The 112607-nt window shown below is 39.7% G+C and overlaps 6 protein-coding genes across 13 annotated transcripts; 4 read left to right on the forward strand and 2 right to left on the reverse strand.

Moving 5' to 3' along the window:
- Positions 1-894: 894 nt before the first annotated feature.
- LOC129717909 (inactive CLIP domain-containing serine protease A28-like) lies at positions 895-24222 on the forward strand. Of its 2 annotated transcripts, none has more exons than XM_055668190.1 (4): positions 895-1115; positions 18707-18831; positions 22428-23054; positions 23111-24222. In XM_055668190.1, the coding sequence occupies exons 1-4, from the start codon at positions 942-944 to the stop codon at positions 23733-23735; spliced, it is 1551 nt and encodes a 516-aa protein (XP_055524165.1). In that variant the 5' UTR covers positions 895-941; the 3' UTR covers positions 23736-24222. The 2 variants fall into 2 exon arrangements, with proteins under 2 accessions (XP_055524165.1, XP_055524166.1); XM_055668191.1 differs by lacking the exon at positions 895-1115 and adding an exon at positions 17866-18612.
- LOC129717914 (mitochondrial import inner membrane translocase subunit TIM44) lies at positions 18899-20796 on the reverse strand. The gene is made up of 3 exons (XM_055668201.1): positions 20610-20796; positions 20407-20517; positions 18899-20337 (listed from the first exon to the last, which is right to left on the reverse strand). Exons 1-3 carry the CDS (start codon positions 20610-20612, stop codon positions 19138-19140), a joined length of 1314 nt encoding a protein of 437 aa, XP_055524176.1. The 5' UTR covers positions 20613-20796; the 3' UTR covers positions 18899-19137.
- Positions 24223-24635: 413 nt separating the features above from the next.
- LOC129717908 (leucine-rich repeat serine/threonine-protein kinase 1) lies at positions 24636-70073 on the forward strand. Of its 5 annotated transcripts, none has more exons than XM_055668186.1 (12): positions 24636-25385; positions 39119-39313; positions 39370-39535; positions 52926-53085; positions 53147-53428; positions 53561-54061; positions 54125-57073; positions 57136-57259; positions 66359-67507; positions 67563-68119; positions 68184-69489; positions 69563-70073. In XM_055668186.1, the coding sequence occupies exons 1-12, from the start codon at positions 25329-25331 to the stop codon at positions 69905-69907; spliced, it is 7791 nt and encodes a 2596-aa protein (XP_055524161.1). In that variant the 5' UTR covers positions 24636-25328; the 3' UTR covers positions 69908-70073. The 5 variants fall into 5 exon arrangements, with proteins under 5 accessions (XP_055524161.1, XP_055524162.1, XP_055524160.1 ...); XM_055668187.1 differs by having other exon boundaries at positions 24637-25385; positions 53582-54061; XM_055668185.1 differs by lacking the exon at positions 24636-25385 and having other exon boundaries at positions 39044-39313.
- A 27-nt stretch (positions 70074-70100) lies between these two features.
- Positions 70101-71067, reverse strand: LOC129717925 (26S proteasome non-ATPase regulatory subunit 10-like). The gene is made up of 3 exons (XM_055668213.1): positions 70811-71067; positions 70509-70757; positions 70101-70449 (listed from the first exon to the last, which is right to left on the reverse strand). The coding sequence occupies exons 1-3, from the start codon at positions 70910-70912 to the stop codon at positions 70120-70122; spliced, it is 681 nt and encodes a 226-aa protein (XP_055524188.1). The 5' UTR covers positions 70913-71067; the 3' UTR covers positions 70101-70119.
- A 640-nt stretch (positions 71068-71707) lies between these two features.
- LOC129717910 (zinc finger protein OZF-like) lies at positions 71708-94166 on the forward strand. Of its 3 annotated transcripts, XM_055668193.1 has the most exons (4): positions 71708-71726; positions 80076-80317; positions 92395-92922; positions 92983-94166. In XM_055668193.1, the coding sequence occupies exons 3-4, from the start codon at positions 92528-92530 to the stop codon at positions 94061-94063; spliced, it is 1476 nt and encodes a 491-aa protein (XP_055524168.1). In that variant the 5' UTR covers positions 71708-71726; positions 80076-80317; positions 92395-92527; the 3' UTR covers positions 94064-94166. The 3 variants fall into 3 exon arrangements, with proteins under 3 accessions (XP_055524168.1, XP_055524169.1, XP_055524167.1); XM_055668194.1 differs by lacking the exons at positions 71708-71726; positions 92395-92922; positions 92983-94166 and adding exons at positions 89871-89955; positions 90016-91431 and having other exon boundaries at positions 80028-80317; XM_055668192.1 differs by lacking the exon at positions 71708-71726 and having other exon boundaries at positions 80052-80317.
- Positions 94167-110250: 16084 nt separating this feature from the next.
- On the forward strand, positions 110251-111697 carry LOC129717920 (zinc finger protein 420-like). The gene is made up of 2 exons (XM_055668206.1): positions 110251-110426; positions 110486-111697. The coding sequence occupies exons 1-2, from the start codon at positions 110353-110355 to the stop codon at positions 111519-111521; spliced, it is 1110 nt and encodes a 369-aa protein (XP_055524181.1). The 5' UTR covers positions 110251-110352; the 3' UTR covers positions 111522-111697.
- The last annotated feature ends 910 nt before the right edge of the window (positions 111698-112607 follow it).

Consider the following 112607-nt stretch of genomic DNA (forward strand, 5'->3'; position numbering starts at 1 on the left):
TCTAATCTCCAAGATGGTCTCGAGGTACGATACTGACCTAACAAGCCAGTCGTGGTAGCATCAAGGCTTTGCTTTGCTTAATCAAAACCCGCGAATAAAACAAAAACGAATTTTACAGTTTTCATAGTGTTAATTAGTAGCACGGCGACGACGAAAAATGCCGCCTACTATAAGGTCGGCGCAGAGGTCTATTAGAGAAGATGTCTATCTTGTGTATCTCATCTGTTATGGTAGCGAAGCACGGACACGTGCTAGCTCAGTTCTTAGCGCACGTAGTTTTACTCGTGAAACTTCAGCAACTAATTAACGGCTTCAATTAAAAAATATTCGTTGAAGTTTACAACACAACTTCGTCATATAAGGCTTATTAGAACATACAACGAACGATCGCGTCCTCGGAGCAGCCGGCTTATGTTCTGTTGAGACTATGTAATTACATACCGAACAGGCCCTGATGTAGGTCACTTCGATAGCTGATCGCTGCTACCGGTTGGGATTTTCCCAACGATTTCCACCTGTGCTTTATGCTTTGCTGTCCTGTCCGCCATTACTCAGAAGCATTCTCCTCCGTATCCTCTTCTGGTAAAGAACGTGACTAATCACTATGTAGTATAGAAATCCGGCTAATCGGTCCGCTCGCGAACTTAACCTTGCGGTGCATTGCTCCTTAGCGGCGGCACTTACAGCAACAACAACAAATCACGGCTTTTCAAAAGTCGAAAATTGGTCATCACACCTCCGTCGTGATCGTTCGTCGCTGCCGCATAGTTCTGACCGAGTACACAAACACAATCGAGGATCGCATAAACAACAACAGCGAAGAACACAGAACCGATGATGATGATCATGATCATAGTTAATAAATTTTGCAATCACTCGCCACGGTGCACTCAGTTGAACAAGTGACCTGAACCAGTGGCAATCGTGACAGTCGTGAACAAATGGGAACCCAGCTACGGTTAGTGCAGCTTGTGTGTGCTGTAGTACTGCTGCTACCAGTAGTACTAGTTCATGGCCAACTGGATGGCAGCTTCTGGTGGATGAACGCCAATCTGATCAAGAAGGCGGAAGAGTACCGGGAGGAAAAAGACGTGAAAGCGATCGTGGTGAATAATGTGAGTGTAGAAATTTTGGCGCCCATCCCGCTGCCCGGGATGGCCAATGGCGGCCTAGTAATACGTACTAGTAAACTAGCGTGTAATTGATAATTAAAAAGTAATTGACTTGAGGGTTCAAGTTTGAAGTGCATCCATCAGAGAGAGTGTGTGGAAGAGTGCGGCGAGAGCAAGGCTTGCTGTGTGATTCGTGTTTGCGATAAGGATTGTTTGTTTGATTCACTTCGGGGATCTTTTGCATTTGTGACGGAATTTGTTTTCACGCATTTCTAGAGAAAAAAATACAAATTAACAGTACGTAAAATCAGACCTCTGATTTTACGACTCAATTAGAGTAAATCGATTTCGTAGAAATCCTATAATTGCTCAATGTATCGAAAACAAATACTATCATGAATTCGAAATATCAAGGCAAAAAGTTTAAGCATTGAAATGAAACCAAAAATTAAAAATACCCGATTTATACATCAAAATATTGAAATTGCGCTTATGTTGAAAAATCTGGAACGTAAATAAAATCTTGTGGAAGCATAGAAGTTGGTAGTGCTTTTGCGTCCGTGAAAAAAGTTACCATCGTTGAGAAGCAATACTTTTTTTCAAACGATGTACACCAAACAAACTGTTTGTGATGTTTCGCAGCAACAGAGGCGAATTTTTGTGTCGCTACATAACCACTTCTCACCCGAGACGAAAGAAAAATCGAAACAATAGACTGAACGAAGTGAAGACATTTTCAACTGCTGTCACCGGTTTTCCGGGATGTGTGTGGAATAACTTTCATTGATTATTTCGAGAAAGGAAAAGTAACCACCGGCAAGTTTAACCTATTGAAGTAAATGATGGAAAAATTCCACAAACCCTCGACTTCGAAAGTAAAAAAGACATTCATCTAGAGTTGAGAATGGTGTACATCGCTTCTAAACTCTAGAAAATACCAAATAAGATAAGAAAGTGAGCTCATAATCATAAATTGAGTCTAGAATGACGAAAAGAACATACAACTCTTTTTGTGTTCTTCAGAGATAATAACGACTAATAACAGTTAAGAGCTAGTTCTTTGGTGACCGGAATAAGAATGACAATAAGCCGTATGAATAAAAGCGTTTGCTTTACTCATCCCGTGCAAATCTTACGGGAGAAGCAGAGTAACTTCTTTTATTCATACGGCCTAATGAAGTTTCACAGCTGTTGCAGTTTACTCGGCCTTTACGCTCCAAGAACCGTTCCAAGAACTCACTCAATTCCATTGCAACGGCGAACCTCTGCGTAGACCGGTATCTAACTCAAGCTCCCCTATTATGGTGTAGACGTCTGTTGAACTAGGTGTTTTACTTCGTGTTCACTTTAGTTTGGCTTAGAATCTTTGGCACGACAAGATCGAGTGCGATTCATCCCAGAATGTTGTAGCGAGTCAGTAACAAATCGAAGATGAGGATTGTCTTGCAACGTTCGAAGGATCTCTAGCATTCGGTAGTCCAATCACAGCTGGCGTCCTTCTACAGCAGACGGTCCCTTGGCGCCCGAAGTTCATTCATCTGGCCAATAGTTCGTCCGTATTAGTTGATTGGTCCCTAATAAAATCGTAGCTGCAAGACGTCCTTAGTGGCTGGCATCTGGGACCATTCTGGCTGAAGACAATTCTTGTCAATGATGTTATCCAGGAACTTCATCCGTGGAAGATTGAAACCGCACTACTCGATGCGGTGATAAATTCCATAGTCTTGATTTCATTCCAATACGGCGTAAAGGCTGCGATCGTGCTTCTCTTGAGTTTTTTTTTTCCAGCAAACATGACGTCTTTAAGCTACGGTTTAAAACTTGGAAGGTCGGCTACTGTTGATGATTCTTTGGAGAGCACCAGGGGGTTCGACTCCTCGAATTTGTTGTCCGGATGCGGCAAAGGATGGATATCAGATTCCAGCGCGTCGTTGAGACCCGTAGAGTGTACCACAGACACAAACGAAGACCTTGTCAGCCTTGCAGACAATCACGATGAGGGCCGTCTGGGCGGAGAATTGAACTGGTGAAATGATACCTTTATCAATCTCTGTAGTTTGGCGTCAACTTTGGGAAGTGCAAAGTAGGCCACCGACCATTTCGGACAATACACGGGTTTGTGGTTCAGTTTCACTGGTGCTTTGGTGCAACGACCAAGGGAGCTTTGAAAAACCTCAAGGAATCTGTAACTGTAACGAAGCTTCTCTACCAAGGGCTCGGACTTCTGCCGTACGGACCGGATCAGTGACCAACCAACCAAAGCTTGTTGATGCCATGTATGGTGATTTTTGCTAGGAAATAACCGATACTAACCTCGTCTCCTGATGCACTGACAGCTAAAGCTACCGTGTCTTGAGTTGAAGGAGATTATTGTAATGTCCGACGCACTGTCCAGTAACAAATGAATATGGAAGCCGTTGAGATCTAATATGATGAACTTCCGGTTCTTTGAGAAGTCCACTTTCTTAACCAATGAGATGCCTTCGGATTTGGTGTCCTTTGGAATGGAATGGTTTGTCGAGCGACTTGGATGACTTCTACTTAATGTAGGAACAATAGCCTTCCTGTTTTCCAGCGTCAGGTTCCTTCGAAATTGATTTCACGGGGGTGCTTTGGCAGGATACTGTTCACATGCTGCTGGGTTAGTTCCAGGAGCCATGGTTAGTCATCTTCGAATTCGTTGTTGCTTGAAATCTTCAAAAAGAGGAACTGAAGTGTTGCTTCCGGGAGTGACTTTAACTTCCTCGTCGCCACAATAGGGAAACAACGGGCAACACGGACAGGGCGGGTAAGATGGTCCGTTGCGCATTTCTATATAAACCATTGAAAATAACACAAATCCTTTGTGCCAGTTACATACCAACAGCATTCTGTGAGTTTCGAGATATTATGTAGATTGAAACAATAGTTAGTTATTTGAGAAATAATCGAAATGAGCTCACCCCCAACAGCAAAGCAATGTGATGTAGTTTTTGCCGTGCCGAATTTAAGCTTCTGCTGCGGTAAAGAAAAATATAATTTTCAATGACATTGGAATAATTAAGCATATTTGAAACATGTGGGTGAAGACAGTTTAGTGAAAATATGATTTTTTTTGGAAATCACATTGATCCAAAAAATTGTTTGCCTCTTGGGCAAGACGGTCAGTCGTTGTGTTCGCAAAATGGGCAGTCTGAGAAAACGACGATAGCACTATTTAATATTGTTTCTTTCAGCATTCTTAGCACGTGAGATGAGACTTAAAGTCATCAACTCTTATTTGAAATAAAAATAACGTTGTTAAAACCTGTAAATATGCTACATGTAAATGATGTGAATGATTCCATCTGCGCAGCGGACGGTAAGCTTTAAACACGGGCTTTTTTGCGCAGCGCGTCGTCCCGTAAAGAAAAGAAATTTGCTATAGTCTTTCATAGGGCCGTCTTACCAGCACAGCCGGTCCGTTTCATGTACACGTTGTGAAATAGTGGTTTTTCGAGATTGTTTTTATTTTAGTGAAAACCATGGGCGCAACTAAGGAAAATTTCTAGGGGGGGCTAGTTTTCATGTATGCCATTTTGAAAAAGGGAAAAAGAGTTTGCATATGCTTATTTAATAACGCTTAAAATAGTATCGTAGGAGCAGAAAAAATCACTTCGGGATAGAATCTCCGATGATGTACTGAATATCTTGAACACATCGACAACGCCAAGCTCTTTCAGCAACAATGATTCGATATTTAGGAGAGCTAGATTTGGTAAACGGCTGGGCAGTGCTTTTTAACAGTTCACCCGTACTAGTTAGAATAAAATAGACCCCAGTGTGGTTCAAGGCTTAATGCCCTATTCCTACCTCCACGTGGTACCGACTGGGATACGAGCAACCAAGGAAAAACCGGCGAACCGGTGGAGTAGTTGTTCTCCTTAGAGAGCAGCTTGTCTGCGCGTCTACCCCACAGGCTAGGGGCGGCTCAAACAGCGACTGATCCGGACCGGACGGTTGAACTATTAAATGCGGTGTCTCGCCAGCTACATCCATGGCGGCAGCTCCGTCGCGAGACTAGGCATCGCAGCCCTAGTAAGGCAGCATACTAAAATAAACATACTACGGAGAATCAAGAATTCAAAACGAACCGGAACAATCGGCAATGACCCAGCCGACGAAATAGGGACGACGATTAGAAGCTCAATACATGTAACAGTAGATCGCTTAACGACCCGGTTGTCGACCGGATTCTGCTGGATCAGCTAGAACCCCGCCACTTCGACATCGTTGCGCTCCAGGAGCTTTGCCTGAAAGGAGAGAAGGTACGGTGGATTTGTGGCCGCAAGGCACTGTACCACCAAAGCGGCAGGCAATCAGCGACAGGTTGTGTTTGTTGAGAATTGAAGGCCGGTTCCACAACTACACTATTCCCAATGTGCACTGCCCTCACGAAGGAAGACCTGATGCAGGGAACAAGGCGTTCTACGCACAGCTGGAGAAACTGTACGATAGCTGCTCGCGTAGAGATATCAAGATCGTCGCTGGGGACATGAACGGAAGGATAGACTTATATAAACCGGTTATCGGCCCGCACAGCCTGCTATGCACCACCTTCGCAGCTCCCCGCGGATTAGCAGTCCAAAGTCCCTTCTTTCCTCGACCAACGTACAGCGAAACAAATTGACCACGTTCTCAACGACGGCCCGTTCTTCTCAGACATTACAAACGTACGCACCAATCACGGTGATGATCGGACAAGACCACTTCGATAAAAAAAAAACTACAAAACCCTGATAACCGATAGTCCTCCACGGAAGTCCTTTTGATATTTCCGAACAGAAGGTGCCTATCGGCGAACAGAAGGTGACTATCTACGATGGAGCACAAGCGGACGACGGATAATAGCTACAGCGCATGAACCATGAGCTACAAGCGCTGCTTGGAGAGAACCCCATTGCACACCTGGCGAAAGACAATAGGTTGCGGTAGGCCGGTCACATCGTAAGAATGCCGGACGACAACCATGTGAAATCACTTCTCTTCAGCAACCCTACCGGCACAAGAAATTAAGGGGCGCAGCGTGCATGATGGCTCGACCACATCGAAAGAGACTTGCGAGTGATGAGACGTCTGGGAAACTGGTGAAACACAGCCCAAAACCGAGTAAACTGGCGACTTCTTGATACAGCACGAGTTACTACAGCTCTCCTCTGACTGGTAAGGTGAGTAAGAGAGCAAGGGTTGAGAATCGATCCTGGGTGCAGAACTAGTTTTTAGCCAATGAATGACGACATCTCAATTTGTGTTGATTTTGATGCTCTGATAAGTAGCATGGAATGTATATATATATTGAATACAATCATTCTCTGGGAAATTCTAGGGGGGGCTAAACACGTTTGCTTCAGCCCCCCCTAGCCCCCCCCCCGTAGTTGCGCCCATTGTGAAAACTAATATAAAATCACTCTAAAAATGAAAGGTTTGCCATATTTTATAAAAAGCACTAGTCAATGTCGAATATTATGAATATCGCTGGTTGCAATGTTGTGTTTTGAGCAGAATAATGAATGATTTCCTGAGGGTGACCGTCTTGCCCGTTGTTCCCCTATGTTGTGTTCTACAGAAATGATAACGACGAATAATTGTTGACGGATTGTTCATAAAGTACGTAGCCTCCGAGAGGAGAGGCGGGTAAGTTTTGCAACGAAACGAGACGAGGGGGAGAGTGGGTGGTCAAGCCAAGCTGCGAAGCAAATATGAAATTTACAAAAAGTTCATTTTTTCCTTCACTGCATACGCATACTATCACTGATTTTCTGTTCGCCCTTTTTGGGAGCAAACGTTAAATATTCCAACAGGAGAGGGAGAGAAACAAAACAGTGAATGACTGGGTTCGAGCACACATTAGGGATGGAAAACACCGATTGAAGTGGCTATGGATAATTATCAACAGTGTCCGGCCCTTTTCGATAACTATCGATATCAATTGACAGTTTGACAACAATAAGCTGATGCACAAAAACAAATAATCATGCTTTTGGTGCTGACAGAAACAATTTAGTGGTCCGTTGCCAGCTTTGAAAAATATTATAAGGTATATACAGCCATAGGACAAATATAAACATTGATTTTAACTCTCCTTTAACATATTTCACTACGCCTGTTATACAGCGTGTATCTAATACAGGTATATAAGGGCTTTCCTTGCTATCGTGTTAAGAAAAAAATGAAGTTGAATTTTCTACACGTAGTCTTTTGTTTCGAGTTGATCGTAGATTTTTGCAATAAAGGCGGATGTATGTCATCAGTCTAAGAATGACGATGATTTTTCACAGCCGTTATTTAAAAGCCTTGACAGCAGGTCAAGGCTTACTTGACCATTTCATAACCATTTCAAGAAGGAAATTGATCTCAATTTTATTTCAGAATGATGAAAATTACCAAAAAGAAAATTATTACAAACTAAGTACAGAATAGAGCGGAGGCCTAGTGTGGTTGGTAACGCCTCCGCCAACCACGCTCGATGCCTGGGTTCGAATCCCACTGTCGACATAGGTGTCGATGATTGTGAGGTGGCGTGATCCACTCACAACCAACCCAACTGGTCTAGATTCAATCCTAGCCGACACCGGGAGATTTTTCTGAGGCGAAAAATCTCTGGGATCACGCCTTCCATCGCATGAGGAAGTAAAGCCGTTGGCGCCGGTCCGTTAATAAACGGGTCGTGAGTTAGGGTCCTGGGTGTGGAGTCGCCTCCCTGGGCGTCGGTGATTGGCCACAACAGTGGCGGAACTAGACCGACGGAAAATAAGCGGGAACAAAAAAAAGTAGAGAATAACGAAAAATTAAGCTCATAAATAGAGCTACTAGAGTTCCACTTACTTACTCGTAGCTGCAAGGTTACAGAGTCCGCTTTGACAAGCGGGTGGTGATAGGTTCGAATCTTAGTAGAACCAAGTCGTTTCGTTCTTCCACACAAAACTTTCCACCAGACCTAATAACCACTGGTCTAATGTTCTCATAATATCAGACTATAGCACGTTATACGCTGTTAGAGTGATAGCTTGCAGGGGGATATGATAAGGTCAATAAGGGAGGAGAAGACATAAAACTACTGGTCGCAGTGGGGTCCATGAAAAAGGAGATAACGGTTCTTGTTTTGCTCTCGCTGCCGCCTCCATCAAACGCGAGTTTCATATGGATGATTTTGTAAAAAGCGATTTGGATACACCGTCGTCGATTCAATTGCGCAAAGAGATGGATGAGCTGATAAACCGTGAGTGATATACCTTGAGAAAATGGTGCTCAAATTTCCCGGAGGTCTTGAAGGAAGTACTAGCCGAAAACTTGGGCTTTAATAAAAAGGTAGAACAAACGGTAAAAGCCTTAGATAAGGTTTGATTTTGCTTCCTTCTCTACGAGCGGAAAGAATACCAAGAATCGAAGTTTATCAGTTATTGCTCAGATGTACGATCCCATGGGAATAATTTCCCCTGTTATTGTACGCGCAAAAATACTTTGGGTGATGTCCATTGATTGGTCTATTCGATCTGGCCAAATTTCGGACTCCTGGGTTTGCTTTTGACATGGAGGATGATCAGCTGCATTGCTTGACGGGTGCATCGGAACCAATTTATGAGCTCAGTTCGGAACGAATATTGGCCTACGAATGGAAGAAGGGCTGTTGCACTAACTTGCTACCGTTGTACTCGTGCGAACTCTCAATTTCAGCAACAAGCTGTCGGACAGCTACTATCGCACGCATTACCCCAAGTCGTACCTCCGCATCCTCTGCAATAGACTATTATTATCCGGTGTTCGTTAAGTCCCTTAAACGCAAGTCTGCTCCCACTAAAGCCTATATTGCCCTGTTTATCTGCTTCACCCACTGGATCTATCCACAGCATTCTTTGTCTCGGCTCTTCAACGGCTCGTGGCCAGACGTGGTGAACCCGAGAATATCTACTCCGACAACGCCATGAATTTTGTCGGTGCTCGAAATGAACTACATGCTCTTTACAAAATGCTCACGAATTCCGACGAAACTGGTCCCATAGCTACTGCTCTCGCAACTGACGGAATACTACGGCATATGATCACATCTCGGGTTCTCAACTTTGGTGATCTATGGGAGGCCACCATGAAGGTGGTAAAGAAACATTTACTTCGGTAGTTAGGCAGTACATCTCTGTTGTACGAGGATTTAGTAACAGGTTTGACCCAAATTGAAGGAATAATTAATTCTAGACCCTTGGCATCTTTGTCGCTAAACAATTTTTTGAATGACTCAAAATCGCAAGTTCTACCCCATCCGGATTTGAGACGGCTGACGGCTGTAGGGACGAATGATCGCCACGGTTAAAATCCCTTAAAAACAAAAACGGCTGACGGCTGAACATAGGTCGAATAATGTATTTTTTAGTGTTTGATCAGCTTTAAATCACTCTGTTTTGGAGAACTAGATCAGCTATTTGTTACATTCGGCTTCCTAAATAGCCGAACAAGGGCTTAATAAGAAATAACTCAGCCATTTGAACAACTTCTATACATGCTGATCGATTCAGTAGAAGCGATTATTTATTCTTTGTTAAGCTTCGAGAAAAACTCTTACAGCCAACAGTAGCTGGCTTATAGTCTAAATAAGCGCCTATATGACAATTCCATGGCTAAAATTGTACATTCTGTCTTTCTGAAAAAGTGCTTTTTCAGCTTTATTACAGCTACGATAAATATAATTCAAATCATATATTCGTCTTAATTAGACAATTTTTTTTTATTGTGCAGGCGATTCGAACACATCTAAATCTTTCCATTTTTTGCACTTTTGTGTGTATTTTTCATCGTTTATTTTTATATAATTGTTAATGGAAATTACCTTTTTAGTATCCAATCACTTTACTGCCAGTCTCGAATCTCGAACTCATGCTAATTAAGCTGTTGGTAGAACGCGTTGCCGATATGTCTATCTTGTGATACACGCTTACGTATCTATTTAACCCGTACGTCTATTTCCAGTTTATTCCTTAAACAGTTTTACATTGGCTGTGCATCTACTTGATTGTAGCTGAACAAGCGCTTCAGCATTTGTATCATATAGACCGTTCCGATAATTATAAATACACTTACGATCAACCGTCATTTCAAATAACGTGCAGTATTCAACCAAACGTTGGCTGCGTCCTGTTGTTTACATCCAAAAGAAACCGATGCTGTCATTTTTTCTAACATTTAGTGCGAAATTTTGAAATTGCGTGGCCTTTCTCCCGAGCAAAGAAAGCGAATTGTGCACAAATGGGGCACCGTGAGTGGTCTTTCTATAAGGAAATTAGCCAGAGAAGAAGGTATAAGTGTCGGAGCAGTTCAAACCGCAACCGGAAGTATTGTGAAGAGTGCACATTTACTGATGCCCCAAGACGTGATAGAAAACCCGGACCTGTTGATCCCACAACGGACAAAAAGGTTTAGGAATACTACAAGCGGCATCCTTCAGTATCAGTACGAGATGTGGCGAGAAAGCTTGGAACCTCGGCGAGTAACGTTATGCGTGCCAAGGGAAGAATGGGTCTGCAGACCCGTCGGAAGCAGAAGCAGCCAAAACGAAATCCAAAACAAGCTGAATCTGTGAAACCGAGAGCTCGGAAGCGTTATGACAAACTTCTGACCAAAAAAATGGGGTGTGTTATCATGGATGACGAAACCTACATAAAACTGGACTATAAGACTCTGCCAGGATCGCAATTTTATACATCACCGAAGGGAAAGGATGTCCCTGGACCAGTGAAAGCCATTTACACCGAAAAACTCGGCAAGAAGGTAATGGTTTGGCAGGCCATTTGTGAATGTGGGAAAATATCTCGTCCATTCATTACGAATGACACAATGAATGGTAAAATTTACGTGAAAGAGTGTTTGCAGAAAAGGTTGTTACCCATGGTTAAGCAGCATAACAATCCTCCAATCTTTTGGCTCGATCCTGCTCCCTGCCATTACTCTAAGGATGCACTAGGGTGGTATAAAACAAATAATGTCACATGTGTCCCAAAGGAGATGAATCCTCCAAACTGCCCTGAAATTCGCCCTATTGAAACTGAGGAAATATGTCAAACCAGCGGACAATGTTGAAATATTTAAAAAAGATTGGCTTCAAGTGGTAAAAATGGTCGGAGAACACACTGTGCAAAAGCTTATGAGTAGTGTTAAGAGAAAAGTTAGAGAACTCGCGTATCCTACGAAAAATAATCCCAACTTGAATTGAAACTGGAAAGAAAACACTTATTATCTATATTTCAGAATAAAATGACCCGAAAAATCCTGTATTTTTTGTTTTATCCAAGAAAGAAGATGTATTTATAATTTTCGAAACAGTCTATATCCCTAAATTGAAGAAATTATCGCTAGTTTATGCACTTCGTAAACAGAAACAAACAGTGTAAACGATAAATAATGATAGTTTTTGCAGCACGGCTAGCCGTACCCACTGATAATAAAATTCAACAGTGCCTTTTATAAAATCGACCAATGTGAGAGGACCGTCACTTTGACAAAACGTGTTCTATCGTGTTCAAGGAAGTCGTATTTCTTTTTCAGCCCTTGTTCGGCTATTTAGAAAGCCAAATGTACAAGTAGCTGATACATTATTCGACCTAAGTTCAGCCGTGTTTAGGAGCGTGTATTCAACAAGTTTGTTCAGTGTTCAATTGATGTTGTCTAATAGCTATTTTTTATGTTGAAATAGAGCTTAACCAGCCGACAATTTAATAATGGCGTGGAGTATTTCACAAGTTTTCTTAAACCTGAGTTTATTGCTTGTTCAGCTGATAAATCAAGCTGAGCGTTGTGGCAATCCGTTTCACCTGTATGCAGACTTTTTTCAGCTATTTTAAAATTATTAGCTGTTTTATTCAACCCAATTGTTCGTTGGTGTGCCTACAAATCGGTTGAAGAACCGGCACCAGGTTATTCAGGTATAAAGAACAGGATGTGGAAGAGAATTTTATATGTGTAATTGAGAAGGATCATGTCTCGATAGTTTTTTTTTTTTTTTTTTTTATAAGGGGGGATTTGTTAGTAGCTTAAGTATTTATGATAAATATTAGTAAATAATGAGTATGTGTGTCCAATCACAAAATGGTGACTTCTCAACACTGTTAGAAATTTGAAATTTTAATTGTTAGGATTTGTTTGCTTTCGCAATAAGGACTTATCATTCGTAGGGATTTAAACCTACTTGTCAGAAAAGGGGAAGTAAACTTACAACTTACTTAATTGCTAACTTATTGGCTATAAAGAGAGCTTATCGTAGCAGTTGAGGATTGCAACGATTTTTGTCGAAAATTGTTAATAATTTTATTTGACATAGCTTCTAATGGTTCAACACCAGTAAGTCTATGTAATTCGAGTGTACCAAACCAAGGAGGACGCTTCAAAATCATTTTCAGAATTTTATTCTGAATCCTTTGGAGCGTTTTCTTACTTGTTGAACAGCAACTTGACCAGATCGGTACAGCATAAAGCATTGCTGGTCTAAAAATTTGTTTGTAAATCAAAAGTTTGTTCTTTAAACAAAGTTTAGAATTCCTGTTAATGAGAGGATATAAACATCTCGTATATTTGATGCACTTGGCTTGTATACTCTCAATGTGCTCTTTGAAAATAAGTTTTTTATCATAAATTAGTCCCAAGTACTTAACCTTGTCGGACCAACTTTAAATAACCCCATTCATCTTGACAACGTGATTATTGTTTGGCTTGAGGAAAGACGCCCTAGGCTTATGCGGAAAAATTATCATTTGAGTTTTAGAAGCATTGGGAGAGATTTTCCACTTTTGCAAGTAGGAAGAAAAAATATCTAAACTTTTCTGCAATCGACTGCATATGACACGAAGGCTTTTTCCTTTTACGGAAATGCTTGTGTCATCGCAGAACAATGACTTTGTGCATCCTGGAGGCAAATCAGGAAGATCTGAAGTGAATATGTTGTACAGGACTGGCCCCAAGACTGAACCTTGAGGTACACCTGCTCTGACAGGAAATCTATCAGATTTTGAATTCTGATAGACAACCTGCAGAGTTCGATCAGTAAGATAATTTTTTAAAATTTTGATTAGGAAAATCGGAAAATTAAAAGTTTGCAATTTCGCAATCAAACCTTTATGCCAAACACTGTCGAATGCTTTTTCTATGTCTAAAAGAGCAGCTCCAGTGGAATAACCTTCAGATTTGTTAGCTCGTATCATATTAGTAACTCTGAGCAATTGATGAGTTGTGGAATGCCCATGGCGAAATCCAAACTGTTCATTTGCAAAAATTGAATTTTCGTTGATGTGTGACATCATTCTGTTAAGAATAATTCTCTCAAACAGTTTACTTATTGAAGAAAGCAAACTGATTGGTCGGTAACTTGAAACTTCAGCTGGATTCTTATCCGGCTTTAAAATTGGAGTAATTTTTGCATTTTTCCATAATTTGGGAAAATATGCAATTTTGAAGCAGCAATTGAAAATTTTCACTAAAAATTCCATTGTGCTCTCAGGGAGATGTTTGATTAGTATATTAAAGATTCCATCGTCACCAGGTGCTTTCATATTTTTGAAATTTTTAATAATTGATTTAATCTCATTCAAGTTAGTTTCAATTATTTCTGCAGGTAAAAAATTCTGGGAAGAAATTAAATCAAATTGACGTGTGACTTCATTTTCAATTGGACTCACAAAATTCAAATTTGAGTTATGAACACTCTCAAACTGCTGAGCAAGTCTTTGAGCCTTTTGTTCATTGGATACAAGAAAACGTTCACCATCTTTTAAAACTGGAATAGGCTTTGAAGGTTTCTTAAGAATCTTCGACAGCTTCCAAAATGGTTTTGAATATGGTTTCAATTTTTCAACTTTAGTCTCAAAATTTTGATTTCTCAGAAGAGTAAATCTATGTTTAATCTCTTTCTGTAAATCTTTATAAATAGTTTTAAAAACAGGGTCACGAGAACGTTGATATTGACGTCTGCGGACATTTTTCAAACGAATTAGAAGTTGAAGATTTTCGTCAATTATTGATGAATCAAATTTCACTTGAGCCTTTGGAACAGAATAATTCCTGGCATCAACAATTGCACATTTTAATGCTTCCAAAGCGGAATCAATATTCACTTCGTTTTGCAAATCAAGCTCATTATTGAAATTTCTCTCAATATGAGTTTTGTATCTTTCCCAATTAGCCTTGTTATAATTAAAAACAGAGCTCATAGGGTTTAAAACTGATTCATGTGATAAAGAAAAAGTTATTGGAAGATGGTCAGAATCAAAGTCAGCATGTGTGATCAAATCACTACACACATGACTTTGATCTGTTAGCACCAAATCAATTGTTGAAGGGTTTCTTACAGAAGAAAAGCATGTAGGACTATTCGGAGACAAAATAGAATAGTATCCTGAAGAACAATCATTGAATAAAATTTTGCCATTGGAATTACTTTGAGAATTATTCCATGAACGATGTTTAGCGTTAAAATCGCCGATTATGAAAAATTTCGAACGATTTCTGGTGAGTTTTTGTAAATCACCTTTAAAATAATTTTTGAGCTCGCGTGTGCATTGAAATGGTAAATATGCTGCGGCAATAAATAAAATCCCAAGTTCAGTTTGAACTTCAATTCCCAAAGTTTAAATAACTTTCGTCTCAAGATGGGGAAGAGCACGATGTTTGATTCGGCGATGAATAACAATTGCAACTCCACCGCCGGAACCCTGAATCCTATCATATCTATGAACCACGTAATTGGGATCATATTTTAATTTTATGTTAGGTTTCAAAAATGTTTCAGTAATAATTGCAATATGCACATTATTTACTGTTAAAAAATTAAAAAGCTCATTCTCATTGGCCTTCAATGAGCGAGCATTCCAATTTAATATTTTAATTGTTTTATTTAAAATCATTGCTAAATTTTAAATTAGAAACAATTTTAATAGTAAAATTTGTGCCTATTTGAATGGCTTCAAACATTGATTTTGCCTGCAACATGGCGTTCATAAGATCGAACATTGCCTGTTGCAAAAAAGAAAGTTTACCTGCCGTAATAGGCCCCAGGCAGTTGACATTAGAAAAAATATTTTCGGTAGCAATATTAGCTGGAGTGATAGGTGTACAATTATTTTCTAGCGTGTTTTGTTTACCCATATTAACGGTCATTTTCGAACTACCAACACTAGGCGGTATAATGTTCGATCTACCTGTAACCTGTGCATAAGTTAAACGGGTATGCAAAGGAGTAGGTAAACTATGCGTCACTGGTACGCTTGGAGAATTTTGTTTTGAAGTTGGTTTCAATTGAGAAATTGAATTTTGTCTACCTTGCCTTGCCCTAACAATTGATAAACGGACTGGGCATTGATAAAAATTTGACATATGGTTGCCGTTACAATTCGCACAGCGAAAATTTTTACTCTCTTTCACAGGACATGTGTCCTTTTTGTGAGAAGAGTCTCCACAATTAAGACATTTTTGGTCCATGTTACAGAATTTGGAACCATGGCCATAACGTTGGCAAGTACGGCATTGGGTGATATGCTTTTCACCTCCGCCATACTTCCTATAAATTTCCCACTTTACACGCACATTATACAAAGCATGTGCTTTTTCAAAAAATTTTAAGTTGTTAACCTCATTGCGGTTAAAATGAATTAAATAATTAACAAGGGAAATTCCAGTTCTCTGACTGTTTTCGCCTCGTGATTTTTGTTTCATTAGAATTACTTGGGTAGGGGCTATGCCAAGTAATTCTGTTAAAGTAAGTTTGATCTCATCAACGGTTTGATCGTTGGTGAGACCTTTCAAGACAACCTTGAACGGCTTGGCGTTCTTGGTGTCATATGTAAAAAATTTGTACATCTTGTCAGTTAAATACTGGACAAGACGATCACGACCCTTTACTGAGTCGGCTAATAAGCGGCATTCACCTCTACGGCCAATTTGATAGGTAATTTTAACGTCAGAAACAAACGTTGAAAGTTCCTTTTTGAATATATTAAATTCAGAAGAAATAGTTACCACAATAGGTGGAACTTTCTCCTTTTTTAAAAATTTTATATTTTGTATAGTTTCATTATTAATAACTTCCATTTCACCAGCTTCTTGCTCAGGTAAAATATCAAAAGGATTGTCACTACAGACACTCGATGTGTCAGAAAGAGATGCCTCTCTTTTCCTCCCCGCAGCGATGCGAGGTTTCTTTTTCCGTCCAGCCATTTCAGGTGATACGAAAAAAAGTTAAAACAAATGTTAAATTCAAAAGTAGGTAGTCTTGAGAAAGACTGATGGGAAATAACTTTCAGGTAGTCTTTAAAAGACACACTGACAAAACACAAACTTTGAAGCTATAGGCAGTCAAAGACCAGTCCACAAGCAACCGAAAAAACGTCTGACCTGTAGGACAGTTCAAGACGCTCTGATGTCTCGATAGTTGCTCGTGTCAACTTCTCAACGGCTTTGTAGTTCTCCACCTCTCCGCAATCTTTTTACACCTCGTCCAAGGTCTGATTGTCCATTAGGGTGGGACAAAAAATTAAATTTCAGCTCCCATGCACTTTTCGTGTTCTTTATGTGTCTTATAACAACCGTGTAACTTTTCAAATCGATTGGTGGAACTATATTTTTGCGCCCGATTTTTTAAGTTTCCATACGATTTTATATGGGAAAATCCACTTTTTCAAAACTTATTCTCAAGAGATGTCCAGTTGACTCCTAAAAATATATCGATACATGATCTTTGTAAGAAATTTACCTGAAAAAAAACTCTTCTGAAGACCGTAAGGAGCTACGATGCTTGTCGGAAAAGTTATTCACCCCAAACTGATTGAATGTCTGACGAACGGCTCACCATTGGATTTTACTAGCAATACTGCTGCAGCCTGCTGCCCAGTTTTTCTCTTCGTAACTTTTCCTAGTCAATATTTTAGTTTATGTGTATTTTTAGTTCTCATTTGCGTTATTTTTCAATAAAATTAACCTGGTAACAGTGTACGCAACAATGGCAATTTGCAAAATAAATCAAAAAAAAAACTAAGAGTAGCAATAAATACACTTCTAAAAGTCAAAGAAGAAAATTATCTTAAGCTGAGCTCATAATGGCGAATATCTAGGAAATACCAAAAAAGACAAGTAATTAAGGTGAAAATGATGAAATGAAACTACTGGAGATCAAGAAGAATGATCACAAATTAAGATTAGAGTGAAGAAAAAATGTTGAATTTTCCGAAAGTGGCAAAAATCACGTCAGGAGAAAGCAGGACAAAATAATATGATCCAGAATTGAGCTTAGGATAGCGACAAACGCTGCTTAAGGTGAAAAAGACTAAAGGAATTATCCTTTGTTGAGTTCCGAATGAGTGAGAAGAAAACGCTTTTGAGGATCGAAAAGGGTCAACAAAGCAAATGATTCTAAATTTAGCTGTTTATATCAAAAAACAGAATGGCGAAAAATATTTCGGCCAAAAAGGCATATTACCTATCTCAAACAGATACAGGAGCAAAAACGATGCCATAGAGACCAGGAAATGCCAAAACTAAATTCAACGTATGCTCAGGAGGCAACTTTAGACTAGAAAACACTAAAACAGAAAGAAGTGAGAAATTAACGAAAAAGGGAACGTATTTAAAGAAAGGAGAAAGGGAACTATAGGAAAGGGACGATGAAAAGGTTGTGAAAAAAACCATGAAATTTGTTAATGAGACTTTAAATAACAGGATAATGTAAAAAAAATTAAGACTGCATCCCATTTCAATTAGTGCGCCCTATTCTGCGAGCATATCTCCCAGTTGGTCTCGAGGTACGATGCTGGCCTAACAAGCCAGTCGACGTATGTTCGAGTCCCGGTTCGGGAGAGACTGTTAATGTCAGTAGGATCGTAGCGCTAGCCCCGCAATTGTCCTGTACACTTAACAGTCGGCTGCGAAGTCTGTGTATAGATAAACAGAAGGTCAAATTCCGAATCGGAATGTAGCACCAAGGCTTTGCCTCTACTCTGCGAGCATTCGAAAACGTGATAAGAACAAAAGATTAACGTTCTAAAAAATCATTGATCGAACTTGCCCCTGTTTATAAACTTAGGAATGTCAACTGTTCCCTTTTTTTAGCTGCTATTATTAACCTTGAATTTCGCTGGATCGAATTCATTTCAGCTTGATTTTTTACGATATCATTTTTAAAGTTATCTAATAAATAAAACGCGCAATGTAAGAACAAAACTATACATTCACTCAAAAACAGTCAACCGCCTCAAAAAGCTAACCAATCTTATTACCAAAAAATCAAAGGGGATTTATTCCTTTTTAGAGCCTGGGTCATTTGCAAGACAAATAGCACTGACGTGCTAAACATTAATATTTTATGATAGGCATAATTACCTCGATGGACTCCACTGTTTTTAAATACTCTTTCAAAACTGTTTGGGCTTCATTATTTTAATGAATTTTATAGAGACTCAGTGTGATGGTAATTTCGAATTCTACCGTCAGTCAGTCGCAGCAGCGTGCGATGAGTCACGTAAGTTTAATGCATGAAGTTGGTTTAATCACTTTTCAAACTCACATTAGAACCAAGCACCGACTAATGAACGGCATTTGTGTGTACCTTCTAGGAAACCGAATTCGACCACATCCGGGTGCAAGACAACACATTCACGGAAGCCACCGATGACTCGCCGGACTGCATTTGTGTGCCGAGCAAACGGTGCAAGAGTACCGCCACCGGTAAACAGGCAAGGTAAAGTTGCTCTTTTAATTATTTACTCCGCTTAATGGCATTTCGGATTAAACAAACAAAACTATAATAGGTTTAAGTCGTTTCTTGTGTTCGACAATCAACAAAAAAAGATCTCATTTATTCTCGGTTTCTCGCTAGGACTAAGAAGTTTAAAATATAAGTTTACAGCATTTTCGTTTCGACAGACTTAATAACAATCGTCGAACGAGAGCTTTTGTTTTCTCATTTCCGCTGACAAAACACGGACCAAAATAAGGAACAACTGTCCGCGTTTCGATTCTCTCTTTCTCTCTGCTCATTCAACCACTAGACAAACTGTTCTATACTATTAGCCTGCAGTTCCATCAGCCGCCAGGCCGACTTCGGATTGAGTTCGTTCGGATCCCGACACAGAACCCACACGTAGTTGCATCGCATCACCTTCTCCGGGTCGCCTTCGACGACGTTGTTTTTACTATCCCGCACGCACATGATCTGCTGCGTTTGGAAGGTAATGATCAACACCGGGCCCTGTTCCATCACCTTACCCATTGCCAGGTCCACGTTTTCAATGTCGAGAATCTTGGAATCGAGAAAGAAGCCAGCCTTCTGGGCCTGCGCAATTGGTGTGGCGATAATGTTGTACGTGCTCTCAAAGCACCAGTCTTTCAGGACCTCCAAGTCACCGCGGACCATTGCTTCCAAGATATTCGGGATAAAATCGTTCTCGCAGTCCCGCAGAAACTGCTTTTGCTCAAAGTTCGGATCAATCTTGCAGATTTCCGTCAACGTTTCCGATAGCTCCGTCTTCGAAAAGAGATTACCCATCACGTCGCTCATTTTGTCCGTCAGCAGCCGAGACGCCCGGATCATCGGATTCTCCGATTCGTCATACTTCATCTTCCACGAGAGAACCTTATTCACGTAGGCGTTGTTGTTTTTGAAGTTTTCCCAGCTCTGGTAGAATTTGCTATCTTTGTGCAGTTCGACTCCCAGCGCTTCTGTGTTCGCTTCGAACACCCGCGAGGCATCTGACAAATTTACCTCAACTCGCTTTCGCAGCTGTTCTGGTGCTCGATAAACTCTCGCTGCGATTCCCTGACTGTCGATCTCCTGCCGCACGGCTTTGGTTGCTTCCGAAATACCTTTGAAGGCTCCACTCTTGCCCAGTTCCTGACTTTTCTCGGCGATCGTCTCTCCCATGCCTTTGGCCGTTTTACCCAGCTCCTCGCCGATTTTACCCGCCTTGCGGGCAATGTCTGTTTTTGCCGCCTCGTCCAACACTTCCGTCACCTTCCCCCGAATCTTGTCCAAATTTTCCTTCAGCACATCACTACCTTTGGAAGCCTCTGATTCGACGGTGTTAAACTTTTGCCGCGCGGCCTTCAGTGCATCGGATTCCTCCAGTTTCTGCGCTTCCTCGCGAAACTTTTTCAAATTATCTTTCATCTCTTTGTTTTTCTCCATCTCCGCCTTGATGTTGTCCAGCACCTGGGAGAAGAAGCCGGGCCGTCGGGATGAGTAACACTACAAGAAGGGGTTTGATTATGTTGAGTGTGAATAACTTGATTACATCACCGCTTTCAAACGACTTACCGCCGTGCATTGGAGCGAAACATTTTGCAACCTGGAGCTGCACCCTGCTGCGGACAGTGCCGGAGCTGTCCGCTGCAGGTAGACTAGCCTGCCTGCTTTGCTAAGACGTTGCTGCGAAGGACACAAATAAAAATTAAACTTCCCGTATTGTGTCAAGGTCGGATGGTTTTTGCGCCTTCTTTAGAATGAAATCTCGAACTTACCATTGCTTAAATGTAAATCCAGTAGTGACCAATTCACTAACGTTGCAAATCTGACGAAATTTGCGCGTACTATTAACTAATCAATCATTATTAGCAGAAAACACAAATCATTTTGAGAACTTTTGCACAACAATCGATCCGCATTGTGAGCCGCACGGCATAAAATCTGACGTCAGTTTATTCAGAAATGTCAAAATGTGGAGAGGAGCAAAAGGGAACGCAATTTGGTTGCAGCAAGGCTGCCAGCTTCGTTTGCGTTCTGTTGGAAATAGAGGAAGACGGAGTTGATGCCGATAATACTATGTATTGCAACACAATTACAGATAGGCGATAGATATCCGAATATATCAAAATATTTCAACCAATCTTACGATTGAAAATAAAAAAACAACAAATCATTCATTTTTTCTATGAAAACTCAAATACGAGTTGAAGCTGGATTACTGCGAAGTAACTGCGATTTGAAGTGTGAAACATTAAACGCGATTACTCCGAATTGATGTAGTTTAAAATATGACTTCGCCATAATGGGAATTGGCGAAAAATTACCTAATCGATTTTCTTTTTAAAATATTCTTTGTCAGCTTCTGAAGAATCATTTTTAACTTTCCCTTTGCCGAAAATAATTGAATCTTTTATCGCTGTTTTGAGAATTAGAATCTTTTTCAATTTGGATTCAATGCTAATTTAACCAGTAAAGACCCGGGACGGAACTTGTTTTTTGAAAATGCACAACAAAACCGTTCTTCAAATTTTAAGCTCTACATTTTTGAAGTAAGGTCTCCTGAATCAATACGCGATGAAAAATTTATTTTAGCATGCAAATATTTTGAGAAAAACGAGTTTAAATTCACCCAAGTACGTATTTTCATGGAAACCTGATTTTCTCAGTCTCCCACGGTAGGTTTCAACTTGGCTCTTCAATTTTCGAGCTCTATATTTAGAGTAACGTTTTTAAAATCCAAAGATGCTGAAAGATTTATTCTAGCATGCACAGATTCAGAGAAAAACGAGTTTGAATTCATTAAAGTACGAGTTCTTATGAAAACTTGATTTTCTCCAAATCTGTGCATGGTAGAAAAAATCTTTTACCATCTTTGGAATCAGAAGACGTTACTCTAAAAATATAGAGCTTGAAAATTGAATAGCTGAGTTGAAACCTACCGTGGGAGACTGAGAAAATCAGGTTTCCATGAAAATACGTACTTTGGTGAATTTAAACTGGTTTTCCTCAAAATGTTTGCATGCTAAAATAAATATTACACCGCGTATGGATTCAGGAGACCTTACCGCAAAAATGTAGAGCTTGAAATTTGAAGAACGATGTTGTTGTTCAAATTTTTATAAAAATACGTAATTTTGTGATTTTGTATTGAAATAATTTGGAAGCTCCAAAATTCACTCTCACATACCATACCATCCACCTGACATGATTTGATACGGAGCAATTGATACTTATAAAAAATCCCAGTGTTTGCTCAATCTTTTTGAAAAATTAGAAAAAAAAACACAGACATATTTGCGTCTCACAAAAATGGGGAGGGGTCCAGAGAGGTGGCACCTTTACCAAAACTTAGAGCTACTATTCCCTTTGAATAAAATTCCAAGTTTTCCCAAATCGGCCGTTCCAGTGCTGAGAACGAGCATTTTCAAAAAAACAAGTTCCGTCCCGGGTCTTTACGGGTTAAAGAAAAACTAGTCTGGGCCCATAACCTATTTGGAAGAGTATATGAAAAATACATTTCACGCGTTCATATGTCATAGTTATAGAATAGTTATAGTTTGTAATCAAGAGCACTTTCCAATTTACCTCCTCAGGGATGCCCTCTGCGGATCAGGAAATACCTGCTGTCGCCGAAATGCCATTATTCCACTACCACATGCGGTTGGCCATACTCTGCCACCCCCTCCAACGCAACCAACAACCACTCCGAGGACTACCACTACAAGGACTACCACTACGGGACCACTTCCTAGTCTACCACTAAGACCTCCAGCCGATCTCCAAACCCCAACCTTTGCAGATCCATCGATAGATGCGAGTTTGCTGTTGGAAATCACCGCCCTCCTGGACCAGTTCAACGGCCCCAATAATCAACTCGAGCTGGAAGCCGAATTTATCTTCGATATGACACCGTCCGTCGTTGTCAAAACGACTCCAGCTCCCGCCACTATTCCCACAACAACCACTACCAATAAACCAACCCCTCTCAGAGCCCAGAAAAAGTGTGGCCAACGACGGGCAGCTTTGGCTAGCCGGATTCACTTCGTAGACGACGACTCCAATAGCGTCGAGCAACGTCTCAGTGGGACGGTCAACTTCGCTGAATTTCCCTGGACTGTTTATATAGAGGAACGTCTCACCAATGGGAGTTTTCTGTATAAATGCGGAGGAGCTCTGATATCGTCCGGAGCCGTTGTGACGGCTGGCCATTGTGTAGCTAAGTATGACACACGGATCTCTAGTTGATGAGTGAAGTTTAAACTATTTTCTCTTACAGTGGTCGCAACACACCGCAGCAATTTCGCATCATCGCCGGTGATTGGGATCGTCGTCATCGCCGGGAGAGGCTTCCCGATCAGCAGCGACTCGTGGACCGAATCGTACTGCATCCGAACTACTATTCCGGTTCGTTGTTTAACGACATCGCAGTTCTGGTGGCTTCCGCTCCCTTCAATGATTCACTCGCAAATGTGGCTAGCGTTTGTCTTCCCTCTCCAAGGGATTCATTCTCCGGGAGTAGCTGTATTCTGACCGGTTGGGGTGCCAGTCCGGCTACGCCGGAATGGGAGGAACCGATTCAGCAGTACGTTTCGATGAGCCCACTAACCACGGAACAGTGCAACCGGCAGCTACAAAGCAACGCGTCACTTGGCAGGCGATTCCAGATGCACGATAGTTTCTTGTGCGCCGGAGGCGTTCGAGGATTGGATTCCTGCAAGGGTTCTGGTGGTAGTCCACTGATTTGCGAGCGGAATGGAGCCTATTTGCTGGTAGGGGTTATGTCCTGGGGTGTTAGTTGTGGACAGGGGGTTCCCGGGGTGTTTGCCGGGGTCCCCCAGCAAGTGGGATGGATTCGAGAAGTTATTGGTGGATCAAACGATGATGTGCTCCTTTTTGCGTAGAGGAATGTCTGAGTTTTTTTTTGTAAATAGGTTTGTGAATATAATTATTTGTTTTAAGTTCTGATTCTACTGGAATAGAGTTGGAAAATAAAGTAGTTGAATTGGGTTGTTTAGCTATATCAGCTTTTCATATCATCTGAGAGATCTGAATTTTCTAAGTGAAACGTGATTTAAAAAAAATCTATCGTTGTCCTTCGCTTTTTAAATAACGATTTAAAACTGCCCGAAATCTGCTCGAATCGCTACAATGACAGTTCGCCCATATACCAACTGTCATTGTAACGTTTTAGAGCGAATTTTTATTTTTTATTTAAAAATCGAAGGATAATGATATTAAGTTTTAATAAATCACGTTTTGTTCAGAAAATTACACTATTTCAGATGTTATATAAAAATCGGAAATCCGTGAATAGCTAAACAACCCAATTGGTATTATAAATGAATGAGGGCCAATTGTGAACGAATAAATGTGTGTGAGAATACGAAACTTTCTTGGACAAGTGTTTTAAGATACTTAACCTTAAATGACAAGCAATGCGTTTGCATCATAGATTAGTAGTACATTCAAGTACCGATTCTCAGAAACAAAATGATAGAAATAAGAACAAAATACTGAAGACGTTAACCATGCAATGAAACATGAACCAGGCATTTAAGACGTAATCATAACTAATAAATCGATTCCCTAAAATTGGAATAAATTAAGCTATCTGGAAGTAAGCGTGGTACAAAGTGCATATTTCTTGAAAAAATCTAAAAGGTTTAGAACTTCATCTATTTATCAGTCGTGTAATAAGAAACCTGGCAACCCTACTAGAAAATTTGCGCTTCAACTCGCAAACGCAATCTCGGAATAAAATCGCGTTTCACACACACGCAAACAGAGACTGTCACAAACAGCTGGTGTTTGCTTACCAACAAAAAGGGACAAATGTCGATAAAATCGTTATCATGCACAGCTTGTGCAATTTTGCCTAGTATTTGCAGTGCTTTGTCTAGTTTGTTCAACATCCAAACCGTTTCGAAATCATCAAACAATAATGTGAAGTTCGTACTAGTTTGTAAAAGTGTCGAAAAATAGTGAAGATCTCCTAATTCTGTTGTTATTTATTTTTCCTCTACTCGCTTCGCGTTCCGATTCGATCCGCTTGAAGGTTGCCTCTGTTGGTGTGCGAAAAATTTCCTTCAGTTCCATCGCACTTGCGCAGTGGTCAACACCAGTCTAGTTTCTGTGGTCGATGATGACCAGTCGTAAATCTCGGGCATCGTAAAAAAAAAGAAAATTTAGCATTGTTTCCCACACAAGCTGCTTGCATAAATTGGTTGCATCCGGTCTCCGATAATTGGTGCATTTCGAGAGAACACTAAACACAGCACCGCTGGTGATTCCGTCGTCATTCGTTCCGATCCCTGTCCAGCGGGGGGTATCAACGCTAATCGAATGCAAGTGGAACTGGGTTAAGAGTGCCGTCGAACCGTGGAAGAAAGCAACGGCGAAGGGTGGAAATTCCGGAAGAAAAAAATAGTGAATTATGGCCCGAAATCAGAGCATCCACCGGACGGGTTAAGTGCTTTGGATAGTAGTGAGTGAAAATGACCTCGACCCCGTCGCCGGAGAGCGAAGAGTTTCCCGGCAGGTTGCTGCACCAGGTAAGTTGATAAGCTTAGACGAGAAAACCTTGAACTTCCTCCCGCATGGTTCGATGATGCGTGGGGGAAAGCTCGCTTTTCGTTGTTGGAACGCCAACGAACGATGGCATTGAGGGATTGGGATTGGGACATTGAGTTATCGATTTTTGTGTCTTTCAAGTTTTTTTCGTGGCGCGTGGGAGTTTTCGTTCGGCCTTTGTTGGAACTATAAATAAACGCAATTTGTTTCACTTTGATTGAGTCCAATCGCTGCTCTTTTGTTGGCTTGTTAGGCAATTAGCAAAACGGCAAGCTTTGAGTTCAACGGAAGCGGTGTGTGAAAGAAAAATGCGTTTACATCACCGCTAGAAGCTGGTTTGATTAGATAGTTTACATCTATCGTTTTTTAACATCAGTTGTAAGGATGTACTTTTGCGTGGCGCAAATTAACTGAGTTTGCTTAATTCTTTTCGATTCAGAACGTTTAAAAATGGGTTATAATCCCGTCGAGCTCACAAAGAAATAATAATCATTCGACCGTTCATTTCTGCCGGAAGCATTTATCGATTCGATTGCAATTTGGAAGTTCTCATTGACACCGGAAAGAAGGTCGCTACCTTCGCTTAGTGATTGATGAATATAAATAGTTCCTTAAACAAAAAAACCTACAATCATTGTAGACCTACAAAGTCAAACATAAATTAAAAGATAAAGCCCCATCAGTAACGAATTGTTAAATGAATCAAAGCTTCAAACCTGAGTCTTTAAACTGTCAGACGATTTCACCGGGCGTTCCGCTTCGTTAATTATAGATGATTTATTTATAAATAAATTGGCAAATGAAACATGACATTGATCGAATTGTGCGATGGGCGCGTTCTGTAATGCAAATAGTATGAACACCGCGAAATGATTACTACAAAGACTTGAACCAAATATAATCATGTTTTGATTGGATCAAAAATATCGTCACATATTGTAAAAGTCTAGCAAGAACAGCCAATATACAGAACAAGTCTTTCGACCAGGTATATTCCTACAACCGGGCAAACAAAACCACTTCTTCATATATAAAAGTTCAGTTGGAAATTTTGATTGATAAATCGAAGCACCAACTTAATAGTACATACATTCTTTCTAATTCTGTTGTAGAAAATAGAAACGTTTATCAATCAAAACTCACGAGTGGCATTCCTCGATATAGAAGAAGCAATCAAAAACTGCTTCCTTGAGTCAATTGTAGAATTGTAGAAATTTTTGTAAAATATTCCAAGAAACATGTGACAAAAATTTGCAAAAATGAACTTTTTTTATTTTTTATTCATTTTTTTTAATCAATAGCAGCTGATAATGAAAGAATGTTACGATCTGTGTAAACACATATGATAATAATAAATTAACACAGCAAGTCTCCTGCTTAGCCAAAAACAAAGTCATATTTTCACCGAAAACAATTCAAATCATGCGTCCAAAACAAATATGAAATTTTAATGATAAATGATATGGATGTGATGGTCTTAGGGGAAATAGTTTAGGCGCAATTCAGTCACCTTTCTCTTTTGTATTGTAACAAAAGTAGCAATAAAGGGTATTATTTCTTGTGATGGTAGAGCAAGAACCTTAGAACAAGAGCAACAGCACTTGTATAAAAGATTTGAAATTTCTAGAAAAGAATTTCAAAATAACGTTCGCGGTAAAAAAATGGACAAAAATTGTCAATTTTTCATGGGTTTACCTTTAATCGCGCTGACGAAACTACTCATACATCATCAATCATAGTAACTCATCAGTTGGCAAAAAAAAAATTGGCAGCTCTATCAGTCAAACTCTAACTGGGATGGCGAAAAAAGGGAAGGTACTCCGTTCAGAAGTGTGCGCGTTCAAAGGACGGTACACCACCGCGTCAAAAACGGAACGTGCGGAACTTTTTGGACGCCGGGTATGCCCGTTCCGGCATCTACAACATCTTGACACTATTGGACAACGATCAGAGCATCTAAAGAACGCCAGGTTCCGGACGGCCAACGACCCTGAGCGACAAGAAGCTTCAAAGGATGCTGAAGAGGAAGACCGAGGGAAAAGTGGCTAAATCGCTGCGTACACTTGGCCGAGAGGTTGATGCATGCTCTAAAACAGTGAAAAAGTATCTGGAGAACATGGACATACATACAGGAAGCGGCAGTCCCGTCCACTGGTCTCGGAGCTGCAGGCAATGACGCAGCGACAGCGGTTGAATAAGATGGTCAATTCGATTTTCCCGGCGAATCGCGACGTGGCAGTGGTGATGGACGACTAGACCTATCTCACCCTGGATGGCAACGACTAGCAGGGCTCTTCGTATTTTACCTCCCCCACGAAGGAAGAAGGTGCGGCTGTGGCTGACAATCAGCGAGAAAGGAATGTCAAAGTTGCTTTTCTTTCGCTACGGGCTGGCCGTGAACGGGGAAATTTATAGTACGAAGTGCCTGACAGAAGTTGCGTCGTTCATCCAGAAATACCATAAGGTGTACAGGCCAAATTTGACGTCGGCCCACTACTCGAAGCGATCGTTGGAGGGGATGGAGCGGCTGAATATCGATGTGGTACCGAAGTCGGCGAATCCGCCCAATGTTCCCCACCTGCTTCCCATTGAAAATTTCTGGGCAAACTTGAAGTGCAAGATCTATTCCAACAACATTGTCGCGAAAACGGTGGAGGAATTAATAAAAAAAAAACGAAGAAAGAGCTTAAAAACATGGCTACACGCATGTTTTGGTCCGCCATGGCGAATGTTCCAGTTAACTGCCTGAAGGCCGCACGCAAGGACGTTATATTTTTTTGCGAGGAAGCTAACATGATGACCTTCCATGGGAAATTTATCCAACTCAATTATCTGTCAGAGTTTTTTTTTTCATCACCATCTGAAATTTTTTTTTTACCGCAAACGTAGCTTCCAAATTATCGATAATAACGATAAAAACCCCGAAAATATCGATGTCCGTTTTGGGCGATAATTCCCACCACTACCCCAAGCAGCTGATTAGTATTGATGCCAGTAACTACTATAGCTTGACGATCAACTTTATCATGACCATTCAAGGAAGTAACTATTTTGCCGTCCCAATGAACTGTCAATACGTCATCAGGATCCAATGTTTCAATTATTTTTGCTGTCATGTTGATGCGAGCTTCATTTCGCTTTCGTCTAATTGAGGTAACGTTAATATTTGAATCCTGAATGGATGTTCCAAAGGCCTTGGCAGCAGCAGCGAGAACTAAAGTGGCATCCCTGTTGCTAACTTTAGATACATCTAACGCTTAAGCTAACTCCGCTGAAACGATGTTTTTCCTTCCCCTCAAATTTATAGACCTCTTCGCGTCTTCTTGTTCTGCCGAATCGTTATCATCACAATCAAAAGCAGTAGCTGTCGATTGTATGTCTTGGAAAAACATTATTGTGAACATGGAAACAAGCTGCCATAAAATTTTACTTACCATGTACGGTATGAAACCCTTCACTTTTATTTACCGAACGGCATTTACGTTTGTTCTTATCATTCACCTCCTCGCGTATTTTTTGCACATTTCTTAACTGATCACTAAGAACAGCCTCACGCAATTTTCTTTGATCTTCGAGAAAACGAATATCCTCCTCTACAGCACCTTGTACAACGTCGCTCTTGCTACGATTCGCGGCAATTCGCATTTTGGAGATAGCATCCTTTCCAGCCATATCAAAAATTCAACCAAGATTCGAGGTAAACTTGTTTATATGGCTTTGATTATTCCGGGATCTATTTTTGGCAAGACTTCTTTATTGTACATACAACTTTTCAATTTTGCCAATACATTTTTTCTCTTGTTGAAGAGGAATGCACGTTTTCTTCCAGAAATTGTTAGCGACTTTTCTAACCGTATTTCTGGCACTCAACCTAATGCTGTTTTTTAAGAAACGATGCTGATAAAAAAAAAGCACAACACTTCACGCACTAGTGGGAACTGACCACCAACCAAAAATTCTGCAGATTCTACACCGATGTGCTCAAGGTGAAACGTCATTGAATCCAAAAATGGCCGACTTCGAGTCACCACTTCGAATTTTCAAAAGCACAAGACTCGGAAATACTTATTGCGTTCCCTATGAAAATTCTATTTTATGTTTGCTTCACCACAGCAAACATCGCATACACGGGATTGCACGCGTGTAAACTGAAATCGCAAATATCTCAAAAACGGTTAGGTTAAACGCAAAACGGACAAAATTTACGCCCACGCCCACAATCACGTGTTTACTTAGGGTAGATGATCCAATAGTTGTGGTAGCATCAATAGTTGCGGCATCGCTTTTAAATTCATCGTTCAAACTAATTAGAACCGAATTGCTTATGCTACATGTTGAAGAAATAATAGATTAAACATAAGTACATATGTTACTACAACAATATATACTGAAAATATCCAAATTACTGAAGAATACTGTATTTTTCAGAAACTTACCCGGAAGGCACCACTCACTACCCATTTTCTTATTTTGTCCACGATTGTTTTAAGATATGTGTGTGGTTTTAGTACGATTATTACTCATAGAACTATTTTCCCAGATAACAGTTTATCATGGAAACTGTTGCACAGGTGAAGTTCGTTAATAGATGATCATATTATTTATAAATTACTTCCTCCACTATTGGATCACAGGATACACTATGCTCTTATAGTTGCGGTATGTTTCGCAATTCTGATTTACGTTTATCAGAACATATGTATGTGGGACTACTTGTGTATATTAGGGACAAGCAGGTACTAGGGGACATACCTAAATGATGTAACTTATTACTATTCAATTTTTGAACCCCACCTTCCCCTGCCACCGTGTGTTTACCGATACTTTACATGATCGGCCACAAAAGCTATCGCTCTCACTCCTAAAATGCTGCATTATGCATTTATGACCTCTTAATCGATGCTTACCCACTGCTTTTGTAATTGTAATTCTTTTAACGAGCCTTTCACAGCTTAAGTCGCTCTTTTAGTAAACACTAACGTCAAAAATGTAAGTGCGAACATGGTACGAAGCAGAGATAATAGACTCTAACTTCCAGTGTTCCAGTGTCACCATTTGTGAAAAAAACAAATTCTTCTGAATATTTCAAAATGAACGCCATTGGTCTTTCTCTTCAGCCAATTTCAGCCCTTTTTAAATGTTAGTCTAGTATGCAAATTTTGTTTTATTTTAATAAAACCTACATACCCCCACTGAATTTTGCCAACATCTGACCGAATTGGCGCAAAATCTGTCTCTTAGTTAACTTCGTGCATTTTTGTATTTACTTACAAACCGACTTATCAACCTATTAAAAACAATATGATAAATAGTAAAACAATCAAAAACCACTTCAAGCGAGGCAAATACCTTCATTTAACCAAGCAAACACGAATGTTTTATATACCGCAACTACAGGAACACCCATTCACAACTATAGGAACTCTACCGCAACTATTGGAACAAAAGCGTGCAACTTATTTTAGTTAATTTAAACCCTCAAAGCGGGTTCAAAGTTAATTTTAAGGTGCAAAATTATCAAATAGAACCAATTTCAACAGAAAATAGTGAAACGGACCAGCTAGATTCGTTTTTCTTAGCCAAAACATGGCTAAACATGCATAACTCGTGCTCAGCTCCTCCACTATTGGGTCATTTACCCTATATAGGCATATGATTTGTTTAAAAATTGCTTCCGTTTCGAACTTGACCTTTAGGCCCTTTGCGCCACCTCTAGACCTTAACGAAATTTCACCAATTTTTCATATATTGCTTATTGAACCCTAAGGAGGTCTTTTTGCCTGGGAAAACAGGTTCCGCAAACATTTTTGAAAATAAGCCCCACCCTAGTGTACAGTAGGGTCTCCCAAAAAAAAATCGATGTTGAAAAAGTCAAGGTGCTCAGCCCTAAATTGAAAGATAATGTTATTTATAGCATTTTTGTAAAACATTTCGACTTTCTTAAATGTCGTTTTCAGGTTGCCCAAACGTGATTTATGAAAAAAATACTTTTTTAAGCTACAAACCCACTTTTTTGCACTTTTTTCAATTCTGTTCGATTCCTATATTTTTTCGTACATTTTTTTTATTTTTGTAGTATTGTTTTTGTATATTTTGCCTGGTTTGGTTCAGCATTGTATTCAGTTTTTTGACTCCCAGAACCCATTAAACATCACAAAAAAATTAATTTTTCTAAAAATTTTTAGGTAAAACCCTTCAAAACACAAATAAAAAAAATTTTGAGCAAGAACTGAAATTTTCATTGCAAATCGGGATTTACGACGAAAATTTACATGAAAGAAGATACTTGATATCTTATCGAGGAGCTAAGATATTGGCATTTTTCTATGTGATGGAAAACTATGCATTTTAACAAATATGTAAATAAATGTTTTATTTTGGGAGATAAAAAAAACAATGTTCAGAAAACAGATGCACTTTTAGATGGCTGATAACTTAGTAAATTAGTAAAAATTGCGAAAAAAGTTAAAACGAAAATTATGATTTTTCGTGCCTTCTAATAAAAAACTCAGTGTTGCTCGTAATATGTAAGAAATAGAAACATGATGTCTTCGGTAAAGTTTTTTGTTTTCAGATACCCTTAAACTTTGTCGAAGACACCTTGCGTCTATCTCATTCTGATTAAAAGTAAATTTTTTATCTCACTTATTGGTGGATTGATCACCCTTCTTTCTATATTAAAAGATGCATTTTAGAATATCCTGAAACTTCTCCGAACATACCTGATAGCTGTAATCAACATTTGAATCACTATTTAGGAAATTATACGCACAAACGGCAAAATAAAACATTGTGCAATGGAGATATTGAGCTTTAGTGGCATTTTTGACAAAATGCATAGTTTTCCATCACATGTAAAAACGCCGATATCTCAACCCCCCGATAAGATATCAAGGATTTTTTTTCATGTAAATTTTCGTCTTGAATTCCGCTTTGCAGTCAAAATTTCAGTTCTTGATCAAAAAAAAATTTTATATGTGTTTTGAAGGGTTTTATCTGAAAATTATAGAGAAAATTAACTTTTTTGTGATGTTCAGTTTGCTCTGTGAGTCAAATAATTGAATGCGATTCTGAACCAAACCATGCAAAATATTCAAAAACAACCCGACAAAAATAAAAAAATATATGGAAAAATGTAGGAATCGAACAGATTTGAAAAAAGTTCAAAAGAGTGGTTTTGTAGCTTGAAAAAGTCATTTTTTCATAAATCACGTTTGGGCAACCTGAAAACGACCTTTTAGAAAGTCGAAATGTTCTACAAAAATGCTATAAATAACATTATCTTTCAATTTGTGGCTGAGCACCTTGACTTTTTCAACATCGATTTTTTTTGGGACAGCCTAGTGTACAGTCACCACCATCATTTTAAATTGTTCTAAATCAAAAAAATAAGCGGTGACATGTGGGTTTTTTACTCGAAAATGTTTGTTAATGTTCAGGAAAGACATTTGGGGAAAAATCAAAAGTATCTGATTACTAAAACTTGAGATTTTATTTACAAAACTACTTAAAACAAGCAAAATTATGACTTTTTATGCTGAATTTGCCTCTAAATCTAATTTCAAAGCAATGACATGTGATTCTTTTTTCATTGAAATGTTTGTTAACGTTCAGGAAAGACATTTGGGGAAAAATAATTAGTATCTGATTACTAAAACTTGGAAAAACATTTGAGGAAAAATAAAATGTATGTTTGAAAATGATTTTCTGTATACAACACAACAATATTGCAAGCTAGCCTTCTAATAGCTTATCGATAGTTTTTAGCACATTTTGCATGTTGTAGGAAAAGTACAACGATACACCGTGCCCCAGAGCTGAGTCGAAAAAAATGCCAGTTCGAAAAGATTCTCGACCTGATCGGGGATCGAACCCGATATCACAACCGTGTGGGAGCCAATCGACTTCGCTAACCACAGAGCCACGAGGACCACATACAGCATACAGAATACAGAAATCACCTGAAAATACTTTTTTTTTTTTCATTTATACGTATACATGCGAAATTTTGACTTTTTATGCGCAATTCACCTCTGAATCAAAATTCAATGATTTGTGTTTTTTTTTTTCAATAAAATGTTCGTTGCTCTTTCAAAATCTACAATTTTTTTTGCAGAATAATCCATGTCTCGAGCATAAACATTTTACATTTCTGATGTTTCCGTAGTTTTGTGAATAGTTACATATTACGGCATTCGATTTACTTTTGCACTTTTGAATTTGATTTTTATTAGAGAGCTTTTAACCAGAAGGTCATTCAGCTCTTAACCTTACTTTTCTACTTTTTCTACGTAAATCCAAACTAGAACTCTTGGGACATTTAGCTGGAGGAAAGGTTACGATTCATTGGTTTGAATATCGATTAAGAGGCAGCTTAAGCATTAAAAATCTTTTATTTTCTTATTTTCTACGAAGTTTTGTGGATTAAATAGTACGAGGGTGGTATCCAAGATACGACCGCATGTTTGACGTAGGACTACGATAGTTTTATATTTTATTTAGAGAATTTAGACTTTGTTCGATTTGACCACGTTTCACTCTCGACACGGCACACAAAAGCCAAAAACGAGCGGTTATGTTTAATCATAATTTATAGTTTTCTTGTTTTGGTTTTAAACAATTCAAACTCAACAACCACCAAGAGAAAGGCATTTTGTCCATTATGTTGCCGAAATCGAAACCAAAATAGACATGATCAAAGCAATGCCGTGCTATACCTCTAATTACTCGGAAGGGTCATATCAATTGTCTAGGTCGTTGAAGGCTTCATGCGGACGTTGCGTTCCGAATACTTTCAGATTATTGAGCCTTAATCCATCAAACGACACCTCTAACAACTTACAATCCTAAAGCTAGTTCATTGGTGGCCACATATTGTTAAGGTCATATGCCACCAGAAAGTCATAAAAAGAAAAGCGTTTATTTTTAAAAATAATTTAGATTATTTGTTTGCAGACATCTATTTAAGAAGAAATAAACACTGTTTTTAACATTAATGAATACCTTTCATCCTAATGCAGTCAAATTTCTTCAACACGCGAAAAGGCAATTTTTTGTATAGGTCTTAATTAAGAACGATTTAGTAGAAAGCAAACTTACTTTCATCTTCAATTGCGCCTGTAAAAGATAGCTCACTCACCGATTTCAAAGCAGTATCATTGTCAGTTTCATGCAACTGCTTAGCAAAGAAGTCACATAAAAAAATCCTGTATTTACAAGTTCGTTGGAAAAGTGACGATAAAGAGTTGCAGTTTTTAGTAGAAAATCTATATTCACAAAAATTTTGAAATTGACATTGGAATTTATGAGGATGTAACATGTCACAGTCATTTTTTTCATTTTTGGCCAATTGAAACATTTATTCATTAGGCAGAACCAGAAAAAAATTAATCAGTTTTATGATACCAATGAAAAAACAAACAACAAAATGCCATATTTAAAAGTCATCCGGCTGTTTCCTTCAAGAATAAACCTAGCTCGGTTTGATAAACAACATTAACCTCTCCAACTGATGTTTGCATAATGTTGTTCAATTACAAGTCTGGCAATGACAGGTTGTGTTCATATGTTTAGTATCTTTACACGGTTGTGTTTATATGTTGTGTTGTGCGACAGGTTGTCTTTATATGTTTAGTAATATTTTCTTGCAGATGCTGATGTAATATTTTTGTAATTGAAAAATACGAATATGAATGTTTGAAACCTAACGTCAAGATGCATATAATTTGGGTTTTCTCTATACCACAACCGCGTAATGCAACTAGGATTGTCATATTGAATTAAATTTAATTAACTGGAAAAATAAAACCATCAGTACAGCTTAAACGAGCTATCTGAACTATCTGTTTAAAAATCTTTACGAAGCATATTGGTTTTCTGTTGTCTTGCAAATAGACTATAGTTGGTCATTTAAATAAATCTGAGAAAAACAGAGTGTAGAATTCAAAAAGACAGCAACCCAATGCAACTTCTAATTTTAGGAATTTGAAAGAAGTTTTTATCATTAAACATGTATAAGAAAATCACTACGGTTGCAGTTCAAATGCCATCTACTCGTCACGACAACCAAAAGGAAACGAGCAACGGGGTAGCAAGCTTCTGATTAGTAGAATGTTAACACAACTTTTGTTGAAGAGATATTTTAATTATTATATAACAATCTTTCGCAATATTCTACCTGTCGATTAAGACATCGGTGTTTGAAATCTGTTCAGGGGTAGTAACACAATAAGCACTTTAAAACGATGACAAAACATCTGTTGCAGCTATATAAAGCGAGCTCGTGATTGGTTGAAAGCTGCGAAACTAAGCTAGAAGAAGTGGATTTCAACTGAACTTTTTACTAATTTATGTTCATCGTACAATATACAATGATATGCCAATTATTGTATCACATGCTTTGGCAACCGTCGTCGTTCGATCAAGGTCAAAATCCGTTCAGTTGTAATCACATATTGGATGCAACATCCAATATCGTGATATACTGTTGCGTACAGAATTATTTTATCCCCGGTCGCACAGCGTAGTGTGCGAACACGCACCACTGTACGTCGACAGCAGCTACATTGTTTCCACTTGGCTTGACTGCACACAAATGGCAATCGAGTGCTACTGCACTGACGACGAGCGACCGTCTTCTCATACATGGCAGTACTGTTGCCTGTGTATGAACTTTCCGAAAGAGCTTTACTTTCAAGACATCAAAATAGTCTAGGTTCATAGAAGCAAATATCAGTTGACCTGTTGGGACGGGGAGGTTCTGTCCAATTTTTTTTTGCCACTGAATAGAGGTTGTCATAGCAAGCAGTTGGTGTCCACTCATGAAGTCTGTGCCAGGAGTGCTCGCATGTGATTGGTACATTGTTCGTAAAAATACGACCTTGAAACTTTTCATCAATTTTCACTGTTTAACAATTAAGTAACAATGATATATGAAGAATCACAAAATTGTCCATCATTTTATCAATCCAACGACATATTGATTATTGTGATCCATCATGTGGTTACATCAGTATTACCGTTTGAAATCTTTCATTCCGACGTTACATCTTGGTTTTTAGTTTCCTCAGAATGTATCTCGATATAGTGCGGTTAGACGTAGTCCTACGTCAAAAATGGCGACTTCCGGTTTCAGGAAAATAGTGATATTTGGCCAACAATTTCAATACTTCCGAAAGTGGAACTCCATGCGTCATTTTATAGTGATGACATGTATTTTTTTTTTCATTAAAATGTTTGTCGACGTTCAGAAAAGACATTTGAAGAAAAATAACAAGTATCTGATTACTAAATTTGAGATATTATTCACAAAACTACGTGAAACATGCGAATTTATGACTTCTAAAGTGATATCTGCCCAACAATTTCAATACTTTCGAAAGTGGAACTCCATACGTCATTTTGAAATCCAAAATGGTGACTTCCAGTTTCTGTAAATCAGCCCAAAATAAAAAAAAAAAAACAATCCAATATGAGTATTTCCGTTTTGTGCGTTCTAAGAATATTGAAGTACTTAAAGTGATGTTGGAAGTATAAGATGTGAATTATATTTTTGAAGTGAGTTGAGCTAATGCAGCAATGAAATATAAAAAAAAATCTATCTTTGAAACCTTTGATCACGAGCATCGTCGGGAACGTTTAACTAGTATTGACCATAAAATTGTAAAAAAATTGTTTAGGTATTTTATCGACTGATTTGGAATAATATATTGTTCCCCCTGCTTATATGAAATTAATCTATTTTTTAGACTTTGAATGCATGATTTTTTCCAAATTTAATGCTCAAAATGTACTAGTATATTTTCTTGTTAAAGAGAAATATTCGAGCTATGTTTTATTGCGTTCGCATTACTGTTAACTCGAGCGTCATTTTTTCTTTGACCCAAGATATAATTTTTGTAATTTAAGTGAAATTGAGGTTGCGTCGCTACAAATCACTTTTTGTCACGTAATGAACGGTTACGCTGACAGCGCATAATTGGATCATCTTGTACAAAAATTCACACGCTTGATAGTTTTCGTTTGTTTTCAATGGGTACCTATTCGAGTTCATTTTAGTTCAAACGACAGCTGCGAAACGAAACGGATAACTTATGTTATGTTATGTTATGAAGAGAGTTTGCCGAAATATATTATTTATTAAGATTTGCTTCCCTCCTCGGCTTCCCTCAAAGCGAGTATCACATCATTATATTCCTATATACAATTACTTGATTTGTATTAGATTACAGTCGGCACTGATATCGTCATGACTGATTGCAGGCGTTCAAACATGCTCATACTTATTCTGAATTTGTAGTCCAAACGTATAATTTATATGATATTCTACTATATCAATTTCGAAAAAGCACATAAATTTCTCCTTCAACAAAAAATCAGAAAAAAATGTTTGCTCTATCTTACCAAAAAAACAAGACGCTCAGGAAAAGATTGTTAAGTTTGAGTATCAGAGCGCCTTTGCATGGTTGTGGTTGAAAATAAGGTCTTTTTAAAACTTTTTAGATTCTTATCGAACAACAGGAAAATCATACAAAAAAGGCGTATGTAAAATACACAAAAAAGAAAATCGAGCATTATTGCAGTCTAAACAATCTAAAAAAAATTTTGTAAACGGCTCCTAAACTTTTTAAGTCTATCTCAACATTATTCAAATATATCGATTTATAAAAAAACACTTCAGCCCAAATGCTAGAGAAATTTTTTTAGTATGCTTAGGATAAGAACCCACTATAAGGTTTCATTGAATTCTGAGAGGGAACTGCTAGCCCCTCAGTCACAAAATACTTCTTTAATAACGACGCAATTGTGTTGTCTCAGTATAGTCTCGTAATGTTACTCGAGCGTTTCTTGATTTTTAGTTAATGATTTTAGTTTAAACAGCTCAGTCAACTTACGAAAAGTTAGTTCGGGATTTTCAATGCGGGCGTACAGGATCGATTTCGAATGTGCATGTTTCGCAGACGTTTTCATTCAAGCAACAAATGCCCGCTATGATTAAATACACTCTTAGCCTAATTCAATGAAATTTAGAAAACAAAAACGAGATATGATTTGTTCGAATGTCAAGCATTGTTGTTGCTAGGAGGTTTGATAGAAAAAATACCTACAAATAACAAACCGTCAAGTCCACTGGAAGAACGTCGACCTCGCGTCACTCTTGAATCGTAAAAACAACCTTTCAATTCGATTGTTAGGGGTAAGGCATACCGGTGTTGATTGAAGTGTTGAAATTTTATTGTTACCTCGCACGCTACTAGTAATTGTGTACCTATCGTACATAGAGTAACTAACTTCAATTAAACCAGCCTAGCTTAACCATTTGTTTATGCATTCGCCGCTGATTGTATCTACGAGTCGAGTACACAATCTGCACCCTTGTTGTTCGCGCATGCCACCGGTTAGGCAATTTGTTAGCCATGTTTTGCAATACAACATTCAATTTTATGAGTTTTGGAAGCCTTCTAACTCTCTGGATATTCCAGAGGGACTAAGGGTCGATAGCCGAGGATTATTCCTTTCGGTGTCACATTACATTTCGTACTAACCGGCCGGCAACGGCCGAACATAATCCCATTTGGCACCCACCGCTGTAATCCGCTGATGACTTCAATGCAAATCAGTACCCTGACAACCGTCGACGATGCTCCTCCGGCGTCAGATCCGTCGACTGCGTATACTCGACCTGGCCATTAATCGAAATCTTTGTCTCTTCAAGGCCGCACTCTGGGACAATGCCGAGCTGCTGGAGGATCTACTCCAGGAGGAAGCCCACCTGATCGACTGTCTGGACTCGTGGGGTCGTGCTCCGGTTCATGCGGCGGCCATCACCGCCGACTCGCGCTGTTTGCCTATGCTGATCAATGCTGGTGCGAAGATCGATGCCACTAGTGGACCGCGAGGTGATAATAAGGTGAGGCATGAGTTTCTTATCTATTATCGGTTAGGTGAAAATTTGTTTATTTTCAGACTGCTCTCCATCTGAGTGCGGAACATGGACACGTGACGAACGTCCAGGTGCTGCTGGACGCTGGTGCATCCTTCACCGCCAAAGATCGAAATGGACTGACGGCGCTGGATTTGGCGGAACGCAGCGGACATGAGGACTGCATCAGCCTGCTAAAGCAGGCCGCAGGTGGGTGTCTGCTTTCATTCGTTCTGCACTTTGTTCTAAACAGAATCACAGCAAAAAAGACTGCTGAACCAGAAGAAAAGAAACACGAGCACAATGCGATTGTGGGCGAGAAAAAAGCGAGAACTTGTTTACATGCGCGCTGTTTGTTTTGATCCGACGGTTGCACGTGACCCTTCGGGTTTTGTTCGAGTCGAGCGCACGCGGTCGTTCGGCTTCTGGTTTACAGTGGAGCAAGGGGGTGGAGCAAGAAGAACGATGATGACGCCATCATCGTCGTCGGTGCTGATGATGGTTATCGATTTTTCCTTCGCACAGTTTTTGCTGCTCTTTTCGCGAAGCCTCTATCAGTCAACCAGTCTGTTCGGATTCGGTGACGGCTACGGAAGTGCAGTGTGAGACTTTAAGTTCGATTTTCTTTTTGGAGTTGAAAGAAAAAGTTTTTTTTTTGTTTCCTGTGAAAACCGTGGTGTAACCATGGACTACCGTTGCTGAGTCACGGGGCCACGAAAAAATGGGTGTTGTACGTGGATTCCTGTAATCGAGAGGAGATCGAAATGTCTTGGAAGTTTCGTGACGTACCGAAATCCGGGGCCGAACGAGCTCTGGATGCGTGTGATTACTTTGTGGATGAGGTCATTGAACCTTGGAAGATTCCAGGTAATTGTGAACTCAATGAGAGAAAAAAAAATCCAACAAGTGGGGCAAAGTTGCAAATGTGATTCGACCTCTGCAGACGGTATCGATTTTTCCCCCAACAGCCAACACACATGGCCTGACATACACCCTGGTGGGGCATCATCATCACCATGCACCAGGTGGACCACCAGGTCAGTGTGGTTACGGGACCGATTCAAGTGCTGCTGTTCAAGATGCCGCTGTGAGATTCAATTATTCAAACTTTCGAGAGCACTTCGGTGTTGCGCTTTTCTCGTGGTAATCAAATTATTTTCCATATGGAATGATATGATAAACGAATGAAGTGGTAATTAAATTTCAATTGAGTGTTATGTGTATCCGCTAAAAAAATATATACCACTCTGCGGGTTCTTCATTTTCGCAACTCTTGTCCAAAAACGGGGTCATACTAATGATACTCTATTCAGGCACTAAACCCATCATTTAACCGCATCCCACTGGTTGCTGGCTCGTTCGCTTGGGTGGATATCAGTTTCAGCAAGTTTACAACCACAAACGGAACTAATCGTCTATTCTGCTGCGCATCATCGAGCGCACCTGTCAAGCTCCGCCCGGCGCAGTCGGCAGTCGACCGCAAAAACCGCTCTATTTACCGATCGACCGGTGGAGACCTTCTCCAAACAGAATCGACACGTTTTGACACCCGCTGTTTGTGGTAAAAACCAGTTCGGCTTGTGCTAAAGTTTAGAATTAAAATTTGGTATCTGATTGCAACTGCAGTTAGTAGTCTGTCATAAACAGATGTCTTATCTAATCGCACCGTATCTCTGTTGATGAAACTCAAACATGATATCAAAACCAGGGGGGATCGATCTGTCAAAAATCGTGTAACCAACATATTCGGCAACATGGTGTTTGTTTTGGTTTTTGTTCCTTTTGGTCATGAAATTGATCGATGTGAAATATTATAGAATTGGAATGTTTTTCATCAAAACTCGAGAAACCGCGGAAAACTTTCATGAATGTTGTTTAGCTATTCACATTTTTCCCCCATTATTGTTCATAGTTACAAACATCATGGACCAACAAACGTCATGGACCAACAAACGTCATGGACCAGAGTTGATCTGCGATAACACAGACATATATGAAATTTCTCGCCAAACATGTGAAAAGGGCCCATGTGCCATATGTAAACAAGCCAAATTTTCTCGGTTTTTTTTATCAATACAAGCGAAATCTGCTCTAACCAATAAGATTTATTGATAAAAGAATTTACTCTTAATCAAACAATCTTATTTGTACGACTAGATTAAGCTTGTATTCATTGAAAAGCGTGAAATTGTGGCTTGTTTACATATGGCACTTGGGCCCTTTCCACATGTTCAGCGAGATTTGACAGCAGTGAATCCCCTCTGATCAAAACATAGCAATCATGACTGTCAGTCACGCATTATAAATAAAAACCAAGGGGATGGCAGCCCTATCGAAACTCTACACGTTTGACAGTAGCCAACATATCGGGGCTTTATTTGAAAATAAAACGAATAAATAAACGAATCTTATTTACGAAAACAGGAGTATTTTATCTGCTATCATCAATTGTCAGAATCGCTATTCTCTGCAACAAAGCCAATACCAGACGGATAGTGAACATTCTAGACCTAATATAAAAAAAATCTCACATTGTAAAATTCAATACTTGAAATAACATACTGTTTACCTTGCAACTTCTTAAACGACGCAGTATCGAATCTCTTTTAAAGTCCTTCCATGGCAATTGTTGACAAATAATAAACAAAACAGATCGTAGAAGTAACGCGTGCGAACAAATCGACAGAGCAAACTAAAACGATGCTTGAAGTATTTTTTCACCCATCACATTTTTAAATTTACCCATTCTTTTGACAGCCGCATATGACAGAAAAAAATGGGTACAACTATACCCATTAATGGGTTTTCGACTCTTACCGTGTACAGTTGACTTTTCAGGTTGAAAGACACAATTACCAATATACACAATATGTTGATCTAGAGTTGACTTTTCAGGGTGAATGACATCTTTATCTTCCATGTTTATTCCAGTAGCCTTGCTCCCCCAGGCTTCTTTAGCTTTCCGTTTGTCTTCAACATGGTCAAGTTGACCTTCTGATCCTTGATGGATAAGCAAATTTTTACAGTTCCGAACTCCTAGCAATACGTTCGTCGAGTTTTCTATTCTTTTCCATAACGTCCATCAGATAAACCAAGCTCAGAAGAGTAAAAAATACCGAAAAAGTGAATTCATTCGATGTTATCACGGGTAAAAAAAATAACACCGTGAATTTGTTGAAACCGTGAACTTAGCGAAATGACAAATTTTTATTGTTTGTGTTTGAATTAACTATGATATTTTGACTTTCATAGTTCAATGAAATATAAGTTCAAGATACAAACGAATAAACAAAAAAATAGTTCATAATATTTTTCTCCATAGCATTTTTACTGCCCATTCTTCAGCATAGCTATGAGAGTCTAATGCTAGTTTATGTAAAATTTTAGAACCGCTAGATTTTATAATTTTTGAATCGACGTTTTATGAGCTCCAAACTGTAGGCCTATTATTAGCTTTTAATTTAATTTTTGCTCCAATTTCAATGAAATACCTCTTTCATGATTCATTGTTCTCAAAATCATGACACATATATGGATATATGACACTTGGTTGACCTATCCAGACAATTGATCCAAAAATTGAGTTCATAATACTATACATATGAAACTTCACACAAGGCACAAGTGAAAACTATGTTTCAAATACAATTTCTACAACAGGAAGTACATTACTCTTGACTGATTGTTTCAAAGCGTGATAAAAACGATAAAAAACCGTGAGAAAATCGAGCGTGAATTTGGCGAGTAGTGATATAACCGACTGTTGATAAAATATGGAGAAGCTAGAAAAGGCTAAAATATGGAAAAGCTAGAAAAGGCCTAAAATTAAGCCCAAAACAGATTATGCATCACATACTGAGTTTAGAAAAACGTTCAGAAATGATTGGATCATTTAAAAAAATGTCATATTGAGAGAAAAAAAAAACGCCAAAAAAAGAAACATGATCCCAAACTGAACTAAGAATCGAGTGACGAGTGATTCTGTTTGAACAGAGTTCAGCATCCCCAACAAACATCGAATTGAATTATTTCGGGAAGCCAATGAGAACCGTGTTAAATCTCATATTAGGCTTGCTTCAAATCGTTCTCGAAAGTCCCAAAATTTAAAGGAGGCTAAACCCACAAATAACTTTATCTTTAAGTCGCTTTAAACGCTTGTCAAAGGCCAAGAGAAGAAAATCTATACATATAAAAATGGAGATCTGTCTGTCTGTCTGTCTGATTCATATAGACTTGCAAACTACTGAAAAAAGTATATATAGGTTTTTGGGGTCGGGGAAGGTTCTCATGATAGTTTGAGACCCCTCCCTTTTCTGGAAAGAAGGGGCCCCCATACAAATGAAACACAAATTTTATTGCACATTATTTTATTAAATTTTATTAATTTCATGGTGGTTTGGCACCCCTCCTTCTTCTGACAGGGAGGGTTCCCGTGCAAGAAAAAAAAACAGATTTATGCACAACTGAAGAACTAATCAAGCAAATGGAACAAAATAAGGCGTGGGAAGACTTTAAGGGGCAAATTTTTCATGATGGTTCAACACCCCTCTCTCTTCACAAAGGGAGGAGATTTCGGGGGTGAAAACTGTTTCTGTTATGGTTTGACACCCCTTGCTGCTTCGGACCAAATACCACCAAATATGACACAATATTGAATTCCAAAATGGCGACCTCCGGTTTCTTGAAAACAGCTTAAAGCGCCCAAATACTACACAATATGGCTATTCCCGAATTGAAATAAAATTGAAAATAGAAACCAAATATCGACCTCAGACACCATATTGAAATTTAAGACAGCGACTTCCGGTTTATGGAAAACAACCCAAAAGTATCAATTACCACGCAAAACGGATATTGTCGGAATCAGGATGATGCTTAGAACCAAAAAATGGGCCCCGGATACTATTTTTAATTTTAGGATGGCGACTTCCACTTTCTAGAAAACAGCCGAGCGTATTTCCGTAATCGTGATGATGCATAGACACCAAACTTCAACCTCATATACTATTTTAAAATCTAAGATGGTAGCTTACAGTTATCTGGAGAACATCCCAAAAAAACCGATTACAACCCACAAAGTTCATTTCCGAAACCAGAATAACGCTCAGAGGCCAGAAATTAACTTCACATGCTTTTTCGAAATCCAAGATAACGACTACCGAATTCTGGAAACCAGCCAAAAATTGCCGAGACCAGTTAATCATCCGTAATCATGATGATGCACGGATACTAAAAATCCATCTTAGACATCATTTTAAATTTTAGGATGATGACTCCCGGTTTCTGAAAAAAAACAGAAATGACCGAACAACACTCAATATGAGTATTTTCGGTATCAGACTGATGGGCAGAGGCCAAAAATTGACTCCATACGCCACTTTGAAATTCAAGTTGAACACTTCTTTTTCTGGAAATCAAGCTGAGAGGCAAAGATCGCCTCATTCCGATAAAACCAATCAAACGTTCCCAATGTCCGATTGGTTATGCATTTGCAGATTATAAACAAATCGGAAGTTAAATCTGTGGATGCAGGTGATATCAATTTAGAGTGTTTGAAATCATTTAAATAAATAAAAATGGACGAAACCGGGATATCTAGTCCTGAATTATTTTTTCCTGAAAAGTTGAAAAATTATCCCAAAATGCACTTTGTCACTTTAAGTAAATAAATCAATGTTTTGCTCAGAAAAGGCATAAAAATCTCATATTGAGTTCATAATTGTCAAATGACTCCATTAAAGGACAATATAAAATAATGTCAAATTAAGCTTGGAAATAAACGAAAAAGTAAGCGAGACTAGACATGGCCAAAAAAGTAGGTCTATTTTTCGAGATTCCAAATAACTTCAGAACGCTACCTTTAAAAGCTACCTTTCAAACTTAGTTATATAAGAAGCCAAAAAATAAAATAGTCGATTGGAAATTACCAAAAACTTTGTCAGAGGCTCTCGATTGCTCTACAAAGAAAAAATAACCATCAAAGCAGCGATGGGAAAAATCACTTCTAAAGATTTTGAATACATATAAAAAATAATTTATGTTGGATAATCGACGTTTGAAAAGTACAAATTTCCGGTGTTGATAAAAGGAACGTGGTTTCGATAAGACTCCTTCCTCTTGACAAAATAAGTCCTTCATATAATAAAACCGATCTCAGGAATATTTATTTTCTACAGGGAATTGTAATTGGAGCAAGATCGCGCCAAATGACCTATTGTCGAATATCGACCATTTTTGATTTGAATGAAACTTTGCACGCGTATTTGGCTTAGCAAACTGAGCATTTTTCACAGGTGGAGAGATTGTTTACACCCATGAGTTACATTCTAAAAGGGCGTATGCTTTTTGGCATAGGTTTTATTCGAAGCATTGTAGCCCAGAAACCGTTAGTTGTATAGAAAAACTCTCTGAGAATGAGTTGAAGGGAATTAAAAATGTACCATAAAAAAAATATACACTATACAAAAAAAATTTTTTTTGACCACAAAAAATTTAAAATAAACATTATATTTCAATTTAAAAAAAAGAGTTTATTTTTTTTTTAAGAAACTCAACGTTAATACGCAACTTTTAAAAAAAAGTCCAGGATGGAGAAATGAAAAATAATTTTTTTATGGTAGATTGATTTTTTTATAAAAATTCTAATTTAAACATTTTTCAAAATATTTATATTCTGATGATTTTGAAAGATGCAGAGAGTCATTTCGAAACAAAAAGCTCTTGGTAGTAAACATTCTAAAGGCATCGGTTTTCGAGTTGTTTTTAATTTAAGCTCGAAAAATTATTAATATTTCGGAAAATACACGTTTTTCTTAATTTGTCCATGGTTCTCCAGCAAAAACCATACGTTCATTGGAATGCTTGATCAAAAATATACAATTCATTCTTTGATAACAAAACGATTGGATAAATAACTCAAGCGCTAAACCTTAGCCTACCTATACGTTCCCCCTTGCCGAATGTTTTATAAAAAAATATGTTTGTCGGGCAACACTACCTACTTGTTTACTAATAATAACTGTTTGTAAAGTACGCAACCAATAACTACTGGGTTATCAATAATATCTGTTTTCGTATATAAATACGATTGCACTCCTCGAGATGTGTTAGTAACAGTGCATTTTGTGAAGATGAATAAAGTGAAAATGGAATACACCAAGCCCAAATGCTGTAAACTCTTTCCTGATCATCGGTGCTCATCAAGCTTACGCAAATTAAACGAAAATTTTATTGCAAAATTAAAAATATTGAACAGTCAAGCTCATTTTAATATGTCTTTATCAATTTGTGATTCGTGTAGTTATTAGAATGATAGTCAAGCCACCATTCATCCCTTCGTTGTTTACTATTCAGAATCTGGAACACTTAAGAATATCAGCTTCATCATAATATCGGAAGTACTCCATCATGATACTGTTGCGGTTCAGGTGTTCATTGCCAAATTAATGAGTTTTTTGAAAAAAACAATAGAGTTGAAAAAAGCGATATTAATGTCTGATGGAGCGCCTCACAATATAAAAATAGAAAAAAATTGCAACAAAATATAACGTCGATGCAGAGTTGCATTTTTTTGCGACTTCTCATGGTAAAGGCCCATGCGATGCAATTGGTGGCATATTAAAACGAATGGCAGGAAATGCAAGTTTAGCTAAAGAACATTAACATCCCATTACAAGCGCAAAAGAATTGTATGATTGGTCTAATCAGAAAAATAATAAAAATTCATCAACATGAACGAACATGTTATTTAGTTGGGTATCATATGAAGAATATGAACAAGGTGTAACAGAATGGAGCAATATTTTCAAAAAATCTATAGTAATAGCTGCCACACAAAAGTATTACTCTTTTGTTCCGATTTCAGAAAATAAGATACAAACGAAGCTGTTTTCAAAAGATGACGAATTGTTTACTTATGATGTATATAAAATATAAGGTGAAACTAGTTCTGTAAAGTATCTGTGTCATAAAAAATATGTTCCTAAGATAATAAAACTCGAAAATAAATATTTGATTCTTATATATATTTACATCATTTAGAACATTTAACTCTTTTCTTGAGAACCGTTAGCCCAATCGTTTTGTTGTCAAAGAATGAATTGTATATTTTTAATCAAGCATTCCAATGAACGTATGGTTTTTGCCGGAGAACCATGGACAAATTAAGAAAAACGTGTATTTTCCAAAATAATTATAATTTTTCGAGCTTAAATTAGAAATAACTCGAAAACCAACTCCTTTAGAATGTTTACTACCAAGAGCTTTTTGATTCAAAATGACTTTCTGCATCTTTTGAAATCATCAGAATACAAATATTTTGAAACATGTTTGAATTAGAATTTTCATAAAAAAATCAATCTACCATAAAAAAAAAAAATTTTCATTTCTCCATCCTGGACTTTTTTTTAAAAGTTGCGTATTAACGTCAAGTTTCTTTAAAAAAAAATAAAAAAAAAATCAACTCTTTTTTTTTTAAATTGAAATTTAATGTTTATTTTTAATTTTTTTTGATCAAAAAAATTTATTTTGTACAGTGTATTTTTTTTATGGTGCATTTTTAATTCCCTACAACTCACTCTCAGAGAGTTTTTCTATACAACTAACGATTTCTGGGCTACAATGCTTCGAATAAAACCTAGAATGTAACCCATGGGTGTAAAAATCTCTCCACCTGTGAAAAATGCTCAGTTTGCTAGCCAAATTCGTGTGCAAAGTTTCATTCAAATCAAAAATGGTCGATTAAATTTTCGCGTATTTCCAGGCGATTTGAAATGATTCTGCTCATTGGTGATATTGGCACGGCGAACGAAGTTTCGATAAGACTCCTTCCTCTTAACATAATAAGTTCCTCTCAGAATTAACCTGGCCAGAGAGGATCAGGGTTGATATTTGTTAACACTTTTGAGTGAAAAAGGAAAAAAAGCATCCATATACGTTATTTTTTTTCTACAATCCTTTTAGAATTCTCCCTTCTCGCTTTTTGCATAGAAGTGAACTGTCAAAACACCTCATTATATTTCATGCGATGGAAGCAAAACAGCAAAATCAGTTGATTTCTTTTTACTATGCCTATGGAATATTTCACTTCCATGAATTGTTCATATACTCTTTCTTCGTTCTTTCGTTTTTCGTTAACGAAGATTGTCAAGTCACCGGTCACTGTCAGTGAAAAAGTGTTTCGGTGAGGTTCATTTTGGCTGAGTGGAACGAAATAGTGCCCAAAAAAAATTTACGATGTATTTTGTGGTCAAAACAGTTCATGGACAATATTTTTTATTGTAACCATAAAAAACATGGTATTTTTACTGTAAACCAAGCGAACTTTTTTTGTTATTACCATGTTTCAACAATGTTTTTTGTCTACCACCGACAATAATTTTACCATGAAAAACATCGTCAGTGACTTCTAAATGTATGGGAAAAGTGCCTGAAAAAATGCTGTTAAGATACATACCTCCCTTTTTCATGGTAAAAATGGCAAAAACAATGTTTTTTATTGCTCTGAACAATGATATTTAATGTAAAAATGATGTATTTACAATGAAAAACATAGTTAAATTATGGTAAAACTATGTTCAATTACAGCAACTTTTAAGGTTTTTTTGATGTTATTTTTTTCGGGTGGACGACGACAATAATGGACAAAAATATTACGCCACAAGAAACTGGCTCTGGAAGATCCACATAGGTGTTTCTATAGGCAAAAGATGCCATTTTGTGCTATTGGTTGAATTTTTTGGAACACGACTCATTTTTGTGAAACTATTGAAAAAAGTAATTTTGGGAAAGTTTTGATGTTTACAAATATTTGTAGGGCCAAAACGGATTTTTTATTCGGTGTGATGTTTCAGCAAAGTTGTAGATAATAAAGGCCTGTTTTTGTGCAACTTGTTTTTTGTGCGGAATTTTTTGTGTGCAACTTTTTTTATGCGGTTATTTATTTGTGCGGTATATGAAAAAGGACCACATCCGACAAGATTTTTAACCATTTAGTTTTTCCGACCCTTGGAATGAATTACAACGCATTACATAAATGTCGCATTACATAAATCCCTCGCACAAAAACAGGTTTGACTGTAATTTTATCTTTCTGAAAAAATGTACACTATGAAAAAACTTATTTAATTTTTGAAAAGAAAAGTTAGAAGAAAAATTGAAAATATTTAACTAAAAAAGTTCATTTTTAAAAAATCTAATTTTTGTTATGAAATCTACAAAAAATTACCTAAACAATGCAATTGATCCGTTAATGAAGAAATTAGGATAAAAAAAGTTATGATTTTTTGAAAAAAAAATTAATTATTTTTTCACAGGGTAACTTTTTTATGGAAGGACAAAATAATTATCTACAACTTTGCTAAACACACTATGCCAATCAAACAAACATCAAACAAACAGACTGTAATTTTTTCAATGCCCAAAAGAGGGCCCTATTGGAAATTGAAAATATTTCTACAGCCAAAATGGGTTGAATGATTGGCATAGTGCCTTCGGCAAAGTTGTAGACATCAATTTATTCCTTCAATAAAATGTTCAATAAATCAATAAATGGTCTACGAAAAATAAATATGAAAATAATTTTTTTCCAAAAAATCATAACTTTTTTTCCCGGATTTTTCCATGATCGGACCGATTGCATTGTTTAGGTAATCTTTTGTAGTTTTCATAAAAATAAATAAGACTTTAAAAAAATGAGATTTTTAGGTAATTTATTTTTAATTTTTCTTTTAAGTTTTTTTTCTTCAAAAATAAATATTTTTTTTTAGAGTGTACTTTTTTTCGGAAAGATACAATTATTATCTACAACTTTTCCGAAAACGTCACACTGATCAAACAAACCATTTTGGCCCTTAAAATATTTGTAATCGTCAATACCTTCCCAATATAGTATTTTTCAATAGCTTCTCAAAAATGAGTCGCGTTCCATAAAATTCAACCAATAACACAAAATGGCATCTTTTGCCTATAGAAACGTCTATGCAAAGTTTCAGACAAATCAAAAATGGTTGATTAAATTGTTTGCCCGGTTTTTTGTGGAACTTCTCTGCAGATATTCTGCGTCACAGCAATTGTATCATCCATATTAAAAACTACGTGCCAGCTACCAGAAACAACCACCGCTTCTCCCGGTTTTGGCGAAATCTCAATCTGCAATTTTCGAAAATGAGGGAATAGAATGACACAGCCGCAATTAGAACTCTTACCGGCTTGCAATCACACAGTTTACCTTCATGCTAAGCAAAAACAAACCGGAACTAAAGAACAAAACCAGAGCAAACGAACGCTTGTGTTAATTGGGGATACATTTCAGCCACTGTACTCTTGGATTCACACTTGCTTGGATCAGTTTTGACGTTTCGTCTCGATAACGCTTGCTGTTTGTTTTTCGTTTTCACTTTGACGCAGGAACAGTGAAGATCAGTTGGTTGGATTCGAACGAGGCGCGCGAAATATTTAAACAGTTACTAGGACGAAAATCTAGTGTATCTGAAAGAGTACTGCGATAGTTGGGAGTGAAAATTGAGAATGATTGGCTGTAATTTTCGAAAAATTTTGCTGGGGAAAATGACTTTTATCAGCACTAGTTAGGTGTAGTCTCACTCCAGAGAATTTAAATTTGGCGATATTGGAAGGATTAATAGAGGCTCGGCAGAGCAGAGCAATATTTTTTCTGTGTTGGATGTTTTCGTAGTTGCGAGCAATTTTTTGATATTTTGTGATAAGTAGAGCAGTAAGCTTGAAACGAAAGGGCAAACTCTCACACACAAGCACAGAAATAAAAGAATAGCGTATCATTTACTTCAATAGTGATACTGCCAATAATATGAAGTGCGGAGTACAGAAAACACCAATAGAGACAATAGATCAAATGTCTCTGGTCGCAGTGATGAGTCCATACAGGGAAAAAAAAGATATGGTCCGTCTTTGACCGGCTTTCTGCGAAGTTAGCTAGTTAATTTCCTCGACAGACGTGAGAACTTGTGGTGATAGATTCAGGAAGATGACTTGGGCAAACACTTTGTAGGAGGCATTCAGGATGGTGATCGCCAAAAGTTTTCACGGTCCGTGTGACGGTGTTTGGTGTCTCCAATCTTTGATGCAGACGCCGGGTCAGCTTGCCCGGACGCATCTTGATAAGCTCCGCTCCAACACTTATTTAGCTGCCGATTTGTTGTTTTTCAGTCTTCAATTTCGCCTATCATCGGAAGTGGCACGTCTCCATCCTCTGCTGCACCTCACGATCGTCCACCAAAATAATCTCTTCCTCATCTCGGCACATTGCAGCTGCGTTGTGTTTTTGGTAGAAATATCGCCCCTAATGAGACTGACTCAGCTATTCTAGTTTCTCGAACTCCTCGTCTTCCTGGCGACGCTTTTTCTGCTGTTAGTTTTGCTGTCTTCTCTTCTGTATGTATCACTATACGTTCTGACGGAAAGCCCAACGCAACATAAGTACCCGCATAACATCCTTTCATCCAACACCAATCGACACTCTTCTTTTAACCACTTTTGCCTTCTGCGCTACGCAGTTGATGGCTGTTTTCACGGTACTCCAACGGTCCTCGAGAGGGGTTTCATCCAGCTTGCCCTATTCCGGCAGCGAGGCGTTGGTCTACTGGTCCGCACAGAACTTTCCAAATATGTACCGGTTTGAACTCTTCCTCCTGGCCGACCTGAGCGTTGTAATTTCCGATGATGATCTTGATCTTATGTTTGGCAGCGGTCTTATTCACGCTCCAGTGGATTTTTTCTACCACTTTTTGGTCAATATTTGGTAACCTTTTCTTGATTGTTGGTTTCTATTTGGTGACTTTTTTCATCGACTTATTCACTAAAATTCATTATTTGGATATCATTGACCGCTACCAGCCCTGACTTCACAATTTTTCGATTTTCTGATTTGTCAAATTGTCTACTTTTTAATTTTGAAACTGTTCAAATTTTTGGTTTTCTAATTTTACGACACATTGGTAGTTGGTAGTCGATTCCTTGGATTACCAATCAATAATGAGCTTACGCGAGCATTTGTTGTCATACCAAATACCAGTATAAATAATGTTCTCAGAAAAAAGCGAACAAAAATAAAAGAAACCTTAGTGACACTTGTAAAGTAACAATTTAGAAAAAATCTTCCATTGACACAAGTTTTAAATAAATTCTAACAGAAAGTCAACTAATTGGTTCAAAAGATGATTGTTAAAAACTTTTCATAAAAATTATGAACATCGGGTGGATCTCTAGGCTTTGTAAGCAAACAACATTTTGACTTGTTGGGGCGAAAAAGTCTCAAAAAATGGACGAAATTTTGTGAAAGGTCTTCGAAGAGTACGATACATTTTCGCTGGAAAATAATTTATCTTAACAACCTTCTAGTGCCCAGTGCCGCCTTTTGACGGGCTACAGTCAAACCTCTCAAAAGCTTCAATAAATACTTCAAAAATGTTTATAAAGATTCATAGTGATTTTAAAAACTTAACTTGGGATTAACTTGGGATTAAAGAAAAATTCTTCAAAAATACGCCGAAAAAAATCATTAAAAGAAAGTTCACTGAATTGTCAAAAAAAATGTTGACTGAAAATTACTTTATTCTACTTTCAGATACCCGCGAGCAAATTCGCGCTCAGAAGCACAAGAACCTGCGCGAAGCGGTAACATCATCGGATGAAACCCTGGTTCAGCTACTGTTGGATAGCATCGGACCAGAGCGAGAGATCATCGTCAATATGGCTCCGGGAGGTGCAAATACGCTTCTATTCATGTAAGTCCCACATAAGGTCGCCAAATTTTGCTTTGAACTAACAAAGATAATTATTTTTCAGCGCCTCGCAGAACGGATCTGAAAAAGTTGTACAACTACTGCTGGAAGCCGGAGCCGATGGTCGGGCGCATGCCGTCACAAAGTACTCTCCCCTCTATACGGCGGTGCACAACGGACACACGAAGGTTGCCGCCATGTTGCTGCACCGTTTTCCTGAGCTGGTACAACAACTGACCGTGGAACGGTGGCTGCCGTTCCACGCTGCTTGCATTAACGGCCACTGTCCGGTCGTTGAATTACTAATTAAACATTCCTATCCGGAGGAACTAATCAGTTCTTTCAGGTATGAATTGTTTGTTGTTGTGTGTTCGAAAAACAATTATTATTTTGATTATGTTTTCTCATTGGCACTTTTTTCCCAATCCTGTGACTAACACTCACAATTCATCCCTCGAATCCCAATTTAACCCATCAGACATGAACCTACTCCTAACAGGGACCCCAGTGGAGAGCTGGAATGGCGTCTAGCCTTCGATCCGAATACCCAGGATGTTACCGGACAAACGGCGCTCTACGTTAGCTGTCTACTCGGTAATCGCCAGCTGGTGGAAATGCTACTGAACTGGAAGGTCCGATGCGTTCGGCACAGTCTTGCCAACGACGATACGATATCCCAAGCTACGGACGCTCTCAGCCCTTCGGCGAATCCGTTAAGTCCTACCAATCGTCGGATTTCTTTTGGCATTCAATCGATTATGTCCCGGTTGAGCTTGGGACGTGATCCTGCGGATGATCGAAATGAGAATGCCGAAATAAGATGTCCATTAGATTTGAACATTTTGTGCGGCGCTGCTCGAGAAACGGCGCTTCTGGCTGCCGTCCGGGGAAGCTTTCTCGATGTGGTGACGCTGCTATTGCAGAACGGAGCCGATCCTAACGTTGTGGCACGAGCCGTGGAAGATCAAAATGATCCGAAGTAATTGTTGCTTGTTCGTGCGAGAAGCTAAGGGTAGAATTTAAACGGTTTTTCTACTTTCAGATCATCTGACGAAATCTACGGCTTCTCCAATGTTCCTCTAGCTGAGGCAACCCGGCAGAAGTCACTGGCGATGGTGGATCTTCTTTTGAAGTATGGTGCCAAAGACGATCAGTCAATCGCACTAGGAATTGCTATTCAAAATGCAGATGAACAAATCGTGTGCCGGTTGCTGTCCATCAAAGCGCACGCCGATCCAGATTACAAAATTAATAAGAAAGCACTAACCCAGGATGCGGAATACAGTGCTCTGCCCATCGTGGGAAGTTTCACGTATAGTTCACTGTTTCCCAGCACCGCAACAATGATCAACTGGCACAGCAGCAATTGTCGGTTGTCGGAAATCAAAATGTCCTGGCTCAGCGAAGCCGTCCTGCAGTGTAATCCCAAGCTGAAAGGTCATCCTCGCTGCCAGCAGCTTGCACTTGGAGCTCTAACCCGCATCGACATCTCGCACAACTGTTTGTCTTATCTTCCGGCTGAGCTCTTCACCCTAGGTAGTCTGCGCTATCTAAATGCCGCCCAAAATCTACTTGAGCTGTTACCGAACCCGGAAGATATCGATCCGTCTTTCAACCAACAAAAACGTCGTCATTCGAAGATACCCCATCACGAGTACAACTGTCCCGTGTTGGAAGAGCTCTACCTACAGGACAACCGACTTGAAGCCATTCCGCCTCGCATCTTTTTGCTTCCAAGCCTCACCATCCTTGACGTTTCCAACAACAAACTCCAGCAGCTGCCATTCGAGCTGTGGAAATCTCCCAAACTGAAGGAGCTCAACGTAGCGTTCAACTTCCTAAAAGATCTACCCTCTCTACCCAACCGCTTCGAACAAAGCGGAGACGCAACCGAGCCACCCTCACCCGTCACCGAGGCGTGTCTTTTCCACGCTTATTCGTGCGAGGAAAACATGGATTCCCTCGCCCGGAGCCGCAACGTCGCCAGTCTAGAAATCGTCAAACATCACATCTGGTCCAAGTCGCTGGAGGTAACCGACCAAGAGCTGCGTCTGCCCGATGCCAAAAACGATCATACAGTCTCGCAGCTTAGCAGCCTAAACTTGGCCAACAATCTCTTCACTAGCATTCCACTGGCGCTGCCCTGCCTAGCGGTGAACCTGACCCGCCTCAACATGTCCTACAACAGCCTTCGTTCGATGGGTCACGTCACCAGCTATCCAGCCTCGCTAAAACAGCTCGACCTCGGCCATAATGAAATCAGCTGCTGGCCTAGTCTGCCCCGAATTGCTGCATCCGATCCACACCTGATGTGCTACAATCCCCAAGAGCCGAAGAAAAACTCGAGCAAAAGTTCTCTCGTCAGTAGCGGAAGCAGCGCTTCCGGTAGTACGGGAACCCCGTACGCCAATGAGGTTACCGTCGTGAAGTCGTCCACCAGTTCCAACAACATAACTTCTCTCCGGACGGCCGTCCTCAAGAGTGTTTGCGCCCACCGAAGACACTTGCGGTTGGAGTCTCTACGAACGTTGGTCCTAGCGGACAACTCGCTCACGCGAATTCAACTTTCCACGGATGATGTCACCACTTTAGGCGAATCGGAGGACGCCGAGTGGAGTTTGATCGGAGTAGCCAAGTCCAGGTTGATCTTTCCGAACCTATCGATGTTGGACATCAGTAACAATTCACTCAAGGAGATTCCTCCATCCATACACGAGCTAACGAACCTGAGCGTACTGAATATCAGTGGAAATATGGACGTGACCGAGCTGCCACCACACATGGGTCTGCTGTCGCGTTTGTGGAATCTGAACACCAGAGGCTGTTCGCTGCAAGACCCGCTGCGTTCGATGATTGATAGTAAGAAATACAAAACGATGGACATAATCGGCTATTTGAAGTCGGTTTATGAAGACGCCCGACCGTACGCCAGGATGAAACTGATGGTGGTGGGAGTGCAGGGAATAGGGAAGACTAGTTTGCTAGATCAACTGCGAAGCGAGGGTCCCTCGCGAAACAAAAAGCAGGTCGATCACTGGGCTAAGCGGATGGGACATAAGAACATTAATACGAAAACCAGCCGGGGGATCAACATGTCGACGGTTGGGGTCGACATCGGGGATTGGATTTGCGAGAAGAAACTGCGGGGACATTCGACGCACGGGCCGGTAGTTTTTCGGACGTGGGATTTCGGTGGTCAGAAGGAGTACTATGCGACGCATCAGTACTTTTTGTCGAAGCGCAGTTTGTACCTGGTGTTGTGGAGGATTATCGATGGTCGGAAGGGACTGGCGGAGGTATTGCAGTGGTTGGGGAATATACAGGCACGGGCACCGAATTCGCCTGTGATAATCGTGGGTACCCACTATGACGCTGTGGGTGAGACGTTGCCCGCGAAGAAGGCTGAAGAGCTGCAGCAGGTTATTCGCGATCGGTTCATAGCGGTGTCGGATGCAGAGAAAATTGGACTGCCGAGGGTTTTGGACTCGATCGAAGTGAGTTGTAAGACGGGACATAACATTAAGTTGCTGGCGAATTTGATCTACGATACAGCGTTTTCCCTGAGGCCTCCGGGTTGTAAGGAACCACTGCTATATCAACGTGTCCCTGCTAGCTATCTAGCGCTGGAGGATGTCGTGGGGACGATTTCTGGTACGTTGCGGCAGTTTGGCGCGGATCCGGTGCTGGATGCCGAACGCTACCGGCACATGGTTACGCAGGAGATGCAGCTGCGTGGTTTGAAGGGGTTCCGTGATTGGTCCGAACTGAATCAGGCAACCATGTTTCTGCACGATAATGGAGTTCTTCTGCATTACGACGATGCAACGTTGAGAGATTTGTACTTCCTGGATCCGCAGTGGTTGTGTGACATGCTGGCGCATGTTGTCACCGTTAGGGAGATCAATCCGTTCGCCAGAACGGGTGTGATGAAGATGGACGATCTGCAACATGTTTTCAAAAGTTCATGTCTGGGAAGCAGTGATAATCGAGGGTTAGCTTGGGGAAATCGAATTATGATTGTTGTTAAATGCTTTTCATTTTTTTTTTCTTCAGCTATATTGTAAGTTTGCTTAACAAGTTCGAGGTAGCGCTGTCGTGGGATGCCCGAACGCTACTTATTCCTTCGTTGCTGCCTATCGAAGAGGACTGCACGGCCGAGCGGGTGGTAACTGTTAAGGTAAGGCATCTTGGTGTTAATTATTGTCATCATATCTTTTAATTAGGTTCCACAAATCATTTGAAGTAATTCTGTTCTGAATCTGGGTAATTGTATTACTTTCAACGTTTTACAACGATTATGAGTTTGTTCAGGATTTTTTTTTATTCTTGTCGATTGTCACTGGATTGTCCCTTAGTTTAATTTAAAATCAGGTTCTTATTTGGAAATTTCTTACCTCAACTTGGGATTACTTTTTTACCTTTTCTGAGCACTTTTTGGCTATTTCATAACCTCACTTTATCTACAAATGATCTACTTTGTAGTTATTATATATTTACTCAATATTAGGTGATTGTATTTTTTACCCTCTTTGTTCTCAATGAAGCAGCGCTCTTTCATCAGGTTCTTGGTCTTGGAAATCCAAAACGACTAAATTTCGTTTATTTCGATGCTTCGACTTTCGGTTCAGGCCTTTTGCTATAATTTTCAAATTGAGCATTAAAAGAAATACCTACTAACTTGCAGCACAAAATTCTAAACTCTAGCCTATCACTTTTAGTTAACAAACATTAATTCACAGACTAACAGACGTAACACTGGAACCTAGCTCCATCGCCACAAAAAACGTTCATTTCAAATTTTCAATCGAATAACAGTCATCGCGCGAAAACGTCGTCTGGGGCGCTGTTATGCAATCTCATACATATTTCGTAGTTCACCATTTGAAACATGCAGTAACGCTGGCGCTGATGTCGAAATACATGACGCAGCGCGAACATGACAGCAGATGGTGCTGGTGTTACTAACGTAAAGTACTGGAATCATCCAAACGATGATTTTATTGAATATTTGTTCGACGTGTTATGTCTGTTAGTCTGTGATTAATTCCTAATGATGGGACGTTGAACATATTTCTTCGGCTTTACATAGGCCTGTTGTAAAAACATAAATATTGGAATATAGATGTAGCTGCAGATCTATTGTTTCGGTACTACCACAGATAACAGACATCCAAGCTAGAACAAAAAACTCCAGAAATCGTGTGTAAGATTTCAAACTTTTACTCGTTTGGAATGCTAACGCCATCTTTCTGCAATTTGCGACTCTAACCAGTTTAGTGATGGCAGCGCTGGATTACAGTCAAAGCTGCCAGACGCATGAACATTATCACAGGTTATAGAGTCGCTTTTTTTGCAATGATATAACACTGATTTTGTAAGGTGGGTTTTTGTTTTTCAAATCAACATTAAAACAAACATATTTATCGTAAATTTAAGCTGGGAAGGAATAAAATTGTCGATTGTGTACAAATTACGACTGCTCGAAATTTTTACATTAAAAACCGCAACCCTTCTTATTGCGATACTATCGATAAAAGCTGTAAAACTATCGATTTTATTAAATTGTTGACTATTAAGTGTTCTTAGCGCCACCATACTGCGTATTGCGACATGCTAAAAACCGTTGAATCTTTCTACACATGAAGCGAAACTAGCTTGGATGTCTGTTATCTGTGGTACTACTGAGGTTGATTGTATGTTCATGATCGGTCATACGCTGTATCAGAGCCGTTCTCTGTTGGTTCTCTGGGATTTCGGTTGTGGATGGAGGCACTCACTACAATGTCCACACGACCACTAACAGCCGCGTAAGCAGGGCTGGTATCCATCAGATGCATGGTAGTCTTGGCGTCCCGTTGCCTGAATCTTGAAGTAAGTTTGTCAATGTAGCTCTCCAGACAAATGCTGTATTTCTTGCCCCATCGGTGGATCTCCAGACATAAGAAAAAGCTTAGCTCGCCCAAAGTGGCAATGTCAAATTTTACACTCAATGCAAGGGTAACGTTATGCGGTCTCGCTGTTCAACTATCGAAGAAACAGATTACGTTGAGATGCTATCGCTAACAAAGCTCCCAGGATTGTTTACTGGATCCAGAACCAGAACCAGCCCAGAATTCCCCGTGAAAATTCATTTTTTTTGAACTTTGGATGACTACTGTGTTCACTTACAAAACCTAACATGATGTAAATTTCTCTGTCAAGTGGCAACTATTGGTGTTCATAAAAGTATTACCAAATGATGGGAATGTCACTAAATTCCATGTTAAGCCGAGAAACGTTCAATGTTTCAAGTGATGCCATATGGCATCATTGGACTGATTCGTTTACTGTTTTTGGTGTTCCCTGATCTTCATTATTAGCTTTTCCTGGCCTTGAGTACACTTTTCGATGATTCTAATCTTCATTTGCGATAGAAAGCTAAAACAATTTTTAAACATTTGATACCTCTCTCTCTCTCTCTAAAGGTTTTAAGAATCGCTATCCTGAACTACTCAACTTCGTCTGGAATCAATTTCAGGCATCTAGGCAACATATTCTAAAGTAAACCCAGTCTTGGTGTATAAAGCAGAGTTTCAGCATTAATCCGACGAAAGCTGTAACCGGACCTTGCACTAGAAAGAAGAAATTCAATCTGAAAACTCTCAAAGACTCTCTTGGAGGAGTAGAAATTGACCTACACTTCGTCAGTATGGGGGCCGAAAACCAAAAGGGCTACCGCTACAACAAAGCTAGATGAAGTTCATCTACATGCGTGCATTGCTATAACAGAAGCAATGAGCAGCACCCCATCAGATGTTCTTGATGCAATTCTTCATCGGACTCGAAAGAACAAAAACTATCGGACCTTCTTCAGGGATTTATGGTTTTGCTGGTCCCATTGTAGCCTTCCGTATTCGATCAACTTGATGATATCTGCATATTGGTATGCTTGGTACACATCTTGGTTCATGGCGTAAGCCTGGAAAATTAGGTTATTTCATCGAATTTATTTTTTGATCAGGGAATATCAGGGAAAACTGGAAAACAATCAGGAAAAAATATAGTGAGACGCTCATTCGATTTTTTGACGTAGGACTACGTCTATCTGGAAGTTAGGTACCTGAATTTGGAAATCTAGTAATTCAAGCAGGGAAAACCAGGGGAAAATGGTCAGGTTTTAAGCGCTTATATTTCAGGCATTTATAATCAGGTTATCGAGGTTCTTGCCTCAATCGATCAGAATTTTTTTTACGGTTAAATTTATGCAACAAAAACAACCTATTGCTGAGATACACTTCAAAAATTGGTAAATAACATCGATTGTCTAAATCATACCGAGCAGCCAATCACCACCTCTCTTCCCTAGCACAGCCGACACTCACTAATACAACCGATCTGACTTTATAAACGATTTGCTGTTGTTGTTGTCACTTTCTGTTTCCGATGCTTTTTTACTTCCCTTGCCATTCTCTTCTCTTCTGAACTCCTCCCTCTTTCCAACTAACTGACGATACTTTGATATCAAAGGTACATTCGAATATTTCACCCCATCATTTTCATTCTAAAACCGTACTAGCGACGTACGGACGCTAGGTGCTAGCCGTTGAAAGGAAGAAAGACAAAATAGTACCGGTCATCTCGTGTCGGTATAAATGCACCCAGATTATTTTTTTTTTTTTGGTATTTTTTCTTATAACTAGGAATAATTACCTTTAATTTGACCCAAAAAGATCGAAAATCGATCAACTGGTTCAAAAGTTATGAATTTTTTTAAATAAATACATCGAATATAGCCGTTCAAAGACAGTTTTGAGATGAATCTTGAAATAAAAAAGTTAGAGCGTAAAACGTGTTTTTTCAATATAAATTGGTTGTTTTCAAAGATAAAGAAAAACTTTTTTTACAAAGTTACTTAAAATTAATGGAGCTATAACATTGTAGAACAAATTTTTCTTCTGTCTACGAAGATAAAAAAGTTAGATACTTTTTTGCATTGAAAATGTTGGTCACCCTAATTTTTGATAATTTTTCAATAAGCGCTTTATCATATGTAACAACTTTGTAGAAGAAAGTTTTTCTCTAAAATGTTGCTTTAGAGTTTACCCAAATTTCCCCCTAAATTTGGTTTCTGGACCATTGTGCAAAGCACTGTACAGTGCTTTGAAGCATAGGGAATCATCGAACTGATTAGCTATTTTAAAAATAAATCCGAGCTGGCGATTAGCTTTTTCAACAATGGCAGCTTGAAAGTTAGTTTTTCATCGAGCGTCACTCCTAGATCTTTGACCTGCTTAACTCTGCTTAGTTTGATGCCAGCTATATTATATTCAAAATGGATTGCATTTTGAGTACGATGAAAACTTATTACGAAATATTTATCGACGCACAGCATCAATTAGTTTCGCGTACACCAGTCATGGAACAGATCAAGCAGCCTTTGCAATTCTCTACAGTCCTCTATTCGGCGGATAGTCAAATATTTTTAGATCATCAGCGAAAAACAATTTCCCGCCTCGATTGAGAATAATCGCTGCATCGTTAACATATATTGAAAACAACAATGAACCCAAATTACTACCCTATGGTACACCTGATAGGTTCGTAAATTTATCAGAGTTAGAATCGTCGATTTTCACAAAAAGTTGCCTGCCTATTAGATAGGATTCCAGCCATTTGCAAAATCTTTGAGTACAGTCTATTTTTTCTAATTTACTTAAAAGGATGGCATGGTTCACAGTATCGAAAGCGGCTTTTAGATCAGTGTATATCGTATCTACTTGGGCTTTAGCGCTAACATTCCGAAACTTACGAGATTGGTTTCTACGGTACGCCCGCGAAAAAATCCATGTTGCGCCGTACTTATATAATTTCGGCAGGCAGCAGATAACGCTTCGTTTACAATCGTCTTAAAAATTTTTGATTCCGCGCATAGAGAGGTTGTTCCTCTATAATTTACTACGTTAAATTTATCTCCCTTCTTGAAAATCGGAAACATGCAAGATTGTTTCCAAGCAATGGGGAAACACTGTTGATGGAAGGATAAATTGAAGAGCCAGGTTAACGGGGCAGCTATAACATCGGCACATTTTTTCATAATGGTGCTTATTACGGGAGTCACATCACGGTGAAATCAGAGTGAAGTGAACAAAATCCTATTACGGGACTCACGTAAGTGAGAAAAACGTCGCGAAGTGACATCTGCCGTGGAATCTTGGTTATTATGAGTGTCATATCAGTGAAGTGAGAACGGAAAAAGCGACGTTTCGCGTGGAATTATTTCACGACCATTTTGAACGGTGAAATGATTCCACGAAGATGCCATAAGTCTTAAAGTTGATTGATTTGTGATCTAATGGTAAATATTGGATTTATTCTTCAGTAACGAAGCGAATCAGAGTTTGATCCGTGCCTTAAAGCGGTCAATTTTTCATTTTTTTGCCCAATGAAAAAAATGCAAGGTAGTTCTGGAAATTTTCGATACCGAAAAAAAAAACATTTTTTTTGATGCCGAATGTCTTAGAAATGCAGAACACGTCGAGATCTGGTGTTATCTAGAAAAACGGGAAAAAACGACTGTCTGGGACTTAGACATTTTTGAGCTGGGAAGCAATCTTATTTCACTTGTCCTATTCTCAATTTCACTTCACTGTCAATCTCACTCCACGGAGGTGATTTTTGTCACCTCACTTGAGGTGGAATCGGGAATAGGTCTAAAAAAGTAAAGTGAGCGTGAGAGTGAAATATGTTATACCAGGGCCAGGAATTATACCAGGGCCAGGCGAAACGGATGATTTAACTCTACTGGTGGCGGTAACAACGAGCTGTTCGCTTGCGCTTAAAATGTGCATATTTATAATATCTGGTGGCACATTGGTCAGAGCTTGTTCAATTTGTGAAATGGTAATCGGTGTGCTACTGAAAACGCTTGAAAGGTGCTGTGCAAATAAGTTGCTCTTGTCAATGGGTGATGTAGCAGTCACACCATCGAGGAATATAGTCGAAGGTAGGCCATTTTGTTTTCTCTTCGTATTAACGAACTTCCAAAATTTTTATTGGATTTTGTCGCAAGCTTTGCTGAGTCGAACGAACGTGAAGATTGTAAAGAAACTTATTATAGTTGCGATATCTGTTGCTGGCTATGGTAAAGCTATGTTTCAAGAGCAAACAATCTTTGTTAACAAAAACGAGATCCAAGCAACGCGATTAGTGGTTGCAAACAACATTTTTTTGTCTGAATCCCAAAAAGGCGACACCATCAAGCACCGTTCGACTAGCAGGCGTAAAAACAGACTCAGCTGGATCTGCAATCGCGTGGTCTTGCGCATAGTTTCTCCAAACTAAATTTGATTGGTTAAAGTCACCAAGTATCAAAAATGTATCATACGTCCTCATCGTAGTAGTAGCAGCCTCAAATACCTCTAGTTGAGCTCGCATAACGTCGCAGCCTAAACGTTTCTCAGGTGGAATATAAAGCACCGCGATAAAAACATGTCGGGTATCTATAACTATTTTTACAAGGAGGGTTTCAAGCCAGACCGGAACTACTTCGGTTATTTGAGAGCAAACGAACGCCGTGGAAACAGCAATTAATACGCCGCCACCGCGTTGACGAATGCTGTTGTTTGAGTTGCGATCAGTGCGAAAGACAGTGTATGAATCGCCGAATAGTTGCAATGAATTGATATGACTGTCGAGCCAAGTCTCTGTTAGTACATATACATCGTAATCGTTCTCTGAAATCGCCAGGTAAACGTCATCTATTTTAGCTCGGAGTCCTCGTACATTTTGGTAAAAGATTCGTAGCACGTCCTGGTTTTCTTTGGTCAAATCAGAAGGATTGCATTGCTGAGAAAGCGGAGGTGCAGATGGTGGCGATATAAAATCATCTTCCTGATTGTTCAGAGCGCTCTAATGTCTCAGCAAATAAAAATTCACTGTTATATAAAAAATATAGAAAAATACCGTAGTCCTACGTCATTCGGTCGTGTCTTTGATACCACCCTGCTACTTTTTCAGCATAAGAGAATAATACGAAGCAACTTATGTGTGGTTTCATATCCGATCGAAAGCTTTTTTCACTGGGATTCTAGAGTTGCGGTAATCTACGTTGCGCGTTTTTGTGCTGAATGCTTAAAATATAAGGAAAAATACATTATGTTATATTTCAGGGAAAATCGGTTACTTCATTTTGAAAATTTTTTCGCCACCCTGTCAATCGTAAGGTCACTAAGCTTGCTCTTCATCGTGTTGAGCAAAACAATATCGTCGACTAGGTCAAAATCATTTGGCTGATTAATATTTAAAGGATTTCATGGTAATCCTCAAATTGACTGTCAATATCTCCAACAAGAGTATCATCAATCACAATGAGGAATAGTAGCGGTGCCAAGCCCTGTGTCACACCTGCCAAAACCCTTAAAACATTTGCATTGAAAAAATGGTCTTTTTCAGATGGTAATAAAAACACTAAGACAGATAATTGAGTATGTTAAATTTCCCATGGATGGCAATTTTACTTGCCTACTCGCCAAAAAACTCTTTATTTCTTCCGAGCGACCTTTCGGAACCTTCGCCATGGCAGACGAAAACATACGTGTAGGCATGTTTTTGGGTTCTTCGTTTAATTTTTTTTTCGTTTTAATTATCAATTCCTCCTCAATTTTCGCGACAAATTTGGAGTGGATCTTACACTTCAGGTTTGCCCAGAAATTCTCAATTTGATACAGCTGGGAGTTGCTGGGCAGATTCGCCGACTTGGTTACCACATCGACATTCAGCCCCTCCATCTCCTTCAATCGCTTCGAGTAGTGCGTGGACGCCAGATACAGCCAGAAAACCACGTCTTCGCTCTTATGCTACGGATAAATCCGTAGATCTGGCAAGCCTGGTCGTCAGTGCGTGTGAAGGTAAACCTAGAGTGCCTGTAAATATATATAGAGTGGCGACACTGTCAAAATTGGAATAGAAAATATCTGTCAGCGTCATTCCAATTGAGCAAACAACCCATTAAACTCGTGAGGGGAAAAGAGAAAGGATGTTGAGTGTTACCAGTGTTACCAGCGTTACTTTTGATGACACGGCGCCACTCTAGTTATATTATAGGCACTCTAGGTAAACCCATAAATAGTCGGCAATTTTTGTCCATTTTTCTAAATGCGAACGTTAAATGATTTCAGAAATAGAATCAGCTCTAATTTTGCACTGCTCATCTCAAAATAACGTCTGGGGTCCGTTTCAGCCCCGAAATTATTTTTAGTCGTCGTACACAAATTACGTAACACATGAAGGGCTCAACCAGCTTAACTCGTTGACCCGCTACTTTAAAGCTTAGGGGATCGTCAGTGTTCACTGGCGTTGACTTCTTCTTTTATTTTTTACTATTAGACCTGCTGCTTTGCGGCAATCGGTGAGGTTACCAAGCTTGCTTTGCTTGTTCGCTTAGGGCGTTCAAAACAATGTCGTCGACTAGTTCAAGCTCATAAAGCTGCATAATTTCATGCACAGTACTTTGAGAGTGATGCAGAGTGAGTCTAAGATCTATAAAATGCTCAGCATCCAGTCCACCGGAAATGTTGCGGTATCCCAAGCATGTCTATTCGGTCAGTCAGTAACTAATCAATTCTGTTACACGACGGTATTCAAGCATTTGTCCTGACACTTCCGTTCCGCTGTGTTCGGCTAGAGAGTTGGTCCGTGCTCTGTTGTCTTGCCTAAAAGCCAGCTTCACACTTCTATCTCCGGCTCGGTTTATTTTCGATAGGCTGTTGTCTCGGCCGTTCTGTTTCACGCTCGCATAGTGCAGGCTTTCGCCTCTCTCCTCGATCGATCATCCTCTAGATTTTGTCTGAGATCTATCCGCTCCATTCACTGTGCACTTTTTCGCGTGTTTCTTCATTCGTCGTGATAACTGATCCCCGTTTTTCTGTATTTTTTTTGTAGTACGTCTCCACATCAGTCGGTCCCAAATTAGTCTTCTTTCGATCGCTCAAAAACTCTCCCCAAGGTCAGCGTCCATCATCGACCAAGATTCATGGCAATAAAGGGCCAACAAATTCATTTCGTGTTGAACAGTTGATGCTACTTTGGAGTCAAACAATCTTTTTAAAAGCGATTTATTTCTCGAAAGAAGTTGAACTATACCTAATATACCTACTGTTTATAATATTGCCTCAATATTATATTACTATTGCTATATTGCTATTAGAGATACTGAAATAAAAATAACACACCACCAAAAATAGTCTCTGTTAAAAAAAAAGAAAATATTTTTAAAACATTTTCTTATTTTTTTCCACAGATCGCCACCCGCTCCAAAGGCTGGGTGATGCGCACACGACGCAACCCGATGAACACCGCATTTCCCACGTACGAACCCGTTACTTCGGAGCCAGCAACTCCGGTCTTGAGCAACGCTTACGACACGCAAACACTACCCCGAACGGAGCGTTCAATATCTCGCCTACTGCTAATGTCCTACTTTCCGTCCGGTTTCTGGTCCCGTCTGATAACCCGTGTGCTGGCCGATGATCAAGTCGTGGAAGCAATCCGTTGCCTGTATCCCCTGCCGAAGGAGGCAGCAGCCGATCCGGATATCAACCAGCTGTTGAACCACTCCGCGCACTGGGCCGTCTGGCAGACGGGACTCGCCCTGTACTGCGGCTCGACACTGGTCTTCAAGATGCGAGAAATTTCCGTAACTTGCCCGAACTCCCCGTACCGCAATCCGATGAATCGCTTCAAGCTTAAGCAGGATGGCATTTGGTGTGATATCGATCTTACATCCACCTCGATACTGGAGATTTTCTTTCCGTGTAATGCCCAGAAGATTCGTAAGCTTAACGAAGTGGGAGTCGAGCTTAGTGCGGTGGAGATTGAAGCGAACATCCAATGTGTGACGCAATTGCTTGCACTTAGTGTAGATCATATCGATCTACTGCTGGAAGATTGGTACCCAACGTTGGGTACGAGATTCGTGCATACTTCGGAAGGTCGCTTCCTGGTTACTCGGTTGGTACCATGCCCGCGATGTCTTCGCGACTGCGAAGATCGTCACGGTTCAAACTTCCCCTCGCAGGTGAAACCAAGCAACAGCGGTGGCCAGCGGCCGACTCTTCACAAACGGCTAAGCATGGACAGGAGGGCGGAGTTTGGCGAACCGAGCGGGTTGAACGAGCTGCCGGGAATTTTGAACGATTTGGTATCCGCTAGAAAGTCACAGGATTCGGTCGGTTGGTCGGATTGTGACTCCGGTGTCGGACAAGAGTCGGCCGATAGTTCTCGGGCGACTTCGATCGAGGGACATCCGTTGGTGGCTGCTGGAGACCTGCCGGGACCGCCAGCCTATTCGTGGATGGTGGAGGAGTGTATTCTTGCGGCGTACGATAAGCGCTCCGTCGGTTGTCCAATCCATGGTGAGATTGAGCTGAGCAGAGTTACCCCAGATGTGGTATGTTTAAGCTTTTGTTTTGAATTGCTAGAGGATTAATTGTGTTTGTTTCCAGAACTTTATGGATTTATCAGAGAACTATCTGATTCGTTCGGAGGATGTTCACCGAGGTCCTCTGCTGGGGCGAGGTGCGTTCGGCTTTGTGTTCAAAGCGACCTGCAGAACGCGTGGCTCTAAAACGGTAATTCCGGTGGCTATGAAAATGCTTCAACCGGTTGCACCGGGTCCGCGGGCCCGTCAGAGTGCCATCATAGCGTACAAAGCTGCCCTGGGTAAGTGGGAACGGGATCCGCTGCAGCATTCGTGCAAGGCTTACTGTACGGCACGCCAGGAGCTAGCGGTGCTGCTGACTTTGCGCCACTCAAATATTGTTCCGCTGATTGGAGTATGCACTCAGCCACTGGCATTGGTGTTGGATTTGGCACCGAAGGGGGCACTGGATGCGGTGCTGAGACACTTCCGTCGCAGTGGTGCCCGCATCGGTCCTTACTGCTTCCAGTCACTAGTGCTGCAAGCAGCCAAAGCGATGGAGTATCTTCATCGGCGCAGAGTTATCTATCGCGATCTGAAGGCGGAGAATATTCTGGTTTGGGAGTTTCCGGAACCACATGCGTGAGTTGAATTGTTAGGAATTATTGGAGGACATTGCTGAGTTTTTTTTTTGTACTTTTTTTAGAGACGACCACCCGTCGAATGTGGTTCACATCAAGGTGGCTGACTACGGCATCAGCCGTATAACGCTACCGTCCGGTTCCAAAGGTTTCGGGGGTACCGAAGGCTTCATGGCGCCGGAAATTATGCGTCACAACGGGGAAGAAGAGTACACCGAAAAGGTGGACTGCTTCTCCTTCGGAATGTTTCTATATGAGCTGATTGCGTTGCGGCAACCCTTCGAGGGACACGAAGCCGTTAAGGAGTGCATACTGGAGGGAGGACGCCCGGTGTTGACACAACGGGAAACACAGTTCCCCTCATACTGTCTGGATTTGATGGTGCTGTGCTGGGATCAACAGCCGAAGGTTCGTCCTTCCGCTAGCCAGATCGTGTCGATAGCCAGCGCTCCAGAGTTCACACATCTGATTGATGTTTGTTCCCTGAATCACCCCGGTAATACGATGGATGGCATCGCATGTCAGATAGCGAACATTGACGATGAAGCGGTCGTTTCCGCCTATGAGTTGTGGGTGCCCTGTTCTAATTCCCGGATCGACATCCTGTTGGGATCGTTGAAGGGTTGGCAGCAGTATCACAGAATACCTTGCCCACAGATTTCGACCCCGGTTAAGACAGCCGGATCGTCAAGCGGTTATCACTCGCAACCAACTACTCCTCATCAGGGAAAACACACGAAACTTACGACTGCGTGTATTGTCGAGAAGGCCGTTTGGGTCGGAGATGCCGAAGGCAATATCTATGCTTTCAACGCTTCGGATTGTGCACATCTGTTTTCCTATGCTCTTGAGCCGGCTCAGCCTTGTCCCGTCGTTGCGTTGGTCTATCTTAAGAAGTTCAATCGCGTGGCGGCTGGCCTGGAAAATGGACGCCTTTTTCTGCTGGACTCTAGCCTTGTTCCTAGCACGTACGTACTGGCGGAAGGCAGCTTCGTTCTGTCCGAGCTGGGCTCCGGCGAACGGCTTTACAGCGTCTGTCCCTTGTGGACAAACGAAACGGACTGCGAGCTGTGGTGCGGTGATGCGGAAGGAGCTCTCAATGTTTTCTCGTTGAAAAATTCGCACGTTTCCGGTCAGCATCGATTGGTACATTTTCCGGCACCCATTCCGTCGCGTGGCCTCACGGTTGGCCTGCTGTGCGCTTCCGATGAGTACGTCTACTCGTACGTCGCACCCGGTTGCATCCTCTATCAATGGAGTGCCACCGGCAAGCAGATCGAGAACCGGTTGGACTGTTCGAAGCTGGTGCCCTGCTCCGAGAGTCTCAAGAGCATCGCCATCGATGAACATCTCAGCCCGGGAAAATGTCAGGTAAGTTTTGTTTTCGGTTTCTTTTTGGGTTTGGTTTGTATTCTTACACCTCAAAACTATATGGACCTCTCAGGTCAGCGCAATGGCCGCCCTAAACGGTGAGCTGTACGTCGGCACCACCTGGGGCTGCATTATTATCGTCGAAAAGCAATCGCTCCGACCGATCACGATTTTCCGTCCCTTCGAGGAGGACGTTCGCTGTATCATTCCACTGTACGGTGGGGTGACTCCGATGCTGGTTACCATCGGGCGGGGCTATCGGTCGCTGATCGGTCGCTACACGGATGTCACCACCGGTCAGGTTACGACCCCGTCCACCACGGCGCAGGAAAAGCGTTTCAAGGAGTCTCTGCTTAAGGATCGATCGAACAACATGCATGCGCTGATCTGGACCGCAGAGCACTGGACGCCCATTTAAATGGGGACAAATTTTAATGTTTAGAATAGGTGTTTCAACTTTTTCTGTGATTTTACGAATAGCGTTTAAACAGCATGTTCCAGAGATTATCCGAATTGACAAAGTTTTTTGCCTATCTTCTAATAGAAATAAAAATTTCGGAAGCTTTAGCAGCTTGTGAATCAGATGTGAGATTGAATAAAACCTTACGAAAGAAAGTCAGAAGCAAAATATTATTCATCATTAATTCCCAGCTTAGTTTTTAAATTCCGCCGCAAACCAGGCTTAGCCAAATCAAGCGCAGTTTTCTCCTCCTTATTCTGCGCGGCGCCGGAAGCGCCATGTTCGACAAGCAACAGTGCACACCCGTTCTGTTCGTCCTCGCAGGCCAAATGAAGCGGTGTGTTGCCTTCGGCATTCTGTACATTAACAGAAGCACCATGTTCCAGCAAATACTTGAGAATTTCCAGCCTGCCCTGCGAGACCACCCGATGCAGCGGGGTATCGTTTCGTTTATCCACCACATTCACATCGGCTCCCTGCTCTAGCAGGTATTTTACAATCTAAAAAAGTAAAAATCGATTATTTATTGCCACTTCACCTGTCAGACATTTAAACTAACCTCAAAATGTCCTTTGGAGCAGGCATACTGCAGTGAAGAGTGACCTTGCCAGTTGCGGTGATTTACACTTGCACCTTTACTCACAAGAAACCGAACTGTGCTCAGGTGACCACCCAGCGTGGCCAGCACCAGAGGAGTCGCGCTGGTGTCATCTTCTGCATCCAACTGTTCCGGGGCTTTTTTAAGCAGCTCCTCCACCATCCGCTCGCGGCCCCGCAGGGCAGCCCAGTGTAGCAGGAAGCGGTCGTTCTGCAATACAATCGGTTGTCAAATTTTTAAACTGGTTTTATCAAATTACTCACGGAATCTTTCTGCGTAATTAGCGATGGCTTGGTGGAGATCATCTCCTCCAGGACGTGGTAATCCTGCTGGGCCAATTCGTACAAGGGCATTTCTTTGTTCATTGTGGCTGTTGGAATTAAATGTTTATCACAAAACTACTGCTGTTAACCGTCCAACGGGATGATACATCAAATTTTCGACTTCTCGCCGGTCTCCTTCTTCTTCTTCTTCTTTCTTGCTGTGATATTGATTGTCACAGACTTTGTTATGGGACCGGTGACAGAGACCATATGCCCAGCGGTTTTTACATTTGTTGTTCATCTGGTGTCATTTCGGTCGGGCATTATTTAGTTGTTGCGTGATGTTTAACCTGTCCTTAATGATTTTTTTTGTGGTTTTTATCCAATCCCTTCACAGTTCGAATTTAATCTTCTTAAGAAAGTCAACTATTTCTTTACAAGTATTAAGATTTTTTGTCTTAAAGATATCAATCAGCGTGTCATATTTGCGATCGAAAGAGTATTTTGATCGAGTTATCGAGTATTTGTTGCAGTGTAGTATAACGTGATCTGCAGTTTCTACTACCGAACAAACGTCGCACTCTGCAGTCTCGGTGATTCTCATTTTTTTTTAGCCAATATTTAGAATAGTTGTGTCCTGCCATGAGACGGTTTAGCGTTTTGACCTCTTGGTTTGTTTTTACATTTGTTGTTCATCTGGTGTCATTTCGGTCGGGCATTATTTAGTTGTTGCGTGATGTTTAACCTGTCCTTAATGATTTTTTTTGTGGTTTTTATCCAATCCCTTCACAGTTCGAATTTAATCTTCTGCGATCGAAAAGAGTATTTTGATCGAGTTATCGAGTATTTGTTGCAGTGTAGTATAACGTGATCTGCAGTTTCTACTACCGAACAAACGTCGCACTCTGCAGTCTCGGTGATTCTCATCTTTTGTAGCCAATATTTAGAATAGTTGTGTCCTGCCATGAGACGGTTTAGCGTTTTGACCTCTTGGTTTGTTAGCTGTTTTCCGTTGTACCATGGAGTATCAAGGAATTTGGGTTGTAGGGCAAAGAAATGTTTTCCTTTCTCTTCAGCGTAAGTGTTATACCAATTGTTCGTTTGTTTCAATTTTTGTTCGTCAATATATAGCATGGCATCTTTTAGGAACATTCCATTTTCCAGTACCAAGTCTGAGTTGATTCCAGCTTTGGCTAAACTATCTGCCATCTCATTGCCCTGGATGAAGGCATGTCCTGGTATCCACTGGATAGTAACTCTCAAGGTGGCAGACATCGCTGTTATACTTTGTATAACCTGATTGCGCTTTGCCTCTTTGGCCTCACTTTTAATAAGTTCGCATGATGATCGTGAGTCAGTACATAGCACTGCATCGAATATTTGATGTTGTTGCAAATATCTGAGTGCTACTACTATTGCGTAAATTTCAGCTGTCATGATACATGTTGGCGTTGCCAACCGTTGACTAGTTCTCCGTTTAGTGGTCTTGCAGTAAACTCCGATTCCGCAGTCGGCTCCTTTTTTAGAAGCATCTGTGTAAATCATCGGTCTGTGTTTGTATTTGCCATTACGTAAGCAAAGGAACATCTGTAAGAGTACTCTTGGGTTGCAGTTGTTTTTTGTTGGAGTAGACTTCGTCAGCTCAAGTCTGATGTCTATCGTCTATTCGATTCTAATATCTAGAGAGCTTTCTCCTGTCATGGCAGCGAGGGTATTTATTGGTGTTGTTTTTGTACACCCAGTGGACTTCCGCCAACACTGGTTGATATTTACTTGCACCTTTCCTCTGCTGGTCCGGCTTGCGTTTCCAAAGATAGTTGAACCATAATCTACAGTACTTCTTATGAGTGCTTTATGTAGTATACTCATGGTTTCAGGATGCCCTCCTTGTTTTATCGTTGAGATAACTTTCAGCATGTCGAGGCGTAATTTAATGTTTTGTTGGACTGCCCGTACTTGTGATCCGTAAGATGTGCTGCGATCCATATAGATACCTAGATATCTGTATGACTTGACCGTTTCTATCGTTTTTCCGGCAATTTTTATTTCCAGGGTCTCATTCGTTGCTTTGAAGATCATCGTCTTTGTTTTGTCGGGATTTATTTTAAAGTTTAGTTGTGCTGTTTTACGTTCAAATTCCTCTATAAATTTCTGTGCTTTGCGTTTTACTTCCAGGGTATTTTTACCGACGACTAAGGCAACAAAATCGTCAGCGAATTGCACTAATATAACGTCTTCCATCCCAATATCGTGTAAACTTGTCGTGTATATGTTGAATAGAGTTGGCGACAGGACATCGCCCTGCGGTAGTCCATTGCTTATCGTTCGTTTCAGCTCTTCTTGTTCGCACCGGATGCTTACTACCCTATTCCTTAGGAATGAGGTAACCCAGCTGATATATTCTCCTGGTATATTCAGATTCATCATTTCTTCCTCTAGCCGATCTGTTCGGACCGCATTGAAAGCATTACTCAAGTCAATAAATATTCCTGCAGTGACCAGTTTCCTTCGCCGATTTGACTCTATTAAATTCGATACGTAAGTGATGGCGGTAATTGTGGAATGTCCCTTTCTAAACCCAAAGGATAGTTTGGGTAGAAGGTTTTTTTCTTCAATGAAATCCGTTAGACCGTCAAGGATTGCCATGTTTAATGTTTTTGTTAACGTTGGTACCAGTGAAATCGGTCTATTTCCGCCCGGGGTTGCCTGGTCCTTACCTGGTTTAGGTATCGCAATGATTTGTATTTCTTTGAGGTGATATGGAAGGCTAGCCTGTCTCCAGTAAGAATTTAGGTCATATAAAATTATGTTGACTACATCCGGCTGCAATTCTCTTAGCATGTCGTATGTGATCTTGTCTTTGCCGGGAGCAGTAGCTTTTTTTCGTTTTAAAATACTGCACCATTTTTCCATGTTGATGATATTATAGTTTGCTTTTATCGAAAGATCTCTGTCCTGGTAAATGTCGCATGGGCCAAAATGTTCATCAAGAAATTTTCTTGTCAATTCCGGACAATCTTGGACAATACTGTTTCGGGGAGACGTCTGTTTTCCTCTGAGTCTTTTTATCTTTCTTCATAGCTCGGCCGAGCTAGTTTTAGGGTCCACTTCATTTGCAAACTGTTGTATGCTGTCTTTCATGTTTTTCTTTTTCTTTTGTAGAAATATGGCCGAAGCTCTCTTTAGTTTGGTAAGATTTTCACCGTTGCTAACTCTATTGAATTTTTTAAGAGCTTCCTGTTTGTTTTTCCAGGCATCTTCAACTTCCTCACTCCACCAATATTTTGGATTGTATTTGGTTCTGGTCTTGTTCCTCTTTATTATTGAGTCAACTTCTCTGGCAAATATCTTAAATACCAATATAGTTCACTTACGTGAAAATATGAAGACAAATTGAAAATGACAGAAGCGTTAGTCACCTTTTCGACCGCTAGGTGCGCCACTTCTGATTTTGTTCTACACGACATGTGAAAAAGAGTAACTTTTGACAATAATATTACCCTAATGGGTACACTGAAAAAATGCACATTTTATTGTGAAGTGGACTCGGCCGAATATTTTATAAAAATAAAGTTCGCCTATGTATGAGGCAATCCATGGGTGGTGTTCCACGGTTTGTACGATTGTCGACCTCCGACAATATTTTGAGTTGTAAAATGGCGACTTCCGGTGACTGGAAAACTGCCGAAAATGACCAAATACCACCTAATATGGGTGTTGTTTTTTTTAACTAGAATTACGCTCAGAGGCCAGAAATTGTCTCCAAATGCCAGTTTGAAATCCAAGATGGCGACTTCCCGTATCTGAAAAACAGCGGCGAATGACCAAATATGGGTATTTCTGCGATTGTTATGATGCACTGAAGCCACAAATCGACCTCAGACAACATTTTGAATTGTAAGATGGCGACTTCGTGATTGGAAAAGAAACGAAAATGACCAAATACCACCTAATATGGACGTTTATTTAACTAGAATGACGCTCAGAGGCCAGAAATTGTCTCTGAATACCATTTTGAAATCCTAGATGGCGACTTCCGGTTTCTGAGAAACAGCCGGATATGACCAAATACCACCCAACATGGGTATTTCCGAAATCGTGATGATGCACTGAAACCACAAATCGACTTCAGACAACATTTTGAGTTGTAAACTGGCGACTTCTGGTGACTGGAAAACTGCCGAAAATGACCCAAAAACAACCAAATATGGGTGTTTCTTTAACCAAAATGATGCTCAGAGGCCAGAAATTGTCTCCAAATGCCGTTTTGAAATCCAATATGGCGACTTCCGGTTCCTAAGCAACAGTGGCAGAAGACCAAATAACACTCATTATGGGTATTTCCGTGATTGTTATGATGCACTGAAGCTACAAATCGACCTCAGACAACATTATGAATTGTAAAATGACGACTTCCGGTGAATGGGAAACTGCCGAAAATTACCAAATACCACCCAATATGGTAATTTCTTCAACCGGCCGATTTCTATCCAATATGAGATGCTTCGATACCAGAATGATACACAGTAGCTAGAATCGACCACAGACACCATTTTGAATTCTAAGATGGTGACTTCCGGTTTCTGGAAAACAGCTGAAAATGACTAAATAACACCTATTATTCGTGTTCCTTAAACCAGAATGACGCTCAGGGACCAGAAATTGTCTCCAAATGCCATTTTAAAATCCAGGGTGGTGACTTCCGGTTTCTGGAAAATAGCCTAAAGGGACCAAATACCACCCAATATGAGAGTTTCTTTAACCAGAATGATGCATGGAGCTAAAAATTGACCTCAGACACCATTTTGAACTGTAAGATGGCAACTTCTGGGAAACAGCCGAATACCACTGCATATGAATATTTTCGTAATCGAAATAATGTGGACACCATCTTGAATTCGAAGATGACCACTTTCAGTTTCTGGAAAACAACGAAAATAACTGCATACCACCCAATAAGAGTGTTTTCGGAATAGAGGTGATGTACTAAAGGCAAAAGTCGAGGATGTTGTCATTCCGATAAAACCAATAATTTCAAACGATATAAACAAATCGCAAGAAATCAATGAATTTGGAATGTTGAAAATTATTAAATTAAACACAAAAATAGGCGGGACGAAGTTTGCCGGGTCAACTAGTAAATACATAAATGTACTGGTTAAAGCAAAGCTGAAAGTGATGAATACGAAGATTAGAACTCGAGAGCAAAAAATTCGGAGGGATAAAATAAAAAACAAAAAATACTTTCAAAACGAAGAAAACTAAACATTAAATAATAGTTTTTGCATAACAGTTGTTATCACTAATTATGTTTGTTTTGTTGAAAATCTTTTATATATAATATAATAAAGCTTTTAAACCAATTACAACATTATATGTATCCATACTTAAATTGGTAAATTGATAGAACATTCAAGTGTTATCTAAGCAGAAAGTTGCACAACAACCATATACGACTATTGACAACCATTGTGCGGTTTCACCTTTTACCTTTTCCACGAGGTAATCGAAATATTCATTTAAGTGTACACTTCGTGGCCTGATTTTCGAGCTTGAGCTTGACGGCCGCAAATTTCGTAATTGCTTCCCATGATGGATCTGAGCTAGTGAAGTTACACAGGGAACCACGTATATAGCAACTTGGGATTAGTTTACCATTTACACGTCGTGGCCTGATTATTTGAATATTTCTTCTTCGTGCCTCGATAAGCTACAACTATTATATTATCAATATTTAACTCCCGGAATGGCGTTAGTTTCACATACAAACAATATACGCACGAAATCTACAACATATTTTTTTCTGTGAAAGTATGAAATTGAGTCAACTAAATCTAAAATTGAGTAAATTCAGTTTCGTGTGTGATAATGTCACACGCTGACAGAAATTCAACAACAATGCACAGTGGTACAGTAAGGCAAATTAGGCTGACATGAATTTTTCGATGCGATTTTGTGGTTTTGAAGTAAATTTTTTTCTTAAGAACCTGTTTCTTGTATTTACTAATTTCAAGCAACTTTCGGTATTTCTTCACAATATTTATACAATACTTGTTCTTTCAAATGATACCAAAAAATATTATTTATGTTTGCCCTAAACGGAGACATCAATTTTTTAAAAGGGCCTATTTTTAAAATAGAAATAGTGGAAACTCTTCATCTGTACGATATATCGACAATGTTTATTCGTCAAAATTGGCGTATTTTTGATTAAAGTTACCGAAAAAAACTTTGTTTTTAAATTTGAATTGAAGAAATAGAGCGAAGACTGTTTTTGGAAACCAAATTTAATGTCTACAAAAAAGTTTTTTGCAAAGTTACTTTGAATTAGTTGATCTACAAGATTGCCAAAGAATGTTTACAATTATTTATGCAAATAAAAACAAGTTAGTTTGTTTTTATTTCGTTGATTTTAGGACCACCCTAATTTTCATTTGAACATAAATAGAGGACTATGTATAAGAAACAACTTTTTACAAAAACTTTGGCATTAAACCGCAAACCAAAATAGCAACGAAAAGCTCATGTCCGCCTAAATTGCCTTACTGTACCACTGTGCAATGAGTTTAGTTACCTTTTTCACCACAAGAGGGGGTGTTCCCTGTCTGTCTTCACGGAAATATATGGGAAATTCGAGAGTGAACTATATTCGCTCTGACGGAGTTACGCTGCTGCCACCTTCAATTTGTTTACTCTGTGAGTGCAGAAGATAGGAATTTCTTCAAGAGTGAATGAGATAGCAAACATTTTAATATTTTTCCCCAAAATTCGCATACGGGCAGTTCAATGTGTGTGAAGAAGATGATTTAATTCCGTCAGGGCGAATTGTTATGCTAAGATATTTGTCTCTGGTGATGTCTTGAATGCTGTTTACTTCGGAGCTGTCTATTTTCTAGATCTCCGATTTTATCCGTGTTCCATTGTACACATATTTTTGTCGGGGGGGGGGGGGGGGGGAGAGTTTCCTTTAGACTTATTTCTATTAATAGATGATGACTACCGACCGATTGTTCTAGCACTGCCCAAGTTGTGTCCAGTGCCAAGTTACTGGAAACGAGGGTCAAGTCTATTGCTGTGGCTCTTTTATCGAGTTGTTGGGGTTTGAAGGTAGGGCTGCCATCGTTCATGAGGATAAAATCGGAAGTGTTGATTTCTTGCATAGCTGCTGCCCCTTTAGGTAGAGTTTTTATGTTTCCCCACGCCGTGTGGTGGCAATTAAAATCTCCTCCAATGACAACTCTAGGATACCTCGCTAATGTTGTTATTATATTTGCCAAGTCCTGCTGGAATTCTCTTTGAGAAATCGATGGGGCAAAATAAGCAGCCACTATTACTAACTTCAACGTGGGCACGCTTATTGCCGTACATTGTATGCCCTCGCATGTGGTGTTCACGGGTATTCGTTGATATCCGTGTTTGTTCTGTACATAAATTGCTGCTCCTCCTTTTCCGTCGCTTCGAGAATTAGCGATCATGTGATATCCGCTAATATTGTATATTTTGGTGTTTTCGTTCTCCTCTTTGGTTCATGTTTCTGATATTATTGCTGCTGTATACGATCCACTCATGAGAGTTCTTTGTAGCTCTTGTTTGTGTTTGGTGACGCTTTGAACATTACATTGAATAATTTTTATATCTATTTCTTTAAAAATATAAGAGAGACTAATTTTTGTGTATTACGTCAAAACTAACAAATTTTTTACTAATTTCTATCAAATTGGAGCGAGCTTTTCCTTTTAAAGTAACATCTGCTACTATGGCAGTGTAGTATTTCATTAGTGCTTCTTGAATTACTTGATTTATCGTCGACTGACTGGTTTCATTTTGCTGTAGTTTAGCTTCTTCTAACTTCTTCTTCCAACGCTCTTGGTCGTTGACCTTTTCAGTATTATTGAGTCCGGGGGCGTGAATGTCGTTTTGCGTAGCTTTTGGTGATTCATTTCTCACCCTTTTTCTGTTTTCTTCGTGGTGTGTTGTTTCTTGTTTTTCAGTTTCTGACTGTCTTCTGCGGTCGGTTGCTCTCTTGAAGGAATTTTTTGCTGCTATATGCGCGTAACTTTCCTCTACCGTAGGTTCGTCTGTGAAGTTCACAAGAGCATTGTAGCGGTTAAATGTGTTCACGGGAAAATGTGCTTTAGCTTCAAAGAAAGTAATAGCTTTTTTTGGCCATAAGCGCTTTTATGTTTTTCTGTCTTTGCCATTCAGGACATTGTTCGTCAGTCGTGCCATGATCTGCGTTTCTGCAATATATACATCGACGTGGTTTTTCGCATCGGGTGAATTCCTCTGCCGTTTGATGTGTTTCTCCGCATGTCTGGCATCGTCTAGCACTTCGACAGTCATCTGCTTTGTGATTGAATCGCAAGCATTTGAGGCATAGTACTGCTTTTCGTTTGAAAGGTTCGACTTTTAATGAACAGTTGTAGATTTTCACAGTTTCTGGCAGTATGTTTGACCTGAAGGTAACACTAACACGGTGAGTCGGCTCTTTTTTATTTATTTCCTTTATGTATCGTGTAAGGCGGTAAACTTCTATGATTGGTACGGAACTGCGCATGTCTTGTAGAAGTTCAGCTGTAGAAATGTCTTCAGGAATTCCCAAAATGACTCCTGACACAGTCACCAAGTGTTTTGGTATGTACGCTTTGTACCCATAACTCTTAACGATTCTGTTTTGCACCAGCCTGTTTGCTGCTAAGAAGTTGGTTAAGTATACTAATACCTTTCTTTTACCTGCGTTTTTATGTCCGTTACATTGTTGTCGACTCCGTGGATTTTTCGCATCATTCGTCCAACTGATATTTTGTTGATGCTCTTTTGTCGGTCCTGGATATCTAGTTCAATGTAAACGCGGAAAGGGCCGCCATCTTTTTCCGTGTACAAGTAGTCTTGTTTTGGTTTCTCCGTAGTTATATTTAAAATTGATTTTTCCTGATCTTTTGTTATCTGTGTCATTTTTTATGTGTTTGTGCCTTGTTCAGTATCTCCTAATCCATTTATCGTATTTATTTTTGATGTGGTTGGCGGTGGTACTAAATTTATTATCTCGTCATCCGTCTCCATCACGTGTAATTTTTACCATAGCAAGATGGTGGCTCGGCAAAATAATAAAAGCGTCTCTATGACTGGATTGAACTTTAGTTTTTTAGATCCTTCACCTTGATTTCTTTTGGTGTTTATTAGTTATATTTTAAATAAAGAAATGTAGCGTTTTTAAATAAGTTTTGTACTTTAAATGTTTCCAATAAAAATCCGATGTGAAAAGCAAACTTCCTCTGCCAATGGCGGAACCGGAAGTGTCGCCGGTCTCCGTCGGGTGAGGTTAGATGTAAACAAAAACAATGCTGTCAGTTTTTGTGAGCATGCAAAGCCTGCAAAGCAAGTGGTAAAATTTTTAGTACAGTCAAGTAGCGGTGAATGGTGTAACGACGAAAGAAAATTTAAAATTCGTTAAAAAAACAGAAAACAGCACGTGTTTAAGCAAAAGACCTGAAATTTTGATGCTCGGTAAGTTTTTCTATAAAAATACATATATATTATATTAGTGTAATTGTTAAAAATTACAGTTTTGTTCATAATTAAAATCGTGAATATAGGAGCTTATTTTCGGCCAGTTAACCTTTAAAAAAAAAAAATCTTGATATTTCCAAAAACGACAACTCCAATTTGTTGTCTTACGCAATTTAAAAATTAAAAAATACTCCCTAATTGTACTGCTATTTCTGGACCCGAGATCATGCAGTATCCGAAGATTGCTAGAAAAGCTGCGAAAAACTTGAAAAACATTCAAAAACTCCCCTACATCAGAATTCCAAGAATCGGAATGACGCCTTGAAGGCCTTCTGAATTTGATTTATTTTAACGCCAGTAAGTGCGTCGATGTAGAAACTTGCTATCAATTCAGTAGTCATATGATTACAGCATACAATTTGATAGACTAACAAATATGAGATTATTCTACTGGAGCTGCTCTTCCAGACCTCGGAAAAGTATTCAACAGTGTTTGACATAGGGGTTTTATCACGAAACTGTTAATTTTTAATTCTCCAATTTTTGTGATTAATTTTTTTTAAATTGCTTAACTAATTGAACTCTGCACGTTGACTAGCAGAATTCGATATCTGATAGATTTCTTGAGCATGTGTACCTCGTGCTTTAGTGTCACATGCAGCCGATTGCAGAAAAGCTTAGACATTTTTTCTTTCCACTTGTCAAAGTGTAAAATTTCACCCAATACTTCTACAAATTAAATGATCAATTTTTTCTATAAGGCTAGTGTCTTCTTATCATACAATAATCACGTCATCAAAATAAATGGAGTTTTTTTTCTATGGTTATATTCTCTGATTACCAGAAATTCTTAACTCAACTTTGTTAAGAAAATGAACTATTGATTTACAAACTCTTGCAATTATTTGTAAATCAAAAGTTTATTCTTCAATGCTTAATATGTACTGTACCTACCGGTCTGGTGACATGAGGAAGAGGTTCCAGAGAAGGCAGTATCAACCTCCGACTATGAATTTATATTAGCGGTGATGAAATCGAGGTGGTAGACGAGTTCGTCTACCTGGGCTCACTGGTGACTCCGGAGAACGCTCCGCTCGAAAAAAATCCGCCGCTGCCGTATATTCATATAGTCCGCAGGTCGTCTTCCACCTGATCGATCCACCTTGCCCGCTGTGCACCTCTCCGTCTCGTCCCTGACGGATTGGTTTCTAGAACCATCTTTACCGGGCTGTCGTCTGACATCCTCACAACATGCCCAGCCCACCGTAACCTGCCTATCTTAGCGGTGTGGACTATAGATGGCGCCCCAAGCGGCTCCTGCAGTTCGTGGTTCATTCGCCTTCTCAACACTCTGTTTTTCATCTGCAGTCCACCGAAAATGGTACGCAACACCTTCCGCTCGAAAATCGCAAGGGCGCGTCGGTCCTCCACAAGCATAGTCCATGTCTCATGCCCGTAGAGGACTACCGGTCTGATCAGCGTCTTGTAGATGATTAACTTGGTGCGGCGACGAATTCTACTCGATCGGAGCGTCCTCCGGAGACCAAAGTATGCACGATTTCCTGCCTTAATGCGCCGTTGAATTTCTCTGCTGGTTGTTGTCGGCAGTTATCAGTGAGCCCAGGTACACGAACTCATCGACCACCTCGATTTCATCACCACCAATTTGAACTCGAGGAGGGAGGAGGCCTTCCTTTCATGTACTTCGTCTTCGATGCATTGATGACCAGTCCAATCCGTTTGGCTTCAGCCTTTAGTCCGATGTACGTATCCGCCATCTTCACAAAGCACATAAGACGGTCCCTATATAAAAGAGTGGCCAATTTCATATTCATGCGAATTTCATATTCAGGATGTTTTGAGCACAGGATTTTGTAGTATTTTATCTATATTTTCATAATTTTTGAATGAAATCTTGATACAAAAAACGGTTCATGTTGAAAAATGCCTTCAAAGTTACCTATTTCAGAAACGGAGAAAAATAGTTTTTCTGAATATTTTGGAATATATAGAAACCTACTAAAGCTATCATGGTATGTTCACATATGATTGGAAGCTTATTAAATTAATTTCCTAAAACAGGATGGGTAATGGATTTCAACCCTACAGAGTCAGTCGCAGGCCACATTGAAAATATGCGTAACTTTCCTAATTTTGACCATCAAAAACATTAAATGTAAGCACGTGTAAGCACAGCACCTGATAGTGTGTCTGAGAGCCCTACTTGTGCCCTTCAAGAATATGTATTAAAAGTTTGCGGAAAATTTGCGTTTTTGTAGAAAAAGATGATTAAAAATTTTCCATTTTTTTGCAATTTTTGAATTTTTGGATGATTTATCAACAAAGTTTTTTTGTATATTATTGCAATTTGGTTCAAAACACACTAAAAAAACGTGAAATTATTAGAATAATTGGTTTATTAGAAAATAGGTTGTTTAAAACATATGTTAATAATTTGAGTAAAATTTACGTTTTTGTAGAAAAAGATAATTTAAAATTTTATATTTTTTACGTAATTTTTTGGAGTTTTATGTTGACTTATCAACATATGTCATAGCAAGGATCATACGAGGTCATACGAGGAAGTTAATAATATCGATTTAGTGAGTTTGTTCATACAACCTTGAACAGAAAATGTTATGAATGATTGCATTGAATTGATCAAGCACCGTTTTAAAACAGTTTTTTTACAAACAATACGATAGAAAACTGTATCAACATAGAGCCAAATCGAGATTTGCTGAATCGTTTCGTCTTCGGTAGTTTTGTTTGAATTGAATAGATTTACAACTTTGCTGAAGAAACCATATCTCTTGGATGATCCTATCAAAAGTTAGATTCGTGCGCCATCTCTGCGGACAAATCGCGAACTAACTCTCAAAGCCATAAGAAGCGTTTTACTATTATGTGATCTTTGCTGAAAACAGTAATCGGTTAACTCGTTCCACTAACGAGTTATTTACGTTTATTCGAAAACACAAGACATTTGCCTCAGTTTACGTGGTTTACAGACAGCCCCTTGTCAGTACAACACTTTTTTTATATGTCAATCATCTGCAGTGGAAAACCAACAATTTGGCACAAAAAATGAATTTTGGCCGGAAATTTCAATTTTCCGACCATTGTGCAAAGGTCCGAGCCACAATGTCAATATCGTTGGCGAAACCAAACAGTTGAACCGACTGTTGGAATATCGTGCCATTTGTGTTAATCCCCGCTCTTCTAATGACACCTTCCAGGGCAATGTTAAACAGTAGCCACGAGAGACCATCACCTTGCCTTAGACCTCTTCGGGTTTCGAAGGGGCTCGAGAGTGCCCCCGAAACTCGAACTACACACATCACTCGATCCATCGTCGCTTTGACCAACCGCGTCAGTTTGTCCGGAAATCCGTAGTCGTGCATTATTTGCCATAGCTTGTCCCGATCGATTGTGTCGTACGCCGATTTAAAATCGATGAACAAATGATGTGCGAACTGCTTCGCAAATGGTGATAGTCGACGGCAAAGTATTTGGGAGAGTATCTTGTAGGCGGCATTCAACAGAGTGATTGCCCGGTAATTGCAGCACTCCAGTTTGTCGCCCTTTTTGTAGATGGGACACAAAATACCCTCCATCCACTCCTCCGGTACTCGTTCTTCCTCCCAAACCTTGACAATGACCCAGTGCACGGCTCTAGCCAGTGTTTCTTCACCGTATTTCAATAGCTCGCTGGGAAGCTGGTCCACTCCAGCAGCTTTATTGTTTTTCAGCCGACCAATCTCCTCCTCCACCTCCAGAAGATCGGGGGCTGGAATTCTGATGTCTTTTGCTCGGGCACCAAGATCAATTGTCATACCGTCCTCGCGCACTACTGCATCGCCGTTTAGATGCTCGTCGAAGTGCTGCCTCCACCTTTCGATCAACTCACACTCGTTTGTAAGGTGGTTGCCGTCCAAGCTCCTGCACATATCGGCTTGCGGCACAAAGCCTTTGCGGGAGCTGTTCAGCTTCTCGTAGAACTTCCGAGTGTCGTTAGCTTGGTACAGCTCACCATTTGATGCCCAAACGATGTCGTATTTCCTAAAAACGAAATCGAAGTCAAAAGTCTTGAAAGCATTCAAGGATTTTCATGCAATGGCGGAACGACAATCTGGCTTGAAACTCAAGATGCTGAGGACCGATTACGGAAAGGAATACGTCAACCACGGTTTCCAGGGTTACTTGAAGCCCGTGGCACACGGCATCAAACGACGAACGACTACACTCCGGAGCAGAATGGAAAGGCAGCGCGAGCCAACCGATCTATCGTAGAGCGTGCTCGCTGCATATTATTCGAAACAGAACTACCAAAATCGTTCTGTACGAAAGCTGTTTCGACGACTGTCTACTTGCTAAACCGTTCGCCAACACACAATCACGATATCACTCCAGAAGGACCCTGGTGCGGATAGAAGCCGAATTATTCACATGTCCGAGTGTTCGGAACTAAAGGCATGGTGTACATCCCGAAGCAGAAGCGAAGGAAGTGGGACGCTCAATCCCATGAATGTGTGCTGACTGGATTCGACGAAGACACGAAAGTGTACAGGCTGTACGATCCAAAGTCAGGGTACATTTTCAAGAGTCGGGGGTGGATTTTCACAACGCAACAGGGCCGAGTCCGGTTCAAGCAGTGCAAGGAATCCAACAAAGTCGTACGCTGATCCAGCTAGATTTCGAGGGCGTCGTTTGACTGTCATCCGAAGTTGAAGAGGGTGAATTTTTCACGGACTATGCGACTACTGTTGTAAATAAAGCTACTAGCGATGATTCTGTGATTGAAGTAACTCCTGTGCTCCCACCGCGACAATCTTCATATCCACCTAGTTCACGGGTGTTAAGGCCCAGCGGTCATGAGCACAAACTACCCGGCAGTTTCCATGTACCGGGCAAAGGTCTGCCGCATATCAATCCCCCACACAATCCATTCGTTTTAAAACCATCCAAATGATGGCGAGCCAACCAGAGTACCGACAACCAGGGTCATTCAGCGGTACTGCGGAATCCACTAGTCAAGCCGTGGCCAGGAGGAGCGAGGATGATCTTGTGATGCACCAGCAAGCATTGTCGCGAGACGACTCCGAACGCTGGAAGATGGCTATAAAAGAGGAATACGACGCTCTGAGACGCAAGTGGAAACGTGGATCGATATAAAGCCCGCTTAGTAACTCAGCGAAAGGAGGTGGACTACGACGAGACCTACTCGCCTGTGGTTCGTTACAATTCACTGTTTGCGTTAACGGCCGAATACAACTTGCTAGTGGATCAGATGGATGCGATTACTGCGTTTCTTCAGGGAGATCTGGCGAGGGAATTTTCATGGAGCAACCACCATGTTTTGTGAAACTCGAAGCATGCCCGCTTGTGTATCGCTTAAACAATGGACTCAAACAATTTTTACATTTGTGTTGTAGCTTTGATTATCAGCTCGTCATGACAAAGTTATCATTTGAAATATAATTAGATATGAGTAGTATTGACCGAACGTGCAACCCACCAAGTGACGCTAAGTCGTAACACCCAATTACGCCGCATGGGTACTAGCTTACATATAAAACCAAATTAAATTGCCGCTCGCCTTCCGCCGTGCGAGAGCACGCACACAAAAAAAGCCAGCCAGACAGGATTAGCAAAAGAGCCTTACATTCAGCAAGTGGAGTTGCCAGCAGACCATCCCAGGAGAATGTGCGTTCTGCGTCAGTGGCAAACAGTGAGAAAAACTCGTGCGACGCTTGGATCAAGCCGGGGAAAAGAAGGTGATTAATCTGATGATATCTGTCGCTCGTGCAAACTTCGCGAAAACATCACTGTTCGTACGAGTGGTAAGCAATCTTCTATGTGATTTGATCACCGGCGCAATCATCCAGCTATTTGACACGAACAGATAGCGAAAAGGCGGATCTCGTGGCTCCAATCACCAACCAACTAAATCACCAACTAACCAATTCGGAAAGCGCACAGAGAACGCAATCAGCACCCCTTGGACTCGCGGATCGTCGGTGGAACCAGGATTAGTTCGCGAAAATCGTGGCCAGTTTGGTGCGCAGCTTTGCTCGGAGACCGGTAGTCATGGTACCGTGAGTAATATGAATAAGTGGGTTAGGGAAACGAACATTTATGTAAGACTCTGTAATCGAAAAATTGGGCAACATAATACTACACTCATTGTACATCATTCATTTTTGGGCATTTCGTTCTGCTAGTCGGACGTGTGTAGGATCTTCGCTTGCACATCCACACTCGGAACCTAAACACAATCCAGCAGGGTTTGGAACGCCAAGCTGGAGGCCGCGCTGGAAAAGATGGGACTTATCTAATCAAATGCGAAGGCTGTAACTACTCCATTGAACGCCGCAGAAAAGCTCACGAAAGAATTAGCACCGAAGACCCCGGAAGAGGTTGAACAAATGAAAGTTATTCCATACCAGGAGGCTGTCGGGTGTTTGATGTACTTTTTGCCGTGAATCTAATGAGTCGATTAATCACGAATCGTGGACTGACACACTGGGAAGCCGTCAAGCATATTTTCCAGTACCTTTAAGGTACATCGAATATGATGTTGTGGTATTCTGTGATGGGTGATTTAAAGCTTATAGTTTGTACCGATGCGAATTAGGCATTCAATCTCGACGACAGACGATCTACGAGTGGATACGTGTTTGTCATGCAAGGCGGAGCAGTATTTCCACAGAGAATAGACATTCATGTTCATATGAAGAAATTTGAAAATCGTGTGTAAAAATTTGAATCAAAATACGTTAATACACTAACGACATCTGTCTTGTGTTGCCCCAGTTACACTGCATAAATATTGCTGTATCGATATTTTATCGATATCAGTGCTTGGTTTGTAAGTGACAAAAGCGCCACATAGCGGAAGCATTACCACTTAGTGGTAAATGATGGTTGCAAGTTTTTACACATCTTTTGAAAAGAAGATGAACGTCTGTTCTCTGTGGTATTTCGGACCTGTAGGCGTCAAACCACCGTGTCACTATCAACCTGCTAAGCGGAGTGCATGGCTCTGTCTGCTGCGGTACAAGAGGCGTCATGGTGGCGATGACTGGTGTCGCAGTTTGGTCAAGATGACCCAATCGAATTGAGATGTGACAACCAGAGCACGAACTGCATTGCAAGAAACAGCAAATATACACCACGAAAGAAGCACATCGATATCCGGCACTGATAAGCAAGTAGCAGATGATTTAACAAAAGCATTTCAACGCGTCAAGCTCGAACGCAATCGAGCAACAATGGGCTTGAAAGGAGTATTGGGAATTAGTGGGCTGCGATCCAGCTGTGTCCAACATAGCAATCTCCTGTTAACAAAGGAACTAAATTTTACTATCGAAAACAAAAGCGATGTTATTTTCAACCGCTGATGTCGACTCACAACTAAAAATAGGAGACACGGTAATAGAAACCGTTAGATATTACAAATATTTAGGACAAAAATGAGAACCCACATTAGAACTGCTGGACTTAGAATAGTGGATCGTCAAAGAACATCACACAATGGAAAGAATAGCTCAGCATTTAAAGAGAAAGGACCTGATAGGAGAAGATATGATCGAACAAATACCAAAACTGGCAGCACATATGTGGTACTTGCTAAACCAGGTGCAAAAGGAAAACGTGAACCAAATATCGAACGAGATTTCCGAGAGCATGTTGAGCAAGCGAATCCGCGGATCAACTGGCAAAACAAGAAATAACGAGCCCAACAATGTCAATCAACAGATTGGTATGGCACGGTATACGTCAGACATTGAAGAAACAGCTAGAAGAAAAGACAAACGAGTGGTACCGTAAAACGGGGCGAATAGAAACAGTGGGGCGAATAGAAACAAAACTTCCGAACTTGAAAAATGCGATTTGAGGTCTTCGATTACATTTAAAAACCATGCAAAAAATATTTTCTTAGATAGTTCAATAGTAAACAAGTCCTGCAAACCCATTTTTGGGTTAGCAGCACTACTGTCGGTTTGCTTAAAAAAATGCAAAATGGGGGTTCAAATTCTGAACGTTACCGAGTACCAAAAAACTTTGTCTGTGGAAGCCATTCTGCTACACTTAGAACTTGTTCGTGTGATATACTGGGTCGGTAGTTAAGCATTTCAAGTTTTTACGCTGAATGAGGGAATTTCCGTAAGGTATTCATCACCACGTTACCTATGTTTGGAAAACTCGCGGTTCTCAGAATCTCTTCTCAGAATAACGGGGCGAATAGAAACAACGCCGTAGCGGCTATTTTTGTACCAAAACATGTAGATTTGAGAAATGCTATAATGTTTTATAAGTAAAATGATGTGGAACATGTTTTGTGCATTTTCAGCCCCCCCAGACTTACCAACAAAAAAGTCCAAAAACGTAAAAAAACTGTTTTTTTCTGTAAAGCGGTTACGAAATATAGAATCAACTACTCGGATAAATCGGATGTTACCTTTAGACTTCAATCCAGTAGACAACCACGCTAGTTTCAAGAAACGTGATGAAAGTCTGATTTATCTGCTGCATGATGCTCGACATGGCCTAACCTAAGAGATATGCATCAAGGTTTCAGTTCCACCAAGACAAAATGTTCCCGGATGTCGTGTCCTAGATGAAACACCGGAAGATGCCAGACCAGTGGAAATGCTTGACCCAACCCGAGTCCTTCTGTTCCTAATAAGGACTCTAATAGAACATATTCATTCATAAGATAACAAACATGAAGTAATTAACCGAACATTTCCACTATTTTGATATTTTATATCGTTTTCTTGCCTCTCATATCAATAAATATGATGCAATTGTTCTGTTTTCTTCGAATTAAAACTAGAATTTTCTATCAGAACAAGGAAAACGTATTTTATTGGCGAGTGTTTCTATTCGCCCCATTGCGGGGTGAATAGAAACATGCAACATTTTTTTCAATAAAACAATGAATTACTTATTGTATCAAAATGGACGTTACACCCTTAATAAAGGGAGGCAAGACCCATGTTTTAAAACTTTTATATTCATTCTATACATTATAGTATTTTTTGTACACTGCAAGATATATCGCAGACTGTTTCTATTCGCCCCGTTCTACGGTACCAACAATTAGCTCTTATTGTAAATATTGGTATAAAACTTTCCTCACAAGCCATGTTATTGAAAGGCAACTTTGAACCGAGAAGAAGTACGACTTTTAAATAGAATCAGTTACGGACATGACTACTTAAGTTTTTGGCTGGCCAAACTAAAAATCAAGGATAGTGAAGTCTGTGATCTATGCAACATTATTTCTATTGGGAATCATACCGAAACAAGACGGAAATGATAGAAAACTTCGAAGAATCAAAGATGAAGGAAAGAATCAAATTCATCGAAATAGCGAGACTAACACCGTGAATCACGTTGAAGCAAATTTCCAGGAGGTAATCATTGGCGGCACAAGCTCCTCTAGCCATAAAAACTTCAAATACAACAACAACGATGACAATTTCGCCAGTTTGTTTGAAAACAGTGCAGTTCTAATTTTTTTACTGTATCTGGTTCACAGTGAATAACAAAATGAATATTCCCCAAATAAACAAAAATTCCAAAGGCTGCGAAGAGGAGAGTTTCATTAGAGTCGAAGAAATACGGTGAGTTAATAGAGGAGTCATATACAGTTAACAAAAATGTAGAACAAAAAACTTTTGCAGCTTAAATGAGCCGATCGATCAACCGAATAACATCCACCCAGACCATTCAATTGATGAGAACGTACCGTACGATTGCAAGATCTGTGGCATACAGCTGAAAGCTAATAATATTGAACGGCACTTGCGTACGCACTCCGGCAAGAAGTCTTTCGGCTGTAATGAATGTGGAAAAAAGTTTCCCTATCGGAGTTCACTTATTCAGCACAAGCTCACTCATTCGGATGATGATGGATCTTTCAGCTGCGAGATCTGCAACAAAAGGTTCAACGAAGAGGAGATTTTGACGCAGCACCTAAAAAAGCACGAGAGGAATTATAAATGTAATGTTTGCGGAAAAGGTTTCCTCTATCCATGTCTACTGAAACAGCACGCGCAGATTCACCCTGGTAAGCCGACCGAACGAAAAATCATATGTGAGATTTGTGAGGAAGCGTTCACGACTCGGTTCAATCTGAACGTGCACCTGGAAGGGCACAAAAAACCTTTCGCATGTAACAAGTGCCCGAAAACATTCGTTTACTATAGATCGCTATGCGAACATAAGACCGTACATTCCGATAAACAAGCTAACAAATGTGAAATTTGTGGTAAAAGTTACTCGGTAAGAGTCCTCAAGGATCATATGAGAATACATACTGGCAATCAGCGCTTCAAATGCGAAGTGTGTGGGAGAATCTTTTCGTCCACAAGCACCCTCGAAATTCACACGAGAATTCATCGCGGCGAAGAGCCTCACAAGTGCGAGATTTGCGACAAAAGTTGCGCTAGCAACTCTTCTTTGAAGAGACATTTACGGACGCATACTAAAGAGGATCCATTCGGTTGCGACATTTGTGGTAAACGATTTTCAGTGAAATGCAGCCTGAAGTATCACATGGCAGTGCACAAAAATAGTCGACCCCACCAGTGTGGCATCTGCGGGAAAGGATTTATTATTGGCTCGCAATTGTTGGCGCACACGCGCATGCATACCGGCGAACGACCATATAAATGTTGCAACTGTGACAAATCTTACAGAGCGACACGAAGCTTGAAATATCATTTGATGAATGCCCACAGTAATGGGAATAATATAGCTACGCTATGACGAAAAGATGTAATGAATGAATAAAGTTAACTTTCTAGTTAGTTGTAAACTAAGTGTTTAGTTGCGCCCTTTCAAAGTTCCTACAAATTAAATAAAAATCTTCAAAATGCAACGAATTACAAAGTAAGTATATCAGTATCATTGTTTTGTTTCGAAAATGTAGAGCCCTGTCCGGCACTAGTTTATACGTGATGCACTGGATCGGACAATTATTTTGCCGAACTACGTCAAGACGAGCAACAATGGGCTTACTCAACCGAAGTCAACAGCTTAAGACGGAGTATTGGAAATCAGTAAGCTGCGACCCAGCTGTGTCCAACATAGCAATCTTTTATTAAGAGAGCAGTCAATAAATTTTATTATCGAAAACAAAAGCGATGTTATTTTCAACCGCTGATGTCGACTAACAATTGAAAATAGGAGACACATAGAAACCATAAGATATACCAAATATTAGGGAATTTACGTTAACGAAAACCTTAGCTTGGGAACCCACATTAGAACTGCTAAACTTAAAATACTTAAGGTCGCTTTTTACGCGGATTCCGGAATTTACGCGGTTTTGTTACGCGGATTCCGGAATTTACGCGGTATTTCTTTTTTGCGCGGATTTCGGTTTCCTTTAACTCGGAATGCTGAATTAACGTTGTTTTTTTTTTACGCGGATTCCGGAATTTACACGGTTTTTTTTACGTGGCACGTATCCCCCGCGTAAAAAGCGACTTTAGTGTAGTGGATCATCAAAACATGCTAAAAATGATTGAAAGCATCAAAAAAGGTGCCAACCCTCAAAGTAATGATCAATCCACAAGGCTTTCTACGGGAATTATCTGTTATATGGATCGCCCCTGTATGGAAGAACCCTATGGTACTTGCTAAACCAGCTACAAGAGAAAAACGTGAACCAAACATCGAACGAGATTTTCGAGAGCATGTTGAGCAAGCGAATCCGCGAATCAACTGATCAAACGAGAAATAACGAGTCCAACAATGTTAGTCATCATGTTGTTACGGCACGATATATTTCAGACCAGGGATGCCACATGTACAAATTAATCTGTATTTTACAGATTTTTGGCCGAAGTAACGGTACAGAATCTGTATATACAGATATACAGATTTTCGTCGAAAAGTACAGATTTTTCGAAATTGACATTAATTTTTGAAAACAAACCAAATTTTATTTCATTAAATATTAAGCAAATTGAACATATTTTCAACTCCTCGCACACCATAAAAAACTTAAAAAATACAAAGTTCTTTATGTTTAAACAATACAGATTTTTTTACAGATATTTTTGTTCCAGATACAGATGCTCAGATTTTTTCAAGGGAAAACACAGATTTAAATGTGGCTACCCTGCTTCAGACATTAAATACTGGTAGGAAACTTTTCTGGATCGTAGGAAACTTTTCTTACAAGCCATGGTATTGAAAACCACCGTTTTGGTAGTAAAGTCTGTGGTCTATGCAACATTATTTCGGTTAATAAACACACCGAAACCGGACAGAACTGACAGAAAACTTCGAACAATCAAGGGTGAAGGAAATAATGAAATTCATCAAAATAGCGAGATTAACACCATGAAGCACGTTGAAGCAAATTTCCAGAGGGTAATCATTGGTTCCACAAGCTCCTCTAGCCATAAAAACAAAAAATATAACAACAACGATGACAGTTTCACCAGTTTGAAAACAGTGCAGTTCTATTTTTTTCATTTTACCTGGTTTACAGTGAAAAACAAAATGAATATTTCCCAAATAAACGAAGATTCCAAAAGCTGCGAAGAGGAGAGTTTCATTAAAGTCGAAGAAACACGGTGAGTTAATAGAGGAGTCACATACAGTAAACAAAAATGTAGAACAAAAATCTTTTGCAGCTTAAATGAGCCGGTCGATCAACCGAATAACATCCACCCGGACCTTTCGATTGATGAGAACAAACCGTACGATTGCAAGATCAGTGGCGTGCAGCAGAAAGCTAATCATCACTCCGGCAAGAAGTCTCTCGACTGTAATGAATGTGGAAAGAAGTTCCCCTACCGGAGTTCACTTATTGAGCACAAGCTCACTCATTCGGATAATGATGGATCTTTTGGCTGCGACATCTGCAACAAAAAGTTCAAGGAAGAGGAGATTTTGACGCGGCACCTAAAAAAGCACGAGAAGAATGTTGAATGTGATGTCTGCGGAAAACGCTTTCTTTATCCATGTCAACTGAAGCAGCACGCGCAGATTCACTTTGATGAGCCGACCGAACGAAAGATCATATGTGAGATTTGTGGGAAAGCGTTCACGACTCGGTACAATCGAAACGTGCATCTGAAGGGGCACAAAAAACCTTTCACGTGTAACAAGTGCTCGAAAACATTCCTTAACTATAAATCACTATGCGCACATAAGCCCGTACATTCCGATAAGCAAGCTTACAAATGTGAAATTTGCGGGGAAAGTTACCAAAAAAGTTACCTCAAGATTCATATGCGAATGCATGCTGGCAATCAACGCTTCAAATGCGAAGTATGTGGGAAAATCCTTTCGTCCGCAAACACCCTCGAAATTCACACGAGGTTTCATCGCGGCGAAGAGCCTTACAAGTGCGAGATTTGCGACTTAAGTTGCGCTAGCAACTCTTCTTTGAAGAGACATTTACGAACGCATACTAAAGAGGATCCATTCGGTTGCGACATTTGTGGTAAACGATTTGCAGCGAAATGCAGCCTGAAATATCACATGGCAGTGCACAAAAATAGTCGGCCCCACCAGTGTAGCATCTGCGGGAAAGGATTTATTACCGCCACGAGATTGTTAGTGCACACGCGCATGCACACCGGCGAACGACCATATAAATGTTGCAACTGTGACAAATCTTACAGTTCGACGCGAAGCTTGAAATGTCATTTGATGAATGCCCACAGTAGTGGGAATGATATAGCTACGACGAAAAGTAGTAATGAATGAGTAAAGTCAACTTTCTAGTTAGTTGTAAACTAAGTGTTTAGTAGCGTGCGCCCCTTCAAAGTCCTACAAATTAAATAAAAATCTTCAACTCTCAACGAACTACTTTGTATTCACTGTACTTTTCAATGTTAGTTTTTTTTTTTGATTTTATCAATACGCGATCTTCAAACAGCTTATAGATCTTTCAAAGGCGCACTTTTTGTTATAAATTCTCGAAAACGCTAAGTGATTTTCAAAAATAGTTATCAAGTTTTAAAAGTTCTTTTTAAAGAACTTACGCCCTTTTCAAATATTTGTACCGATCAAAATAGCAGACACACCACTCGTGAATAATAACTCTTATTATTATTATTATTATAATTTATTTGAGACGCTTTACCACTGACATGGCATTCGCGTCTATCAGTTGAAGAAATACATAGTTATATTTGGTTGTACAATTCAGTTTCTTTTAAAAAATTGATTACTCTGGTCTCTTTCTCTTCGTTATAAGATAAGATCTTTTCGATATTATCGCCTACGTTAAGGTGCTTTTCCCGACAATCAGCGTATTTGTTACATTCTTCTAAAATATGTGCAACGGTGAGAAGTACACCGCAAGTATTGCACGTTGGAGGTTAATTGTGATCTATTATATACACACCAAATTTTCATTGCTGGAAACCAGCAAAATTTTGCTGATTTTCGATGTGCTGTGTTTCCAGCAATCTGTTCAGCAAAATGAAATTAGCTGATTATTCAGCAATGCTCAATTGCATAAAAATGACAGATCGTTTGCTGCATGTTCAGTAAAACAAAATACAAATTGCTGATTGTCAGCTATGACAATTTGCTGTACATTCAGCAAAGCATAAATCAATTTACTGGTTAACCAGTTAGTTCAAGGGAACCATGTTTCCCTCAGGCACCAGCTTCCATCCGCCCATCGGATCATAGCCAAATTACTGTTGAACTAGAGATGTATGATTATCATTTCAACCTTTAAGTTCATCTAGCCCAACAGTGACTTAGCTATGATCCAATATCCGCTATCAGGAGCTTAGAGATGATCCCGTACCAGCTGCACAGCGATTCGGCGCGTTTTACTAATGACAGCTTGACGTAAAATATTTTGACATATCAATACTTTCGCTGGATTCCAGCAAACCTTCATTTACTGTTTTCTGTTCAGCAAATAGATTTTCTGTATTTTTGCGAATCACTGAATCGATTACTGATTTTCAGTAAATTTATCAATGAAATACTGGTTTCCAGCAAAAATAAAATTACTGAACGAAATTCAGTAAATTGTAGAACTGAATTACAGTAAACTTTTGAAATAAATACTGTGTTTCAGTAAACAAGGGATTTGCTGATACACTTTCAGCAATGTACTTTGCTGAACCATAAAGAGAATTTTTGGTGTGTAGGAATGTGTGAGACGGATATGCCCAATGCGGAGCCTAGTTAAGACTCGTTGATCAGATGCATTCTTCCTATCTGTATATTTAACGACGCTTCCTTTGATTCGTTTTAAGTGGTGTTCTGTCTGCTGCCAGGTTTTTCCCAGGTGTTCCAGATTTTTTCATTAACAAATCTCACAGTGTCTTGGGCAGGGATTGCCATAGCTACAGGTGGCTTTTTTCGTCTCAAGTTTGCCAGTTTGTCGGCTTCTTCATTCCCGTTAATTCCCGCATGTCCTGGAATCCAACAAATTGTGAAATCGTGCTTCTTGTAAGCTGTTTCCACCTTTTGAATCCATGGGTGATTCGAATACCCCCCGTTGATGGCGTCGATGCAACTAGCAAGGTTGCAATGAACTCTTGAAATTTTGGTATCACAATGCAGCTAGCTGTACCTGCTCTGATTGAATGTTTGAGGGTGTTATCGATTCGTGGTGCTTTGCTATACCATTTCCGGTCGCTTAAGCGTTCGTTACTGCTTGTGGAAGGTAGTGTATATTCGGTAGTGCTTCTAAATAATTCGGCTGATCGTTCAACGATGGGCAGATTTTCTGCATTTTTTATTTTTACGAGTAGTTGAGCTACTAGTTGGAAAAGCCGTTGTATCACTAACATACGAAAAGGCAAGCAACCAGCTTCGGCTATTACCGATGTAACCGGACTGGTCCTAAATGCTCCGGAGGAACGACGAAACATTTCATAATATGTTGTTCCCAATATTTTATCCATTTTTTCGAGATTCATACTTGTAATTCCGATACCGAAAAGTAATTTAGATGTGATAGAAGATGAACCCACTTTTAGGAGAGTGGGTCGTGCGCTTCGCTTTAATTTGGCACCCAGAACCCTGAGGATATTCAGGCAACTTATGCAACTTCGTTTGATATATGCAAAATGTTGCAAAAAATTTAGTTTCGAATTGAATATTACTCCTAAAATTTTCATTTTCCAAGTACATGGGATTGGCACTCGGTTAATTTTATTTGCTTGTTTCTTTTTTCGATGTTTAATGTTGCATATGTGGATAATTTTCGATTTAGTTGGCGCAATTGTAAAACCCACGTTGTTAGTCCACATTAGTTTTTCTATAGTTAAGTCGGTGTTGTATTGTTTAAACAGGTTCGGTCTTTTATTTTTAGCGGTCATTTTGTTGGGGTGTTTTTTGATAAACTTTCCATTGTAGTTTGTGTTTGACGATTTACGCTCATATTCATCAGCCAGCGCTTCGGAAACTTCTATGCCATTATTGGTCATTCCGGTCGGAAGATTGAGAGTGATTTTGTTGTAATTTCTTTTGCCGCGTAAGCGATTCAGCTTATTCCATGTTTCACTGGACGTATTAGTGGGGTTGATACTTTGCACAAATTCTTCCCAACTTTTCAATTTTGCTTCTTGTATGGCTTTTCGACTAGCAGAGCGAGCTTCATGGAACAGCTGCAGTGCTTCTTATTTTTCCGGGGTACCATCGGTTGCTCGACGAAGAGCGCGTAACGCTTTTCGTCGAGTTTTGACTGCTTGCTCTACATTTTGGCTCCACCATACGACGGTCTTGCGTCCTGGTTTGCCTGTCGTTCTAGGAATACTCTTTTCAGCAGCTGTAATTAATCGCTTCGTGAATTCATAAACTGACCAGCACTCTCCAGATCGGATACTCTTGCTTGTAATTTCTTCGAATTCAGCCCAGTTTGCTCGTTCGTATATCCATGTCTGCCGACGCCTAGGCTCGTTTGCGTCTGTTTCTGTTTCGATAATAATGGGGAAATGAATATTGAGAATAGGTTATGTTTCCATTTAATTCTACTACAAAAAATCGAATACCCTCTAATCGAATACCGTCCGCAGATACGTATTTCGGCTGCTACATGCAACCATCATCAGTGCTTATGTGGACTGTTGAAGAGCATAACTGAGTAACCCCTTTTTATATGCGTGTAAGTAGAACGGAAAATTCCTAAATTGAAGTTAGGTAGTCATATGTTGTGGTTGTTTTTGTCCTGTACTGGATCTAGGGTTTTTTGGGTAGTATTTTGAAAAGCCATGAAAAATGATTACCTACGTCTTTATTGAGCAGTGTGGATGGATGTTGTTTGTAGATTTATGATCTTTCAGATACGTCCAATTTCCATAAATTATTAACGGGGCGAAGCAGGTGAATGTTATCCGAAGTTAGTGGATGTCCCCAGTAGCGTAGCTAGGGGGGTGCGGTTGGTGCGGTCCGCACCAGGCCCACCACTCAAAGGGGCCCCAAAATCCAAAAGCGAACACCGAGCTGGTCAACATGCCCAACTGAACTCAACCTCATGTATTTGTGCTCACCACTCTGCCCTCGTGATCCACACGGACGGAGTAAACGTGATACCGATGTTCATTTTTAACATGATTTGTGATTCGACTGACGCCGAAGTTGAATGTTTTCCGATCGCAGAAAACATTTGATGCAACGTGGAAACACGTAACAAAGGAGCGATTTTTTGCGATGCTGAAAACGCTGTCTAGGGTATTTGTTTAATTATTCATCTCATTAACACCAGATTTACACGAAATCGTTGAACAAATAAACAAAATATGATTACATGCTCTTATAGAATCGCTCATCAATGGAAATTAGGTAAACTTAGTTAGTTTTATCCTGAATTTTGTAAAACAAACCATTTTTCACAACATTCCCATACTCATCTCAAAACCTAAACCACTGCTTAATTATTCATCTCACGACGCCCCCATATTCATCACATGGTTAATCACTTTGTTAATGAACGTTGCCGCATACCGTCGTAGTAGGTTACCTAGGTATTCGCTGTAGTTGTTTACGCGCAAATTGGTAGTCTAGGTATCCACTGTAGTGCTGTCAATTTATGTCAATTATGTCGGAATTATTCAAATTTAAAGCTTGTTTTTGGAAATTTAATGTGAACATTTTGAAAATTAAAGTATTCTTAGTGTAGTGAGTGATTTTGTTTAGTGATCAATACAAAATGTAGTCCGCAAATGATGAAAAAAACTTTGGTTGGCTGCTGAATGAATCCCGTTGTAGCCGTATAGAACAATGGGTAGATTTCGTTTTCTTGGTAGTAAATGAGTTTTTCATTGTAGATGCCCGACTTTAATAACAAATTCAGAGATTTTAGGTAAGTTTTTGAGGATTCTACTTCATGAGATATCTAAAGTGAACTAATAAGAATCCATTCCATGGATTAGTTGATTGGTTTAGATAGAAAATATGCGTTTTTTTTCTAGTTTGCAATTGAGTTTTCGTTTTATAACTATGGTCTGAGATGAATAATGTAACAGTTCTCCTGTCTGTGTTGCTGTGTTTCTAATATAAAACAGAGCGAGGGAAATAATCCGCGTTCACGCGAGACTATATAATTTCTGATTTTGCCAATTAAAAAGCACGGAAAGTGAGTATCTAAATAAACCTCATTTTCGATTCTGCGGAAAACGGAATAAATAAGTATATAAAAACTAAATTTTTTGTTTCTCTCAATTTCTCTCATGAAAGAAAAATCACAGGAGGGTTGTGTGCAAAGCCACGACCGCAAGGTTGAAGTAGAATACTTTAACAAGAATGATAACCCGGCTGCTTGCGTGTAAGTCATTTTTCCTAGCAAATAAATGTTGACCGCTCATTGGCAGTATTGAAAATTCTGTGCAAATGAAGTTGAAGTACTACTCAATTTCAGTTTGCACATAAAAATACGACTTCACTGAACAGGAAAAGAACAAACTCTTTGTGGCGCAAACAAGTTTCAACAGTCAGAGTATATGTACATGTAAATTCAAATTAAGATAATTAACTTTTGGTAAAGGTTATATACCTTTTTGGTCGAGAAAAATGAGGGAAGTTTGAATCTATTTTTAAGTGCATAGCACCATTTTCATTGCGTCAAAGGGGTATTTTTCTGAAAGTACAGTTTATCAACAACAAAAAATACGTTTGATTTTATGATATACCAATTATTACTGGAGGAATGGCCGTTTCCCCGAAACGCTATTTTTTGCAGAGGCTTGCGGTGATCCTGATAGAGACTCAGCGGGTCAACCGAAATCAAAGAACTCATATTATTTCATTAGTTTAGAAGTGTGCCGGGTCCTTGAAGGATCGCTTTTATGAGTATTTAAGCGAGTATAAAAGCAATCGTTCAAGTTTTATTTTGAAAACAAAAAAGGTGTATAACCCCTTAAAGATCAGAACGAGAAAATATTAACTCTTCAATTAATTTGTTTGGTTGTCCCTTAAAAGGACAGTTTGTTGTTGAATCTAAAATCGGACATGTCGCTGATTGCATCTCTGTGTTACGCCGATAGCGGGAGTTATGGTGAACTTGCGTATGACGAAGGCATCGTATTACCTGTTTTATTGAATGGGAGAAAGAGGCATTTTGTATAATTTTGTAAACATTTAACTCAAACAATATTACCAAATCGTAGTCAGGCACTCTGAAAACAAAGTTAATGGCTGTTTCCACACTGAAAATCAGATAGCCAGCCGAAGTTTTGATTGCAAAAATCCAGAATGCCGAACAGCCGTGAAGAGAGCTGTTTATTCACCTACGGCAAGCTTCTCGCCCCATCGCTCGCGTTCGCGTGCACCATGACAGAGGCCTAACTGTCTTTGTGAATGCGTTCTAACAGGGCAGTTTGTTATTCAAAGTCAGTTATGCTGATCACAGCTTTTACGCTGCCCCTACAGTGGGGGGTTTACTAAATAAAGTAAAATTTAGACAACTACAACAGAATTTGATTGCATCCCGCACAGAATGTCTGCTTGTGTTGATACCAGAAAATTATTAACCTTCAATTACTAGTTTATTTGCCTTGAAAAAGGCGTTTTGCGGTTCAAAATCGGTTGCTGATCGCAGCCTTTGAGCTGCCCTAGCAGTGGGGGAATTAAGATACACGGACAACATGCACTGTGCAAGCTATTTCACATTCAGTAAATTAGACGGGTGCGACAGATTTAAATTGCTAGGATACAACACAGAATGCTTGCTTGCGTTGTCAAAAATTATTAACTTCCAATGACTTGTTTATTTGCCTCGAAAAAGGCATTTTGATGTTCAAAATTGAATTTTCTGATGACAATCATCATGCTGCCCCAACACGGGGGAATAATGGCAGTCTGGCGTCACACGCTGTGAAGAACCGCGCTGCTCCTGAGACGTGGTGACCAACCACAGGGCTAGTACTGTTGCTAAGGAAGGACGACTGCTGTTGTCGCTGTCTAGACTATTATGAGCGGCTTTTGCTGAAACAGGCTCTTGTATAGGCCAAAAAGTATGCTTTTAATTGCAAGGTATATGATTCTGTCGACCGTGCTTGGGAAGCAATCATATAACGACCAATCAGAAGTCAAATTTTTCATTTCGACAAGGCTTGACTATTATCAATAGTACAATAGTGTGAACAATAAAATTACAATTATCTTCTTTTGGGAAGAATCTTAGAAGATTTTTCAATCTATTGCTGCAAGAACGAAGTAAATCCATCGAATACTAACCGATTTATTAGCATTTGAAATTGGACATATTTTTCACTTTTTTCGGTTTTAGATTTTCATTTCACATCCCTATGTAGCCGAACTTCCTGAGAGAAGTATTCTACTTCAAAAACTGCCCAGTCATTTTCATTGGGGGCTGGATGTCCCTCATTAAATACATGTTCAGCCACTTTTGAAAAGGTGTGGTGGATCATTTTTGGAAACTTTGCATGCTTTGGTGACTTCTGCCATATGCTCTTTAAAACGGATTCCCAGGTTTCTTTTGGTTTGCCCAATATAAACCTTGTTGCAGTGGCAACAAGCAACTTTATAAACCCCTGCTTTATTTAATCCATCAATTGAATCCTTAGTGGAGCCCAATATTGTTTTGAGTTGGGTATTCCTACTAGTGTAGACGATATTCATGCCAAATCTTTTAAATTCTGAGTGAAGTTGACGTGTTAAGGCCCCATCGTATTCCACAGCTATTCTTTTCAGGTCTACTGTAATTGGGGTGAGTGTTGTGAAAGATTTTCTAAACTGAATTCGCTTCTTTTTGTTTATAATGGCTTGAATGGTGCTCTCATTATAACCGTTTACTTTTGCAACTTCGAAAATGTATTCCAATTCCTTTTTCCTGGCTATTTTACTGAGGGGTAGGATTTCCATCCGATGTATCATGTGGTTGAAGGATGCCATTTCATGCTGGAAGGAATGACTAGAAGTGGTGGGTATTACCCGTTTTGTGTTCGTGGGCTTCCTAAAAATCTCAATTTCTAAGTCCTTAGACTTTCTAACAACAACAACGTCTAGAAAAGGAAGATTATTGTTTTGTTCCTTTTCAATCGTAAATTTTATATCTCTGTGAATGTTATTAAGAGATGTAAAAAACGCTTCAAGTTCCGTCTCTTTCAAAATACAAAAAATATCATCCACATATCTCCACCACCGGATTGGTAAAAGGTTATTGGTTTCTAATTTGTTTTCTATATTTGCCATGAATAGCTCACATAAAAAGGGAGAAAGAGGATTTCCCATTGGAGCTCCTTTTGTTTGTTTGTAAAATTTACCTCGAAAAGTGAAATAATTTTCTTTCATACAAAGGCGGGTTAGTTTCATGAGACTCACGACTTTCTTTTTCCAAGTGCTATCAGTATATTGAGGAATTAACCAATCCTCAAGAAGATTCAAGGTTTCATTCACTGGAACACTCGGAAACAAAGCCGTCACGTCAAACGAGACCATTATCTCATCCGCTTCAATGTTACCCGAAGATTTCAAAATTTCAACGAAAGCTTCCGTACTCTTAACTGATCGACTTGGGAATTTACTGAACATAGCTTGAAATTCTTTTACTAACCACTTTGCTATTTTTTCTGTTGGAGCCCCTACAGCTGAAATAATTTCCCTCATTTCGTTCCCTGGTTTATGGATTTTTGGTAGGCCTTTTATTCTTGGAAGAACTGGATTTGAAACTCGAAGATGTTGTAATGTATCGCCCAAAGTGGGTTTACAGTCTTTAATTGTGTTCTCAACTCGTTTTACTATCTCAGCAAGTGGATTAGTTCGCAGTATAAAATATGGACCGTTATCAATTTTTTTTGGTCATCTGTTCATCATAGTCAGATTTGTCCATGACGACAGTCAGTGGTGGGCACCATTCCGCTTATTCGCTAATTAGCGACGCTAAAATTCAGTTAGCGATTTCGCTAATTCTTGAGCTGGTTAGCGAAACTGTTAGCGTCGCTAAAATTTTGGCCTTCGAAACGCTAATCGCTAATTCGCTAAATTTTGTGGAGAAACGACAATAGTAATATTTAGAAAAACTGTGAATTGCTGATGGCGTACGTAAATTGCTTCGAAAGATTAACATACTGTACTGCGAAAGTTACTTTTGTCAGTTTTTTTTACCCTATGGAGTTCCAGTTATCGTACAAGCCACAGGAGCATTTTGAAGAACAAGCACAAGGTCTAGATTGAATTTTTGGCACACCAAAAACTTTGATGAATTGCAATGCGCTTGAAATTATGAGAACTTTGGTTCTATTTTTTCGATTCAGATAATAATTGAATTTTCATGAAAACATTCCTAAGAGTATCTATTTTCAATGCAAGCTAAATAACTTTTTTTATTCTTGTTTTTACAAAATCAAATATGAATACCGTTTCGTGAACCTCTTACTGTAAATAGCTTTAAAAAGTAATTGTTTTCGTTTGTTCAACCAAAACAGATCAAAGTGGTCCAAATCTTACAAAACATGGCAATAAATATAGCGATATGACTAATTAGATATTAAAAAGTTAGCGATTAGCGAAAGTTCCGCTAATATGGGTTCAGCGTTTAGCGATTATCGAGCTTAATTTTCCGGTTAGCGACTTAGCGATTAGCGTCGCTAAATTTTCGGTTAGCGGTGCCCACCACTGATGACAGTTTTATTACCCTTGTCTGCTTTTAAGTATAAAACTTGTTTGTCGCGCAACTCTTTAATGACTTTTGTATCAAGTGAACTTTTATGGCGTGGAATCGTTTTGGCAACATTTGAAAAAAATTGGCGTACCTCACTAGCTTGTGTTGAAGAAAGTTTGCAAATATCGATACCTGTTTCAATGTCAATGATCGATTGTTCAATGTTCGGTTTCGCGGGAACTGAGTATTTGAGACCCATTTTTAGAAGATTCTGTTGTTGTTGTGAAAAATCGTACGAAGACTCATTGATCACAAAGTCGTCAATAAGGTGTACTTTGGCCGCTTTTTTACCTTTGTTACCCTGTCGAAGTAATTGATTTAACTTTTTTATCCCTAATTTACGTTTTCGTTTGCCCTCACATTTTTCCGCTACTTTTACTTTTGTCAAAAAATGTTGAAATTCGAAAGAAAAAACCTTTAGCTAGTTTCAAATGAAGTGAATAACATTCCAACGTTATAGAACTAAGTTTACTATAAAGAAACTTGATACTACTTTTCAAATATTCTCTTTCCATGCGTTTTACGATGGTGGGAGATAAAGGACTCTTCACCTTTAGCCTATGACTAGTAGGGGTCACATGGTGCTTTAGGCAATTTTTAAGAAAGGAAATTGATTTGTGTATACCCGCAATGCTCTTCTTTAACTTTAAAAACCTCGATGGCTCATTCGGCTTGGATACCATTGTCAAATAAATTTTTAATGAGTATTTGCTGAGGGACATCCACTAACTTCGCATAACATTCACCTGCTTCGCCCCGTTAATAATTTATGGATATTGGACGTATCTGAAAGTTTAGAAATCTACGAACAACATCCATCCACACTGCTCAATAAAGACATAGGTAATCATTTTTCATGGCTTTTCAAAATACTACCCAAAAAACCCTAGATCCAGTACAGGACAAAAACAACCACAACATATGAATACCTAACTTCAATTTAGGAAATTTCCGTTCTACCTACAAGCATATAAAAAGGGGTTACTCAGTTATGCTCTTCAACAGTCCACATAAGCACTGATGATGGTTGCATGTAGCAGCCGAAATACGTATCTGCGGACGGTATTCGATTTTTTGTAGTAGAATTTAATGGAAACATAACCTATTCTCAATATTCAATTCCATTCTACTAAAACGCTCAGAAAGAAATTTATTTGAGAATGGGGAAATGGTCACTGTCTGCACAGTCCGGTATAACCTTTCAGAAAAACTTATCTGCTATTGAAGCAGAGCATATGGAGACGTCAAGCGCTTGTGTGTACCCTGAGACGGGATCTAGTCGCGTATGTGATCCATCGTTGAGTACAATCATATCGTGGTGTACTATTTCTTTAAGCATGTCGTAACCTCTTTTTTGCGCCATAGAAATTGGGCGGGACAATCGGCTGCCCCAAGCAGTATGATGGGCGTTGAGGTCTCCAAGAAGTATATATAGATATATATAGAGACTACTGTTATTTTAAGCGGAGCATAGATTTGAACTGCAACTACTTGTATGCTAGTTTGCATTTCGATTCTTTCGAATGGAGTGCCGTTTTTAACTGCTATTCCAACTCCTTGTCTGCCATTTGTGGAGCATGGACCTAACAAGAGTGTATAGTTCTTGGAGACAGATCACCAATGGATTCTGTTTGCAGATTAGTAACTGAAGTTCCTCTCGGTGAGTTCGAAGCCCGTTTAAGTTCCATTGTATGGCGAATGTTGTCGAAGTTCTGGGTGCTGTTTCATCAGGTTCGGAAGCAATCGAAGCGGGATGAGTAACTACAGAGGCATTTGTGTTGGAAACGAGACGGGGTCTTGTTGGAGCAGCTTTTCTGTTTTCTGTTCCGAGAGATATCGACTTCCGAGGCTTGAAGGAGGTTTCAGTTTTTCTTCGTTGTTTCTCGCTGCAACCATTGCAGATTTTAGGTGTGAATTTAGATGTAGAAGGACGAGATAGACAATCCAGGAATGTCTTGCAGACAGTTGTTGACGACATTTCGATATCTCTCGATGCACGACAATTTTGCATAATGCTGTCAAAAATAAATATTGAATCGGTAGTATGTTCCATGTTAATACTATTTTTACTTGCCTGAGAGTGGGGCAAGCTCCCCGCCCCAGCAGCTGTCGAAGGAACTTCAGTAAATACTGGATCATCTTCGATCGGGGCTAGTGCGAGGAAATGTCTTGATGTATCGGTTCTTTTGACGTTGTTGGATTCGTGTTGTTCTGTTTTTCTAATCGTACGTGTGATATATTTAGTTTTTTTCTAGGTTGTCTTTTTTAACTTGTCCGTTGTCCCGGATTATTTGTTGATTTGTTTGTTTCTCCGGGTATTTTTCTGGGGATCGACTTTGTTCCTTTTCAAGTAGGCCTGGATTGATTATGGAAGTTTCTTCATATTCCGGGTCAATTGCGTTTTTTTTTTATGCTGAATCTAGGCTTCTAACAAATCGATCGAAAGAGTCCATCTCGTTTTCCCTAATCTCGTCTACATCATTATTAATATGTGTAATGACGTAGATGGGCTAATTGTGCATTCATAAGTATTGGAAATTTTCAAAGGTGGGCTGCGACTTCTGTTTGTTGAAGGGGATCTATTTGTTTGTATGTCTTCACCGGTTCTTTTTATTCTGGTTCGATTTTCTTTTGCATTATCTGTACATTGCTGGCTATCTTTTTTCCGTTTCTTCCTTGTTGTTTTTGGTACGTTTTCCTTTCCGTTTTTGGGGTTTAAATTTTGTTTCCGAAATTCATCTTGGTACTCAAGAATGTTAAGTTTTAGTTTTTCAATTTCTGCGTCCTTGTCTTTGTTCATTTTGATAAGCTGTTCTATTTGTGCGTCTTTTTTCTGCATGGCTTGTTCCAGTGCCGTCAATCTCGCCTGATCTAGTCTTGGTTGAGCGGCAGTCTTAGCATATGTATTACCGTTGGTGCCAATCAATTTTCTGGCTTCGGGAAATGAAAGGTTCTGGTCTACTTTGATATGGATGATTTCCATTTCGCGTTGGTATACTGAGCAAACTCGGCTGCTTGGTCTGTGACTGCCCTTGCTGTTAAGGCAATGCGCCTGTTCATTGCAGTGTTCACCATGTTCTGGTTCTGAGCAGTTGAAGCAAATTTTGGGATTTGAACAACGTACTTTCGCATGCCCGTATTGAAAACAAGCATAGCAAATCATGGGATTGGGGTAATACTTTCTGGTTTTCAGTAGTGTAACGCCTATTTTCACGCGTTCTGGGAAAATTGTTTTTCCGAAAGTGAGTATCAGGGCCGGTGTGTTTTTGAGTGTACCGTTTTCGTATCGAGTGATCCTTCGTACATCGATTACTATTGGTCGCGAAGGTTTTCTTTAATAGCTTCCTCGGACATTTCGATCGCTTCATAAGATGAAATAACGCAGCGGCATATATTCAATTTTGGGTGAGGTTTGATGGTAATGGGTGTTTTTTTCTCGTCTAGTAGGTGGGTCATCATTCTCAGTTTTTTAACTTATGTTGGGTTTCTTACATATAAGATGTAGCTAGCCCCTTGATTTTCACTTTTTCCACCTTCAATCTGTCCCGCTGTCTGCTCAATAGATTTTCCTATTAAGAAAGGATTTCTTTGAAGCTTGCTCTCGTCGTTGGGAGTCATTTGAAGAATGGTAACTTCGCCGAAGTTATTTCCATGATATCCCCAGTCAGGGAATGTTCTATTAAATGGCCTAGATTGCCCGCAACCGCTAGTGGTGGCCATGTGCTATCTTCGACCAACTTTTGAGGTTATGCACTCGAACAAAAGACGTTGTGAAACAATAGCACGGTTTCTATTTAGTTGCGCCACGCGTCTCCGAAAAATGAATATTCGTTTTTTGTAGACAAAAAGATCGTAATTCAGACTAACTTCGTTAAACTGGATAGAACAAAACACTTTTTATAACACTCTCTTACTACGCGTAATTCCAATATCGGTTACCGGCCTATTATAAAGAGCAAATGCAGAGCGAAATAAGACTCGACTGCCTCGATCGGTGGTATGAACCGAACTGATAATAACTCTAAAATTAGTAACATTTGACGCATTTTCGTAAAAAGTGGAACAACTCTCAAGCTGAGTTACTCCACAAATACTCAAAATTCAGTAACACTATGAGTAGCTGACTCGCTTCCAGCTTACGATGAGAGAAATGCTCAAATAAAAGTTGTAATCCCTAATGCTCCTTACATATAAATGTGAATAAACGAACCTAATCATTCTATTATATCGACCCATATCAGTTTTTATTGGAACCCACGGTATTTAAAGTGTTTCGGCATTTGACGTGTGTAAGCATTGAAATCTGAGTGTAAAATGATTGATTTTGGTATGCATGACATGGCAAACTCAAGTGTAAGACACTTGATTTTGTGCTGTGAACTGAAACGTGAATGTATTCCACGTAGATATGAAATGTTTCTTCTATTAGCACAGAAGTAAGTGGAATCCACTTGGCAGTAACGTGTCGGTTTTTACAGTGTAGTTTATTTCTTTTCGTGACAATTTTTTTATATTTAGCCTATACTGCCGGTGCCCGCATAACTGTCCCATACTGATTTTGGTCACTTTTGAGTTATCATCGGGAACCAACTTAATTGTTATCATATTTACTGGGAAAAAATTAAAATTGATACTTTTGTATAGAAAAATATGGAAAAAATACCAGGTTGTTTTTGTCCCATTTTGAAAGTACCCGCATTGCAGTCCCACTGCATAGTGGTACAAACTGCAAACATATAATTTTGCTCTATGGCTCCATATAATTTTGCTCCATGGCAGTAAGATATTTTCGTTACTTGGAAGGTCGCAAGTTCACCATTTTCACTGACCACAAACCGTTAACGCACGCTTTGAGTACTAATTCCCCTGGCAGACTGCCACACGGAGAAAGGTATTTACATCATCACATATCGCAGTTCAGCACAGATATTCGTCATCCGACAGGAAGCACTGCAGTTAGCTCAAATCCCACAGAGCACAACAGACCTCTCCAAACGGCCTAGGAACTTGGACCTGAATGGATCGAACAGTAGTGGAATTCCCGACCTCCAAAACTGCCACGTCAGACGGGGAATGCTCGATCCACGGCTACTAGCTCCGTTCAGCAGCGTATCTCCCTACAAAGGTGTCGTTACTGGTGTTGGATAACCAAATATAGAACTCACCACCCAACAGCTAAACGACACCCAGAATGCGGTAATTTCAAAGGTGACAGAGCAAAGGAAAGAGGCTCTACAACCCAAGTTTGGACACTGTGCGTTCGAATCGGGTTACTTGGTGTGATATTCTATCAAACACTACTCTCCTTAATTTACTAGTTTTACTTCGACCTCAATCAATTACAATTTTTTCCTTTATTCTCTAGTCAAATACTGACTTGTCTTTACCACACTCAGGCACACACAATCTCGGATGCCACATTCTCCCCTTGCGAAAATTGAGACGATAATAAAATTCAAATTACTTTTAATTTTACTTTGCACAGTAGTTTAGATAACGTTGTGGGCGTCTTATCAGTCGTGTATGACGTCTGTTCACGATTGGCTCGATAATTTCCAAACTTCGTTCAACCGGTTGCACCGGATCCGTGTTTGGAACATTCGGTAATCGTTCAAGTGATGTATTCTCTTGTCCCTCCTGGATCACCGATTCCGATGTCTCATCTTTGTCCTGCTCAGAAATCTCTCACTGCCGTTAGGTTCAACTCGTTCTACATACCTTTTCAAAAACTTGATGTTACGCTCAAATATAAAATATTTTATTATTCATCAAATCCATAACCATCGCTCTGCCGGCTCCTGTCATTCGCACCACCCTATGAAATGCATTCTTGTGCCCGTTGTCAGCCTTCAGAGTCTTAGGTGCATAGTAAGTCTGAAGAATTCTTCGGAGGGCATTTTTCACCGCCTCAGTATCCGTCTTTTCCATTGGAACGGCAATCAGAAATCTAGAGTAATTGTCTGTTAGGACCAACGCTCTCCAATTTAGTATATCGGAAGATGAGGAAAAATCCATGGAAACATAGTCCCACGGGCGGTTCGGGAGCTCCGTCATCGTAATAGGAAGAGGATAACTACTTGCCGTCACTAACTGGCATTCAGGGCAGCTTTTCACGAATGCTTCTACTTCCCGGTCCATGCAGGGCCACCACAAACCCTGCCACAAAAAATTAAAATTGATACTTTTGTATGGAAAAACATGGAAAAAATACCAAGTTGTTTTTGTCCCATATTAAAAGTACCCGCATTGCAGTCCCACTGCATAGTGGTACAAACTGCAAACATATAATTTTGCTCCAGATTAGTGTATATCGGATTATTTTAGGCATATAAAAGTATTTCATTTAATTAACTAGACTAATGTTGTTTTTCTATGGTACAATCTTCGTTGCCAATGATACTGCCGGTTGCTGGTTGAATTTATTTGTGATGAGACAAAATATGCGAGTACTTTTGAAATGTGCCCGCATATTTTGTCCCATTTTGACTTTTTTTTTTCAAGTTATATAACGTAAAACCAATTCCATCCATGTTCTCAACGATAAACTTGTAGTGCCATGAAACTGTTATGGTCATTGGTTCTGGATGTAATTGCTGGAAATCCGTAAATTCGCGGAAAATATTAAATCGCCGTTTTCTCAACATGTTGTTTTTCATTATGGGACAGTTATCCGGGTACCGGCAGTATGTTATAAGATAAATTTTATTTAGGTTGGATGATTAAATTCAAAGGTTTTTTCATTTCAGTGTGAGAATACTATTCGGTGCATCAGTTTCCATTTACAGTGTAGGTATACAAAGCGGAAAAAAAACATTGTGATAACACGATGACAGTTTCAGTTTGTTTGCAAACAGTGCCGCTCTAACTTTTCTGTCGTATTAGGTTCACAGTGAAAAACCAAATGAATACTTCCGAAATAAAGGAAAACTCCAACGGTTTCGAAGAGAAAAGTTTTATTAAAGTCGAAGAAACATGGTAAGTGAATAAAGGAGCCACCAACAGTGAACAAAAATGTTGAAAAAAATTCTTTGCAGCTTCAATGAACCGATCGATCAACCGAATAACATCCACCCGGACCCTTCAATTGATGAGAACAAACCGTACGATTGCAAGATCTGTGGCATACAGCTGAAAGCAAATAATATTAAACGGCACTTGCGTACGCATTCCAGCAAGAAGTCTTTCGACTGTGATGAATGTGAAGGAAAGTTTACCCGTCGGAGTTCACTTATTCGGCACAAGCTCACACATTCGGATGATGGATCTTTCGGCTGCGAGATCTGCAAGAAAAGGTTCAAGGAAAAGGTGGTTTTGACGCAGCACCTGAAAAAGCACGAGAGGAATTATAAATGTGATGTCTGCGGAAGAGGTTTCCTTTATCCGTATCTAGTGAAGCTGCACGCGCGGCTTCACTCTGATGATCCGGTCGTGCGAAAGTTCAAATGTGAGATTTGTAAGAAAGAGTACATTACTCGGTCCCATCTGAACTTTCACGTGAAAAAGCACCAAAAATCATTCGCGTGTGACGAGTGCCCGAAAACATTTGTTTACTTTAAATCACTATGCGAACATAAGGCCGTACATTCCAATAAACAAGCTAATAAATGTAAAATTTGTGGGAAATGTTACCCAAAAAGTTACCTCAAGGCTCATATGCGAGTGCATGCTGGCAATCAGCGTTACAAATGCGAAGTATGTGGAAAAATCCTTTCGTCCACAAACGGACTTGAGATTCACATGAAAGTTCATCGCGGCGAACAACCTTACAAGTGCGAGATTTGCGACTTAAGTTGCTCTGGCAAATTTTCTCTGAAGACACATCTACGGACGCATACCAACGAGGATCCCTTCGGTTGCGACGTTTGTGGTAAACGATTTGCAGCGAAAGGCAACCTGAAGTACCACATGATGGCAGTGCATAAAAATAGTCGACCCCACCAGTGCGGCATCTGCGGGAAAGGATTTATTATTGGCTCGAAATTGTTGGCGCACACGCGCTTGCATACCGGCGAATCCTTGAAATCTCATTGGAAAAGTAGTGGGAATAGTATGGGCAACGATGAAAAGTAGAAATGAATGTATAGTCAATTTACTAGTTAGTTGTAAACTAAGTTCTTATGGACGCCCTCTTAAAGCTCCTGCAAATTAAATGAAAATCTTCAAAATTCAACGAAAATCATAGTCGGTGTTGATATCATAGCAATGTATAGTCACTGTCTATTTTACTAGTCTGAGTCGGAGTGGATTCGGGAATATATATATATATATATATATATATATATATATATATATATATATATATATATATATATATATATATATATATATATATATATATATATATATATATATATATATATATATATATATATATATATATATATATATATATATATATATATATATATATATATATATATATATATACATATATTTTAATTCCAACTCCATTCCTTCCCCTATATTACAATATTACATACACTAAAGGAAAAGTGAACAGATACGGTTATAAATATACGAATACGCTGGCGATGACGACTATGAAGATGACATCAACGTAACTCTCTTATCAACGCCAACATCAAATCAGCTCCCACCGATCGAAACGGAGTAACCCAAAACCCGATCAAACGGTAATAAAAAGAAAGGGCAAGGGAAACTCAGTGGAGCAGGTCTGAAACGCTTCAAAAAATTTAGAGAGAGGCGATAGGAAGCACACCAGTTGGCTCAAATCCCACAGTGCACAACAGACCTCTCCAAACGGCCTAGGAACTCGGACCTGAATGGATCGAACAGCAATGGAAATCCGCGACCTCCACGTCAGACGGGGATTGCTCGATCCACGGCTACTACATCCGTTCAGCAGCGTATCTTCCTATAAAGGTGTCGTTACTGGTGTTGGATACACAAATATAGAACTTACCACACAACAGCTAAACGACACCCAGAATGCGGTAATTTCAAAGGTGACAGAGCAAAGAAAAGAGGCTCTAAAACCCAAGTTTGGTATTTCTTTACAAAACCAAGAAACAGCAAGGTGGCTCAAGTCCGTCGTGTCATCCATAAAACCCTGGCCAGGGGCAGAACTTTTACAGTTGATGAAAGGGACATCCCTCGCCCAGAAATATTGAGCGGGTTCTTTCCACTAAGTGTAGC

Source organism: Wyeomyia smithii, chromosome 1 (genome assembly GCF_029784165.1).
Source record: "Wyeomyia smithii strain HCP4-BCI-WySm-NY-G18 chromosome 1, ASM2978416v1, whole genome shotgun sequence".
Taxonomy (NCBI): Eukaryota; Metazoa; Arthropoda; class Insecta; order Diptera; family Culicidae; genus Wyeomyia; species Wyeomyia smithii.

Coding starts and splice junctions, on each gene's coding strand:
- LOC129717908 (XM_055668185.1), top strand. CDS start 39,044: ATGCTCCTCCGGCGTCAGATCCGTCGACTGCGTATACTCGACCTGGCC. Junction 53,429..53,560: donor GAACTAATCAGTTCTTTCAG/GTATGAATTGTT, acceptor TTAACCCATCAG/ACATGAACCTACTCCTAACA. Junction 67,508..67,562: donor GCAGAGTTACCCCAGATGTG/GTATGTTTAAGC, acceptor GTTTGTTTCCAG/AACTTTATGGATTTATCAGA.
- LOC129717909 (XM_055668190.1), top strand. CDS start 942: ATGGGAACCCAGCTACGGTTAGTGCAGCTTGTGTGTGCTGTAGTACTG. Junction 1,116..18,706: donor AAGCGATCGTGGTGAATAAT/GTGAGTGTAGAA, acceptor TGTACCTTCTAG/GAAACCGAATTCGACCACAT. Junction 23,055..23,110: donor GCTGGCCATTGTGTAGCTAA/GTATGACACACG, acceptor TTTCTCTTACAG/TGGTCGCAACACACCGCAGC.
- LOC129717920 (XM_055668206.1), top strand. CDS start 110,353: ATGAATACTTCCGAAATAAAGGAAAACTCCAACGGTTTCGAAGAGAAA. Junction 110,427..110,485: donor ATTAAAGTCGAAGAAACATG/GTAAGTGAATAA, acceptor AATTCTTTGCAG/CTTCAATGAACCGATCGATC.
- LOC129717925 (XM_055668213.1), bottom strand. CDS start 70,912: ATGAACAAAGAAATGCCCTTGTACGAATTGGCCCAGCAGGATTACCAC. Junction 70,758..70,810: donor TAATTACGCAGAAAGATTCC/GTGAGTAATTTG, acceptor ATTGTATTGCAG/AACGACCGCTTCCTGCTACA. Junction 70,450..70,508: donor GCTCCAAAGGACATTTTGAG/GTTAGTTTAAAT, acceptor TTACTTTTTTAG/ATTGTAAAATACCTGCTAGA.
- LOC129717910 (XM_055668193.1), top strand. CDS start 92,528: ATGGTATTGAAAACCACCGTTTTGGTAGTAAAGTCTGTGGTCTATGCA. Junction 92,923..92,982: donor ATTAAAGTCGAAGAAACACG/GTGAGTTAATAG, acceptor AATCTTTTGCAG/CTTAAATGAGCCGGTCGATC.
- LOC129717914 (XM_055668201.1), bottom strand. Junction 20,338..20,406: donor TTTCGCTCCAATGCACGGCG/GTAAGTCGTTTG, acceptor CCCTTCTTGTAG/TGTTACTCATCCCGACGGCC.